A 116,465-nucleotide genomic window follows, 5' to 3' on the forward strand; every position below is an offset into this window, starting at 1 on the left:
GAAGTGGGAAGATGTAATGTCATGGATAGCACACCAGTTGGAGGGGAATGAAGGATGTGTGAGAAGGAACAGTCCCCAACAAATCTGGAAAAGCAGTCTGGAGTTTGATTGCAAAGTCACGTTAAGTCAATAAGCATTTATTAAGGCTTTCTATATGCCAGGCATTGTGCAAAAGGCTTTCAATGTTCAGCTAGGTGGCTCAGAATGTAGCACCTTTGAATATGAGAGGCATGAGGAGGAAGAAAAAGTACAGGAGGACTTCAGAGTTGGGGACGTGTGGGGCCAGAAGAACAGGACATTCAGCAGGAATAAGGGCATTTGGAGGAAGAATGGATTTATTAGGTCAGGAAATGTAACAAATTTCTCTTGGGGCATGTGGAATTTGAAGCAATGATGGGAAATTCAGGTGAAAATGCTTCATAGAAAGTTAGCAATGCAAGACTGGAATTCTGGAGACAGATTAAGTCCAGATATATAGGCTTGGAACATCTCTGCACAGGCATTATAATAGAACTTGTGAGAGCTGAATATGAATTAAGACAAGTAAAGAACAGGGTTCAAGATGGAATCTTGGGGTACACCAATAGTCAGAGGAGTGACGTAGACTAAAATGGAGTAATTGTAAAGGTGGAGAGAGAACCAAGAGGTCCCAGTGTCATGGAAGCCAAGGGAGAAGGATTCTGGGAGAGGGAAGTGACGAACAATGTCCAAAACTGCCTTGAGGTCAAGAAAAATGAGAGCTGAGAGAAAGTCATGAAATCTGGCAGTTAGAAGACATTGGGGACCAGAATTGGTGCAGGGTTAGAAATTGAGAAGGGAATAACAGTTGTATAAAAGAAATAAAGGTGATCCTTTTTAGGAGTTTGATTATGAGGAGGAAAAGTAATATAGGACCTTAGCTTGAGAAGATGGAAGATCCAGTGGAGATGTCTTAGGATGTGATGTGGGAGACCTGGATATTGTTCATAAGAATAGGCAGTAGATAAGGACAGAGTAAAGATGAGTGAAAAAAAAAGACAGTGATTAAGGGAATGGGATCAAAGCTCCAAAGAGACTCCTGGCCTTAGCCTTAGCTAGGAGAAAGGCCACTTCTTCCTCAGAGACTGGAGTAAAGGAAAGAATGAGAGATAAAGTTTGAAGGTATGGAGTAGAAAAGAAGGAGCAGTGATGGATGGGTGGCTTCTATTGTCTCAGTAGAGAAGACCCCATCATCTGATGGACAAGGGGGAAGGGAAAGGTGGGATAAGAGACTTCAGAAGAGAAGAGAAGGTTTGGAATAACAAGTATGATATAGAAGGTAGAAGGAGGGAATGGTATTGAAGTCCTGAAAGAAGTATAGTTGTAAGGGAAATGAAGGTTGGTTGGCCTGGGACCCTTTCCAAAATGGAGGCACCAGGAGGAACTCACCAATGGGAGAAGAGGGCAGGATTGGCTAGAAGGATGCTCCAGGGTGAGAATGCTCAAGGCAGAGATGGATGCAAAGGAGTATAGTCAAGCAAAACTTTTTCCCATGTTGGCCATGTCCATCTTTGTGACTTATTAAAGGAGGAATGGGTGGCTGGGCAGCTGTATATATTATAGAAGACTTTTTCAAAGGATTCTCATTTACTTAGTGAGAAATAAAAGGACTCCAAATGGGCCTTTTAAAGCCCCTTCTGGGCAGTGCATTCCATAAATAATATTTCTATTCCCTACCTCACAGTATTGTTTCAAGGAAAGTATTTTTACAGTCCCTAAAGTGATTTAGAATGTGAATTTTTCCCCAATTTTTGTTTGTCTCCCTTCCACTACCACCCTCCCCCACTGGGAAAAAGTGATAAAACCTTTGCAACAAATATGTATAGTCAAGTAAAACAAATTCCCATATTGGCCATGTTCAAAAATATGTTTCCCATTCTGCACATTTAATCCATTGAACTCCTCTCTGTCATGAGGTAGGTAGCACTTGAGTGTTGATTTTTTTCTTAACCTAGGAAGAGAGAACATAGATAGATGTCAACAGAGAGGGGATCTTCACACTGAGACATGAACTTGGTTTCCTATAGAGAAAGCCTGGAGAGAACCACACAGCCCCAGAGATGACAGCAGAGATTGGCAATGACTAACTGGTGAGGAGTTCTTGGACCATGTTGCCATCTTCAACAATGATAGCTAACAGCAGTTGAGGGGCAGGGTCAGAAAAATTAGAGGAGTTTCTGGATCAATGAAATAATTCTTGACTAAGACTCTTGGACTTAGCAGAAGAGGTTTTGGACCAAATGGAATCTGGAGTCTAGTAGAAGCAAGAGACAGGGCCAGTTTATAGAAGAGTAGTTCTAGTTCTTACCAGTCCTGATACTGTGAGTTATGTGGACTTCCCTGCTCTGGAAACTCCAGTGGCTCCCTATTACAAACTCTTCTGTGGACTATCCAGGTCAAAGGACATGAGTTTGCTCCCTAATAACCCTAAGTATTTTCCCCTTACAGGGGCTGGGGGAGCGGAGCAGGAAGGAGAGTTCAATCCCAAGGTACTACTATATCAATCAGAAAGATTACATAATCCACCCCCCAGTAGAATATCAGTTCCTTAAGGACAATGACTATTTCATTTTTACCTTTGTATTCCCCCATTATCTAACAGAATGTCTTATACAGAGTAAGAGACTAATAAATGATTTTTGTTCTTGTTATGGCTCTCAGGAAGGGATAACAGGTTTGGCTCTCTAGGAAGCGCAAGTACTTGTCCTTGGTTGATCTTCAACTCTAAGGTAATACTATGAGTCTAGAGGACTATATACATTCCTAGGGAGGGTAGGGCTCACTGCAGAGGGTAAGAGAATTGCCTTGACTTTATATAGACTTGTTACAAGTCTTTTTCATTTTTCCTTAGACGTAAGGTCTGACCTATAGTTAATGTTACCTTAGGCTTTCTTTGTGCTCATAAATCACCCCCCTCATTATTCAGACCTTCATCTCCTCTCACCTAAAATAACACAAAAGTTTCTTAATTGCTTCAGGGACTTCAAGTCCCTCCCCTTTCCAATCTATCCTTGCACAGAAAATAATAAAGTGATTTTCCTAAATCACAGATGTGACCACGTACCTCCCCCTGCTCTGGAAACTCCAGTGGCTTCCTATTACAAACTCTTCTGTTGGCATTAAAAGCTCTTTACAACCTGTCACCTCCCCTCCTGGGTAGCTAGGTGGTGCAGTGGATAGAGCAACAGTGCAGGAGTCAGGAGGATCTGAGTTCAAATCTCACCTCACTAGCTGTGTGACCTTGGGCAAGTCACTTAATCCCGATTGCCTCATCCTGGGTCATCTCCAGACATCCTGATGAATATCTGGTCCCTGGATTCAGATGGCTCTGGAGGAGAAGTGAGGCTGGTGACTCACTCAAAACAAAGTCAAGGGCAAGTCATGTCATTATTTCTCTGATGGCATGGTCTTCTTCCACAATGAAGGACAAACACACACACCTACCCTCCCAGCCCTAATACAGATAAAGAGACAGATGGATAAGATGTCATTATATATCATAATGTATTGTATAATGATATATTAATAATATGTTGTAATACACATCACTTGATATAGTGATATATATCGCAAAATGTACTATAGTATAATGATATATTATATTTAATATTATATTGTAATATGCCACTATAATATAATATAATATATATCACTGCATAGAGATACAGTGACTGAGAAGGTAGATGGGAGTTAGTTGGTGAAAGGCTTTCAACAATGTATATCGCCATATTTAATGTTATAAGACATTAATTTAGTGATATAAGATATAAATGTTACATAATATATATAGTAATACAATGTAATATGTGATATATTATGTAATATACAGTGATATATTAATGTTGTATTGCCATATCAGTTATATCAATTGCATACTGTATGTACATATAGTTATAGGTGTATACGTGTGTGCCTAGGGGTAGCTGGGTGGTACAAAGGATATAGTCCTGGGCCAGGAGTCAGAGAGGCTCATCTTCCTGAGTTCAAATGCAGCCTCAGATACTTAATAGCTGTGTGACCCTGGACAAGTCACTTAACCCTGTTTACTTAAATAAATTGGAGAAGGAAAAGGCAAACTATTCCAGTATCTTTGCCAAGAAAACTCCAAATGGGGTCAGGAAGAGTCAGATGTTACTGAAACGACTGAACGGCAATAACAGCAAGTGTGTGTGTGTGTGTGTGTGTGTGTGTGTGTGTGTGTGTGTGTGTGTGTGTGTGTGTCTGTGTCTGTGTTTGTATCTCATTCCCCTTTACACAGTCTGGAGTCCAGTCAAGCTAGCCGTCTTGTTGTTCCTCGAACATAATATCTACCTCTCCTCTTTGAGCCTTTGCAATAGCTGTCTCCCCATACCTGGAATGTTCTCCCTCCTTTCCTCTATCTTCTAGAATCCTTGGTTTTCTTCCCAGCTTACCTTGTGCCATCCCCCACATGAAGCCTTGGTCTCTCCTGGTGCTAGCACCTCTCCCTCTCCCAATCACCTTGCTTGTATTTTGTACGTATTCAGCACATATTCTTAGGTGTACATGTTGTCCCTCCCCTGATAGACTTTAAACTCCTTGAAGACAAGGACTGTTTGACTTCTGCCCTCTGACCCCGTGCTAAGCACTGTGACTGACAGGTGTTTGACTCATGCTTATTGATTAATTGATACAAAAATGAAAGTCTCATGGGAGTAAGTTTTTGTACCTTTGCCTCTGTCTGCACTTAGTATTAACATGTTCCTACTAGGTATGACCTCCATGAGGTCACAGATAGTATCTTACCTATGCTCTGTCTCACTGCCAATGCCCAGTCTATTTAATAAATATTTATTGAATGAATGATCATTTAAAAAAATAAAACATTTTTAGATCTATAAGTCCTAGAGCAAGACTTGTATATAGTAGGAACTCTGTTTATTCTCCTTTTTGTCTTAGACTTAAGAAGAAAACCAAGGGCCAGTACATAGAGTTAATAAAATAATAACAATAAAAATCATAGGTAGCTTTTACATAGTGCTTTAAGATTTGCAAAACACTTTATACATGTCTCATTTCATCCTTACAACAATTCTGCCAAGCAGCTGTCATTATTATGCTCATTTTACAGACTAGGGAACTGAGGCAGACAGAGGTTAAGTGACTTGCCCAGGGTCACACAGATAGCAAGTATATAAGGCAGGTTTTGAACTCAGGTCTTCCTGACTCCAAGCACAATCCAGAGGCTTCTATTTCATTCCTTCAGGGATCTGATGTCATCATTGTATGTCTGCTCTCCACTGACAGAGATCATAGTCTTTCCATGCTTTAGCATTCAAAATTAATGCAATCATTCAGCAAACTTTTATTAAGTGGCTACAGTGTTCAGGGTCTTAAACTGGTGACTGGGGAAAGATATAAAGTTTTTAAAAGGCATATTTCTTGTCCTTGGTCAGTTTACAATCTGGTAGATATACTGAGTCTTCCTCAAAGGATCACAGCCCTGGAGCTGGAGGGACCTTAGAGGACACACATCCTTACAGATGAAGAAACTGAGGCCCCAAGAGGGTGGGTGACTTGTCCAAGGTCACATGGGAATAAAGTAGCAGAGCAGAGAAACTCACTGGGTCACTGATAAAGCAATAATAATAACTTATTAGTTGTTCTATATTCATATATAACAGGTTATATGATATATGACATATAATATAATCAGTTGTTTATATATTGCCTATATATACGTGGCAGGCACTGCACTATAGAAACACTTGGTAATTATTATCGCATTTGATCTTCCCCACAATCCTGGGAGACAGGTACTATTATGATACCCATTTTACAGATGAAGAAACTGAGGCAAGCAGAGGTTAAGTGACTTCCCCGGTCACTTAATGTGGTAAGTGTCTGAGGTTGATTTTAAACTCAGCTCTTTCTGACTCAAGGGTCAGTCTCTGTCTACTGCAGATCTATCTGTCCTCATATAGAGCTGAGTAGGACCTTAGAAGCCATCAAGTCCAATGCCTTCTTTTTTTAGAAATGAGCAAATTGAGGGACAGAGGTGAATTAACTTGCCCGGGGTTGTAGATAGCTGATAAGTGTCTGAAGCAGGGTTTGAACCTGCAGCCTTTCTGACTTCACATCCAGGGCCCTCAAATTCAGATCGTATGACTCCAGGTTCAGCTCCTAAGTTGCTATGGACAAAAATATTACCCCCTATCCTAAGACCTACCTGGTGATGAGTCTGTCTGAGCTTAGGTAGACTTACTTATGGGCAGCTAGGTGGCTCAATGGGTAGAGCACAGACTCTGGAAGTCCAAAGGACCTGAGTTCAAATCTCCACCCTTAGACATCCACTAGCTGTGTGATCCCGGGCATGTTACCTGTATTTGCCTCAGCTCCTCATCTCTAAAATGAACTGGAGAAGGAAATGGCAAACCATTCCAGTGCATTGCCAAGAAAACCCCAACTGGGATCACAGAGAGTCAGACACTACTGAAACAACTCAACACCAGGCTGACACATAGTATTAATAGATAACGTTTACATAATGTTTTGAAGTTTGTAATGCACTTTGCATTTATTCTCTCATTTGGTCTTCAGAACAATCTTGTGAGGTAGGTCCACTTTTTATTTCCATTTTACAGCTGAGGAGACCGAGACTAAGAGACAGTGTGACTTGCCCACAGTTACACAGCTAGTAAGGGTCTAAGAAGGGGTTTGAACTCTTCCCCACTCCAGGTTCAACACCTTGTCCAGCAGTCCACCTGGTTCAGCACTTTGTAAATACCTCTGGATAGACTGTTTGATTTCCAGCCTAGCAGAACCTGCTGAAGCTTGTGTTCTTTTGACATCACCTTTGAGGACCCAGAATTACCATCAATCCAGGAGAAGCTACCCAAGGAGGACTGTAGCAGGGGGCAACCCATGCCCACAAGTACATAAACTACAGGTTGGAATAATGGCTTGAGAGATTTACAAAGTGCCATGAAATTACATCTAAAAAAATGCTTCATACTGAACTTGGGAAGAAGGGACTTCATGTTTGAGTTATCGTCTGGGCTGATCCTTGAACAGGGAGCTGATGATCTATAGGCAGAGAGGGTGACCAGGTTGGAGAGGAAGGAAGCTGGGCCGACCTCCCCAGAAGGGGCCCTGTAACATTTTGCGTGGAAATGAGAAGTCTGGGAAATGGTTTTTTGAATGAATATATTTTTAGGATAGTCTTATTCCTTTATATTCCCAGGTGTGAGTCAAAGGACACTGACAGATGCCTTGCCTGGAAGTTTGAAGTGTACTGCCACTTGCACCACCCATGGGAGGCAGTGTGGTACAATGGAAAGAACCCTGGCTCGGGAGATGGAGGGTGTGGGGTCAAATCCAGCTTCAGATGCTTCCTAGCTGTGTGACCCTGGGCAAATCACTTAAACTCTACCTCAGTTTCCTCATCTGCAAAATGGGGACAACAACAGGATCTATTTCCCAGGATAAAATGGGAGAATATTTGTAAAGCACTTTGCAAACTTTAAAGTACTGTATACATGCTAACCATTATGATTATTATACATCCGTTGAAGGAATGAATGAGAAAATGAACTTAAACACTTTCAGGTCTACCCAAGGCTGTTCCCTGACTTATTAAGCATCAAGTGCTTTCTGCTAGAAAGGAAGACCAGGAGTCAGGGGAGCTGGATGCTGGTTCTAGCTTTCCCAATGATTAATTAGACGACCTTGAACAAGTCTCATAATCAATCTGAGCTTTTGTTTCTCTGCTCTGTGAAATGGGAAGAATAATTCCCACCCAATGGAGCTTTCCTGTGCCTAGATTTGTGATTTGGGTCCACTGAGGCCAACAGGGTCATAGATTTAGAGTTAGAAGAAACTTTACTGCTCATCTGTCCATTCTCACTTTACAGATAGGTAAACTGAAGCAAGGAAGTTCAATGATTTACCCAAGGTCACACAGGTAGCAAGTACTAAAGCCAAGATTTGAACCTACGTCCACTCATTCCAGATCTAAAGCTCTTTCCACTGGGCAAAGAGTCTCATCATCTTGTTCTTAATGAGTTGGTCCTCATTAAGGACGAAATATAATGAGTTTCAAGTGTTTTGAAAGGTGTAAAGCATTATCCCTTATTCTTTTGTCCTATCTGGATCACATCTTGCCAAAATCCAAACACTGATAATTCCCAACATCTGTCTCCTCCACTCTCAACAACCAAGGTGTTCAACAGAATTAAAGGAAGACAGAACTGAAAGAACCATGCTGACTGAATTCACTACAAATCTTATGCTAGCTAATTTTCATCTGGGCCCTCACTGCAGCAAGAAAATCTGTTCACCCCTTACGAAGTGGTGTGCTGTCCCACTCACAACCTTTTATTCCCTTTTCAAAACTCCCACAGCACCACCTGCCCCCACTTTCTCAGCTGAGGACCTCACCTCATAATTTAAGGAGAAAATCAAAGCCATTGACCTCAACCTCTTCTCTCTTCTTCCCCCAGACTTAAAAACCTTCATCAGATCCTCCCATTTTATTTCTGCTAACTAACATCCTATATCTATCCTCTCTTTTTCAGGTCAAGTCAACAAGTATTTATTAAGCACTTACTTCTCCTCATCTCCCATCACTCAGATGCCTCCTGCCACCATCTCCTTCACCCTTATCTCACCCAATGAGGTGGCCTTTCTCTTTGACAAGACAAACTCCTCTGAATGCACAAGTGATCCTATTCCAATCTATCTTCTCCAGCATAATTTTCTCCTGTATTATCCCTACTCTCACTGATCTTCAATCTCTCCTTATGTACCGGTGGCTTCCCTACATCCTACAATAATCAGTCAGTCACTGAACATTTATTTAGCGCCTTCTGTGTGCCAGGCACTGTGCTGAGCACTGGGGATTCAGAAAAAAGCAAAAACCAGTTTGTACTCTTAAGGATTTCACAGTCTAATGGGAGAGACAACATGTAAACATGTGAACAACTACTTTTATAAACAGGCAGCTAGGTGGTGCTGCAGCGGATAAAGTGCCAGGTCTGAAGTCAGGAAGACTTATTTTCCTGAGTGTAAATCTGCCTCCAGACACTTACTAATTGTGTGACTCTCAGCAAGTCAGTTAGCCCTGTTTGCCTCAGTTTCCTCATCTGTTAAATGAGCTGGAGAAGGAAATGGCATATTACTCCAATACCTTTGCCAAGGTATGGAGAAGAGGACACAATTGAAAAACAACCGGACAGTAACAACTACATATTAAACAAGCTAGATAAATTGGAGATAACAGCAGAGAGGCAATCAAATTTTAGGGGTACTGGGAAAAGCTTGCTACATAACGGGAGATTACAGCTGGGACTCTAAGGAAACCAGGGAAGTCAGGAAGCAGAGATGAGGAGAAAGACTATTTCAGGGATGTGGGACAGAAAAAATGCCCAGAGACAATAGATAGTGTCTTGTTCGAGGCACTGAAAGGCCAATGTCACTTGATCCCAGAGTACATTGTGGGGTATATGATGTAAGAAGACTAGAAAGGGGGGGGAATGGGTGATAAAGGGCTTTGAATGCCAAACAGAAGATTTTCTACTTGATGCTCATCTTCCTCATCTTCAAAAAACTCTCACTTGTACCATCTATCCCCCCAGGCATCACCCATACTTCTCCTATAGGAGGTTCAACTCCTTCAGAATGCCTATAATCAGTGCCCTCTACTTTCTTTCCTCTCACTTTCTTCCCTTTCTACCATCTGTCTTCTAACCTCATCCACCCTCTCCACAATTACCAGTCATCTCTCATTGGCCAAATCTAAAGGCCTTTTCTCAGTCCTCATCCTTCTTGACTTTTGATATTTCCAAGGCCTTTGATAGTAGAGATGAACTTCCTCTTCTTGATACTCTCTTCTCCATAGGTCTTTATGGCGTTCCTCTCTCCTAGTTCTCCTGATTCACTGTTCCTTTCCAGTGTCCTTTGCTAAATCTTCATCCAGGTCATGTCCACTAAACAGGGATCCACCAAAGCTTCATCCTCGGACCTTTTCTCTTTTCCCTTTATACTGTTTCGCTTAATGATCTTATCAGCTCCCATCATTCAATTATCATCTCCTTGTTGATGATTCTCATCTATTTATCAAGCCTTCACAAATATCCTAACCTTCAGAGTCTCATTTCCATCTGCCTATTAGACATCCCAAACTGGATCTCTTATAGGAGATCCATCTTAAACCCAGCACATTCAAAATGGAACTCATTATCTTCTGCCCCAAATCCTACCTTTTCCCCTAATTTTCCTGTTACTGTCAAGGCCACCACAGTCTTCCCAGTCACCTAGACTTACAACCTAGGTGTGGTCCTGGACTCCTCACTTTCTCTCACTCTCTTTATCTGAACTGTTAATAAATCCTATCATTTCTACCTTTGTAACAATTCTTTAATATACCCCCTTCTCTCCTCTGAATGGCCACCACCGTGGTGTAGAACCTCCTCACCTCACAACTGGACTATTGACATAACCAGCTGATGGGGTTGCCTGCCTCAAGTCTCCCCCCACTCCAGTCATCGTTCCTCTACTCAGCTGTCAAAGTGATCTTCCTAAAACCCAGATCTGACCATGTTGCCCTGCTACTCAATAAACTCCAGTGATTTCCCTTCACCTACAGGATCAAATATAAAATCTTCCATTTGTCATTTAAAGTCTTCCCACCTTCCTGCCTTTTCGGTTTTCTTAAACATCAGACACCTCCACTTACTCTGTGATTCAATATTACCGGCCTCCTTGCTATTCCATGGACTCCCCTACATTTTTACTGGCTGTCCCTCATGCCCCAGTAACTCTTTCCTAAGCTCCATTAATTCCTAAGTACTTCAAAGTTCTCCAAAGACTATCCCAATTCAGGCCCTCATCATGTCACACCCCAGCTATTACAATAGCCTGCTGGGTGGTCACTCTGGCACAAGTCTCCCAGGACTCCCGTCCATCTTCCACTGAGCTGCCAAAGTGAACTTTCTAAAACACACATCTGTCAGGGTTATATTTTGCTATACTCCCAAGGTTCCCCAAACCCTCTATTTAGTGTTTAAAACCCTTCATAACCTAGCCTCTTCCTCTCTTTCCAGTCTTCTTACACTTTAATCCCTCCCTCACAACAATACTGGCCTATGGATGTTCCTCAGACAAACACTAAGGTGCATTTTCACTGGTTGTCCCTGATACCTAAAAGGTTCTCCCTCCTCATCTCTACTTCCTGGGTTCTTTAAGTCTTATTTAAGATCCCACCTTCTGCAAAAAGTCTTTCCTGGTTCCCTTTAATGCTAGTGCCTTCCCTCCATGGATGAGCTCCAGTTTTTCCTATCTGTAGCTTGTTTGTGTATAGTTGTTTGCATGTTATCTCCCCCATTAGACTGTGAGCTCCTTGAAGGCAGCTCTTCGCATGGTGCCTGGCACATTTTGTTGTTATTCAGTCATTTTCAGCTGTGTCCAACTCTTCGTGACCCCATTTGGGGTTTTCTTGGCAAAGATACTAAAGTATAGTTTGCCATTTCCTTCTCCAGCTCATTTTACAGATGAGGAAACTGAGGCAAATAGGGTTAAGTGACTTGCCCGGGGTCACACAGCTAGTAAATTTCTAAGGGTGAATTTGAATTCAGGTCTTCTTGACTCTAGGTCTAGAGTTCTATCCACTGCTCCACCTAGCTGCCCACAAGGGGAGTTAACATGCCTGTACAATAATTAGGGATAGTATGTGGTTCAAATGAGATAGCATGTGTGAAGGCCTTAAAACCTGTAGAAATGCTTGTTCTGATTGTGCTTTATACGTATCAAAGGTACTAATCTTATCCCCTCAACTAGATGGAGAGCTTGGGAAGGCCAGGAGACAGATTCTAACTAACCTTTGTATCTTCCCCATTCCCTATGTAGGGACTGCATACAGCTGAAGCCTCATAAATGCCTGTTCTCCCTGCTTTTGTTACTTTTATTACTACTACACAGGCTACCCTTTTACTTTCCTGTGGGGGCCTTCTTGGGAAAATGTACAGAGGGAGGGGAATGGAAAGGGGGAATTCCAACGTCTTAGCAGAGGGATATCGAGGCCTAAGAGAAACTTTCTCCAATCCTTCTCTTATCAGAAAATATAAAGGCTGAAGGGGGAGAAAGTAGGAAGAAAGGTCCAGGCCCAGGCAACACCTTCTTTTTCCCCAGGAAAAGCAATAAAATGACTTAGTGGTTTTAGTGTTCAAAGGGGGCCCTCACACACACAATTGATCATTAACCCCAGTACCCAGGAGAGCAGTAAAATTTGGAAAGGGATCCTTTGGGGCAATTATAAGACAGTTGGTTGGGGATGATTGAACAAAGGGCCGAGCACAATCCCCGGAAAGCTATTTCTGAGAAGGCAACACCTAAAAATAAAGATTCCCCTGACTGCTTTCTCAAGGTTTTTTTTCTGGATGAAAGGGCAGTGAGGGGTGGGGGCGGGGGGGGGGGGGGCGAGGGGGGGATAGGGAGGAAGGAAAAAAGACATTGATAGCTTCAAACAGGGACCTTGGACAACTTGGACCGCCTGGCTCTGCCACTGGCTAGTTATGGATTTGGGGAAACTTATTTTTCTCTCTCTGGACCTCACTTTCTCTGTCTATAGAAAAAAACCCAAAACTAAAAACACTTGGACTTCATGATTTCTGTGGTCCCTTTCAATTGCGACATTCTGTTCTAAGAGCTCTTCTAGCTCTGATATTAGCCTTCTAATGGATTCGTTGTTGTTGAGTTGTTTCCGTCATGTCTGACTCTTTGTGACCCCATTTGGGGTTTTCTTGGCAAAGATACCGGAGTGGTTTGCCATTTCCTTTTCCAGCTCATTTTCCAGCTGAGGAAACTGAGTCAAATGGGTCAAGTGGCTTGACCAGAGTCACACAGCTAGTAAATATAAGGCCACATATGAATTCAGGAAGAGGAGTCTTCCTCAGTCTGGGCCTAGCAGTCTATCCACTATAGCGCCACCTAGCAGTCCATTCCGCCTCCTAATTGGTGTCCCTATCTCCTGTAACTCTCTTGTACAATCTCCAACTCTAACATTCTCTGTTTTAAGGACCCTTCTGGCTTTGAGATTCTATGTTCTAAGGTTTTTAGGATATACAATGTAATTTGTCTGAGTTAACAGTATCACTAGAACACCAAGTATATCAGAACTAGAAGGACCCTTGCTTCAAAGAACCTTAAAAATCCATAAAGTCTCTGTGAATAAGCACATATGGTAAGTCATAGTGAAGTAGATGGTACACTAGACCCAGGGACAAAGGACTTAGATCTGGTTCTGACATGAGTTAGCTATGTGATCTTGGACAAATCCCTTCCTCTCTCCAAGTCTCAGTTTCTCTATCTGCAAGATGGACATAAAAACATTGCCCCACCTGGAGCTTATTGAGATGAAATCTCTTTGTCAATATTCAAGTTCTCTATAAATGGGAGACATTTCTACCTGGAGAAGGAATTAACCTACCAATCAAAGGACTGCAAAAGGCAGAGGTGAGAAGGGAGAGCACTCTGGGTATGGGGCACAGCCACTGCAAAGGCTCAGAGATTATTTGTTGCAGGGAAAAACAAGAAGACCAGTTTGACTGGACCCAGAGTGCATGAAAGAGGGCTGAAGAGGTAAGTTGAGAAGGGCATTGAATGCCAACTAGAGGAGTTTATATTTTATCCTAGAGGTAATATGGGAAGATCTTGGCATTTATTGAGCCAGAGAGTGACATGGTTAGACCTGAGCTTCAAAAAATTCACTTTGGGAGAAGTGTGGATAATATATTGGGGCAGGCAGAGACTTGAGGGAGGGAGACCCATTCAGAGGCCATTGCAATGGTTCAGGCTAAAGGCGCATAGAAAAAGGAATGGTCTGTCTTCTAGATTCTCTCTCAGTGACTTTGGTGAATCAAAATGGCTTGTTGTGTCCTTGAGAACCTATCCTGATAGAATGAAATTCAGGTGGAAGAATTAAAATTGGCCTAGGAGCAGACATAGGAGGCCACATCTCACTCCCTAGGGGTGGAGATAGGAGACCACACACACTCCTTTGCAGAAGTCGGGGTCCACATGTGTGGAATAATATCAGATGAGGGGTTTGATGGGTTTTTTGCTGATTTCTTTTTCTCTCCTTTTAAAAAATATTCTTTATTTTAAAGGAGAAGGGAAGAACACAGAGAGAGAAATGCAAGTGACAGAAAATGAAAAGATATTAATAAAATTTTTAAATTGACTGGGGGGAACAAGAAGGGAGGAATGACAGATGGAGTCCAACGCTGGAGTCCAGGACCAACATTTCTCATAACTGAAAGAACATAAGACCTGGGTTCATGGGCTCATAGATCAAGGATTAGAATGAACTAGATCTAGAGACCATCTATTCTAGCCTTATTTCCCTCATTTTACAGATGAGGAAACTGAGGCCCAGGAAGCTTAAATAATCAGTATAATGTCACACAGCTGGCAGATACCAGAAGCAGGATTTAAATCCCAGTTCTGTTGCTTCCTAAGGTCTTCCACCCACTTCAGGCAAGTTGCTTCACATAGCTAGACCTCAGTTTCTTCATCTGAAAAATGGCAACACTCAGGCCACCTACCTCCCGGAAGGGTTGTTGTGAGAATAGCATTTTTGTAACATTTCAATTGCCATTAAGCTGTGAGCTATTTTCACTAGAATTAGCCCGAGCCAGAGTCTGGCCAGGGAGTCCAGGGAGGGGACCTCAGTCTTCCCAGCCTCTCTCTGATCTGCCCAGTCAAGGGGAGGGGGGGGCCTTCCAAGGCGCCTCAGCCAAAGGGCCCAAAGGTTAAGTGCACTGGCTATCAACCATGCAGGCCTTTTGTCCCAGTTCTGCAGTTCACTGGGGAGGGCCAAGAACACTTGCAGGCGCCTCTCGGCACATTAAGCTTTCAGAGGCGCCAGTGGGGGACCAGCCCTGTCACCCCAGGGCACTTAAGAGAGTAGGGGTGGGGGAGAGGGAACAGGGAGGCCAGTGGGCTGCCGGGGATCACTTCTAGCCCTGGTGTTTTCTCTTTTCTCTTCATTGATCTTTCTCATTTGCTCTCCTCCTGTCCTCACTGCTCACACAGCTCTTGTGAGGGAAACTGTATGACAGATGGGAAAACTACTCAAGGCCACACAGCAAGTGTCATAGTAGAACAGTCATACTGTTCCCTATGCCCTGAATATCCATCCTCTCCCATCCCACTCCCACAAGAAGAGACCACAGGGACATATGTGGCCAGTGAAAGATGAAAGGACAGGAAACGAAGGTTCGATCTTCAGAACGTATCAATGAGTCATGCATAGCAATGGATCAACAAACTGGCATTCGACCTCCTCAGGCTTAGAGGTGGACCTGGAATCCAGGGGGAGACAGACTTTTATACATTAAAAACAATTAATCAAATAGGGACAATGAATTAAAAGGAAACAATTAACTAGGATAAAACTTTAGATAATCTGATTTCTGATTGGGGAAAAGATTAGGGACTTTTCAGGTTGGGAGGGGGAAAATGAACAGGTGTAATTTCCTGAAATTAGAAAATGAAGCATCCCACTCCCCACAAGTGTCTGTATTCCATCAAAGGAATATGGAAACAGTAACTGATTGATCAGTAAGGGGCAATTTTCAGATAAGACCTATGGGTTGCTTGAGATGTACAATTGTGAGGAAACTCCTGGCATCCATCTTAGAATCTGACCATGTTTCTGCTCTGCATAGCCTTGGTCCTTAGTTAAGGGTCTCTAAGGAACAGGTAGAGGTCGTCCAGCTTCCCAGCGGTACAGGGCTAGGATCAAACAATGCAACAAAGTCCTCTCCCAGTTCCCATAATTGAATAAAGTTTTCTCATAAGACAGAAATTGGACTAGATCCATAACTGAAAGAGAATGAGCTAGGTCCAGAATCGAATCACAAGAGGGAGTCAGTGTGGTTCACCCAACTCCCACTACCGCATGCTATTCTAATCCCCCCAATTCCTTTATATAGAGAGTCCGGATGGTACCTAAGTACCATCTCAGAGTCTTCTGGGCAAGTCATTTTACTTGAATGGTCTCTCCCTCATTCCCCTTCCCCTTCATTTAAATTTGATATAGGTTTACACATATGCAGCCATGTAAAACATATTTCCCTCTCAGTCATGTCGTAAAAGAAAACAAAGACCAAAAGAAAAAACAAAAGTAATGAAAATAGAGAAAGTTTAAAGAACTATATGCTTCATCTGCATTCAGACTCTGCCAGTTCTTTCTCTAGAGGTAGGGAGCATTTTTCGTCATAAGTCTTTCAGAATTACGTTGGAGCCTTGCATTGCTAAGAAGAGTTAAGTCATTCACAGTTGATCATCATACAACATTACTGTTACTGTATACAGTGTTCTCCTGGCTCTGCTCATTTCCCTTTGCAAAAGATCATGTAAGTCTTTACAGGTTTTTCTAAATGCATCCAGATCACCATTTCTTATAGCATGATAGTATTCCATCACAATCTTATGCGATACCTTGTTCAGCCATTCCCCAGTTTGTGGCCACCACAAAAAGAGCTGCTATAAATATTTTTGTACATGTGGGTCCTTTTTTTTTAATGTCTTTGGGATGTGGACCTAGTAGTACTACTACCACTGTTTGTTGCTTATCCTTCATTCTCAAAGAGGACCCCGATGACAGCATGAGGATGATGTCTTGACTTGTGAGTGAATTAGTTTTAAGTGAGGTAGAGCTGTGCAAAGTCATCAGCCTCACTGTCTCCTCCAGAGTCATCAGAATCCAGTAGCAAGACACAAGTCTTGTTCTCTTCTGATCCCCACCACTCACACAGCTTTTGCTGTTGCTTTAAAGAAGAGACTCCCCCAGAGCAAAATCCTGGTCCTTGAGTATGAGCTCAGAGCTAAGGACCTCTTCATGATGGATGGGTAGCCATTTACCTCCTTGGGACTTGAGGGATCTGTAATTAAATAGATGATATAAGAACAAAAGCTATCAATAAGATTGCTGAAAAATTTGTTGAATAAACCAATTAGTAAACTGATATCAGCACTTAGGTATATATGACCATTTAACTAGACTGAGATAAACGAGACTGGACCATAACCCTCTCTACCAACGAAGATCTAGGCTATTTTGTATAATTTACAGTCTTTGAAAGTTGTCAAACATTGCATTGCCTACAGAACCAGATGAAAATATAACTGGTAAATAATTAACAAAATAAATAATAGAATAAAACACAAATCACATTTTAAAACTAAATCAATATGTAGCCAGCAAGGGGTCTCATACATGCCCCCATTTCTGGGATCTATGTGAGGTTGACACCACTGGCCTAGAGTACTGGGAGATTGACTTGCTCTGGGTCATTCAGTCAATATTTGACCAGAGATAGGACTTGATGTCAGTTTTTCCTGACTTAGGGGCTGTCTCTCCATTGCAGGTCTGGTGTGTTCATCCTTTGTTGCTGAAGAAGCCCATGCCATCAGAGAAATGATGACATGACTTGCACTTGACTTTGTTTTGAGTGAGGGAGGGCTGTGCAGGTCACCAGCCTCACTTCTCCTCCAGAGCCATCTGAATCCAGTGACCAGATATTCATCAGGATGACTGGAGATGACCCAGGATGAGGGAATTGGGGTTAAATGATTTGCCCAAGGTCACACAGCTAGTGAGTGTCAAGTGTCTGAGGTGAGATTTGAACTCAGATCCTCCTGACTCCTGCACTGGTGCTCTATCCACTGCACCACCTAGCTGCCCTGCAGGTCTGGTAAACACTTCTCCAAGGGTCTATTTTACATGTTTAAAGACTTTGCCTCTAGAACTCAACATTTTATTTGAAAAATGAATTGATGCCTTTGTGACCTTGGGCAATTTGTTGATCTTCTCAGGACTTAATTCCCTCATCTCTAAAATGTGGGAGTTGGACTACATGGTCTCTGAGCATCTTTCCAGATCTAAGGCGTTGACCCTATGGAGATTTGAAATGGATTGGCTGAATTGTAAACTGGCAAACTGTTTAGATGCAAACCAATACCGGCTGATCTTCAGAACCATCAATGAGTCTGTTCATTTATTCATCTGTTTGCTAAACTGTCCACACTCTGCACATGTTGTTCAGTCATGTTTGACTCTCTGTGACCCCATTTGGGGTTTTCTTGGCGGAGATAATGGAGTGGTTTACCATTTCCTTCTCTAGCTCATTTTATAGATGAGGAAACTGAGGAAATCAGGAGTAAGCAACTTACTTAGGATTACGCAGCTTGTAAGTGTCTGAGGCTGGATTTGACCTCAGGAAGATGAGTCTTCTTGATTCCATGCCCAGCACTCTATCCATTGGGCCACCTTCTGCACATAGTAGTATTGAATTAAACTAAATTAGTCAGACAAACATCTCAGACAGTCTATTCAGCCAAAGAGTCTGTCAACTATACCTTAGAACAGTGCCTGGTATATAGTGAATGCTTAATGAACATACTTTTTTATTCATTCATTTTACTGAAGTGGAAACTGAGACCCAAAGAAGGGAAATGACTTGACCACAGTCACACAATTATCACATTGGGGATACGGGATGGGAGTCGTTGATTCTGGGCTTCCTTCTTCTTTGGCACTGTTCTACTCTGTTCTGACCTGTCTGTCCAGGGCTTTCTGAGAAATGCCCTGCTCGATAGATTAGCTTTATGTAAGAGGCTGCCTTCTGCTGGGTTTGGAGGTGATGGGGAATAATTGGGCTAATTCAGGCCATTTGGGAAGACGAGGCTTGCGGAGACGCCCAGTGGCTGCTGTTGCTGCTGCCAACCCTGCATTGTCTCTAATGACTGGCAATCTCTTTGCCGATCGCTGGAACCCGTTGTCATGGAGAGTGTTGAACAGCCTAGCTGTGGAACCACAGGCCCAAACACAAACAAGTCCCTTCCTGCTGCTTTCCACCAGCAGCTCTCCCTCCCCACCACCATCCAGAGGCAAAGAAAGCAGTTTGTAAGCAAAGGCTAAGACTGAGTGACCCGTTGGCTTCCCAGTAGGTGACCTGATCAAGGGGGTTGGGAGAGGTGTGTTGGGGTTTCTCTGTTGTGTGGCAAAGAATCAGATGGTCTGCAACCCCAAAATGGCACAAGACTGTCTGGATGATCACTCTGGGAGTCAGGAGACCTGGGGTCTGGGACCACACCATCTTGAATAAGCTAGTTCTCCAGGCTTCGGGGTCCTCATTGATCCAGTGACTGGAATTTTCAGGGATAGAGGCTACATGGGACATTTATCTCTGTGAGAGGCAGAGGTGGTAAGTGGCCCTGTCAACTCCCAGCCTGCCAGAAATTTGGACTGGGAAGCAGGGAGACTGGATTCAGGTTCATCAAAGCACTGTTTAGGAACTTTCTCCCTTCAGAAGACTTTTCCTGATTCCTGTAGTTGTCACTCTTCGAATTATTTCATATTTAGGATCATGGCAACACTGAGACTGGAGAGGTCATTAGGTTCAATTCTTTCATTTTACATATGGGGAAAGTGAGACCTTTGCTTTGTATATATTTCATATTTACTCATATGTTGCATAACTACCCCTAGTAGAATGTAAACCTCTCGAGGGCAGAGTCTGTTTTGTTTTTATCTCTGTATCCCCATGCCCATCTAGTACAGTCTCCTGTATACAGTAGGGACTTAATAAATGTTAAAATTGAATTGAATTGATTCTCACTTATTCTTTATGTGACCATGGACAAGTTACCCCCCTCCCTGGGTCTCAGTGTTTTCATTGTTAAATAAGTGAGGGGAAGTGAAAGAGAGAGGGAGGGAGAGAGGGAGGAAGGAAGGAAGGAAAACAGGAAGGAAGGAAAGAAGGAAGGAAGGAAGGAAGAAGAGGAAGGCAAAAATGAAAAAGAAGAGTCATTGATACATCTTTAAACATACATGTGCATGCACACACACACACACACACACACCTGATCTCAAAGAGAAGGCCAGAAAGAGGGAATGAACAAACAGAATAGTTTTGAAAGCTATAGGCTGACTGACTTAACTGTTCTCAACAATACAATGATCCAAGACAATCCCAAAGGACTAATGCTGAAGCATGCTCTCCACCTCCAGAGAAAGAACTGATATTGATAGGTTGTAGACTGAAGGCTGCTATTTTTCACTTTCATTTTTTTCTTTTATTTGAGTCTTCTTGTACGACTAATATCAAAATGTTTTATATAACTGAACAAAAATAACCTATACCTGATTGTTTATCATCTCAGGAAGAGGGAAAGGGAGGGAGGGATAGAATTTGGAACTCAAAATTTTAAATGAAAATGTTAAAAATTGAAAAAAAGAAAAAGCTACAAACTAAATTTATTATATACTTTAAAATAAAAGCAAGATGTACATAATGTACATAATGCAGTTTCACGTAGTCCAGTCCTCTTTTTCTGTTCTACTTGGAAATGTAGAATTTTTATTATTATTTAGAATTTTATATTTTAGAATTTTATTATTGTTTTATGGAGAGATTTTATTGGTATTTTTAAATTCAGATAAGAATATGTTTAAAAAAATGAAGAGGTTTGTCTAGATGTCTTCAGGGGTCTTCTAGGTCTGATATTCTGAGTCTATGATCTAACTTTGGTCTGTGTAACACCAATGTGATACCTATAGCAGCTGCTATGTCTTCTGAATTCACCCTGCTCTTTCCCAACTTCACCCTTTTGCTAATATTTCTCACTGTGCCCGAGGTGTCCTTTTTTTTTATTCATCTGTTGAATTTCCACCCATTCTTTAAAGCTCAACTCATATGCCATTTTCTCCAGACAGGGTTCTCTGATTTCCCCTTCAATAAAGACCATTTTCCTGGAATCCTACACAGAATTTTGTTTCACATCTCTCTAATGTAAGTATTGTGTGATGTTGTACGTTAATTATAACAATATCTTATTGGCAGGGACTGAAATTTATCTAGACTTTGTAGCTCTGTCAGCTGAGCATGGAGTGCTTCATACAGTCAAGTGCTTAATAAATGTTGGCTAAATGATTGAAAGAAGATCACCCAAAAGAGGTATGATGCCAAAGGTGAACTTTGCCTATCTCCTGATTTTGTTACACTCAGGATATACTGAAATCCTATGGACCTATGAAGAGAAGCGCAGAATGTATGACTGCCAACTGAACTGGCCTCTTCTAGCTCTCTTCCCCTCCCCTCTCCTCCTCTCTTTTTTCCTCTCTTCTCCTCCCCTCCCCTGTGCTTTCCTCTATTCCCGTCCCTTCCTTTCCCTCTCCTCTCCTCTCCTGTATTCTCTTCTTTCGCTTCCTTTCCTCTCCCACCACCACCTACTATGTTCTAGGCATGGTGCTAAGTATTCATTATTATTTAAAATGGCCAGTAAGAACTAGATATTATCCAAAGCTGACGTTCCATCAGTTGTCTCTCTGCATCTGTACAAGCATTCTCTCTCCCTAAAGGCCACAAAGTTTGATTGGATCAATAAATTTCATATCTGATTTTCTGAAGGTGAAGCATCTAGCCACACAGACATTGTACTTTACCTGGACAATTTGTCTTTCTTTTCTTCATCAGTTCAAATTCCATCCATCCTCCCAAATCTATTTAACTGTAACTTTCTGGAGATCAAGGTCTGCATTCTTTTTCACCTTTATACCTCTAGAATTTAGTAGAATACATTGTACACAGAAAGGAATTAACAAATACTTGTTGGATCAATCCAGTTCACATCTCACTTTTTGCATGAAGCCATTATCCCAAACAGCCTTGAAGGGCAGCCCCTGGAATGATGCTGAATAGTTCCAATTTGGCAATCAGACTAAGTGGAAATTATAGGGACTTTTAAATCCAAAGTCAGGGTTAAATATATAGACTTTTCCCTTGGTACTAAGCAGGATATTGAGGTTTAGGAGTGGCTAATAGGTTTAGTTTATGCCTAATACCAAAATACTTAGCACAATAGGATCATAGATTTAGAACTGGAAGCAGGGGTGTGCTGGTAAATATTTAACAATCAGCTCTCCAGAAAGCAATATAGTCACACATCTTTAAGTTGAATTTGCATTCTTAACATTTTCTCTGTCACTTTTTAAAATATAGAAATTAACAAAACAATAAAATCAAGTCAATTCAGAAAGTTTGACAATTTCTGACCTGCAGATGCTCACATTGAAAATTTAACAATTGACTTTCAAGAGTGAGTTTGAGCTATCTCCAGTATACATCTGACTAGAATGGACTTTAGATGTAATCTAGTCTCCTAACTTTGAAAGACACAAAAATTGAGCCCCAGAGAAGTAAAGTGACTTTTCCAAAGTCTCACAGGTAGTACATAACTGGGTTGTGGTCCTTTGATTCCAAATTTAGACATCTTTTCTTTCTTCCATGCTTAGCTGACTTACTATCCTCTATTTCATGAGCCTAGTAATCCATGAAGGCAAGGCTCTCCCTTTTGGAGAGGAAAAGTCTGTTACAGCCAAACTATCCCAAGGTGAGGAAAACAACTCAAAGATTTTCCCTAGTCTGGTAATGACATGTGAGGATCTTGTTTTTCTGAAAGAATAGTAGTTTAAGTTTCTGGACTCTAAGCTAAAGAGACACTTTCTCTTATGGAGAAGAGATACTATCTTAAATGAAGATTGCAACCAAATCCTGAAGCTGAAAGCAGAGAAAATCTATATAACCTTGTATTGAGTGGGGCCATGCCTAGCAGTGATAATTTGAGCCCAGCATCAATCAATGGTCATACCAGACCAGGAAGAAGCAACGCATAGGAAAGATTAAATGCCATGCCAGACCACTGGGGGACAGATTTAACAGAAGCAGCATGACAGCATTACCAGGGAAACAATGGTGATCCTGTACTGTCACAGACATGTCACCTTTCCATACATTTACCTTGGTTGTCTACATTGCCTATGCGTGTGACTCTGTAGAAATGTTCCCTAATCGGGTCCCCTCTTCCCACTAATTATGTGTATATTTGTGGGAGAATATGCTCCAGATTTATGGGGAAAATGTTCTATTCCCACTTTTCTTGCTATGTGCTATTTCATTGAATGCTTTCATTTTGAACTAAATATATCTGCCCTCTGATTAGTTAAAGTAGCAACGTCAGTGGGGGCTGATGAGTGAGTGGCTTTTGAGTGGCTGGACACACAGAGTCCTTTGAACCTTGGGTATTTTCTCTGGAGGGGTCCATGGATGAGTTGGGGCTACTACAATTTTGTATAATCTGTCTTGTATTGTTCACTCTGTACCTCTTTCCTTTGCTCAGGAAGTTTTAAGTGATCCCTATTGTCTTTAGGATAAAGTATAAATTCCATTCTTTGTCATTTAAAGCCCTTCACAGTCTGGCTTGAGTCTGTCTTCTCAGACTCATGATAGAATCATACATTAATCAACAACTCTAGTGCTACCCTCACTAAACTCTCTGCCTTAAGACAAAATGGACTCTGTACCGAACATTCCATCACCAGGATGCACACCTCACAGGTGAGCTCCCATGCCTGGAATGCACTTCCCAGAGTTTTACCTGTTGGAACCCCTAATTCTCTTCAAAACTTAATTCCTATGACACCTACTTTAAGAGATCTTTCCCGATTTGCCTAATCATTAATGCTTCCTCCCAACTACAAATCTTGGGCAGCTAGGAAGCACAGTGGATAGAATGCTGGGCCTGGAGTCAGGAAGGCTAATCTTTCTGAAATCAAATCTGGCCTCAGATACTTACTGGTTGTGTGGCCCTGGGCAAGTCACTTAAACCTGTTTGCCTCAGTTTCCTCATCTGCAAAATGAACTGGAGAAGGAAATGGAAAACCACTCCAGTATCTTTGCCAAGAGAACCCCAAATGGGGTCAGGAAGAGTCAGCCATGACTAAAACAACTCAACAATAAAATCCACAAATCACTGTATATTTATTGTGTATATAACGTATTTCCTTTAAATAAACTATTTAAATAAATAATTTAAAAAATTATCTTTCTCTCCCCTGTACCTAGCACAGAGTAGGTGCTTAATAAATGCTTGTGGATTGATTGATTTTATGTATATAAATCTTTCCAACTGGACTCTAAGTTTCTTTTTTATTTAGGTTATACATGTGCAATCATATTAAATATATTTCCATATTAGTCATGTTGTAAAAGAAGAATCAGACAAAAGGGAAAAACCACAAGAAAGACCCCCAAAAAGTGAAAATAGTATAATGTGATCTGCATTCAGATTCTATAGTTCCTTTTCTGAATGTGGATAGCATTTTCCATCATGAGTCTTTTGGAATTGTCTGAGATCATTGTATGCTGAAAAGAGCCAAGTCTATCATAGTGGATTATCGAACAATGTTGTGTGTACAATGTTCTCTTGGTTCTGCTCACTTCATTCAGCATCCGTTCATGTAAGGCTTTCCAGGTTCTTCTGAAGTCTACCTACTCATCATTTCTTGTAGTACAATAGTATGCCATCACAATCATATACCACAACTTATTCAGACATTCCCCAATTGATGGGCATTGCCTCAATTTCCAATTCTTGGCCACCACAAAAAGCAGCTATAAATAGTTTTATACATGCAGTGGACTCTAAGTTTCTTAAAGAAAGGGATCATATTTCATATTATGACTCCTATAATATAGTATGAAGACAATTCACATTTCCTTAGTACTTCTTGAGATTTACAAAGTAATTGTCATGACACTTCTGTAGCAAAGGGAAAGGTATTATTAGTAGTAGTTTTACCATTTTACGGATTTAAAAATTAGGCCCAGAAAAGTTAAGTGAATTATCCTGTAATCATTAGGTTCAAACTCTATCTCTTCTGAGTCTAAGCACAAACCTCTAGCTGTGTGACACCAGGCAAATCACTTAACCTTCATAGGTTTGGTTTTCTGTTGTGTGAAATGAGGTAGTTGGACTCAATGACCTCTAAGATCTCTTATTGCTCTGAGCCTATGAATCTATGATCCCGTGATGTTGTTGCTTAGGCATCCTGTCGTGTCTTCTTGACTCTGTGGACTTCAACATGCTAGGTCCTTTTATCCTCCCCTACCACTCAGAGTTTGTCCAAGTTTCATGCTTGTTGCTTCCACGACACTATCTATCCATCTCATTCTCTACAGTTCCCTTTTCCTTTTGCCTTCAATCTTTCCCAACATTCAGAATCTTTTCCAATGAGTCCAATCTTCTCATTCTGTTTTCAAAGTATTTAAGCTTCACTTTCAGTATTTGACCTTCTTGTGAATAGGTTGAATAAATTTCTTTAAGTTATCGACTGATTTGATCTCCTTGCTGCCCAAGGAGCTCTCAAAAGTCTTCTTCAGCACCACAGTTCAAAAGTGTCAATTCTGCAGCACTCAGCTTTCCTTAGAGTCCAACTCTCACAGCCAGACCTTGCTACTGGGAACACCGTATCTCTGACCTTACAGACCTTTGTTGGCAAGGTGGTGTCTCTGCTTTTTAGTATGCTGTCCAGATTTCCCATAGCTTTCCTTTCAAAGAGCAAGCACCTTTTAATTTCATGGCTGCAGTCACCATCTGTGGTGATCTTTGAGCCCCAGTATATAAAATCTAACTCTGCTTCCATTTCTTCTCCCTTTGTTTGCCAGGAAGGGATGGGACCAGTTGCCAAGATCTTCATTTTTTTTTCTGTGAAGCTTCAAGCTGACTTTTCCACTCTCCTTTTTCACCCTCATTAAGAAGCTTCTTAATTCCTCTTCACTTTCTTTCATCAGAGATCTCATGATAGCTTCCCATCAAACCATGCTGCCTCTCACATGTGCAAATATGTACATTCTCAATCACAACACACCATATGTATTCTACATGCAATTCTTATGTACTTACTGCATACAACGTGGACTCTGCTCGATGCCCAGAATGTTACAAAGATAATACTTGTTCTCTGAGATCTCGGGGTCTATCAGAGAGAGGAAAAGACACAAACACAGATAAACATAATATAAATTGAGTTAGATGTCACAGTGGTTAGAGTGTTGGACTTATAGTCAATAAGACCTGAGTTCAAATCTTACTTCAGTCTTATTAGCAAGTCACTTAACCTCTCAACCTCTTTCTTAATTTGTAAAAATCCCTTCCAGCTTTAATTCTATGATCCTATGAGATTCAAATATGTTCAGTATTATAGTAGAGGCAGTGTGGTATACCTGATAGACAGTTGGCCAGATAGTTGGTCCAGGAGCCAGGATGATCTGGGTTCAGGGTCCACCTCGGACCCTTCTCTGTACTTTAGTCAAATCACTATGACTATAACTTACAAATAAAGTGCTGACCTGCATCAGTAGAGGGAGTTCCCTTGGAATTCCCAGTACAAGTGAAATCATAGGTTCAATGGTCTTTACCCTCATCCTAAGCATTATAAAGGGCGATGAGATCAGAAACCAAAAAGAGAAAGGTCATTTCTAGCTGGAAGGTGGAGTTGAGGGTCAGTAGGTTATCCAGAGACCAGTGTTCACACATCTGCACAGTACTATCCATGCTTAGACACAATCACAGTCCTCATGTAGCAGAGACATTCATTTGTTCATTCAGTACCAAATGCCCTCTGCTCCACTCTTCCTTGGACACGTAGGCATCCATGCACAAACACACACATACACAGGATGGGGAGGGGGGGATATGCTTCCCTCACTACATGTGGACAATCACACAGAAAAGGCTCATTTAGCCCCCAAGAGAGATCTCTAAGGATGGGACCAGGAAGTGCCCTGTGGTAAAGCCTTTCATCTCAGACAAACAAGTCCTACAGATCTATGATTAAAACCCAATCATTTCCCACCCCTGTACAATGTTTTATTCTCTTTGCCAGCTCAAGGCCCATATTGCCTCTGTGGTGATGAGGGCTGCTGGGATGGTAGGGAAGAAAGGGTGGGGCAGAGGCAGCTGCATGAGTCAGAGGCCCAGGGGCTCAGTGTGGCTTGAAGTTTCTTAGAATCTTCTGGACTAGGGCCCCTCCTGCCTTGGGCTCAGCAGGTTGCCCATTGCTGTGAAAGAGACAGAGGCAGCGAGAGAGAGAGACGGATGTGAAGAGCCCAGAGAATTGTTTATGTTTGCCTGGCCCAGTTTCTTGCACCAAAATGGGCAACAGCAGGAGCCTATTTAGCCACAAACCATGGAGGGATGTCCTGGGGATGAGAAAGGGGCAGGATGCAATACTAGGGTAGGTTGCTACTCCTGTTCCCCTCTGGGTCAGGGTCTCAGGAAGAGAAAGGGAGAAAAAAATGGAAATGAGATTAAGGAAAAAAGGAAGAGAGAAAGAAAAAAAGAGGAGGGAACAAGACAAGAAAAAAGAAAACAAAAAAAACAAAAGGAGGTGGTTTGAAGATAGAGCATAGAAAAAATAGAGAATCTTATAGCTGGAAGGAGACTTAGAGAAGTTTGAAGACTGAGAGGAAGCCTAGTATAGAAAGTGCTCTGGAGTTACAATCTCAACTCCCCTTAGCCTTGCTAGTCATATCCTTAGAATGTGGCTAGTTACTTGTTCCCTTAAAATTCTAGGAGGTAACCCTGAGTGGGTGGAGCTCTAATGTTAGAGCCTGTGAGCCACCACTGGTATGTTTCCCCTAACCTCTCTACCTATTAGATGATACGAGTCAGTCAAACAATTGGCATACTTGGGACAAAACATCCCCCCCAGAAGTGTGTGATATACTTTCCCGCCAGTACACATAGAATCCAGGGCAAAATGGATTTACCCTTAGAGAGTACACGTGGCAAGGTATAACTCATAGCCTCTGCTTGCTGTAAGTTTTTTCTCCTTTTCATGGGATATTCATGGAATTTCCCTTAGGCGTGTTGTAGCTTCTGATGTAGGCTCCTTGTAGAATCTTAAATTTTCCTTTCCTTATCAAGTCCAAGATGTCTTTGGCTCTGGATGCAGCCACTTCCATCAGTTACTGCTATCCTCAGGATAATGTTAGGACACTAATGTGAAGGTGGGAAGTTCAAAATTCTCCTGACCCTCAAAACTCAAAAGGTTCTGCTCTGATCAAGTTGAGGGAGTATTTAGACAGGAAACAAAGAGACCTAGGCCAAGGCCAAGACGTTTTTCTCCTCCTTGTGAAAAATTTCTTCTGATGTCTTTTCTTTCTGCTTTCTACCATTAAATAATTGAAATTTTGGGCCCAAACTGGCTCAGTATTTCATAGACAGCCCCCAGAGCATGACTAAGTTTTTTTAGTAAATTAGAATATACTTTCTGGTTAAGATAGCAGTCCTTAGCCCCTAAATGTCTACTTTAAATATTGTTCAGTTGTTTTTCAGTTGCGTCTGACTCTTCATGACCCCATTTGGGTTTTCTTGGCAGAAATACTAGAATGGTTTGCCATTTCCTTCTCCAGCTCATTTCACAGATGAGGAAACTGAGGCAAATAGTGTTAAGTAGCTTGCCCAGGATCACACAGCTAGTAAGTGTCTGAGGTCAGATTTGAACTCACAATGATGAATCTTCCTGATCCCAGGCCTGGCACTCTATCTAATGCACTACTCAGCTATCCCTTACTTTAAATGAGATGGGGCAATTTGGTCGATTTATTCAATCAACCCTTCACCTCATGTATATGAAGTTATATAGCACTTTACAAATATTGTCTCAGCTGAGCCTTACAACTAATTGTGTGAATTCCATATGATTTTCCCCATTTTCTGGATGAAGCTTCCTCTTGCTGCCAGGGTCAGATATAAACACCTGTGTTTGGCATTTAAGACCTTCCACAACCTGGATCTAACATACTTATCCAGGCTGGAAGGTTTCACATTCCTCCCCTTCATGTATTCTATGTTCTAGCCAAATTTCCCTACTTACTGGTCCCAGTACATGTAAACACAGCATTCCATCTGCAGGCTCCATGCACAGCACAAGCAGTCCGACATGGCAGGACTGTCCTCCCAACCCCACCCGACCTCTTAGAATCATAAGCTCCCTTTAAGGCCCAGTTTAGGGGTTGCCTACAACAAGAGGTCTTTGCTGAGCCCCTCCCCCCCAGTTATAAGTGCCTCCCCTTACCAATTACTTCATGTATTACCTTGTAATGATTTATCTGTGTGTATGTTGTTTCCTCCCAATAGATTATAAATTCGTGGAAGGCAAGGAGTGTTTCTTTTCCCCCTTTGTATTTCGAGGCACAAATCTGGGGCTATTTGTTGGATGAAGGAACGAAGTGCTGAGATCCTGGCTTCAGGTAGCGACAATGTGAGTGGAGAGAAGGGGACAGAGAGATGCAAAATCAGTTTGTGAACAACAAAGTGTTAGTGAAAGGGGAACTAGTCTTTCAGTTTTAACTGGAGAACTTGAAATCATGAGCAATTTTCAGAGCAGGAAGGAGGTTGTTTTGTTCATAACAAGTCTGTATGTGCACACTTGCACATACACACACGTGCCCACTTGCGTGTGTGTGCCCAGAACAGAGGAAAAAAGCCAGGTCTGGGAAACAGCGCCCTAACAGATGGGAATGAGCAAGAAAAAACCTTGGGAAGTAACTACCTCTGAGATTTCCCTTCGCCCCTAATATCAGTGTCTCATCCTGAGGATGGCAAAGCAATTTAGAAACCCTCCCAGAATCTTCCTTCACGTATTTTCCTACGGTGATTATTAACAGCTAGAGCTGCAAAAGACCTCAGCAGCCATCTACTTGCATCCTTCACATTTTTAGCGGATGAGAAAATTGAGGAAGCCCGACATTACATAGTTTGCTCAAATAACATCAGAGCTGGGATTTGAACACAGATCCTCTGAACCTCAAGTCAGTTCTTTTTGCTTGAAAGAACTGGAAATAATAAGCATAGCTTCTGTTTATTTAAATTTAATTTTTTGGATTTAAAAAACATTTCCAAATCTATCGCTACCCCACCCAGAGAACAATCCCTTGTAAGAAAGGAGAAAGCAGGAAAAAAAATGATCCAGGAAAACTAACAAATATATTGACAGAATCCAACATTGTGCAAAGTATTCCACACCCATGGCCCCCCACCTCTGCAAAGAAGGAAACAAAGTCCTATCTCTTCTTTGGGGCTGAGCGTGGTCATTATCATTAGAAAGCATTTGGTTTTGCTTGCTTGCTTTTTCCAAAGTCATTTTTTTGTTTTCTTATAGTCATATATTGTTTTCTTTGTTTTGTATACTTCACTCTGTATTGGTTCACTTAAATCATTTACTTCCCCCTCTTCTCTCAATATTTTGTATTTTGTTGTTCCTTACAGCACTGGAATAGTTCATTACACTCATATACCACAATTTATTTATCCATTCTCCAATCTATGGGCATCCTCTCTGTTTCCAGTTCTTTGCCACTATTTAAAAAAAAAGCTGCTATTAATAGTTTCTTATCTAGAGGAAGGAGGAGAAAATGTGAAACTAAAAATCTTATGCAAGTGAATGTTGAAAACTAAAAATAAATTAATTTTTTTTAAAAAAGTTGCTTATCTATGGAGCAATTTTTCAGTCGCATCCAACTCTTCATGACCCCATTTGGGCTTTTCTTGGTGGAGTGGTTTGCCATTTCCTTCTCCAGTTTATTTTACAGATGAGGAAACTGAGGCAAATGGGGTTAATGAATAGCCCAGAGTCACAAAACTAGTAGGCATCTGAAGTCAGATTTGAACATGGGTCTTCCTGACTCCAAGCTGGCACTCTGTGTGCTGTGGCAGCACCTAGCTGCCCTTTCAAAACCATTTAAAGGTTTACAAAACACCTCCCATCCAGCAATCATCCAGCTTTCACTTGAAAAGATAACATTGATATGTAACTCACTGTTTTTAATAATAGTTCACATTTCTATTTTACCTTAATTAAGACTTATAAAGGATTGTCTTCACCTTCATCCTATGAGGCAGGTAGTAGGAGTATTCTTATTATCCCAGTTTTACAGATGACATGGAGAGGTTAAGTGACTGGGACACAGTCACATGGTTACTCAGTGACAGAGGCAGGATTCAAACTCAGATCTCAAGAGCACTAGGCCAGTTTTCTTTCTGCTCTGCCAAATCCACAGATCCACTCAGTTCCTAGACCTCATCCTATCTACTCCCACAACAACTCTCTCATCTGTCCCCTTCTCTGCTCTAATAGAGCCATTCTTCTGATTCAAGCCTTCATCATCTCTTTTTTCTTTTTTTTTTTAGGGGGGGGAGGCAAGGCAATTGGAGTTAAGTGACTTGCCCAAGGTCACACAACTAATAAGTGCCAAGTATCTGAGGCTGGACTTGAACTCAAGTCCTCCTGACTCTAGGACCTGTGCTCTATTCACTGTGCCACCTAGCTGGCCCCATTATCTCTTTCCTGAACTATTACAATAGCTTCCTCATTGGTTTCCCTGCCACAAGTCTCTTCCAATACTGGTCTCTTTCCCTCAGTTGCCTAAGTGATTTTCCTAGAGCACAGATCTGACCATGTCATTCCTTTACTTAATAAAGTCCATTGGCTTTCTATTGCCTCTAGGATAAAATAGAAAGCCTTATGTTTAATATTTACAGCTCTTCACAACCTGGCCCCTTTCCAGTCTTCTCCCTTCCTTATTCCCCTCCATTCACCTTATGGTCCAAACATAGGTGCCTCCTTGCTTCACGCCCAGTATCCAAACTCCAGTCTCCATGTTTTCACACTGATGCTACCCATGCATTTGACAGTAGAACAAAGGTCTCCCAACAAGAAGAGTCTTATACACATGGTAAACTCATGCAGGACTCCTTAATAAATGCAACCCTGGGTTCTGCTCAATGACCATCTCATAATTAACTGGCAAAACTTAGGTTCAAAGGCTATCTCATACTCTTACCAACTGTGAGACCATAGGCAAATCATTTAACCTCTCGGAGCCTCAATTTCTCTACCTACAAAATGGGTCAGAGGATGGTTGTCAGGATTACATGATATGGTGCATGTAAAGTGCTCTTGTAAAACAAAGTGCTCTAGAAATGTTAGCTATTAATACCATCAGGCTCGATATTAGACAGGGAGACGTATACTCACTGAAAAGCCTTCACTATTGCCATGAAGAATATATCATGCAGGATTCAAATGGGGGAAAGATTCCCTACATATAGTGATATACTCTGGATGCTTCTGTTTTCTGAACGTATGGTTCTGCTTGCTGTATCAAGCTACGAGAAAGAAAAAAAGTGAAAATAGTCTACTTCGATCTGCATTTAGATTCCATAGTTCTTTCTCTGGATGTGGATAGCATTTTCCATCTTGAGTCTCTTGGAATTGTCTTAGATCTTTGCATTGCTAAGAAGAGATAAGTCTATCAAAGTTAGTCACTGCACAATGTGGCTGTTACTGTGTGTGATGTTCTTCTGGTTCTGCTCACATAAATTTTTCTGGGTTTTTCCAAAGCCCATCAGCTCATCATACAATAAAATAGTATTCCATTACATTCATATACCACAAGTTGTTCAGTCATTCCTCAGTTGATGAACATGCCCTCAATTTCCAATTCTTTGCCACCACAAAAAGAGCTGCTCTAAATATTTTTGTACATGTGGGTCTTTTTCCCATTTGTATGATCTCTTTTGGATACAGACCTAGAAGTGGTATTTCAGAGTCAAAGGGTATGCACAGTTTTATAGTCCTTTGGGCATAGTTCCTAATTGCTCTCCAGAATCGCTGGATCAGCTCACAGCTCGACCAACAATGCATTAGTGTTCCAATTTTCCCACATCTTTTCCAGCATGTATCATTTTCCTGTTATGTCATGTTAACCAATCTGATAGGTGTGATGTGGTACCTCAGAGTTTTTAAATTTGTGTTTCTCTAATCAATAATGATTTGCAGCATTTTTTTTTAATATGACTATAGATAGCTTCAGTTTCTTCACCTGAAAACTGCCTGTTCCTATCCTTTGACCATTTATCAACTAGGAAATTAATAGATGTTCTTAAGAGAGAGTATTCTAACAATCCATACAGGACAAATGAAGTGGATGAAAAATTTCTATTGTCCCTACTCTGTCGGGCAGCTGTAATACCAGTCCATGAAGATAGAGGACATAGCTCCAAATATTGAAATAGACACAGAAGATGGACAACATTTTGGCCGAAGAATGGAACAGTAGAAAGGGAGTGGGATGGATTGCCTTTGAGAAATTGCACAGTACCCTTAATAAAGCTAACTTTCTCTTCACCACAAAAGTATAATTTTTAATAGAAATGTTCTCTTAGGAATGTTGTATGGTTATGAATCTTGGGATACCAGAATCTTCAAAGATTCAAAGTTGAAGAGAGAGACACTTGGGGGCACAAGGAAGCTACAGCATCCTTCCTATGCTGATATGGCAACAATCAAATGGATCATTACTCTCATTGATTCAAGAGTTCCTTCCAATGATGTAGACATCGGTCCAATCATGCCTGCTTATTCTATTGAATTCTTGCTTCATTTCCCAGCTGCCTGTGCTCCTTGGAGTTTCTCCAACATACCTGGAGGAACCTCATCATCTTACAAGATCATATCAACTTTGGTATTCTTCACAAGTACCCTCTGCCCCTGGGGACCCTCTGAATAGAAGGTAAAGAGAGTTCCTTCCCAAACTTCGATTTAAAGAGGGCACCCGGGTCAGCCATCTCTCCATTTCCCATCCTTCTCCTTTCCTTTTCCTCTCTCCTCTCCCGTCCTAACCCTACCTTTTCAGTTACTTTTTGTATTTTGTCTTTCTCCATTAGATCATAAGCTCCTTGAGGACAGAGACTGTTTTTCTTTCTCATATTTGTATCACCGGAACTTAGCCCAGTCCCTGGAACATAGTAGGCACTTAATAAATGTTTATTGACCAAATTCTTCTCAATGTCCTCCCTCTAAGTTAGGTATAGCTTGTTCACACAACCTGCTAGGAACTTTTCTCACTTTCTCCCATCACTAGGGTACCAGTGGCTCATTCTGGCCATCTACTATTTTGGATACCATCCCTGGATCTTACCAAGTGACTAGCCCTTCTTTTCCTTCTATCACAGAATTCTTTGATATCTTTACTCCTGTTCTTCAGAGTTTTTTTTGGTGGTTATGCACCACAACCTACTCACACCCATCATGTGTCTTTTCACTGACCTCTGTATGTTTTCCATCTTTAGTTCTTTGGGGACAGTGGTGCTCCTGGTATCAGGACCATAAAGCAGCATCAATAAAATACATTGAAAATATGGACCTTTGCTGTTATGGGAAGCTTGGGGGTTAGCAAAAGTGCTTTGTAATCTCCTGAAAGCAACTCAGACTACTCTCCTTCTCCTTTTCAACTCTGGACTCTTAATTCATTGTCCACCTGTATCATCTGTCCTAAATATACATACTATTGTACAGGCTCCTTAAAGGATCCATCCAGATACATGTCAAAATCTGAACAATATATTCTTCATCCATTTGGTCTTTCCTGCGTGGATAGACAGGTTAAACTCTTCTGAGTGATTACAGAGCTCTTCAGGCCACAATGAACTGGCACTTGATGCAGTCATCACAATGTTATCTGCAAAAAGAAACATTTGGAAAACCTGGCCATCCGTAAGGAATCCCTGTTCAATCTAGACTCTTCAATGGATTGCCTCCGTTGCAGTAGCAAATACTTTTGTTGGGCACATATCTCTTTATTTTATGCCTTGTCAGATATTTATTATCACAGGGATCTCAAATAGGGTCAATTTCTATTGTTATATTTTCTAAGGTACAGTGAACGATCTGGATATATGGATGAGACATCTGGTAAAAGTCTGTAACGTGAGATTTTGTTCTACCAAGTTGAAGGATTTTAATCTCAATCAACAATTAACCTAGCTGGATCTTATGTTCTCTATTCAGTCAGTTGTGAGATGATAATGATATGATCCTTTGCTGAATGGAAATTACTGGATTGACTTTGTGAGAATCTATTTATTTATTATTTATTGAACACCCTACACCAATCATGTGAATGTAGGTAGTCATGAGTCATGTTATCCATGATTCAGTGGTACAAAGGGGACCATATGGCCCCTCTACTGTTTTCTTCTTTTCCGATTGTGAATCAAGTCAGGATTGTTTCGAAGTGGAACTGCCATAGTAGGAAGGGTGGTTCACCATTATCCTTGGAACCTCAACCCCCTTGCATCCATGAGCATATGGGGTCAGAAGTTCACCTTCAAAGTTACATGGAGGTATAGGGAGAAAGAGATATTCCTTTGTTACCCCACCCCTTCCATAGGGAGCTCCCAGCTTGAAATTTCTCCAACTTTTTGAACTCTGAAATTAATCTAGTTGTTTAGCTATTTAAGTCCTTAGTCTTTACTCCAATTAGAAATCAGATTACCTAATGTTGTACTCTGGTTAATTGTTTATTTGATTAATTGTTTTTAATTATAAAAGTCTGTTTCTCCCTGGATTTGGGGTCCAGCACCAAAACTGAGGAATGTGACTGGTCTTGATTTGTTAGGCAATTGGTGTGCATTGCTTAATAAATAGATATGCTCCAAAGCATAAACCTTTGTTTCCTCAATCATTTCATCTTTCACCTACTGAAGCCAGTTGTAACACATTGGAGAGTCCATTATTACTCTTTCAATGTCAGCCTTTACAGCTCAAAAATCAACAAATACTTTGCATTAGGGTTTGATTTGCTATCTTGCTAATTGTGGACTTCAGAATGTGATGGAGAAAATTTTAATAATGCAGATTTAAACTTTAAAATGTGCCATATAGGCATCTTTTTATTTGAGAGCCAGTTGTTAAATATTTACCAGCATACCCCTGGGTTTAAATGATGCCCCCTTCTTCTACTTCTTCCTCATTTGTATAGATTTCTATATTATATGAAATATATGTTCCCTCATCCTGCCTCCCTTTCCTTAATTCATTTAAGATCAATACATAAAATATATAGAGAACTGAGTCAAATATACAACAATACAAGTCATTCTGCAATTGATAAATGGTCAAAGGATATGAACAGGCAATTTTCAGAGGAAGAAATTAAAGATATGTATGATCATATGAAAAAATGCTCTAAATCACTTTTGATTAGAGAGATGCAAATCAAAACAACTCTGAGGTACCACATCACACCTATAAGATTGACAAACATAACAGAACAGGAAAATGATAAATGTTGGAGAGGATGTGGGAGAGTTGGAACACTAATTCATTGTTGGTGGAACTGTGAGCTCATCCAACCATTCTGGAGAGCAATTTGGAACTATGCCCTAAAGGCTACAAAAATATGCATACTCTTTGACCCAGCAATATCACTTCTAGGACTGTATCCCCAAGAGATCATAAAAATGGGAAAGGGTCCCACATATACAAAAACATTTATAGCAGCTCTTTGTGGTGGCCAAGAACTGGAAATCAAAGGGATACCCATCAATTGGGGAATGACTGAATAAATTATGGCATATGAATGTAATTGAATACTATTGCGCTATAAGAAATGATGAACAAGAAGACTTCAGAGAGGCCTGGAAAGACTTATATGAACTGATGCTGAGTGAAAGGAGCAGAACCAGGAGAACTTTGTGCATAGCAATGACCATGGTGTGTGAGAGTTTTTTCTGGTAGACTTGGAACTTCATAGCGATGCAAGGACTTAAAAAAAAAAAATTCCCAATGGTCTTCTAAGGCAAAATACCCTCCACATCCAGAGAAAGAACTATGGAATTCAATCACAGAATGTAGCAGATCATTTTGTGTGTGTGTATTATGTTTTGGTTTGTTATATAATTTCTCCCATTCATTTTAGTTTTTCTATACAGCATGACTATAGTGAAAATGTATTTAATTGGAATGTATGTGTAGATCCTATATAGAATTATATGCTGTCTAAGGGAGGGAGGGAGGAGGTGTGGGGTAGGTAGGGGGAAAAAATCTAAGTTATATGATAGTGATTGTAGAACACTAAAAATAAATAAAATTAATATAATTTTTAAAAGAGTTCAATACATAAGAAAATCACTCCTAGGAATTCTGTCTTAACTCCCTCTATGATCCCTGGTGATATTAGTGTTCTGAAGGGAAATTTTAATCATTGTCTCTCTCCTCCTCCATTAGAATTCAAACACTTCTTCTTTATGAGGTTCCCCCCCCCCATTGTTCACTTGTATTTGCCTTTTATGTCACCTACTATCACTCAGAGTGTGATAAGTCCACAAACCTCGTGAACTTAATACGTCTATCTTGTCTTGACTGCCCATCCCTCACTGTTTCCAACTTTTTTTCTTAGTTTTAAGTTTGAATATGGGATTGGTATTCAGTTAAAAAGCAACAACAAACATTGCCTGATATAGGGGGAAGACCATTGGACTTTGGTGTGAGATGGCCTGAATTTAAATCCCTGTTCTGTTTATTAGCTGTGTGACTCTGACCAAGTCACCTAACCTCAATAGACCTCCATTTTCTTATAAGTATAGCATAGTGCACTGGCCTATAACATTCTGTCTTTGAAGGCTGCACAGATACCTTCCTGCTTTGAATCCAAGCATGTAGAAACTTAGGCAAGCCAGTTTCCAGCTCTTATGGGTTCTGGGGCCAGTTCAGTATGATGGCAAAGTCTTGTAATTGTCTGCAGAGCTGGATGATTCAAGAGTCAATGGATGAACTAGTACAGAAGGTTTGTTCCCAAAGGGCAATCCACCCATTTCTTCCTCTTTCCTCAGTGACTTCAAGTAAGAAAGACTACTTTGAGCTATGGGTCAGGGAGGATCCACTGGCCATTTGTCCCCATGTGTCCTTGAGCACATGGCACTTCTCTCTCTCATTTTTACATTTATTTTCCTGATCTTAGGAGAATGAGTTCTCAGAAGGAAATATGCCTAGGCAAAGACTTTGTCAGTTTGGGAGATGAAGAAGCAACATTCAAGGTCTCATGGGGACCAGAGTCAGTACCACAGAGTTAACCAGGGTCAGTAGCAGTAGCCATAAGTGTCAGGTGGAAAACTCAAAATGAAGATGTATAGGCAGCAACATCATGGACATGCCAGGCCTGGAAACAGTACAGGGAGGCACCTGAGTGACCTAGCCCAGCAGCAGTTGGGTTTAGTGAGGGGCCACTCAAGGAGGTAAACAAACTGCCTGACCCAGAGTCCAGATAAGCCATCAATTCAGTATAGACAGTGTCCTCTGAGAACTCAACCAGTTCAGCAACAGTTAAGAGTGACTTGGTCATCATGCATTCTATGCCTGCAGAGAATTTTTGAAGATTCTACAAAGGGAGAAAAGGATTTTCAGTGGCCCATATATGAGTTTATCCCTTTGCCCTCCTTAAAAGTGGGATCTTTGGGGATTCATTGTTGGTGTTTTATATGATTGTTATAGGAGACTTTTCACCTGGACCTAACAAATTGCCTGAGAGAGGGGAAAATCATTTTAATCTGTATTTAGCCTTTATCTGATCCAGACCCTTTGAAGTCATTCTAGAATCAGATTAGGTGAAATTTATTTATTACATGTGGGAGTCTTGTGTCAGATATTTGCTGAAAACAAATCACCACCCCCTATGCAAATCCCTACCTACCTTACATGGCCTGATGGATTTGTAGTTGGAGAACTTGACATGATACTCAATTAAACTTACATGAGAACACTGAGAGAAAGTAGGGGCCAGTCTCTGGGGATGCCAGACCTAGAGGATGAGTACCCAGGTGGGATAGGAACTCCTGCAACAGGTAAGATGAGGGAAGTTCTCTAAGGTTCCTTCCAGCTATAGATGCTATAAATTGTTCAGTTGTATCTGACTCTTTGTGACCTCATGGACTACATCAAGCCAGCACTGTCCATGGAGTTTTCTTGGCAAAGATACTGGAGTGGTTTGCCATTTCCTTCTCTAGTGAATTAAGGCAAACAGGGTTAAGTGACTTGTCCAGTGTTACACAACTAGTAAGTATCAGACTGGATCTGAACTTAGGTCTTACTGACTCTGGGTCCGCTGAGCCATCTCGCTGCCTCCAATGCTATAAATACATTTGAATATTTTAAACTGTTCTATGTATAACATATGTGTGGATATGGATTGTCTAAATATATAGATGCAGCTAACAGGTGTCATGGATAGAAATGATCTGATGTCTGCAGGAGAGCCAAGGCCTGCATGACCAGCACACCAGCTAGGGGAAAGGGTAGGCAAGGTCTGGGTCAGCTGAGGCTGGGCAATCCCTCCTCCAGGCTCCAAGAGGAGAATCAAACTAGAGTTATATCAATCTGCCACCTTTGAAATGCCTCTGACCTAGTAGCATGAGACTGAGCTCAGAAGGAAAGCCACTTTCCTGGTCACTCTTAATGGGGAAGGTAACCCTTAGCTTATACTCTCCAGCTTAGCTCCTTCCCACCAAAAGCTGGTTGCAGAAAAGAACACCACAAATAGCAAACAGTGAGTATATTTATGTACTAAAGTGAGTAAGAACTGGAGAAATTATATCAAAGTGTACACAAGAGTGCATGAACTTGAATGCAGAGAGACATGGAAAGATCTACACGAATGGAGGCAGATTAAAATAAGCAAAGGGAAGGGATAAACATTTTATTAAGCATCTATTATGTCTTGCCTTTGGACTTCAATGATTCTAGGATAGAGTGAAACTGACAGCTTTGCACAGATCTGCCTCACTTAAATCCGATTTATACTCAGGTCAAGACATTTACCCTCATGATGTCATTGGCCTTTGAGAATGAAGGATGAACAACTACTATGTATCAGGCAGCTCTAGGTGATACAATGTATAGAGTTCCAGGTCTGGAATCAGGAAGAATCATTTTCATACAGTCAAATCTGTCCTTGGATACTTATTAGCTCTGTGACCCTGGGCAAGTCACTTAACCCTGTTTGCCTCAGTTTCCTCATCTGCAAAGTGAACTGGCAAACTACTCCAGTATTTTTGCCAAGAAAACCTTAAGGGTCAGGAAGAGTTGGACATGGGTGAACAACAGTGATAACATGTATCAACTATATGCTAAGTGCTTTACAAATATTATCCTATTTGATCTTTGCAATAGCCCTATGAAGTAGGTGTTACTAATATCTTCATTTCACAGTTGAGGAAACTGACACAGAAATTAAGTGACTTGCCCAGAGTCGCTCACATGGCTAGCAAGTGCCTGAGTCTGGATTTAAACTCAGGTCTTTTTGACCACAGACTGAGAGCTCTCTATTCACTGTGCTACCAAGCTGAAAATATTTGCAGTGACTATAACAATGTAAATGGGAACAAAAACCACAACAACAACAAAAATCATCTGGAATTCACTATAGCGATTTGGCTGCCCCCTCATTCTTCTACAAGCAATGTCGAGTTTTTCCAGGACCTCTATTTTGGGAACGGGTCCCAAAAAATAAGAAAGTGAGCTCACCATCAATGGAAGTATTCAAGCATAGAATAGATGACCTTTTATCAGAGGTGCTTTCTAGAGAATTTCTATCTAAGTAATAGTTGGACTCAACAACCTCTAAGGTATCAAAAAATTCCATGATTCTACAACTTGTTCAAAGTCACATGGGCAGAGCTTGAATTTGAAATGAGGTCTCTGAATGCCACATCCAGCACTCTAACATACTACTCTGTTTCCTAATTAGGAATTCATGAAGATGCCACACTGAGCTTCCACACCTGTAGTTCTCAGGCTATTTTTTTTTTGCACTATCTTTTTTTGCCACAAGGTGTTGAGATAAATTGAAATTTAAGTCAGCAGCATTAGAGGAGAATAGGAATTCATAGAGGTACAGTTTCTCTTAAAAGAGGAGGGGAAAGTTCTTTGTACAACCATGAGAACACAGGAGACAGTAAAATTTATACAAAATTTATATATTAAAACTTATATTATGTATATTAAAATATAAAATATAGCCAATATAATTATTGTTATATTTAACATAATATTGTTATATTAAATATAATGTATTTAATGTTATATTATATTAAATATTTATATTAAATTTATATCAAGAATGATCAATTTTCTTCTATGTGCAATTAACATGACAGCAAAGACTGCATGGTGCACTCTTTGACAACCCTGTTCTGCAATGATGCAGTGATTTCTCGCATCTGGACAGCCAGTACCCTTTCAAAGTCCTTTCTGGGAGAAGAGCAATACACAGGTGCCCTATTAAAGGTTTTTAGGCAGAGGATGGATGGATCACGACTGGCCAGGGATGTTGCAGAGAGGGCTTTGCTAGGCGAGATCACCACAGAAGTCTCTTCCACCTTAGAAAGTCTGGAAATCTGAGATACAGGTTTAAAGAAGCATGTCAAGGGAGAGACATGTCAAGTTGGGTCCTCTCTCATGCGTTAGACAGGTACTGTCGCCACCTGCTGGCTGGAGAAAGCTTAAGCAGGATACAACCATACTCAAAGGAGGCTGAAATATAACCAGTATTTATCTAGTGAATTGTCTGAGAATCTGGGGAGGGGGAAGAGGGCAAATAGCTCTAATAATCCAGAAGTCTCTCTTTACATCAAATCCAAATCTTCCTTCATTCTAAGACCAAGTAGAACTATCCTAATCCTGATTCTTCATCAAGATGGTCCTTCGAATACCATGTTCTCCCAAGGGTAGGGCAGCTAGGTAGTGCAGTGGATAGAGCACCAGTACAAGAATCAAGAGGACCTGAGTTCAAATCTCACCTCAGACACTTAACACTCACTAGCTGTGTGACCTTGGGCAAGTCACTTAACCCCAATTCTCCCTCATCCTGGATCATCTCCAGTCATCCTGATGAATATCTGGTCACTGGATTCAGATGGCTGTGGAGGAGAAGTGAGGCTGGTGACCTGCACAGCCCCTCACTCACTCAAAACAAAGTCAAGTGCAAGTCATGTCATCATTTCCCTGATGGCATGGTCTTCTTTGGCAATGAAGGACAAACACACACATCTCCCAAGGGTAAACATACCCTATCTTTTCAAAAACTCTTCTTATGGCATGCACCATCTTGATCACCCTTCTCTGGACTCCACATCTTAGGACACATGCCTTACTGGTACAAACATAGACCACACTTTTAGCCCAAATGCAGCTTATAAAAAACTTGAAAGTGGCCTGTGATTGTGTTCCCACCACTGAGTTGGAATGCAGGTGTTATACTGTGGGGAAAATCAGAAAGAATATAATAAATGATAAGACAAAGAGGACAGAGATGATTCAAAATGAAGGACATCTTTATAAGAATTTAAAAACATTTTAAAAGTTTTGCAGCACATATTTATTCTAATTCGTGTAATTACTTTTCAGTATATTATTCAATTTTACACCCATAACACACACACACACACACACACACACACACACACACACATACAAACATATGAAAAGCAATGTAGTATAATGGATAGAGTAGTGGACTTGGAATTGAGAAGATCTATTTTGGAATGGTACTTCTAACAAAAAGCTATGGGATCCACTCAGTCACTTGCCCTTTCTGAGACTGTTTCCTTCTGTAAGAAAGGGATTCCCCACTCTGCCTCAGTTAATGTAGTCATAGAAGGAACAGAATGTGATCCCAAAGTGTTAATGAGGTGTTAAATTAACTATAAAGCTATGTCTAGTTTTATTGAGTAAAGAAGGGATTGGCTAAACAAACAAATTAGCCACTCCTGTGGGCCCTTAAATAGCTAAATAGCTAGATTAATTTCAGAGTTCAAAAAGTTGGAGAAATTTCAAGCTGGGAGCTCTCTATGGAGGGGATGGGGTAGCAAAGAAATTTCTTTTTTCCCCCTATACCTCCATCAGCCGTGTAACTTTGAAGGGGAACTTCTGGACAGGTGGGAGATACTGCATCAAGCAGGGATTGGAGGCACATAGTCCAGAAGCAGATACAGGTTCAGAGTTGTTACATCAGCAAATGTGCTTTTGACTCCATATTCTCATGGATGGATGGAGGCTGGGGTTCCAAGGATAATGGCGAACCCCCCTTCCTACCATGGCAGCTCCACTTCAAAACAATCTTGGCTTGACTCACAATCAGAAAAGAAGAAAACAGTAGAGGGGCCACATGGTCCCCTTTGTACCACTGAATCATGGATAGCATGACTCATGATTACTTGCATTCACATGATTGGGGGGGTTAATGTGAACTCTTCATCATTTGGATATGCAAGCTCTTGATCCCTAAGTGGAAGCAGAACCAACCCCCCAAAACCAGGAATGGCAATTTTGACCATGATCCATAGGATGGCCCCTCCTTGCTATAATCAGAGATGTTTCATAAATTTTAATCTACTATGTTATGTCAATTATGATAATAAATATTATTTGTTAAAATCTTTGTCCAAAACTTCACCGAGGAAAGGACCTGACCCAAGGCTCCAAAAGCTATAACAAGAGAATCCAAATTTTGGCAGATCTGTCCTACTGAGCTAGAAGATCCTCCTGTGACAACTTGGTCCAACCATTTTGGAAAGCTATTTGGAGCTATGCCCCTAAAATGACTAAACTATGCGTACCCTTTGACTCAGCATTAATATAACAAGGCCTAGGCCCAAAGGCAGAGATTCCTAACCTGGGCTTAAAAATGTAACTATTCTTTCAATATAACTGACTTTCTCTGTAATCCTATGTATTTTATTTTACTGTTGTGAGAAGGGATCCATAGACTTCACTTGGATATGTACAGTGTGGAAATTTGTTTTATATAACTGCATATTTGTTACATGACTTCTTTTTCTTTTCAGTTGGAAAAAGAGAGAAAATAATGATAACAAATATTTATGCAATGGTTTAAAGTTTGCAAAACACTTTGCAAATATTATCTCATTTGATCCTCACAACAATGGGGGATAGGTGCTATTATTATCCCCATTTTACAGATGAGAAAACTGAGACAGACAGTAGTTAAGTGACTTGCCCAGAATCTCACTAAATTTGCATACAGGTCTTCCTGACTCTAGGTTCATCTTCTATGCCACCTAGATACAGAAAATAAATGCCTATTAATTGAAAATATTTTTAATTTAAAAAGATTATTTTCATATTAATATTATAAAGAAAAAAAGAATATGGTAAGTGAATAAGAGGTACAAAGTGGTACTCTGAGGGGTGAAAGATCTTTACAAACTGGGGAGATTAGAGAAAGTTAGCTTCATCTGTAATAGACTAGTTTATGAGGGGTTTGGATAATGATCTTTAAAGTTCCTTCCAGTTCTGTGATCCAATGAATCAACAAAGGAGTCTCAGGAAACCTGGGTGTGGTTTGTGTGTATACTAGAAGGGTATCAGGTAACACTTAGGCAGTGGTATCCTGGAGCCAGAGAGGTAATTATTCAGTTTTCACTGTGAGCATTTACACCTCTGAAATCTGAAAATGCTACAAATCAGGGTTTGATTTATCATTTTGTTGATTGATTAGGCTTTAAAAAAAAGATGGAAAAATGTTAATAATGCAGATTAAACTTAAAAGTGTGTTGTGCATTTTTGGAGTGCCAGTTACCAGCGTGCCCCTGCACTTGGGATGTTGCAATGAGTTGTGAGTTGCATAGCTAAAGCCAAAAGCAGGGATTCTTAATGTTTTTAGTGTCCTGGACCCCTTTGCAAGTATGGTGAAGCTTGTTGAAGGAAATACAAAATTTCAGTTAGTAGCTAGTAAAAAAAAATATATAAAAATTTTTTCCTATCCAAGTTGAAATCCATTAGCAGACTCCTTGAATTAAGAACCCTTGGCATAAAGGAAGGCAGAATGACACTTTATAAATTAACCAGCAAGGGAGTGTAAAACATATTTTGCCCACCAGGTGGTACTAAATTCAAACCACTGGCCAAGTTGCCCCAGGCCTCTGTCGAGGGAGATACCTTTCTGTTGTCTTCATCCTTTGTTGCCCAAGAAGACCATGCCATCAGAGAAATGATGACATGATTTGCACCTGACTTTGTTTTGAGTGAGTGAGGGCTGTGCAAGGTCACCAGCCTCACTTCTCCTCCACAGCCATCTGAATCCAGTGACCAGATATTCATCAGGATGACTAGAGATGACCCAGGATGCAGTGGGAGACCTTGGCTCCTTTAGATCAAGGTCTATTCAAGAACTCACTTAGGGTGAAGAAGTGCCCATTCAGTGAATAGGCCTCTTTAAGAAGTAGCCAGGGGATGGCTCTTTTAGTGAGGCATAGAAAAACACTACATCAGGCTGGGAGGGAAACAGCAACAGTTACTACAGGTAATCACTCTTAAGCCAGGAGGGTCCAGAAGCTAGCCCTTAGGCAGGGTCCTAGTGTCCTCCAATGTATGAGTCTCAGAGTGTAGTAGGTTTAAGGTTTTGAGAAATGAAAAGAAGAGAAAAAAAAGGGAAGGGAAGGGAAGGGAAGGAGACAGTAAAACCCAAGTGAACTGGGCATCTTTTGGCAGCCCTCACACCAGAGGTACTAGTCCTCCTTGTACACCTCACACAACCCATAGCCTCAGAGTATAGGAAGGGAATAAAGGAAATTGGTGTGCGTCTACGTATGTGTATGTGTGTACATGTGTGTGTCTGTTTGTCTAGAGCTTAAAGAGGAAGGAAAGGGTTAGAGGATGGAGGTTGGGGGAAAGAGCAGTATGGAAAAGGGTCCATTCACTCATCCCTGCTCATGACTTCTCCATGGTCTGTGATAGCTAACAACATCTGGCAGTCTGAAATTCCCCTTAGCAGCAATGATCCCTGTAAGCTCAGGCATCTCTCATCCCAGGTTAGGTCTCCAAAATATGGGAAAATGTAAGTTCAAATCCAGCTTTAGATTCTAGGAGGTGCTACATAATTGTTTATTCCCTGCCCCCCTTCCCCGGTACTGCAGTTGAAGGGGAGGGAAGTGGGTGCTGCACAGCAGTCAAGAAGCCCCAGTTCTGCTACAACATTTCTTTCTTTTTTTTGGAGGCAATGAGGGATAAGTGACTTGCCCAGGGTCACATAGCTAGTAAATGTCTGAGGCTGGATTTGAACAAGGTTCTCCTGACTCCAGGACCAGTGCACTATCCACTGCACCACCAAGCTGCCCCCTACTGTTCTTTCTGGCCTTTGTATCACAAGCCTCACAGATATCTGTCTTAAGGTCAATAATAGAATGAAAGGCAAAAGGGAAGGACAGACACGCACAAAATCTGGCCTTATTCCTTCTCTGTCTTCCTTAGTATAAATGAGGTAGCCCTGTTTCTGATTTCTCCTTGACTCAGTTTCCCCTGTGGGAACCCCAGGGTCCCTCTAGCTCCCACAGTAGTGAAACATATTGCAGTCATCCACTAAGCCATGGAGTCAAGTCAACAAGCATTTATTAAGCACTTACTATGTACCAGGCACTTTCCCAATGAAATAAGACATCTTTCAATTCAATTCAAATTCAACAAACATTTATTAATCATCCTTAAGGTCCAAGGCACCAAGTTAGGCATTCAAATGCAAACCCAAAATGTCCCTGCCCTCTGGGAGCTAACCTGCTATTAGAAGAAACAATATATACACATAAAAACACAAAAAAGAGAATCATGATTAGAACTTTGATATCACTGAAAACTCTCAGAGGAGAAAACTTTCTACCAATGCAAATTCTCACCTCCTCAATCTGAAAGTTAGCAAGAGCAAGAGGTTGGAGAGATTTGCCTAGAAACTTCAAACCACTGAGAATCAAAGGCTGAACTCATGTCTTTCAGGTTTTGAGGTCGGTATTTTATCCACTAAACCATGTTAGTAGAGCAGGGGAGGTCAGGAAAGGACACCATTAGAAGATGGCATAAGTGTGGGGTGGGTGAAAGATGAAATGACTGAGGAAGCAAAAGTTCAGTTTTCCAAGCATATCCATTTATTAAGCAATGCATACCAACTGCCCGGACAAGTGGGACCAAACCTGTTCAGCTTACGCTTAGACCCTGAATCCCAGGGGAGACATTTTTATACGCTAAAAACAATTAATTAAATAAGACCCATGGATAATTAACCAGAGTACATTAAGTAATCTAATTTCTAATTGGAGGAAAGATGAGGGACTTTCCAAATGGGGAGGGGGAGAGTGAACAGGTACAATCAGTGTCCTCCCCACCAGTGTCTATATACAATCAAAGACACAATAACAGATTGATGAGTAATGGGGCCAGTTTTCATATAAGTATTTGGGTTGCTTGAGATGGACAACTGTGAGAAAACGCCTTACATCAATCTTTGGATATGACTGAGGTTTCTGATCAGCATAACCCAGGTCCTTAGTTAAGGGTCTCTAGGCAATAGATAGAGGTGGGCCAGTTTCTCAGCCATGCAGGGCTAGATTCAAACAATAAGGTTTTCTCCCAGTTTCCACAATTGAATGAATTTCTCTGACAAGACAGAAATTGGACTAGATGCATAATTGAATGTAAACTAAACTAGCTCTAGAATTGAGTCACAAGATGGAATCAGTGTGGTTAACTCAATTCCCACAATTAACCAGTTGCTGTCCTAAACCCCTCAGTTCTCTCATAAGGAAAAGAGATGCGGGGTGAGGGCATCCCAGACATAGTAGACAGTCAGTGTAAAAACCCAGGAATAGGAGATGAAATGTAACGTGTGAGAAGCAGAATGGAAGTCATTTTGGCAGGACCATACAGTGCAGGAAGAGAAAGAGGGTAGATATCTCAAGAGTTAGGCAGAGCTAGACTGTGAAAGGCTTTAAATGTCAAGCAGGCTTTAAAGGTCTGTTTTTTTAACTTGGAGGTGACAGGGAGTCCTTTGAGCTGAAGAATGACAAGGTCAGCATTTCTTTAGGAAGATCCCTTTGGCACCTGCATCCAGGATGGTCAGGAGAGGGGTAGGACTTGAGGCAGGGAGACCAACCAGCAGGCTATTGCAATAGTCCAGGTGAGAAGGCCCAAAATGCATGCCCAAACTAGGATGGTGTCTGAGAGAGTAGAGAGAACCAGACAGATACAAGAAATGTCAGTGGAGGCAAAGTTAGCAAGGCTAGGCAACTGACTTGGATGGATATGTTGAGTAAGAGAGAGAGGAGTGGAAGAAGTCTTTAAGACTGACAACCTAGGTGACTAGAAGAAAGGTGGTCTGTACAAAGGCATTCAGTGTCATTTCAAGAGCCGATAATTGGGGAGATCAGAAAAGGTCTTGTGTAGGTGATGTCACCCAAGCTATTCTCTCAAAGGAGGTTGGGATTCTAAGATGAAGAATTGAAGAGGGAGTGAATTTCAGACAAAGGGGACCAGTCATAGAAAGGCAGATGGAGTATCAGTCATATACAGAGAATACATAGTGGTTCAGGTTGGCTGGAATGTACAATATGCCATGGGGAGTGATTTGAAACATGACTGGAAATGAAAACTATACTGTGGAGTACTTAAATGTAAGGCTAGGGGTTTTCTATCTTATCCTAGAATCAACAGAGAGGTACTGAAGACTTCTGAGTAGAAGAGTGACAAAGTCAGATTTGTGTTTTAAGGACAACAATGTTACCTACCACCGGGCATATATCCCAAGAAATTCATTGACAAAAAAAAAAGACTCCACAGAACACTGAAATATTTATAGCAGCACTTTTTTGTTGGGAGGAAAGAATTAGAAACAAAGTGAAAGTCCATCAATTGGAGTATTGAAATTTGTGCTAAGCTGGTTCAAGTCACCCCATTGTTTCCAGGTTAGCTTATCTTCTAGCATCTGTCACAGCCAATCTGTAGGAAAAAGGAACATATACTTTAATCCTGTCCCCTTTTTCTTGCTGTACCTGCTAGTTGGCAGGTAGCTGCATGACTTTCATCACCTCTCCTCCCCAATCTCATTTCCCTATGATGCAGGAGTTGTGATGCTAGCACATAGCCTTTTAGAAATGTGCACCTATCAGGATTGTCTGTCCTTCATTACAAAAGTCTAGAAAAACAGCACCTGGTTTCAATTTCATCACCTGGACATCCACTGGCTTTTGCCTTTAGTGCTACAATAAACTCTTTTAAATTTTCTCTTCTGGAGTTTGCTTCATTACTGAGAGCAAGGCCTGAAAAATATTTTCTTTTAGCAATTTTTGGTGAGCTCAGACAGGAGAATTAGTTCTTTACCTGGGGGCTCTCACCGGAATTTTACTCTGACTGCCTGCCAGCACTGAATTGGCCCTATAGCAGGCCAGAGTGGACTTCTCTGGAGGTCAGTTAGATGTGAAATGATTGGAGAATTTAACTCCCTAAGCTCAGGAAGGTGAAGCAGAAATAGGTCCCAATATTTAAATTTTGGGTTTTTTTCCCTCATTTTTGCATAAAGAAGTAAATGTGCAGGAAGAGGCAGGTAAGACAATGGGCTTCCAGGCGTGGAAGCATCCCTCATTTACAAGGAAACTGTTGTTTAGACATGTCCAACTCTATGACCCCATTAGGGGTTTTCTTGGCAAAGATACTGGAGAGGTTGCGGGTTAAGTGACTTGCCCACACACACAGCAAATAAGTGTTGGAGGTCAGATATGAACTGAGGAAGATGAGTTCCTGGCTCTAGGCCCAGGGTTCTACCCACTGTGCCATCTAGCTTCCCCTAGGGAATACTAGTATTCATAAGGGAGCAGGAGAGGTGAGCCTCTGTTGACTCCTTAGTGCACAAGCCATTAAAGCTTGGGATAAAGAAATTCTGTCAGTTATGTCCACAACTGAGTAGTGAAAGATCTGGGGGGAAAATGGGAAAAAAATTCAGTCAGATATAAGTCAGGACCTTGGATACTAAAATTAAGACTTACAGAATAATCTGCGAACATGAAATTTTTAGCATTGTTGAGAGGAACTTTGAAACAGAAACTGCTCTTATTACCATACAAGACTAGAATACCATCAAGAAAAAAAGACCAAAAAGAAGGAACTAAGGAATGGAAAGGGAGATTTGGAAAACCAGAAAGGGCCCAAGAGGAAATAGCTACCACTCCACCCCTAGCCACATGAGACCACCCATACCCACTCGGAACATTTCCTGGCCCTGGCCCCTGTTGTGAGTAAGGGGAATAAGTATTCCCAATGATGAGAGGATGGAAGTGGTTGAGAACTAGGGGTATCCTTTGGGAAGGTTGAAGTAGAATACCTAGTCATCCATCAAAGCTGCTGTGAGATACCGCAGAAAGTCAACTTAGAAGGGAAGAGAGGGAAACTAATGAAATTTCAAAATAATTTTATTTACTCCCACTGACCTTTGATTGAATGCTCAGTGTGAGATAAGGAGGAAAATTTGATATTCTTTCTGTTTTCACAACCTTGACCAGATTAGAGATTGCAGGGGCAAAGATAGATAAGAAAAAGGAAGGAAATTTTTCTTTCTTTCTTTCCCTTTCTTTTTCTCCTGGTTTTTGTAGGTACCAGTTTGAATTGATTCAACAGGATTTGATTGCCTAGGTATATTGACAGGCTTTAATCTAAGTCTGCTGGAAAGTTATAAAAAGAAAGGAAGAAAGAACGTTTAAGCAAGGAAGGATAAAAAGAAATAGGTAGAAAGATAACGAAAGTTGATGTCAGTTTGTACTGACTGTGTAACTAGGAGTTTGAGGATTAAAGGGTTTGGAGTTTGGAAAGAGGTTAGAGAAGGTTTTGAATCCATTGAGTTAAGAAGGATTTGAGAAAACTTAAAGAAATGCCTGTTAGTAATTTCAGATGGACAATATTCTATCAAGTTATAGTGTTTACTAACTGAAAGCTGTGGACTTTAAAATTTGAGGTGTAACTTATAGATTTTGAAGGGAAACTGAGGTTTTAAATATTACCACTTGAGATTGTCAACCCAGATTTGATTTGTTGAAGTTTTTGTCCTGAAACTAAATTATGTGGTTTCATTTACAGTGAGGTGTTCTTCTACTAGGATAATTGTGGTAAATTTGAACTTATGAAAAATACATTTGTTATTTGGCAGTGAGATATGTTCAGAAATTACATGGATTAGGAAATTTGAGTTTAAATATGGTCTTAGAAGTTTATTAGCTGTGTGATCTGCATTAGGTCATTTCTACCTGTTCACCTCACTTGGGATAATGGGATAATGATGACATCTATCTTCCAGGGTTGTTATGAGGAATAATTGTAGTGTTTAACACAGTGCTTGGCACATTGTAAACACTATATAAATATTAACCATTATTATTTTTATTGAATGTAATTACTCCATACTGGATTACTCTATACTGAGTTTTAGATATGATTAGTATAGAATGCCAAAAGTGAAAAGAAGAATGATATTCTATGTAAGATAATTTGAAAATGCATTTGACTGAGGGCTTATAAGTTTTGCTTCATATTTTTAATACATAATATTGTGTTTCTAAAATTTTTTCTCATATTGTGAAATTTGGGAAAGCGTTGTATCAGAAATGCTGTTAGAATTTTTTTCTTTAATTGAGCTATTAAAAGAATGTGGTCAAAATGTTTTTCAAAACTGTTAAGTCTTTAACTGAATATACTTTGCTTTAAAAATACATAATACTAATAACTTACTTTTGGGAGAAAAAGTAGCTAAGGCCTCCTTAAGTTAGTTATCCTTATCTATGAGGTTCCTTGACACTTTCTACATGGGCAAGGTCATAAGATCTTATCAGTCCTACTAGACATATATTGTAAAATTCTCAAGTACTGAAGTTACATCTGTAAGCCAATTTCATAACAATAGACCTTCGGTTTAAAGACATCATTTTGCTTCAGGAGATAACAGGCAATACAAAATTGAAGTTTTACGTGGTCAATGTTTTCCTGGGGTTTGGAGTCAACTATCATATATCTGCTGTATCTATGAAACTCCAGAATGTAGTTATCCTTATAAGTGGAGGGCAAATGAGATGTCCTTATCTGTGCTCATTGTTAACTATTCTTGCAACATGAGAAAAATTATAATACTTTAGCCCTAAGCTGTTATTAGTGTTAGTTTTCTATTTGAGGCAAAATCTCATGGGACTCTCATAGTTTAATATTATTCTGAGTTTGATTTCAGGAGTGATTGTCTGAGCTGCTCTTAAGCTAATACCCCACCATTCATGGAAATGCCATGTGCTGCCCAAAAGAAGTACAATGGGAGAACTGCTTGCGAAAGGTGGACATCTGTCCCTGGGAAAACCAGAGGAGACAGTCTTGTGTAGGCAAAGATAAGATCCTCTTGATTCAGTTTCCCATTGTGCTATTTCCTTTCTACACAGAAAATTTTCTCACCTAGTTAATTCTGAGCCTGGCTATGATATCCCATGAATAATGTGGTACTTGGCTGCACAAGTGGCTGTTATATATGATTCATGTCTGAATCAAACAGATCTAAAGAAGTTTTACCCTGTTATGAGTTATGTCTGTGTCCTTGAAGGGACAGTCTTGATATCACCATAATCATGTCATTCTCTTTTTCTTTCATAGCAAATTTCTATTATCAGGAGAAGTAAACAGTAGAAGTTTGTCCTTACAATACTAAATCTATTACTTTGCATATTAATACTAAAATATCTGAGTTTCTATAATAAGATACAAGTATGAAAGATCTTACTGCTTTTAATCTGAACTTGTGGACTTGTGGTCTACTTCGTATTCTAAGCATCTAAGTAAATGAGTTCTTAGGCTTGCCATCTCCTTGCTCATTGTTAGTTGTATGTTCAAAACATTAGGCGCTTGAAATATTTCACTCTTTCAGGATGATATGAAGATAATGAATATTCTCAAAGAAAGGGATAAGGCAAAGATGTAAAAGTGTTTTGAAGAAAAAAAATAAAATAAAAATGTTACTGGGGCGGTAAACTTTAAGAAAACAATGAGATTAAGCTGTTAGAAACCTAAAGAGGGTGTGTGTGTGTGTGTGTGTGTGTGTGTGTGTGTGTGTGTGTGTGTGTGTGTGTGTGTGTGTGTGTGTGTGTGTGTCTGGCTTCCTAGTATTTCACATGAGAAAATACAGGCTTTCAGGATGTTTTAGTAATAAATTCTAAAAACTGGAGTAAGGATTTTACATATAGAACTGCATTAATATTTGAAAAGAAATTCAAGTCATCATTTCTCCATTTTGAAGTCTCTGTCTGATAATATTAAAGGACAAAAAGGCTCATTTTCCAAGTCAAGCCCTCATAGATCCTTTTAAGATTCCTCCTTCAACCTATTGTTGGCATTGTCCATATCAGATACAAGATTTGGGTGAAGGTAGAAGGTGCAACTGCTATGTAGAAACTGAAATTCTCTTAAGTTCCAGGCTAATTATAGATTCCTAATTGGTCTTCTCCTATTAGGACTAGTTCCATAAGGTCCAAAAGGATTTTTTTTCCCATGTAAGAACAATCTGATTAGATTTTGTCATAGTTTACAGCAAGGGTTCAGCAGTATTACCTAGAAGATCTCCACTACTGACATAGAACCTGAAGATGATTGAGGAGATGCTTCCACAAGTCTGCCCTAATGCAAAAACAGCTGTTTGAGAGTTGCACAGGAAGTGCTTGAAGATCAGGGATGCTACCACAGGACCTGACACCTCTAAGGCGACTGCTATTTTGGGTTTCCTTATTCATCTATTATAACATTGCTTGTTAAGTTAGTCTTATGTGTGTGATGGACCTGTTACCCATTCCATAAGCTGCTTATCACTTCTGTTGGACTGATACCAACCTAGGATCTGAGACCCTTGTACCGCATGTTTACTTATCATGGTTTGTTCCCAGTGTTTATGCAGGGTCCTACTGTGTGGTCTCTAGATGCCTTTCTTGTCAAGAGTCTGACTCCAAGGAAAAGAAACTCTGATAAAAAGTAGGGGTGGGATGCAGATGGAGGTGGGGAATGGACACCCTACTATTCAAACACCCACAGAGGGACTATATTGAACTGCCAGAGTCTATGGGTTACAGATATGTTTTGGGGTGCAGAATTTTCATTGATTAAAGTATCTGTGGGTTTTCTCTTGTGTGTACTTGTGAGGACTGTATCCTGTTTATGTTTACAATGCCTCCCTTGGTGAAAAGAAGTGATCCCCAAGCTAACTCCCACATTTACAGTGTTGGATAATGCAGATGAGGACAGAGGATTGATATAGATTCAATTGTGGTACTGCCCCATGAGTATGGTTAATAGTGGGGGGGGAAGATGGAGGGGAATGATTGAAATTTGTGCTGAGTCAGCCCAAGTCACCCCACTGTTTCCAGTCTTGCTTATTTTCCAGAGTCTGTAGGAAAAGGCAGCATGTACTTTGATCCCATCCCCTTCTCCTTTGCTGTACCTGCTGGTCGGCAAGGAGCCACATGGCTTTCATCCCATCTCCTTCTCTCTAGTCTCATTTCCCCATGATGTGGCAATAAAGGGCGGGGCTGTGATGTTAGCCCATTTCCTTTTAGAAATGCGTCCGTAACAGGATCACCTTTCCCCTATCACAAATATAAAAACAGCATTTAGTTTGAATTTATTGCCTGCCCATCCACTGTCTTCCACCTTGGGTGCTACAATAAATGCCTTTAAATTTTCTCTCCCTGGGTTTGCTTCATTGAGGGCAAGATCCAAAGATTTTTTTTTAACAACGGAATGGCTAAATAAATTGTGGGATATTACTGGGCTATAAGAAGCTATGGATAATATGAGTGCAGAGAATCATGAAGGGACTTAAACATGAACTGATACAAAAGGAAGGAAAGAGAGGTATTTACATAGTGTTCACCCCGATGTCAATATAAAGAACAAGTGACATTCAAAGCAGCGAAATTACAAAGAACCAGCTTCATCCCAAAGAGACACTTCCCCGAGCCCTTCGTGTTAGTCACGGTCCCCAGATGTGGAATGGTACATCTATTATCCAACTTTTCCAGTGTATTGATCAATATTACTTATTTTTTTCCTCTTCTTCCTTTTTTTTTCCTTTTAAAAATTCTTTTTTTTTTATAAGGGATAGCTCTCTTTGAGAGTGAGGAGAATGAGAAAAATCTAGGTGACATCAAAACAAAAGGTACCGATAAAAATTTGTTTGGTTGGTTTTTTTTGTTTTAGAAAAGGGATTATCAATTTAGCAGCTGAGCAAAAGATAAATTGGAAAAAGGAGAGACTAGAAACAAGAAGGCCTTTGAGGAGGCCAGGGCAAGACTCGGGGTGAGAGGTAACAAGAGTTTGAATTAGAAATGTTTGAGAAATGCTATGGGGGAACAGTGGATAGGAAGTATGGGAATGGGAATGGTCTAGGTTATATGCCTAAATTCCTAGAAGGATGATGGTGTCCCCAAATAAAAATAGGGGCTTTTGGAGGAAGAATGAGCTGTGGGGAAAAGAAAATGAGTTCTATTTGGGATAGGTTGAGTTGAAGATGATGACAGGATGAGATATCTAGCAGCACTGGAAAATATAGGCCTGGAGCTGCAGAGAAAGGTTAGGGTTAGATGAATAAATAAACTGATGAGATTACCTAAAAACAGAGAAGAAAGAGAGAAGATGGCTTGGAAAGACTGGAAGTCAACTAGGAATCAGAACTAAGGAGCAAGGGTCAAGTAAAGCCCAAGAACACTGGTACTTAGTAAGCTTAACAAATAAATGAATCAGTTGGAAGCAGGGTATCTGTGTCAACCAACTAACCAATCCACTGGCATTTATTAAGCAAATACTTGGGGCATGTTTAAGTGCAGGGAAATACGAATTCCAAAGGCACACACTCCCTGTCCTCAAGGAAATGGCATTCTAATTAGAAAAGGCGATACCCCTCGGAGACTATAGGCCCCTCAGACCAAAACACCTTTGCTCAGCGCACTTCCCTATAGGCACTGCCTTTTCCAGAAAGGTTCTATTGTAAGTCCTTAGCAGAGAAGTGGTACTCCATCTGGTTATTGTTTCAACAAGAGCAGAAATTGAAAGTATTTGGGGCCTAAAGAAAACTAGGGCTCAGAGGAGGGAGAAGTGCAGGAGTGCGTTGCAGGCTTTGAGGGGCAGCCAGTGCAAAGACACTGAGGATAGTTTGGCTACCTTCATGGTGTGTATAAAGGGGAGTCATATAAGCCTGGAAAATGTTGAAAGGCTTTAAATGCTACAGAGGATTTTATACATTTTTCCTGAAAGCAGTTTATCAGAATAGCTAGGTAGTACAGTGGATCCAGACTGAGAGGCAGGAAGACCTGAGTTCAAATCGGACCTCAGACACTTACTAGTTGTGTGACTCTGGGCAAGTCATTGAACCCTAATTGCCTTCCCTCTACAAAAAAAGAGTAAAGTACACATTCCCTAATTTTTTTTTTAAAGCAAGGATGGTTTAAAAAAAAGTTAGAAAATACTGATCAGGACTAAAGAAGGAGAGAGGTTTGTTTCTTGGAGACTACCAGAAGTCTCACGCCTATTCAGCAGAATTTCAGTATTTTCAGGGTCAGCTTAGGTGGCCCAGTGAATAGAATGCTGAGCCGAGAATCAAGACTTGAGTTCAAATCCAGCCCCAGACACTTAGCAGCTGTGTGATCTTGGGCAAGTCTGTTTCCTTCAGTTCCCTTATCTGTAAAATGAGCTGGAGAAGGAAATGGCAAACCACTCCAATATCTTTGCCAAGAAAACTGTCCATGGGATTACGTAGAGTCAGACATGACTGAACTGGCAGTGTGATACACCAGAAAGGGGATTGATTCTGGAGTCAGAAGGCCTGAATTCAAATCCCTCTGACACCATATTTGTGACCTTGGGCAAGTCAACTTCACCTCCTGAGGCTCCAGTTCCACCATCCATAAAATGAGAACCGACTAGATGACCTGCAAGGTCCCTTCTAGTTCTAAATCTATGGTCCTAGGATCCTCTGATACCAGCAGAGTACCTGGCATGCAGTAAGTGCTTAAAAAATGCCTGCTGAACTGAGTAATATATCATGAATACTTTTTTCAAGAATCCAAAGGCTCTGAATGTGATTAAGCATCAAATAACATCATAGAAAATGGAAACTGATTACATCACAATATATAGGAAATAAGGCATTACTTATGTGAGTCCTTCCTGAAGGGTCAGAATACTGATTTGTTAGGATAAATATAAAAATTAAGGCAAAGATAAAAAATACAGAACAAATAAAAATATACTGTATAGAAAGAAGGCAATTCCAGCTAACTCAAACAAATTCTTGATGCCGAAAAATTGGGAAACTGAAAGTAGAAAGGGAAATGATGCTAATTTTGCACCAGCACTTACCTCCTGGCAGAGGGAGTGGACTTAAAATGTGGGATAAATCATATATTTTTGGACAAGGCCAGTGTGGGACTTTCTTCTAATGGACAATGCATATTTGTTATGAGTTTTATCTTATTTTTAATTATTCAATGGAAGGAGAGAGGCAGTGGAAAGGAAAGATAATGAATGTGTGTCAAAACAAGTAAATACTTTTAAAAAGATACAGAGAACGTAACTTCCTTCTGTGTTTGTTGACTATAAAAACGCATTTGATTTTATAAAGCAAAATGCAATTTTAAAGGCTCCCTGCTAACAAGACGTCTCCTTTGCATATATCAAAATCCTACAAGAGTCCTTGAAAGAGAGAACCTTTTTCAATGACACTCTCATTATTAATAGCAAGCAATTAAACAGGGAGGCGTAAGCTTGCCAAAGATAATCTACCACGGTCATAGAGGAAATCCAGCACAAAGTCCAAGGGAATCCCTATAAATCAGAGATTCTTAACCTTTTTCATGTGTCCTGGGCCTTCTTCAGCAGTGTGGCGAAGTTTTCAGAACCCTTCTCAAAATAAGGATGTTGCCTATATTCATCATTGAAAGAAATGCTAAATTTCAGTTACAGAAAATAAAGATATCATTTTTTTCCCCATCCAAGTACATGGACCCCCTGAAATCTATCCATGGACTCCTTGAGAACCAGAACCAGATCAAGTGTCAAACATAGTGTGTGGCTCACAACATTCCCCAATGCAGCCCAAAATATAATTGTGAAACATTTAATTAAAAAAATGCAATATAATGGATAACACTACATTTTAAAACTAAGTCAATATGTGGCCTGCAGAAATCTTCTTATACCTATGTTATGGTTCAGTTCTGTCTGATACTGTGACTATGGACCAAAGCACATTAATACTGTCCATGGGATTTTCTTGACAAAGATTTTGGATTGGTTTGCTATTTCCTTCTCCACTGGATTAAAGCAAATAGGGTTTCAGTGACTTGCCCAAGATCACACAGCTAGTAAATGTCTCAGGTCATATTTGAATTCAGGTTTTCCAGCCTTCCAGGCCAAGCACTCCATCCATGGAGTCACCTAGCTGCTTCCTAATAACCCTGGGAGGCAGGTGTTATTATTATTCCCATTTTAAAAATGGGGAAACTGAGGCAGGAAGCAGTTAAATAACTTACCCAGAGTCACACAGCTAGTGTGAGGCCACATTTGAACTCAGGCCTTCCTGAGTGAAGGTCCAGCACTCTTATTCACTGAGCTGGTTAGCTACCTCTTTATATAATTAAACCAATAACAGTGGCCCCTATTTCTATTTCAGTCTGATGCCGCTGCTCTAGATGATATGACAGAAGGCACTGGGTTGGTTGCATGAAATCCTAGACTAGTGCATCTCCTGGAGAAGATCCAGATCCTGATGCCAAAGTTTGACCTAACTATCCACATAGGGAAAACCAAGTGGATGAAGAATGCCCATCATACAGATTATGCTAGGCAGTATAGAGCGTAGTAACTTAAAACTAAAACACTAACACTTTTGGGACACCCTGTATATGTTGGACAAATATTGCAAATGGATAATGAGTTGGGCCCATGAGTAAACAAGTAATAAATAGGTTGGATAACTTTGGGGAAATTGCAAAATTCTTTTAATGGGCCCTAAGTTTTTTTGGAAACATAGGTCCATTGGAGAATTTCACTACCCTCCCTTGCCTTCCCATTTTTAACATCAATGTTCTTTTGGTGTGGTGTGGCCATCTCTAATCTCCAAAGAATTAAAACTGAGGATCTCCTGACCATTAATGGAGAGGTGCAAGGTAGTTGTAAGCAGGCTGTAACCCATTACATGGAATTAAGGAGACATGTGTATAATAAGCATTACCCACCCATACGCTTGGATACCTTCAGAAAAACTTACATGAACTGATGCACAGTGACGCGAGCAGGAGAACACTGAACACAGAACACTATAGTGTTCTAACAAACCCAGTAACAGAGATATTGTACGCTGATCAACTATGAATGACTTAGCTCCTCTGATCAAGACAATAATCCAAAGCAATCGCAAAGGATTTTATAATGAAAAATGCTATCCATCTTCAGTAAAAGATTGAAGCATACTTTTTAAATTTTTTACTCTATTTTTCTTGGTTTTTTGGGGGGAAGTCTGTACTTTCTTTTATAATATGACTAATATGAAAATGTTTTTTTATGACCATGTATAACCTATATTGAATTGCTTGCCATCTCAGGAAGGGGAAGAAGACAGAGGGAATTTAGAATTTTTTAAAAAATTGTAAAAATTGTTTTTATGTGTTATTAAATAAAAAGGAGAGCCCATATGCTTCACTAGCATCCAGGGGATGTCAAGAGAAAGTGAGGACCATCCCCATCATACTAGGTGATCTCTTGTGCCATAGGTAGGAGAGGCAGCGAGGTGGCGCTGTGGATAGAGAATTGGACCCGGAGTCACCAAGACCTGAGTTCAAAAGCAGCCTCAGGTAAGTCACTTAACCTCTGTTTGCCTCCCAGGGTTGCGGGGGCACACAGTAGGTACAGTATAAATGCTTCTTCTCTCTCCCCTCCCTCAGGGACTGGTCATACAAGTTAGGCAGGCGTGTACGGGCTGGGAGCGCCATGAGCCCCGCAAAGGGGTCTGCGTGTGTACCCCCCCCAATTTCTCTCTTAAGGCAGAACAATGCAATTTCTAATTTCCCCTCCGGTGAGAAGGCATCATCTAGGGTTAGGGAAAGGCATCGGTCTTCATCTCCCCACTTCCTCCTGCGGGGGAGGGAGGGAATCTGCGCCCCTTAATTCCTCCAAGTGTGCAGGCGTCCAACCGTCCTGTGCGGTCCTAGGAGTCCCTTCCCTTCAGGGCTTCTCCTCTCCCCTCACGCCGTCTCCAGCCTCGGGAGCCCTCCCCGCAGGGGGCCGTGCCTTGGGCCCCCACCCCCACCCCCGTCCTCGGGAGCCCTCCCCGCAGGGGGCCGTGCCTTGGGCCCCCACCCCCACCCCCGTCCTCGGGAGCCCTCCCCGCAGGGGGCCGTGCCTTGGGGCCCCCCCCCCCCCCCCCCCGTCCTCGGGAGCCCTCCCCGCAGGGGGCCGTGCATTGGCCTCCCCCTCCCCCATCTCTGTCCTCGGGAGCCCTCCCCGCGGGGGGCCGTGCCTTGGGCCCCCCCCCCCCCCCCCGTCCTCGGGAGCCCTCCCCGCAGGGGGCCATGCCTTGGCCCCCCCCCCCCCCTCCCCAATCTCTGCCCCAGGCTTCCCCCGAGCCTGGGCTCCAGCTGCACCTTCCGCAGGTGATAACGACAGTAATTATAACCACGAGGGTGATCATGGCAGCCCTAGATGCCCGACGCTCTGCCCACTGGGCCACCCAGCTGCCCCGCAAGGTGGCCCGCGTGGTCCGGCTCCTGCGCATCTTCCCCGTTCTGGAATGTAAAGAAGAGAGGGGGAGGACTGCAGGAAGAGAGGCCAAGAGAAAGGAGGAGGGAGAGGAGGATGGGGAAGGGGAAGGGGGGGTAGGAGGAGGGGAGAGGTGGCGAAAGGAGAGGGGGAGGAAGAGGTAGAGATGGCAAGGAGGACTAGAGAGGAGGAAGAAGGGAGGGGAAAAAGGCTGGGAAGGGGCAGAGGAGAGGGGGCTCGGGGGGAGGGGGAGAAGGGAGGAGGGTAGGGAGGAAGAGAGAGAAGGAGGGGGAGAGCAAGAGGGGAGGGGGAGGAGAGCGAGGAGCAGGGGAAAGGGAGGGAGCACTGCCGGGAGGGGAGAGGGGGAGGGGAAGCCGCGGGTTCGGGCGGCGCTCGGCGGCCATGTTGGGCACCCGCCGCGGGGCCGGGCCGCCTGGGCGCGTGTGAGCGGCCGACAAGCGGCCCCGCCAGCCCTCCGCCCCGGCTGGCCGGCCTCCCTCCCCGGGCCGCCCCGCTCTGCCGCCTCCCTCGGGCGGGAGGCCCTGAGCCCGCCCTCCCCGCTGCCGGGCCGGGTCCGGGCGGCCTCCCGGGGCCGCGACAGGTGAGTGAGCGCGGCGGGGCCGCTCGAGGGGGGGCCCGCCCGTGCCCCGGGGCCGAGGCCGCGGCCATCCATCCGCTCGTCCGCCCAGGCCCTGATCCGGTCACGCCACCGGGCCGGGCTCCGCCGTGCCGCGAAGCGGCGAAACCTCGGCTAGGCCGCGCATCCCCGGCCTCGCCTTACCCCGCAGGCCGCGCAACCGAGCCGGGGCCGCCTGGAACTAAATCCCGCCCCCTCGCTGAAGAACGCACTGCCCATTGGTCAGCGGCATGGCGAGGGGCGGGCGGGATTGGTGGCTGGACCTCGGGGACGGGCGTGATGGACAGGGAGGCAAACCCAAAGTTTCTAGTGCCCTGAGGTTTGTCCAGGGTTCAGAGCTGGAAGGGGTCATTTTGGCCAGTCAGGGAAACTGAGGCTCATAAAGGTAAAGGGACTTGCTCAAGGTCATGGAGCACTCGAATTCAGGCCTTTTGACTGACAGTCTGGTACACTTTCTGCTACTACCCGGTGCATTCTTTCTTAGGGCTGGGTACAGAGCTTAGTGCCAGGGTGCTTGACAAAGTCTGGATAATACAGGATTCCTATCCCTATAGATCTCACAATCTAGTACTAAAATAAGACCCATGTACAGTTAACTGCAGGGTTCAGTTTTTTGGGGGAGAGAGAGCCAGTAGATTGGGTGCTCTACCTGAAGTCTGGAAAATTCACCCCCTTCCTGAGTTCACATCTTACAGCTGTGTGACTCTGAGCAAGACACTTCACCCAGTTTGCCTCAGTTTCCTCATCTGTAAAGTGAGCTGGAGAAGAAAATAGCAAACCACTCCAGCATCTTTGCCAAGGAAACCCCAAATGGGATCCCAAAGAGACTGAGCGACCGCACAGTATTTTTTTAATATACACATAAGAAGACTGGAGATAGGGGCAAGCTGACAAGATTTTCCAGACCCTAGGAGGCATCTCTTCTGGCCTCCCAAGGAGTTTGCATTCAAGGCAAGGGTAAATCGGTTTTTTGAAAGCCACTTTAGACACACTGGGAAGGGGCTGGAAAAGGAGACAGGAACAGTGAGGAGAGAGGTCTCAGATTTGGGCTCCAGTCTTTGATTTTGTGAGAAAGAGGGCTCAAGCTTAAAAGCACTGAACTTCCCAAGAGGAAATATCAGTGATTCTCAGGAGTTTCTGTAATAAGTGTTTGGTGTGACCTTAGACAAATCACTTGTTTTATGAAGCTCACTTCTGTCGTCGAGAAAATCAGTGTTGGTTTATTGACTCTTTAAGGGCTCTTGTAGCCCAGAGCATATGATTTGAGCCACTTTAGTAAATGGAAGGTAGCTTTGAGAACATCACATCTTCTACTTCAAACTGAGGCCCAGAGAGGGGAAGAGACTTGCCTAAGATTACACAGCAAATGAGTGGCAAAACCTGGAGTGATCCCATCTTCCTATCCCAACTCTAGTGCTCTTTCCTTAAACACTGCTATTCTTGCTAATTTTTCTCTCCCACTTTCTACCCGTCTCCTTTCCTATTATAAAGAGACAGCATAGAGTAATGGAATCCGGTCTCCAAGTCTGAAAACCCATCTTGTACAACCCCAAGCAAGGCCCTTTGCTTTTCAGCAGCCCCCATGTACAGCTCTCCTAAGCTGCCAAGCCATTGCCCAGTCTGCATTGGTTGAGGGAGTTTCCTTATAGGGAAATCTATACCAATGAAATCACAGGAGTGTAAAAAAAAAAAAAAAGGGTCTTTCTTACCATGTTCTTATGCTTTTGTCAATCTATCACTAAACTTAGGGACTCTCTACTCTGGAATCCAACCCTTTGCTAGGCTGTGGGAGGGGATTCAGAGGTCCCTGTTCTCCTGTGTCTTCAATAGGAAAGGGAAGGAATCAAGCATTTATTAAACACCTGCTATGTGCTGGGCATTGTGCGAAGTGTTTTAAAACTATTACCTCGTTTGATCTTTGAGAGAGAAGGCTTTTATTAAGCCCTTACAGTGTGCCAGCCACTAAAGAGATGGGTATATGAATACAGGTAAATGAGACAGTCTCTACCATCAAAATAATAGTCAATGCTTATTTCTCATTAATAAGGTTGACAGAGAGTTGTACAAGCATGTCAATGATCCTCATCACAACCCTGTGAGGTGAATACTATTATGATCTCCATTTTACAGATGAGGAAACTGAGGCATAGAGAGCCCAGGTGGTTTGCCTGTGGTCAGACAGCTAATAAATAGAGGAGGCAGTGTTTGAATGCAGGTTTCTTCAGACTCCCCAGTGCAGAGCACTGTTTACTCATCAGGCTATGGCAGAGGATAGTTGGAGCTCATACCACCAGAGGTGCTGTTTGCCAAGGGTCAGATGAGGGAGAGATCATGAGTGAGAAGGAGATGCCTGTGAACTGAGGTGGTCAGACAGGGCATCACAGAGGAGTTGGGGCTTGAGCTGGAGCAGTCAGCCAGGTCACATTTACATAGAAGAGAAGAAGGATGACTCCCCCTCAAGAGCATCTAAATAAAGGTGGCAGGAGGGACCCAGTATCTGAGGGACTCCTGGCTGCAGCCCGGGTTCCCTGACCAAGAGCAAGGCCCAGGATGGTGGAAACAGCCCTGGCTTTGGAGGTGGAAGGCCTGGGCTCAGGTCCTGTGTCTCCCACTTAGTCTTGGGTAAATATTTGCCCTTTCTGAGTCTCAGTGTGACCAGATGAGTTTGTTCTTGTAACTCTACATTGTATAATATCTGCAGTGGCTATGGATAGCCTTCAGTCTTAGACACATTGAGGCTTGGTGGCATGGGCAGGAGGGAGCCACAGCAATCACAAGCCTTTAGAGCTGGCCGTTTCCTTCATTTTATAGGTAGGGAAACAAAGGCCCAGAAAAGGAAGCTGACTTGCCCAAACTTACACAAATACTAAGTAGGAGACCTAGGCTGGGACCAGGCATTCTAATTCCAAATCCAGCCGTATTTCTGTTCCATTCTGCTGAGCAGGGCAGGAGCACAATCAGAGCTGGGTTTTAGGGGCATGAATCTGGGCAGCTGGAACTGGGGAGAGAGTGAGAATGTTAGGAATTTCTTGTAAAGTTCCAGGTGCCAAGCTGTATAAACATGTTCAGGACTCCCCATGGGAAGCGCTTACCCTGGCCCTGGTTCAGCCTGAGGAAGTCCCTAGACAATTTCAGGAATGCCTTGGGTACGCTGAGTGCCCTACAGCTGCAGCCCTGATGTTTGTGCACCCAGACTCTTGCAGAGCTTGGGTGTGGAAGATGGTGATGCTGGGTTGAACCATTGCAGGGGCTGCGAAGAGAGGACAGGCCCAGAGGCCCAGGGACTAGCCTGCAGAGAAGACAGAACAATCTCCAACCTCAGGCCCAGCAGTGACAGGAGAGCTCAACCGCTTCCCTGTAATTCCTCCAGCTTGGGAACAGACCTTCATTAAGCACTGCCTCTCTTCACAGTCCTGTTTTAGGTCCTGAGGGAAACAGAAAAATGAGACCTAAACATTACCTCAAAAACTAACGTTACAAGGCAGTCTGCCCAGTTCAGTGAGGACTGAACTGTCCGCTCTGAAGAAGCTTTAAAAAGACACTATGCAAAGAGCACTAGGTTTGGAGTCAGAATTCCTCCAGCTCTGTTGCTTACTGCCTGTGTGACATTGGACAAGTCAATTCCCTTCTCAGTTACCTTCACTGTAAAATGAGATGGGGGTGGAGGGGACTCGGGGGGAGCTGATGCAGACCAGAGGGATCAGGATACAATGACCACAGCAGTGGAAAGGGAAACCACATAGACACCAGAAGAAGAATCAAGGCAATGATCTTGGTCCTGGGGAACTGATGGTGAAACATACCTTCTGTCCACTCCTCCTAGCAGGGTTTCATCTGCAGGTTGTGTGATATAGTTCAAGAGATGCTGCTCTGGAAAGATCTTACTAAGCTCTGTGACCATTGGGAATCACCCTTCTGTCTGTGGGATAATAATACTTACCTTGTCTGCCTCTCAAGACTACTGTGAGGAAAATGCTTTGTAAATGTAATTATAAACTTTAAAAATTATGTAACAGAAATTGAATGTCATATATAACCTCCCCTTTTTATTCTTTGTATCCTAAATTGTTCATATTTCCTGATTGTTAAATTCACAATAAAAAAGAAATCTTCTAAAATGTTTTTTAAACTTTAAAGAATTCTCACAACACAAGCTCTTCTCCTTCTGCACTCATTCCACATCTCAGTGAAAGGACTGAATCTACCTTGTTGTCTGATGTCAGGAGCTGAGCTCAGCACAGCCATGGCCCAGGAGACCAACCAGACCCAGGTGCCCCTGCTATGCACCACAGGCTGTGGCTTCTATGGAAACCCTCGAACCAACGGCATGTGCTCTGTCTGCTACAGGGACTTCCTCCAGCGGCAGCAGAATAGTGGGCGGATAAGTCCCCCAGGTAAGGAGTCATAGGGAGGGAAGGCAGACACATCACTTTCCTTGCATGTTCCCAACAATAGATGTTAAGTACACTTCTGACACCAGATGGATCAGAAAGATCAGGGAGATGCACGTAAATATCTAAAAAAGATTAGGGTATCCTAGTGGACTACCCTCTTAATAGGAGCCAATGTGGCATTACAGCCAAACCATTCCCTGGTACAAAAACCCATTTGCTTAACAATAATGCTTTTCCTGATGAAAATGACTGTGCATCATGGGATAGTACTACAGACTACTATAGAGAAGTTTTGCAGGTGGTCCAGCAGGCAAAGGAGAGATAGTAGATTGAGAGTAAATAGACTGTAGTTGATCCCCATCAGGGACTTGTGCACAAGAGATGGTGTGAAAGATACCTGAGGTGAGCCAGTTAGGGGGCGAGCGAGTCTAGGATAGGGAGCAGCCGAAGGCTCCAAGGGAGGCTGTCTGGAGGATTCCTGGGACAACATAAATGTTGAGAAGGGGCAGATGGGTTCCGTCTGATCTGTGCCATCAGAAGTGGAGGTACCCACCTCAGTGAGATGTGTATTGGAGTATATTGGACATTACTGAGAGTAGCCAGAGGGAGGGTGGGGGATGCTGCCCTCTGCCCTACACGTTTGGGGTACAGTGTTCAGTTCTAGGTGCCACATTATAATTGTTATAAGAAGAACACTGCTGATGCAGTAGTAAGAAGACCAGAGAGCCAGACAAAGACCAATGGAAGGAACTGGACATGTTAAGATTAGGAAGGAGAATGATTGGGGCAGGGAGGGGCAGGCAAGCTTGAGGAGGAGGATGGAGGGCTTTTGTGGGATATGGTGACAGTAGCTGGCATTTGTTTCACACAGATGGTGACCGTGCTTTACAGTCATTCTTTGGGGCTACAGAAGCTATGGAGATAGAGCAGGCATTATTATCCCCATTTTACAGATGAGGAAACTGAGACCTAAAAGAGTTCAATGACTTGCTCATGGTTACCCAGCTTAAAAGCATCAGAGGAGTTTGAGGCCAGGCCTCACCTGACCACTCTGCCCACTGTGCTAAGCTGCTTCTCCAAAGAAAGATGAGATGTATTCTTTTCAGCCCCGAAGGACAGACCTGAGAGTCAAGGGGTGCTGCAGAGGCAGACTGGCTCAACGTAATAATAACGAGAGCTGTCCTGGAGGGGCTTGGTCTGTCTTGGGACTGGGAAAGGGCTCCCCATCCCTGCAGGTCTTCGAATAGAAGCTGAATGATAGATGATGTGTAGGGGGTGTTGTCTACAGGTTGTATGCTTCTGGGATGTCTCCTGTCCCCAGGGCGCCTTTCTTTCCCCACATCAGGAGGCTTACCACTGTAACTCATTTCTCTGATACTTTAAGGTTTATAAAGTACAGCCTTCTCAGTACAGCAGAAGCTCTGTGGTGTGAGTACTACTGGGTCCATTTTACATATGAGAACACTGAGGCTTAGGGAAGTGAAGGGAGCTGCCCAGATGAGGAAACAAATGGGTGTTGTGTGTGTGGTAGAGAAGGTGAGCCCTGCCTGGAGTCTTGTCTTGAGAGGGGTCTCATCCTGTTACTTTCTCTCTGTCCTTTGCCATACCTGCTACAGAGTACTTTCATTGCCACAACAACTCCCTAGCTGGGGCTGTGGTCTAGTTAGAAAGACCCTGGCTTTGGGATCTGAAGGTCCAGAAGTCTCAGCTTCGCCCCAACCAGGAGGCTCTGGGAAAGACCTCTTGGGCCCTCATCTGGGAGATGCAGATGATTGTTGGACTCTGGGGATCCAAAGCTGGAAGGCAAGAGATGTTAGCAGCTGCCTCTGATTCTCTGATCATTACTCCCTGAACTCTCACAGTGCGTTAAGAGAGTCAAGAAGATCTGAGCCCTGTGTGTATTTCCAAAATACTTTGCCGTGTAGAATATGGACAGAGTGGTGATTTAAGTGTGGGCAGAGACTTTATTTGAGGACTCAGCTCTATACTGAGTTGGTTTAGAGAGTAGTATGCTGTTAGCAGGGTCCAGATATAACAGGGTGATTGTGGTTCATGCTTTTCAGTGACTGCTGAGGCTGGTGGAGCCTGGCACACTGTGCCCTTCTGGCTCTGGATCCTGCTGCCCTCCTGTACAGCTTATAGATATTCTTTCAGAATGGCACAGTCCCAAGCCCCTCAGTAGTGCTCATTAGACAGAAAAGAGCCTGGGAGGGGGAGGCTGAGAGAGGGATTGGATTGGAAGCTATGGGAATGGGGATGTCACAGTGACTATACTTGGCATTCTCAACATCCGAAGCTTCTTGCGATGGGAAAAGTGGTTTGTAAACACTAAAGGACCATGGAAATGTGAACTCTGACTACATCTTCATAGCTTTAGAAGGGAGTGGTAAAAAGCAGCCCCATGGAGAGGCCTGGGGATCAGCTCAGACACTAAATATTTCTGAAGTCCCAACCTGCCCCAGAGAAACCTTGGGCATGCCATGTGATCTCAGTGACACTTGATTTCCTTAATTATAAAATGGGAATAATATTTTCCTTATGTCCCTCAGAAGATTGTGAAGCAAGTGCTTTATAAACCCGAAAGATTACTGGTCTTCCATAGTAGCAGGGATGGCAGTGTGAGTGGTGGGGTAACATGAAGTGGACTTTGGACTGGGCAACGCAGGGGTCAGCAAAAGTTCTGCTTGGGCTGAAAACCACTTCTTTCTCTAGCAATGGAGAGAACTTGAAACATATCTTATTACAGACACAGTATTGCAAGTGGTAGTGATGTCTAGCAGCTGGCCCCCAGAAACCTTCTTAATGTAGGATGCTACAGAGCATAGAGTTTCCCATTGTTTCTGTGGAGAAATATGTACCAGGCCCCAGGCTGGTCATCTGAGCACCAGGCAGTCACGGAGGCTTAAACAGAATCAGGAAATTTGGGTGCACTTATGTACAAAACGAGGTGGCTAGGATAGGTTATGGCTGGGGGCCCTCCACCTCCAAATCAAATGAACATTGGCTTCCTCTCCAGCCATAGACTGTGGGAGAATGTTCTCTGCCTGCCCTGGTGGTGAGAGGGCATGTTAGTGGGTCCCTAGAGAGAGACCAGCCATAGCACAGGGCAGGAGGCACTGCAGGGCTCTGGCACCAGCCACTCACCGTTGTGTCCTCTAGCAGATTCAGACCTCACTTCTCTCCGCATCCCTCCATAACATGAGGGCATTGGATTCGATGATTTCAAAGTCCCTTCCATCTCTAAATTGTATGATTTAATCCAGGCTCTTTTTTGGTGACAGAGCCACTGCCAGGGTACATCTGGTGCCTTCTAAGGGATCTGCCTGTGTTTTTATTCCCAGATCTTCTCCATTGTGGAAGATATTTAAAACCTGTTTTGTTTCGTTCCTCTGCAGCTCTCCTTGGCTCCATTGCTGTGGGCCTTGGGGAGTCAGCTGAGCCTTTTTTCCTGTCCTCCCCATCAGGACATGGTTCTATGTACTTTCCCAAGGGCATCTCCAAGTCAGCAGCCAGTTGGCCACTGATGAGTGCTGAAAAAAGTGTAGAACTTGGGGAAATGAGGCAGAACTGAATTGCCATCGACCTTGACCTCACCCATTGGTGGGAGTGGAGGCAGGGCGCCCCGGAGGCTGGGCTGCCACAGAATCACCAGAAACTTCTGTCCCGACCCTCTCCCTCTTCTAATGAAATCAGTCAGCTGGTAGGAATTTTTATTAAGGCCCTATTGCGTACCAGGCACTTGGGATGTAGACACAAATGAAAGAGGCCCTACCCTCAAAGGGCTTATATTCTGTTGGAGGAAACAACATATCTGCATATAAATGTATAAAAGAAATACAGGGTCATTTGGTGCAAGGGAGGCATGAAGAAGGGTGTAGACCCTGTGTTATTGCAGATAAAGAAGCTTATGCCAAGGGACAGGTGAAGGGTGCAGGTGCTTTGACTCCCCATACGGTGCTCTTTCCAAAATACTTTGCCGGCTTGTCATTTTTGGACTTATCGTTGCCAGCTCCTGTCTCCCTAATGGCAAGGCAGTTCAAGGCAGGGCTAATGCAGTCCTCTGACTTGGTTTATTTTTGGCTAGAGGAGAGATTATAGTGAGCTTAGTATGTATCCTGGCCTGCCCACGGTGGGTGTGTTCCTGGCTGCCCAGAGGCTCCAGAGATGCTGTCCAAGAGGGGAAGTGACTTGCTCAAAGTCTATTAATTTTCTCATGAGTCCTCTCCTGCCCAGGCCAGCTTCCATGGTTTGGACTTACATAGGCCTGATCGTCCACCCTGAAAATCCACACTTGATTGTTCTCTCATCGTGGCATGTGTTCTAGTACCAGTTCTCCAACTTGAACAGAAGCTCCCAGGGGGCAGGGGTGTCAAGCCTAATAGTCTGGCAGCCCCTGCAGTTTCTGGTACAGTGCTAGGCACCTAGAAGGTCTAATGGGACCAACCATCTCTCTTTGACCTTTGAGTTCCCCAGGGATGAGAAGTAATGGGAACTGGGCCAAACCTGCAAACCATCCTGACTCCTAGGGCCTGACTGTGTTTTATCCACAGTAGCCAGCAGCCCCAGTCCTGCTGCCCTGGAGACTTTCCCTGTGGCATGTGCAGAGGAGGTGGACCCTACATCTGATGATGTCTTAGCCAGGTGAGCAGTCTTCCTGGGTGTCCTATCCCTGTGTTACCCTTGGCCCTGTGTCCCTACCCCTACCTTTTCCAGTGACAAGGCACCGTTATTCTCCATTACTTTCCATGTCTCTACAAGATCAACTTGCTGATTGTCTCTCTTATCTGCTCTCTGTTGTGTATTATCCTGATGGGCCCCCAGATCAAGCTCTCAGACTCCTGTGACCCACCAGATGACAGCTATGAGCATATCAAAGGAAGACAGCCACAGCCAGACAGGCAGCTATGTCCAGGCAGATGAGGCCCTCTCCATGACTCCCTCATCAGGTAATGGACTTGGTTGGAGGTCTTGTAATACCCGGGGGCAGACAGGCTTCCAAACATGAAGTCTAAGGCTGTAATGTTTGGAAATCATCCAGGCCAACTGGCTTCTTTTACCACTGGGAAAATTTAGGCCCAAAAGATGATACAACAGGTCTGTGGTCATACTGCTAGTAAGATGGGACCAGAAATGGGAGCACCTGGTGCCTGTTCCAGTGTAATTTCCACTGAACCTCATTTGACAGATGAGAGAATGGGGAGGCTGTGATCCCGAAGAGAAATGCCTTGCTGAGGGCTCTCAGCCTCCCAACTCATCTCATCCCACTGTATCCTGCCCCCTCCTCCTGGTACCTGGCATCTAGTGGGAGATTGTGGGGTGAATGACCACTACATGGGGGGTCTTCAGATATTCAAAGGGCCGTTGCTGTGCAAAAGAGGGATTAGACATGTATTGTTTGATCTCAGAGGGCAGAACCAAGGGTAAAGGGTCAAAGGTGCACAAAGGGCACTTCAAGCTTGACATCAGCATAAACCATCTCACAGTTAGCACTGTTCCAAGGTGGAATGGACTGCCTCCAGAGGGGTAGGCTTCCCTTTATTGGAGCTCTTTAAGCAGAGGAGGAATGTCAGGTGGAAGCAGTGATGGGAATTCCTTTTGGATGTGGGTTGAACCAGATGGCCACCAAGATAGGGTCCCTTCCTTATTCATACATTCTGTGAGAGCTGTGAGACTTGGTGAGATTGACCAAAGGTCCTGTCAAAACTTCCAGAACAAAATAAAGTACCTTGTAGTCTTCAGACTCTGCTTTAAAGCACAGAGACAGAAGAAACTTTGCCTGGTCTGCCTTAAAAAATAATGAATTAGCCATCATTGGAGCTCATTGAATAATACAGTGTAGCAGAATAAAAGATCTGTGACTGGGGACGGTTTGTTTTCATCTCTGTCTCTCCAGCTGGTCAGGCTGCCATGCCCAGAGCAGCTGCTTCAGGATTTAAGGCACGGTGAGGCTGAGTATTCATGTCAGGGATGCTGTAAGGGGATTCCTTTCTTCCCCTTTCCAGGGGTGGTAAGACTGGACAGATTCATGACCTTCGGAATCCCTTCCAAAGGAGCTTCTGTGGTCTGGATGATTCAATGAATTTGTGTATAAAAATGTGTCCCAGTGCAAAGTGAATTTCCAAAATCATCAGACAGAGCATCTTGGGGGTGATTAAGTGTTGATTCTGAAATAACTTTTGATGCAGCCATCAAGAATAGCGGGGCTCTGTGTACACCATCTGTGGCAGACATTAGCACAGCCTTTCCAAGGTGGAATCTTGTGTTTGCAAGAGCGGAACCCAGTTAGCAAATGAAACAGTCCCAGGCCTGGTTGCCCAACTCTAAGGTAGTTGAGTAGCAACTCATTTCCTTCTAGCGAAACACAAGGCAGCACAGCACTGTGGAAAGACCATTGGACTTAGAGTTCAGAGGCATAGCAGAGTAGGCTGCAGGGCTCCCCTAGGGCCTCTGACATTCCTTCAGTGGCCCTACCAGGAAGCCACTCACTCCCCCTACTCAATTTGAAACCCCAACCTTTATCTGCATTAGATAACTAAAGTAGGCATGATGTCTCCAGAAGGTTCCATATATAAGTAATAAATACATAAATATGGCTTTCTGGGGAAAATTAGGACTTAGTTTTCAGTACACTAAAGATCCATGGTTTCATCAGTTATAGGTCTCCTTTTACTAAGGCTGGGTGGCTGCATGATCTCTTGGAAAGAATGTCAGAGGTAAAATTAGGGGACAAAGATTCAGATTCTGGGTCTGTCCCTTATTGCCTATAAGACTATGAGCAGGTCACTAACCCTCTCTGGGTCTTTGTTTCCTCATATATAAAAAAAGAAGATTGAACTCGATCACCTCAGTGGTCCCTTCCAGCTCAGAAGCTACTATACAGTGATCACAGTCCCTCTAACACCTTAATAGATGGTCTTCATTAGTTTCTGTGCACTCCATCTCATCCACCAAAAATTAATGCTTTGGTATCTGAACTTCTGGAGTCAAGCCACTCTAAATTTGGTTAGTCTGGTCTTCAGGCCAGTAAATTGTCATTCCCCCACCTTACCTGTTAACATTCTTATATTCCCCCAATAAAGTCTGTAAACTCCATCAGAGCAGGAGCTGTTTTTTGTTTTGCACATAGTAAGCACTTAAAAGATGCTTTTTAGGTTGGTTTGATTAGAACAGCCCATCTCTAGGCCCGTAGTCACAGCATTCATAGTTTGGTAGAGCCTGTCTTGTTTGTCTGGCACTGACACTGAAAGCCCAGAGTCATTTCCATGACACAATGAGGTATTGGAGATGTCTTTAGGGGAGAAAACGTATTGGTAGCATTGCTTTATAGTCATGTCATTTTTGACCCCAACATGGTATTTTCCAACTCAATTCCCTTACCATTTTCACCAGACTTTATTCTAAATTGGGGGCTATTAACCTGGGATCCATGAACACCTTAAAAGATTTCAGGAGGTCCATGAACTTGAATAGAAAAAAAATATACAAATTTATTTTCACTAACCTAATTGAATTATAGGATTTCTTTCAAGTATGAATATAGGCGACAAACCATAGTAGTATTAGAATTCACCAGACTACTTAAGGGTCCATGACATGTTAGAGGTCAAGAACCCCACCATTCTCCAGGTACTCAGTTCTTTCCAAAATCAGATTTGCCCCCACTGAGCACATTCCCAAGCACAGGCCTCAGTGATAAAGGCTAGTTCCTAAGAGGAATCCAGACCTGGCTTGTCATCCTTGAAATGAGCCCACATCTACCTGGAGGGACAGCTTAGTGGGATAGGCCTCCCACTGCCCACTTCTGGGGTGCTTCTTACTTGGCCTCACTCTGTTCTGTCTTTTCTCCACCAGGTTCTCTTCTTGAGACATCTCAGAGCTCCTCTGAGGAAGAGAAGTCCTCTGAGAAACCCAAACCGAAAAAGAATCGCTGCTTTGCTTGTCGGAAAAAAGTGGGTCTGACAGGTATGTGCAGGAAGGCCCTGCAGGACTGTGTGCACACCTCTGTCCTTGGTGCTAGGAGAGGCAGGCACAAAGCTTGGAAGGGCTGAGGGCCAACCTTTAGGACTGGGAGGCACCTTAGAGATCATCTGGAACAGCCTTTCTGCTTTATGAAGGAGGGAACTTGGGGCCCAAAGAGAAGAAGGGACTTGTCCAAGATCACATGACTTGTCCAAGGTCACACCACCAGTCAGGGGCAAGGGCAGGATTCAGATCAGTGCTTTTTCTAGTTAGTATTCCATTTTTCACAGTACATTAAAAAAATGTCTTTAGAGTGGAGAGAAGTAAATACAGCTGAGGTTGGAGGCTGAACAAGAACAGGTAGGGGCACCCCCTCTCATGTGTCAGTTATTGAGGATTGCTGCCATGAGGCCATCATGGCCTCTCTGTTTTAGGAAGGGTAGCTTCTGGCCACATCCGAGGAGACAGAGCTTAGAGAGAGGCCACTGTCTGGGGAGGCATCAGCCTTGACATTTCTTGAGCACCTCTAGTCCATTGGTCTGGAATGGTGACTTATCATAGATTCTTAGACCCTTCAAAGGGATTTTAGAAGTCTCTACAAGAAACCATAAACTCACCTGCAGTAAGAGGAGCTTCTAGGACTAGGATTCATCCCAGTAGTTGTGAGCCTTTGTGGGAGCTAAGAAGGGATGTCCAGAGTCTGGGGTGGTCTGCATGTGCAGGGCCCCATTGGGCGAATCTCAAGAATGTCAGGAACCATCAGCCTTTATCTTGCACTTAAGAAACTGATTTTTTGAACCTCAGTTTAAGACTTTATAGTTAACCTCTTTCATCTGAGTGTCATCCTTCCCTTCCTAACTTTACACCATGTCTGTCCTTTTATCCAAAATGTTGATAAAAATGCTGACAGCCCCAATCCCTGCAGCACTTCACAAAGCCATTAATGGCTACGAGTTCTAATCTTCCCAGCTGTGCTTTATTTAGTCTAGCCCATTTCTTTAAATTTGGTGAAACATTTTGCTAAAAATCTAGGTAAATGATATCTGCCAAATAGAAGCTGCCTTGTCGTCTAGTGACCTTTTCAGAAAAGGAAGATGAATTCGCCGGGCAGGATCTCTTTCTGATAAAACTTTTGTTGCCAAGGCCTTAGTAATCTGTTTCTTTTTTTTTTTTTTGCATACTCACTTTAGCATATTCTAGAATTTTTCCAGAAATTAAATTTGGACTTACTGATCTAGATTTTGCAGATTCCCCTGTTTTCTGGATACAGAATTTGCTTTTTTCCAATTCTCCAAGATCACATCTTAGAGTTCTTTGAAGACCTCACTTCTCAATGAGCCAGGTTCAGTTTGTTTTCCTTGAGGTGTTCTGCCTTTCCTCTTTGGTCCTTTTCCGTTGTCCCTTCTATTCCAAGCACTGGCCTAACCACCTTCTTCATAAAACCTTTTTTGTTTTCCTTACCTTTCTCCACCAGGCTCCTTTTCTCTTTCGCTTTTATCACCTCTGCCCCTGAGTAGGACTAGCACTTCTGTATCCCTCCTTCCCTGCTCTTGCTCCCTGTGCTCCCCAGCAGTCTTTTTAGATGGCTCCTCTCTTTCCACCTCTCTTTGCCTGCAATCAAGCTTCCCAGTCCTCCTGCCTCTCCTTTTTCCAAGCCCCCTGAAGGTTCCAGACCCACAGTCAAGGGCGCAAGTCTGAATGGTTCCTATCTTTGCTCTGCTTTTGGGGTGGTCATTTCTCACCAAGATTCCCATCACTTCCACCTCATTTTCTCCTTGGAGGTGGCAATCAGGTCTAGAATAGCATTTTCCCTCATTGGTTTCTCTGCCTTTTAAAAGATGAAATTATTATTAAGGTAAGTCAGGAAATGATCAGCTGCTTTGCTTTTGGCAGAGAGGGAGCTTCAGGAGAAGGCTTCATAGAAGGCCCTGGGTCTGAGCAAGGCTTCAAAGAGTGGACAGGAATATTCCAGGCAGAGGTGGAGAAGGAGGGCTTTCCAGGCACAGAGAGGAAAATAGTGAAGATCTGATCAGGGAGGGGTGGCGTCAGGTTGGGGAGAGCCTCAAGTGCCAGGCAGAAGAGTTGGAGGTGTGCTTGGAAAGCAGAGGGGAACCTGTAGACACATTGCTGAGTGGAGGAGAGACATGACCAGAAGCAGACCTGAGAAGGCAGATTGGGATTGCATGGGAGGGATGGGGACAGAGGGGAAAATCAGCAGTCCGAGGTGGGAGGCAGAAGGAAGAGGCAAAGCTAATTCCCAAGCTCCCCACATGGGCATTGGTCACTCAGTCAGCAAGCAGTGTTTAAGTGGCAGCTGTGTGCCAGCCACTCTGGCAAACCCTGGGTGGGCACACAGAAAAAGGCAGAAAACAACCCCTGTTCTCAGAGACCTCACAATCATATGGGAGAGACCACATGTAAACTGGAGACCTCAGTAGAGGGGAGGCATTAGCATTGACAGGATTGAGAAAAACTTCTTATAGGAGGAAGGAAGCCAGGGAGGGAGACAGAGGAGGGAAAGGAGTCCAAAGATGAGGCTACAGGCTGGGGCACCACTGACAGAGCAGCGGCTTGGGGTCCCACAGATGAGCTTGAGTGGGACATGCTGAGGGCTTCAGGCTGAGCCTGGCTCCTTCTCACTTCTGCTTGCTGGGATCCTGCAGTATGGAGGATCCATTGTCTGGGCTCCAGCCATCCCCTATTCTCTGCCTCCAGCAGGCAGCTCCCCACCCCCAGGAAAAGCCAGTGAGCTCATCGGTGCTCCTAGGAGACCGAGGTGCAGTTCTATTTTGGGAGCTCCTGCACTCCGCCAGGGACTCCTGTCAAGTCCTTCCTAAAATCACCCACAAGCACCTTGTCACTAACCTACTTCTGCCCTGGGGTTTTCTCTCTCGTTTTCAGTAGGCAGAAATGGAACAGAGATTCTGGAAGTTGACTTCACCTCTGTTTTGTGTTAAGCATGCTGAGATGCTAGATGAGCCCTGCTCAAGGCAGCCCCCTTGTCACCCCCTCCCAAACAAAGTAGCCATGAGGACAAAACCCACTTTCCATCAAATGGAGGGACGTAGGGGAGAGGGACTTGGGGACCAGGAGGACCTAGGTTCAGTCTCAGCTGCATCACTTGCCATCTGTGTAGCTGTGGGTCGTCACAGCCTCTCTGCATCTCGTCTTCTTCATGTGCACGCTTCATATGAAATCTGTATTTCTTTCCTCACAAGGCTGTTATTAGGAAAGTACTTTTTAGCCACAAAACACTGTAGAATCGAGTTACTAGGATTATTGTTATTAAGAGGAAGAAGCCAGAGGGAGATAGCTTGGTGTTGTAGAAAGAGGACTGGACTTGGGGTCCAGGGGCCTGGCTTAAATTTTGCTTCCATCACTGAGTAATTCTGTGACCTTGGGCAAGTCACTTAGTATTTCTCTGCCTCCATTTACTCATCTGCGCACTGGATATCATAATACTTGTGTTCTCTGCCTCCAAGCACTGCTGTGAAGAAAGTATCTTGTAAAATTCAAACACCCTACAGATGTGAACTGCTGTTATTGTAGTGCAGAGGAAGGCAGAGGAGCAGGTGGAAGTTCCCCTATCAGGATGCAAGACCACAGCTATTCATTGTTTACTTGGGAGGCTCTCCCCCATCCCCTCCTTATGAAATCTTGGGCAAGTCAGTTAACCATTGGGGGTGGGTCTCTATCTGTAAATTAAAAGTCTTGGACTAGACAATTCACCATGCCATTGGCCCCGACTATCTATTCTGTCCACACTGAGAGACAGTACAGCACAGTGCAGTCTTCAGGCAGGAGTCTGAGACTCCAGTTCTGCTGCTGACACTGTCCTTGTGACCTTGAGCAAGGTCATCTTCCCCCCTCCCCACCGTCTCCATCTTCAGGGCTCCCCCAGGGCTCCTGATCATAATCTACAAATTAAATCTGATAATCCCTCCACTAGCTATCCCATCCCATCCCAAGGAATGAGTCCTTTCTAGCTCTGAATCCTTGGCTACCCTGTGACAGAGCTGAGAGAGAGTCTGTAAGAACAGAAGTTGTCTCTGTTTCTACAGTGCTGGACTCCAGTGGGAGGAGGCATCTGCCTGCATGATGTTACCTGTTCTTTCCTTGATAGGAATGGATGTCAACTGGGGCTTCCATTGGAGTATATATAGCTTGCCCAGGACCATGAGTAGGATGAAGGGACTCCAGCCAGGCCAGGTTCTACAAGGGTAGGAGTCAGTCCCTCTCCTGAAGGGCCCATAGGAGGCATGAAGTCTTCTTTAAATTGAATTGACTTGGTCATTTAGTCATTAGGACTTGTCTGATACATTCCCGTTCGTGAAATTTGGAGGAGTTTTCATCCAACACAGCTTGAGAAGCTGGAAAGAAGAGTCCGTTTTCTGCTAGGGAACTTATTACATTAGACTTGGTTAGGGACATCTCTCCTTATTTGTGGCATGAATCAGCTGTCCTATCTTGGATCCTTATGTTTATGGGATATGTCAGGTGTCCTCAGTCACCACAGGCACAGTCTGCATAAAGGTCCCTATGGGATTTGTGGTGCTTCAGCCTCAAGTCCAGCTTCATTGGTAACTGTGGGCCCAGCTCACGTCTGGAGTCAGCATCCATTGGACCATGAAGGGTATTGCAAGAGAGAATGTATTTCTTTGTTATTGACCCACCCAGACCTGATTTTAATAATGAGGATAATAACTAACTAACCAACTTTTATATAATACCTTAAGGCTTGCAAAGTACTATACAAATATTATCTCAGCCCCACAACAATGCTGGGAGGTAGGTGCTACTGTTACCCCATTTTACAGTTGGGAAAACTGAGGCAAGCAGGTTAAGTGACTTGCCCAGGGTCTCATAGCTAATCAGTGTCTGCGGATGGATTTGAACTCAGGACTCCCTGACTCCAGGTACAACACTCTATTCCTTGGGTCTTCCAGGGTCTGGGTTTGAGTGCCAGCTCTGCTCTTTACTGATATTTTCGTGCAAGTGTATGATCTGAGTCAGATGCCTTCCTCTCTATGTCTCAGTTTCCTCTTCTCTTAGGAGGGCCTTAGGTCTTCAGGTGTCTGAGGCACCTTCCCCTCTGAATCCTATGATCGTATCTTTGATCCGAGTTCAGATTTCATCTCAGTTGACTAGGGTTGATTGACAGCTTGTTCTCTTTTTCCCTGCCCAGGCTTTGACTGCCGCTGTGGAAATCTGTTTTGTGCCATGCACCGATACTCAGAAAAACACAGCTGTCCCTTTGACTACAAGGCCGAGGCCGCTGAGAAGATCCGCAAGGAGAACCCCATCATCGTGGCTGAGAAGATTCGGAAGTTGTGAAGTGAGAAATGTGCCCCCTGTCCCTCCCCTCTCCCTATCCTAACCCCAGCCCCAGCCTTTCCTAGATTCTCTGGTAAGTTAGCCTTTAGGACTCAGACCTGGGCAGCAGGGATTGAGGGAGGAGTTCCTCTGTTTGGAATCTTGAGGATTCATCCTTGTCAGCCATAGGGCATCTTCGGCTTACCTGGGAAATGGACTGAGTCAGTGGGTGTATCTGAATCCTAGCTGCCATCTCCCTTCCCCCTAGGCCCTTCTCTCAGAAGCCCAGAACGATTCAGAGACTAGAGGTGAGAGTGGGGAGCCCCAGTCCTTCTCTGCCTCCCACTGAGGGCCCTTTCCTCTCTGTACAGGCGTGGCATCCCTGAGGGGTACGGTCATCCATGCCATTTAAGAGGTCCTTGACTCCTCACCCTGAAGCCAGGCCTCTCCCTCCAGACAGGGGATCTGGCCGAATCCGCTCTGAAGCCATCTCTGGGGTTTGGGTATTCCCCAAGATAAAGAACTCTGCAGCTCGAAAGCCCTTAGACTTGTTTGTGTCCTCTCCCTCCCTGGCTCCAGGGAAGATAGTGGGACCAGCTCCTCTCATGTCTCAGCAGGAAACCTTGCCCTCATTTCTGTATCTCCTCTCTTCCCTTGCTGTTTCCCAGGATGTCCCAGCACCCCCAGCAAAGCGGGGTCTTACTTTCCAATGGTCAAGAGTGTCCCCACAGAAGCTGTTTAGTACCCAGTCCTAAGAGATGCATTAAAGAGGGCCCCTTCCTTTCCCCTGCCACTGTCCCCAATGTCCTTCTTCCCACCACATGCATTCACTTTGTTACCTACGTTCTGCCTTACTGTGCATTCCTGCTTCTCAGGTTTGCATATCCAGCTCAGACCAGCACCCTGTCTCCCCTCGTAGGGAAATATCTCAGAGGAACCTTAGTTTTGTATAAAGGTGTTGCTGACACTTAGCAAGCCTGGGTGAAGGGCTCTGATTCAGTATCTCCCTCCACCTTGCTCTTGTAGGCACCCACTCCTTTAAACCTGTGCCCTTGCCCAGGTCAAGCTCAGTTTGCTTTTTCTGTGGGAAGCAAAATGTACTGAGCATTGGCCCCCTGATCCATTGGATACACAGTTACCTGTCCTCAGGCATCTTGAGTGGATCTTTGGGAGGTGGGACAGACTGTGATTCTCTTTGGTGTGTCCTCTTTCTTCCTGGGAAATCTTTGTGACAAGAAAATCAGCATGGTTTAGAGGCAGGGAGTGGTGCCCTGTAGTACTCTGAAGGGACCCTGCAGTTAATTAGGAGAAAGCCCTGCTGGGGCAAAGGCCGTGACTATGTGACTCCTCAGGAGTCCAGGACACCCAGCACCTTAAAAGAGCCGCCTGAACCTCTTTCCCAGGGGCAGTAGGACAGCAAGTGTCTGGCAACCCAATTGGACTTTGAATCTAGTCTCTGCCCTTTCCCTTCCGCAGGGAGTCAAGCCAGGTTAGGGGTCTCCAGGCCCTTCCCAGATGCCAGGGGGCAGTAGCAGGCTGCCATCTTCTCAGGACTCCCACAGCTGCCATGGCCATTCTGGCCTCTTAGTGAGTGCTGCTGACTTCCTAGCCACACTTCCTCTGCCTTCTCAAACACATGCTCCTGTTTTGCCTCAATCCTATCAGCATGTCCTCCCAGTTTTCTGTTTTAACTTTTCCAGACAGGTTTGATGTAGCTGGGCAGGAGCAGCAGTCACAACCTGTTCACCCCTCAGGATTAGTGTCTGCCCCACCCCCATGTCTGCTGATCCTCCACCTCTTGACCATGCAGACCCTTTGTAGCCCCCCCAGGGGCTGATTGGTGGGCTATGTGGCTTCCAGCCTGCTGTCCCCTCCCTCCTGCTGGCCCAGTTTGATCTTATTTTTCTTTTCCCTGACCCCCAGCATCGTGCCCCACCTATGTAAATATTAATATATTCCATTTGTCTCCATGGTGTGCTGTGTCTCACATACAGCTTGGGCCGGAGGGCAGAACCAGGTTCATTGGTGGGGAAGCTGCAAAGTGACAGGTCTAGTCTCTGTGTATGGAAGAACTTCCATAATCATTAGAGCTGTCCAAAAGTAGAACAAGAGCCTGGGGAGCCGTCATCAAGAAGTGTTTGGATGATCACTTGTCAGGGATGTTTTAGAGAGGAATCTAGCTCAGATGTAGAGTGGCTTGATGCCATCTCTGCAGGTCAGTGACATTGGATGTCAGGGATGTGGCCTTTGCCCTTAGTCTTACCACCGATCTCCCTCTTTCTGAGCCTGGTAGGATAGCAGTAGATCAAGGAAGGGACCTGGATTTGGGGGGCCTTTAGGATCAACCACTCTAGCAATCAGGGCTGCTAGCCACCCAGGCCTAGAAAAGTCCTCAGAGGCTGCTGATCTCATTTTAATGGACCACTTCTAACAGCACTATCACAGTTCTGTGCCTTAAGATTGGCTAACCCCACCTGACTTCTTTGGAGCCTTCATGGGATCTCCTGTCATGACCTCTTGTAAATGAGGCAGTTGAACTTCCAGCTGTAAATCCTGTGATCTGTGATCTGCCCTAAGAGGATTAGATTGGGATTGTCCAGAGGAAATAGGATTAGGTGCCCCATACAAGACCATATTCCTTTTTCCTCTTCCTCCATTTCCTGCCCCCAACCCCCCCCCCCCCCCCAGCCAAAACAGCCCATTTGGAGCTAAGATTCTGCCAGGGACTAGGAAACCCCAGTGAGGGAGAGGGAGTAGGTACTCAAGAACCTCATGTCCTCATCTATAAAATGAGAATTGGACTGAAATGGTCTCCAGAGGGCTTTCTAATTCTGACCTTCTGTGCACTTAAGTTTCCTCTCAGCTCTTGGAGCGAGCTATTGTTCACTAGCATTTGGGAAGCCAGAGGGGACCTTAGAGATCATCTCATCCAAATCCTTTATTTCAAGATGAGGAAACAGGTCTGAAAGGGAAAACAGCTAAGGACCTCTCCAGTTCTGACATATTCCAAGGTTCCTTCTGGCTCAGAGTTTCTTTGAGAGTTTCGAATGGACCACAGGACCCAGATCTTAGACTTGCAGGAGCTGGGAGAGGAAGAAAGATTATTAGACACTCTCATCATTATGCCCCCTCGCTCTCCTTACTGTTCTCATTCTTAAGATCTGCTCCTCTGGATCATTTCCCCAGTCTGCCAGGTACATACAAGCTACCTTCATCCCACACACCAAGAGACAGTTCACTTTTATTTCCTCTTTTAATAAAAAGTTTCTCAAGCTTGCATATACAACCAAATGGTGTTAGTTCTACTTGGTGAAGTGTTGAGTTTTTCCAACAAGTGGTATTTGGTTTGGACATGGATACAGCTTGGTTTGATGGAAAAGAAAGTGAAGTGAGCAAAGAGGAGCTGTGGGACCTCCTTCACTCTCCTGAGCCTGCTTGGAAGCTCTTGGTAGCTGGTGGTAGAGAGCAAAGATGGTCTTCCTTCAAGACTCCAACACACACAAAAAGATAACTTTACACTACCAGGCAAGTGTATTCAGTGTGTTTCCCGCCCCATCCCACCCTCAGAAGAGTCTGATGCTTCCATCAAAGGCATGTTACAGAAAATCAATCCTATAAGTTGAATTCAAAAAAAACCTATTGTGTGGAACACACTCTGCTCTGGGTATACTGGGGAATAACACCAATGCCTGCCCTCATGGAGTGCCTAGCCTTCTAAAAGGCAGGAAACAAGACAGATAACACACAGTATTACAAGATATGCACATATGGGCATCACAGTACAATCCTGTGTGAGATCCCAGGGGAAGGTTGTCATCAAGCAAGGGACCAATTCATTGTCTGCGATGTGCAATGTACTGAGGGTAGGAGGACAAAAACTCGCCCTCCTGAAAGGAAGGCAATGCAGGTAAGTCAGTACAAAGTACTAAAGGCAGAGAATGCTAACCCCTTGGGATCAGAGAGAGCAGCATAGAGATGGTGGCTGCTGAGCTCATCCTTGATAAATGGGATTCTAAATGAGGGAAAGTAAGTAGGGGATGTGTTCCAGGTAGAGAGCATAGCCTTTGCAAAGTCCTGGAGGTGGGAATTCAGAGAACAACTTGGGGAAAACTGCCCAGAGAAAGTAGTATTCCAAGAACAGGAGCAGCCCAAGGAAAGACTTAGAAACAGAAAGTTGTAGGGGTGTATTAAAGGGGACAGCGCATCTCCTTTGTTTAGAGGGTGGAAGGGAATAAAGACAATAAGGAGAAAGGTACTGGAGCCCCATGTTTTAGAGGGTATGGAGCATTGCATGTGATTGCTTCTAGCACCTCTTCTAGTCCCTGGTTTTGCTGATGTGGCTGTTTGGGTTTTGTAAATTTCTTTTTATAAGGGATGGCTCTCTGAAAGGATGAGGGGAGAATACATTGGGAAATGTAGATAATGTTAAAAGGTAACCAATAAAAATATTTTTTAAAGATAGGGTATATTACTTGACTGTAGAGGACCTTGAATGTTTCATATATATATATACACTTTGAACTTGGGATATAATAGGGAGTCACTGAAAATTTTTGAGTAGAGGAATAACAGACCTCCTCATACCACTGTACCATGTTTAACTAAGAAGTCTTACCTCCAGGCTTAAATATCCCTAATTCCTTGTATATCCTTCATCTTCCAGTCCTCTCCCCAACCTAGTTTGTCTTCAGTTTTTTCTTCCTAAAGTGTGGCACCCTTGCACAAACAAAACCAATGCAACCAAGATTAGCAACATACAGAAAGCTAAGAAACAATTTTGATAGCCAGTGTTTCTAATAAAGGCCTCATTTCTCAAATATATAGAGAACTGAGTAAGATTTATGAGAACATAAATCACTTCCCAGTTGATAAATGGTCAAAGGATGTGAACAGGCAATTTTCAGATGAAGAAATCAAAGCTAAAAAATGCTTTAAATCATGATTAAAGAAATACAAATTAAGAACTCAGATACTACCTCATACCTATCAGATTGGCTAATGTGACAGAAAAGGAAAATAATAAACGTTGGAGTGAACGTGGGAAAATTGGGACACTAATACATAGTTGGAGTTGTGAACTGGTCCAACTACTCTGGAGAACAATCTAGAATTATGCCCCCAAAATTGTGCATATCTTTTGATCCAGCAATAGCCACCCTGAAGATATCTAAAAAACATGGGAAAGGACCTATTTGTGCAAAAATCTTTATAGCAGCTCTTTTTGTAGGGGCAAAGAACTGGAAATCAAGGGGGTGCCTGTTAATTGGGGAGTGGCTAAACAAGTGGTATATGATTGTAATGGTATATTACTGTGCTTTAAAAAATGAAGAACAGGCTGATTTCAGAAAAACCTGGTTAAGACAAATGAACTGATGCAAAGTGAATGGCAGCACCAGGAGAACACTGTACACAGTAACAGCCATACTGTATGATGGTCAGCTATGAAAGACTTAGCTCTTCTCAGCAATACAGTGATTCAGGACAACTGCAAAGGACTCACGATGAAAAATGCCATCCACCTCCAGAGAAAGAAGTGGTGGAGCCTGAATGCAGATTACAGCAGACTCTTTTTTCACTTCTTTTGTGTGTTCCCCCCCATTGGGTCTGTATCTTCTTTCACAACATCACTAATATGGCAATATGTCTTGCATGATTGGACGTGTATAACCTATATCAAAATTGCTCACCGGCTCAGGGAGAGGAGAGGAGGGAGTGAGAAAATTTGAAGCTCAAAATTCTTTAAAAAGGAAAATAATTGTACATATATAACATATCAGATTGCTTGCTGTCTTAAGGAGGAAGGAGGGAAGGAAGGGAAGGGAAAATTTTGGAATTCAAGGTCTTACAAAAATTAACATTGAAAACTATCTTTACATATAATTGGGGGGAAAAATACTATTAAAAGAAAAGAGAAGTTCCAAATAAAGAATTAGAACAGAGCCATTAAAAAATGAATGTTAAAAATTGTCTTCACATGTAACTGGGGGAAAATAAAATATTTTTTTAAAATGGCACCCAGAATCGAGCAGATATGGTCAGACCCAGGCAGAACACAGCAGGACTCTCACCACCTGTGTAGCGAACACTTTCTTTTAATGAGAGCTTACATTGTTATTAGCTTTTGGAGCTGCTAAGCCTCATGTTTGACAAATATTGAACTTGCAGTCTACTACAACCTCCAAGGCCTTTTTCCCCTGTACAAACTTGTCTAGCCCTATCTCCCCCCATCTTGAATTTGGGAAAGTGATTTTGAGAACCCAAGTGCAGGGCTTTACACTTATTTATTTCCATATAATTTCTCTTATTAAGTTTGGCTCATTGTTCTAGCCTGTCAAAATTCAAATTTGCTTAATGTTTGGATCATCATATTTTGTCATTCTATGTGTTAGCTACCTCTCCTAGCATCCCGTTGTCTGCAAATAGAAAGAACATCTGTAGCTTCAAATCACTGATTTTTAAGTTGAATAAGAAAGAACTGATGTTAGATCCACCAGGAATCTCATTCCAAGGTAACATGGGATCAAGAATGATTATTCTTTTGGTCATTTCTGAATTCATCTAGCTATATAAATCCTCTCAATTACATTTTTCCCCCAAAAAGGAGATTGAAATGCTTCACTGAAATCTAGGTATAATATATGTGTCTATAAGTATGTATATTTTGTGTGTATATATTTAGAATTCCTCTGATCTACCAGTTCAGTAACCCCATTTAAAAAAGAAATTAGGTCAGGCTGGAATGACCTATTCTTAAGCCAGTGGTGATCACCACTTCCTTTTCCAGATATTCACTAACCAGACAACCAGACATCACAGCAAAGTCCACTGTCCTATAGTTTATACTCTCCACTTTCTACCTTTTTTTTTTTTTTTTTTTGGAAATCAAGACAGTATGACCTGAATTCAGGAAGCCATCTTCCTGAGTGCAAATCCAGCCTTAGACACTTAACTAGTTGTGTGTGTGACTGTGGGCATGTCACTTAACCCCATTTGCCTCAGCATCCTCATCTGGGAAATGAGCTGGAGAAGGAAATGTCAAATTACTCTAGAATCTTTACCAAGAAAACCTCAAATGGGATCATGAGTTGAACACAACTGAAATGATTCAACAAGTCTTCATTCAAAAGCTCATTCCAACACTTTCCCACCCAGCTTCCTAGATTCCTTCATATGAGTTTACCTTCTTACTCTACAATACTTTTCACACACACACACACACACACACACACACACACACACACATTTTATTTCTTCAATACCTTTTGAAATCCAAGAAATCTGTACCACCTAATCCCAGACTTCTGAGTAGGAGCTAATACTAATAAAATTTCTCCTGTCAACCATTCTGGTCTGGAAATTCCTTCACATTTCTGACTTAAGTATCTCCTGTGCTTCAGCCCACACTCTGCTGTCCTAGGGAAGATGACAAACAGCCGGTCACTCCTGGCTTTCTTATTCCTAGAGGATTTTGGCTCCTATTCCCAGGAAAAAGTAAAAAATGAAAACAACAAAAGAGTAAGCATGAGCTCCAAGCTTTATAAATTTATAAAATATCAGAACTGAAAGGGATGTTAGAACAGACTATGAAAGCCAAAACAGTCACTGGAACATAGAACATGAGGCAGAGAAGTGTGACAGTGGCTAGCAGAGTGGCTAGAGAGCTAGCCTTGGAGTCAGGAAGACCTGAGTTCAAATCTTACCTTAGATAATGATTATCTGGATGACCCTGGGGCAAGTCATTTCCCCTGGAAGGAACCTCAGGTTCCTCATTTGTAAAATGAGAGGGGTGGATCTGATGGCCTCCAAGGTTAACTCTAGAACCTTTATCAGAGCTGGGAGGGCCCTCAGAACACAAAATGGCAGAGCTGGGAAAGTCTTGACTACATAGAAAGTCAAAGTAGGTCAGGCCCTTAGAAAATGGAACCTAGACTCTAAACTGGAAGAGAATTGAAAGATTAACTCATCCAACCCCCTCATTTTACAGATGGAAAATTTTAGAGAAAAGAGGGACTTGTCCAAGGTCCTATAGCAAAGTTACTGAATGGGCCAAGATTAACCCAGTTGTCCTGATCCCTAGCCCAGTGTGCTTTACACCACATAGAGGCAAAGGGCTTAGATGAGGATAAATATTAGGGCAGGATTTCCTGGTGTAGGCTCCCCAGTGGCTGTAGAACATCCTGCCCTTCCTCACCACACCAGTGCCTCTTCCTCCCTTTATCTGTTCCCCTCCTCTTTCCCCACCCCTGTCAACCCATAAGCAACTGCCTGGATCAGGAGACTACTGTGCCTTGCTGAGGCCTTAAGCTGCTGGGTGTGCAAAGGTGAGGGGCTGGGATGGTGGAGAGGATTGAGGAGAGTTGAAGAGCTGATGTCTTAGTTAGGTTAATCTCGTTTGGTAGGCTACAGAGAGAATACTTAGATTTGGGCTGGATGAAATGTCCTCTAAATTCCCTTCTGTTAAGTTCTATGATTCCTTGAGAATGAGAGGTAGTAAAGAGCGCTGGGTTTAGAGTCAGAAGCCCTGGGTTCAAATGCAGATTTTGCCACTCACAACCTGTGTGGCTTTGGGCATCTCAATTTATCTTAGTAGTCAGTTTCTTTACCTTGATTTCAAGGTGTTGGGCTAGATGGCCTCCTAGCTTTATACCCATGATCCTATGACTGCCCTTTAGACCCCCTGGGCTGGGGGAGGGGAGGCACTCTCACAAAGGGGAGCCTAGAAACCCCAGTGCTTGGCAGGCCTTGTAGGAAACAAGCAAATAAAAGACGGAAACATAGCATAAGCCATCTCTGCTCTCTTCCTCCTTCTTGGAGCCTGAGAAGAGCCACAGATGGAGGTGGGGGTGGGGATTGGGATGGGGGGGGTAGTAGTAGTGGAAAGAGAATTGGATTTTAGAGTTAGAGGATCTGGTCTCAAGGTCAAGGTCTCCTATTTAGAACCGATAAGATTCTGGGCAAGTAATGTTCCCTCTACACTGTTTTTTTTTTTCAACCTGGAAAAGTCAGGGATAGAGAATTAACTAAATCAGCAGTCCTCAAACTTTTTGCATTCAAGAACCCTTTATACTCTTAAAGATTATTGAGGACCCTCTCAAAGAGCTTTTGTGTGTGGGGGTCATGTGGTTGATATTAACTATTAAAAAATGTCTTGGTATTATTGTGAAAATCGTTTTGACCTTGTAGGTCCTACCTAAAAGGACTTGAGAACATCAGGAGTCCCTGATTTCTACCTTAAGAACTGGACTAGACTATTTCTAAAGATACTCTTAATGAAGGGGAGAAAGACATTGGAAAGGATGGGACCACAGGATTTTGTCACTGATAGGATAGCACCTGGTTTAGAGACTAGGAAAAAGACTGAGTCTTTGACAGAGAAGGGGATGTCCAAGCAACATGGCCCAGCCTGTGTCTCCTTACCCTTTCCCTGTATCCCCACTCCTTCTAACGGAGAAGCCAGGTGGCTTTGCCTGCTGGGGCACCAGCTGGGCAGGCTGCAAGAAAACAAGAGTATATCAGGACTCTGGGTCCTTGCCACAGTTGCCCACTCTGCTAGCACAGGGCAGGGGCTGAGTCCATACCCTTTACCTTCATTATTACCTCCCAGTGACAACTCTCATCCTTGACTGCTGTAATCTGAGGATCTCCACAGTTAGGACCTCAACGCCCCTCCTCCTCCTCAGAGCCTGAGGATAGTGGATGATAGATGTTCCCCAGGCAGGGCCTCCACAAAATTTCAGATGCATGTCTGATCTGTAGGCAAGAGGACCCACCCCCAGTGGGTCCTCAGAGGCCTACAAATCAAGATCTCTTCCTTAGGTTGAGTCTCACTGTTCTACCTAGACCTTGGACCATCCCCAAACTACTGTACCTCTCAGGATCCCAGCAGGGATAGAGAACCCCAGTCTAGGGGTTCACAGGGGTCACCCTAGTAGTACTAAGGACTCTTGGGTGTTCAGTCCCCTGAGAATTTCAGAACATTCAAATCAAGAAGCAGCTATCTCCAGTGGACTTAAGGACAAGGAGTGTTTTGTGTTGTCCTTTGTGCCTCAGTCCCTCATAAATAGAAGATGCTTGAACTAATTCTTATTGGATTGCTAATCAGTAAACAAGCATTCAGTGCCTGCTATGGGACAAACACTTTTCTAAGTGTTGGGGGCACAAAGTCCAGCCTCAAGGATTACAATGAAAAACCTTTACCTTCAATGAATATCTTAATATGGCTCCATTAAGAAAATGTTTGTCATGTGCCTCCTATGAGATAAGCTTTGTGAGGAACATAAGAGAAGAGCCAGGTCCCCTCCCAGAGAGACCACAGCCTTCTCGAGAAGGCAAGTCCTTCAAGATTCAGCCAAAAGTATCATCATCTCTGCAAAACCTACCCTGATCACTAGTCCACCCTGCCCTCTTCTTGCTCTGAGTTTGGAACAGTACAAGGGCAGTCTGGATGGGAAAGGCTTGCCTTGAATCCATATGATGTGAGCATTAGCTGAAGGAGCCAGGGATATCTTATCTAGCCTGGAGAAGAGAAGATTCTCAAGAGAATGGACAGCTGTCTTTGAGAATTTGAAAGACTGTTGTGTGACTTGCTCTTGATTCCAGAGGGCAGGACCAGCAGCCTAGTGGGAGAATCTTGGGAGGACCACTATGGAATTTGCAAATTTCGCTCCATTCCACTGCACTGTCTCCTCAGTTGCATACTTGTAGAGCTGGATGGATCATTAGTCTAATCCAACCCTGTGCGGTCATAGTGAAGGATACAGCTTGGTGTAACAGAAAGAATTTAGAGCCTGGAATCAGAATATCTGGGTTTCAATACCAGATCAGCTACTTACTAGCTGCGTGACCCTAGACGAGTCACTATCTCCGTTTTGTAGACATAATCTGCAAACTAGAATGCATCAGGGTGTGGCTGGGATTCCTTGTGGTGACACAGGCCCTAGTACATTTCTCTGTGGGCACATGACCTCCCCTTTCTGCATTGAGGGGCCTCTTTCCAAGGAGGCAATCACTCCGCCTTGGGCAGAAGAAGCTCTGGCTAAACTGGGTTGCTTCCAGCTAGCACCTTGGAAGGGCAGAACCTCATCTGGGGAATGGAGATGCTACTGTGAATCAAGGGGTGGGGTGTCCAGACCTGTGCCCACCAGACATTAACTGCTGAACTGCCAGCTGAAGGAGAGTCATTGGAAGAGAATTCTTCCCCACCCTTTGCTATGACCAGCTGGCACTGTTTGAACCACAGGCCAGCTTCATCCTGAGTTGGAGCATAGAATCATAGCACAATAGAATGGGTAGGGTACTCAGATGTCTACTCCTCTTCATTTGACAACTGGAGACACTGAGGCTCTCAAAAGATCTGCCAGCAGAGAGCCATCTCTGGAAGGTACTGCCAAGGTAAGAGGAATCTCGTATGACTCTGAAGACATAAGGAGCTCAAATTCCAAGTGAGGTAAGAAAAGCCTCATTGCCAGTAGGTTGGGCCACTAGGTAAGAAATCCTTTGGTAATGCAGCAAAGAAGGTGTCCATCTGCCCTCCATCAGTAAAACATCCCTGTAAAGCGCAGGGCAGGGATTACAATTACTCCTATTTGTATAATGCTTTACAATTTATCAACTGCCCTTTCCACAATAACCCTGGGAGCAGGGCAGCCTCATTTTACAGAGAGGGAAACTGAGACTCTGAGAAGGGGAGGTGACTTGCCCAAGGTAACCAACTCAATTAGTGCTAAAGTCCAGAATAACTATACTGTATTGATAGTATTGATAAAGTGCTTACTTTTTGCCAGGACTATTTGACAGAGGGAGAAACTGAGGCTAAGGACCTGCCTGCAGTCACAGGACCAGAACTAGAACCCAGGTCTCCTGCCTCCCCTTCCAGGGCTCTTTCCTCTCCCCATCAGGCTGTCTAGTCCTTAGCTGTCTCTTTTGATGGACCCTGCATTGAAGGAAGTAACAAAGAAACGAGCCCAGTGCTCCCAAGGGAGGGGCTGGTTGCCAGGTGAATGCTGAGGCTTAGCTGTTCAGAGGTTTGCATCATTTCTGCCTGGCACACAGAGCTTTCAGGCACAGGCATGCACTGCCCACAGACTCTTCAGCCAAGCATGCTAGGCCTCCAGGCTGGCCCCAACTTCCCTTTGTAGACTTATCTCCTCCTGCTCCCTGCATCCTTCCTCCTCTTTCCCAGCATGCCAGAAGGCCTCTGAACATGCTCAGTTCCCCTGTCAGTCCCCTCCCAGCTTCCAGGGAATTCCCTGGCCTTTAATGTCCCTTCCAGCCTCCCCTTTAAGGCCTAATGTTTGAGTCACCTGCAGAGGAAGCCTGCCCAGGTGCCATCCCTCCCCCATCGGCCTGTTTCCCAGGGCATCTGGCCCTTTCTTTAGGCACTTCGCACAGTGTCTGTTGCCATCTCCTTTGCTTCATAGGTTTCATATACACCAACACATGTACAAATTGTGTCCCTTGTCCCTGCTAAAAAGTCCCTTTAAGGTCCTGGTATCCCCAGAGCCCACACAGTGCCTCCAGTACAGAGGCTGGGTCTAGGATTTCACTGACAAAGAAAACTCCCAAATGAAGAAGCCCCTTTGTCCAAGCAGGCTGTGACTTTCTCTGCAGGCTGCCCGGGGGTGAGGGGGTGTCAACACCAGGTCTGCAGGTGCCACAGTCCCTTCTGAATGCAGCCAGAAAACCAGTAAGCTATAAGTGGGAAATATTTGACAACCAAAAAATACAATAAGACATCACGTTAACGTGTAGTTTTCTCAGTCAAGATGTGGCCCACGTGGATCCCATATCTTTCTTTAGTGGCCCCATTTCTACTTGAGTTGATACCACTGGCCTAGCTAAGTTAAATGACTTGTCCAGGATCTTACAGTCAGTGTGTGAGATAGGACTTCACTTGGCTATGGGCTATGTGCTAGGGCCAGTTTCTTTATCCTCTACTGCACACTCACTTCCTCTCCCATTGTTAAAGAGTTCCCTTCCAAATGACTTTCTATCACTTGTTATACTCTGTATTCACCTACCTGTGTTCAGGTTGTATCGTCCCCCAGGACAACTGAAGTTACCTGAGGGCAGGGACAGTTTTGTTTTTGTCTATCTCTAGCCAGTTTAGTGATCTTACCATTGTGGGTATCCTCTCCAAAAATAAAGATCTCAGCCAGACACCAGTCTGGGTCTTGCCATCTCCATCAGGGGTCTACCAATAAAGCAAGCATTTTATGCCTGGGTGCCAGACTTGGCTTTCCTGATAACTTTTATCTGGATCTCAGTTTCCTCCTCTGTAAATTAAGGAGGGTTGAACTGAATGGTTTTGAAGATCTCTTTCAGCTTCTCTAAACTTGTATGATTCTAAATCTGGGTTGAGTCCCTGGAGAATTGAGAAGAGAGAAGTCAAGTGGAGGAGTGAAAAAGTGAAAAGTGAAAAAGCTGGGAGGAGGAGAGAAGCAGCTTGGGAAGGGAAGGGAGAAGGTCATTTGTGGGGGTTGCTGAATGGGTTTAAGTGGCAGTGGGAGTGGGGGTGGGGAGCCTACCTCTGATTTGTCCAGCTCCTTCTAACTATATCCTATGGTCTAATACTGATTCCGGCTCTTTTATGGTAAGCACCCTGTAACTGGTGAGCTCTTAGAGGCTCTGGACCAGGCCTGGGCTTAGGAATGTGTATCTGTCAAAATGATGGAATGAAAGAGGGGTGAAGGGAATCTCAGAGCCGAAGGGGACCCTCTCCCTCCCCAGCGGCCCCCTCCTGTCCACCCCCTGTCCTCTGACTTATTCCCCCTCTGATCCTCTCTCTCCTCCCCTCCTTTGTCTTCTAAACCCTTCCTGAAGAGGCCCCCCTCCCTTGTCTCCCTTGGCCCCCTAACTCCCGCTTCCTTCCCCCCCCTTCAGGGACCCTCTACTTCTTCCCCTCTCTTTTCTCTTCTCTCCCCACTGACTTCCTCCCTCCTTCTCCCCTCCTACTTCTTTCTAAGTGACCTCCTCCCTCACCGGTCCTCCCTGCTCCCTCTTTCCCCGTCCCCTCCGGCCCCCTTCTCTTTTTCCTTCCTCTGGGGACTCCTTCCTTCTTTCCTGGTCCTCCCTCCCTCTTCTTTTCTTTCTCTAACGTCTCCCTCCCTCTCGTCCTCTCGGGTCAGACCTCCTCCTCTCGGCTGCCCTCCCCACTCCCTTGTCCCTCTCTCCTTCCTCCTCCTGGCTTCCTCCCCTCCCCACCTCCCCTGGCCCCGCCCAGCCCGCCCGCCCCGCCTCCACCCAGGCCCCGCCCCTCCACGTCACTTCCTGGGGGGAGGGGCGGCGGGTGGGGGGGACGGGCGGGGGAGCGGCGGCTCCTCCTCACCTCCACATCCGCCGGAGCGGCGAGGACGAGGCGAGCGCGGCCGGATCCCGGAGCCGAGCGCAGCGGGCCGGGGGCGGGATCGGGGCCAGGCCGGGCATGGAGCGCGGGGCCGGGGGGCGCGGCTGGGGCGGCGGCGGCGGCCCGGAGCGGTGAGTGCGGCCGAGCTCGGGGGGCGGGCCTCCCCACAACGGTCCCGCGGAGATGGGGGTGGGGGGAGGACCAGGCAGAGGGCTGGGAAGGGGGCCGGCCGGACCTGACCGTTTCCCGGGCCGGGGACGCGAGGCCAGGCCGCGGACGCTGCCCCGGGACGGCCCTGCGGCCCCGGGAACACGCACCGAGTGGGAGCGTGAGTGTGACCCGGACAGACAGACGTGGGGGGGAGGGGGCAGCGAGACAGGCCCGGCGACTGGGCGAGTGCGCGACCCAGGGGGAGGGGACCCTCCCGGCGGCCCGAGGAGACCCCTCGGTGGGCCGCGGGCCCTTCCTGGGGACCCCAGCCCTGACCACAGTAGGCGCATAATAAATGCTTATTACCCAGTCCCGGCTGAGTGTATCCCAGGGTGTGTAAGGGACGGGACATTGCGTATGAGGAGGCGCCCCTGGTGTGACTTTGTGTGTGCGGAGCCCCTTGGGGGGTGCCCGGGGCATCGCTTATGTCACAGAAATGGTGATTCTTCCGAAGTCGCCCCCAGCCGCCCAGGATCCCCTAGAAACAGGGCTGGGGCTGCCCTTCCCCGCGGGGACCCTTCCGACCCGGGCAGTCCGGGGTCCTCTGGGGCCCTTCTCCTCCGCCCTTGGCCCCCCGGGGCCCAGCTGCCAGTGCCCTGCTCCTTGAGACAGCTTACCATCTGCTCCTTAGAATCTTGTGCACGCCCAGCTGTGTGTGCAAGGGATTTGTTGGCGCCTTGTCCTCCCCGTTAGAATGGAAGCTCTTTGAGGGCAGGCACTGTTTTGTGCCTTCCTCTGTATCCCCGGCCTAAGTTAGCTCCCTGCTTCTAGAGAGGGAGCTTTGTGGAGGGACTGGGAGGTGCTGCATTTGTGTGGGACAGACTCCCTGTGTAATAAGACATTGAGACATTGTGTACGGCCCTGTTTGTGTCAGGAGTGTCCAGTGTGTGTGGTCCAGGGAGCTGTGCAACAGATGGTGTGTGAGAGGGTATGTGATCCACACACTGGGCAACATTCATTGTGTGAGTGGACACTTCGGGTAAGACTGTGACAGACACAGGGTGTGTGTGACACTCATTGCTTGCATGCAGCTCTGTGTGCAGATCCCAGGGTGTTGTGCAGTAGACTCCAGGAGCTTGTGTGCCAGGCTGTGCAGCACACAACGTATGTGATACACAACGTGTGTACGACACTGAGCATGCGACAAACACACTGTGGGAGGGTACATGCATATGGAACAGTTGTCTAAGGAGACTGTTTGTCCCAGTTGCTCTGTATAAGAGACAGACTATAGGAGACACTGTGTGTGACTAAGAGGGTAAAACTGACCAGGAAGTTGTATGTGACTGTGAGACACTGAGAGTGAGTGTGTGGCTGGGAGAGAGATCCTGCTTGAGAGAGATTGTGTGTGACTATGAGAGAGAGTGAGGAGAGGGGGCTTGTGGGGGAGACTTCATGGGTGATGCTGTAGGGGCTGTATGACACAGACAAGGATGAGTGACATCATATGAGTGACAGTATATAACAGTATGTGGGAGACATAGTATACAGGAGAGGCAGGTGTGTCCAAGGTAGAGTATGCATGTACCCTGGACACAGTATATATAAAAGGTATAGCGTGTGGGTGAGGAACATGTACAACCTGTGAGATTTGTGTACATCATGTGAAGTGTTAGAGAATGTGTGTGGTGAAGGGGAAGCGGTGGGCAGCTATATATATATATGTATGTGTGTGTGTGTGTGTATGTACCTGTATGTATGGGGTTGCATGTGTGTGAGAGAGAGAGAGAGAGATTGAGAAAAGGCACCCTAGGTATGAGACTGCATGGGAGCAGGAGCTCTTTGCAATCCACATGGCAGATTGTATAAGAAAAAATGATCAGTGTTTCTGGTGTGTGTGCATAAGAAGGAGATGCATGTCGTGTGTATGGGTGCAGTGCATGCATATGAGAGAGATACATGTGGAAGAGAAATCTATGTCAATACATATGTGTTTGAGGAAGTATGTCTGTGTAAGGAAAGTGACTTCATCTGTGTGCAACTGAGCATCTTTTTTGAGGATATAGACATGTGAGAATGAGGGTGTGCATGTCTATATTGTGAACGGTATAATGTATCAGATATTGGGGGGATGTGGTGTGTTTGGGGACAGATATCTCTGTCAGGTAGATGCAACAGATATTTCTGTTGGCCCTGGACACTTCCTTTTTCTGTGGGAAGTCCTCCCTTCTTTGTGCTGATTGTTTTATGGGTACTTGGGAGGGTCTGTAAACAACAGGCATTTCTTGATTTGGAAAGCTGAGGCAGGAGGGTGTAATGGAGTTCCCCTAGCTCAGAGCCACCCTCCCAGGAGTTCCCATACTACTGCATACTGCTACTCAGAGGCAGGGGAGATCCTGAATGGGGGATATGTAGTCAGAGGACCTGGGTTCGAATCCCATCTCTGCCACTTAATTGCCTTTGTGATCTCTAGCAAGTCACCTCTCTTTGGAATTCAGCTTCCCTTTCTGACAAGGCCCCTTCTACATCTAAAGTCTCTGTTCTTATTCTCCTAACCAGTCAAAGTCACCCACAGATTCATTCTTACTCTTTCTCCTGTGTTCCAGGTCACATCTTCTGCTTTCCTTCCCCTAGATTTCCCCAGTCTCCTTGTGTGGATGGTGAATGCCTCTGTATTCCTTAAAAGTCCTGCCATTGGCACCAGGGTGGGAGACAGGAGCCAAAGAGGTCTTACTTTTGAGCAGCATGGTGGATCTTTTTGGACCCTGTTTTCATGGCCTCTTCTCTTCCTCCTTTACCCCACAGGCCTTCCCTAGCTGGAACTTGGAGGAGAATGGCCCGGGTGCCCCTTATGACTGGGCTCGGACCACAATGGTTCCCTGTCCAGCTGTCCTAACAGGTACTTTGTACAGGGTGGAGGCTGAGGGGAAGCACAGCACAGTCTTTCCCACTTGTGTTTTGGAAAACAAAAATTAAAAAGCAAATTCTGCTTTGAAGACATTGTATCCCCAGAGCTTTGGGCACCACAGCCTTGGATCTGGGGTCCTCCCTCACATAAGCGTGACTCCCTCTCCGCCATGAACGGCCTATCCATCAGCGAACTCTGCTGCCTCTTCTGCTGCCCACCCTGTCCTGGCCGAATCGCAGCCAAATTGGCCTTCCTGCCTCCAGAGCCTACCTACTCCCTTGTGGCCGAGCCTGAACCGGGTTCCAGTGGAGGGGGCTCCACCCCAGGGCGGGGTTCTGGGGGGGCCCTCGGCCGCTGGAAATTGCACCTGACGGAGCGAGCCGATTTCCAGTATACACAGCGTGATCTAGACACCACTGAAGTCTTCTTTACCAAGAGCAATCGGGGGAACCGCATTTCCTGTATGTACGTCCGCTGTGTGCCAGGGGCCAGGTAAGTGTCCTCAAGGAAGCCTGGCAGCCTCTCTATGGCAGGATCGGCTTCAGGGCCATTTGGGGTTTCCGTGGAGCTGGCTTCTTCAGCTCATTGAAGGGGGAGATGTGTGTGTATGTGCGTGTGTGTGTGTGTGTGTGTTTTAAAACATTCAGTTTGAAAATGTGTGGTAAAGTCACTCACATTTATCTGAAGTCTTTTCCCTGTGACATGTGGTTAGTGCAGGTAGGGTTATTCCTCTCTCCAGGTGAAGAAACCGTGGCCCATGACTGGGATTATCTGAGCCATGATGAGGATGCCCAGAAAAGGCTGGGCAACAGTCACAAGCTTGTGAAGTGTGAGGAAGACTTGACAAGTGGCATCTGGCCTGGCCCTGTGATGGGGGCACTAGTTGAGCATAGTATTAGTCAGTGTTTCTATTAAAAAAAGATGTGTGTCATTCATCCACGACATTGGTTCCTTCTGTATTGGGACTCTGGTGCCTTTCTCTGTCACTCCTCTCCACCCTCTCCCAGTGCCCCTTCAGGCATCTGGTATGTGATGGATGTGGCCAGTGTTGGGAGAATCTGCTCCATGGTCTTTTTCTGGGAAGAGATGGATGTCTAGGCCCATAGTGGGTTTGCATTACGTGTGTATGTGCTAATGTGTGGCATGGGAGCCCAGTGAGGAAACAGGGAGGCTTGGTTTGGGTCATGGGCAAATCACTTACCTTCTCACAGCTCAAACAAGGGGGTCACAGTTAGTAGGTCAGCTAAGGCCAGGCACGTTATTTCAAGGCTAGGAAGTTCTTGATGATTACTGGCCATTTTTAAAGCACTTTCTATTTTGCCAAAGCTTTCCACAGTCAATCAATTGAAGACTTTTGTTCAGGGCCTTTTGTGTAGGGGACTCACACTCTAATAGGGTGAAAAACAGGTATAATACAAGGTTGAGGAGATGAAATGGGACCTGAGAGCCAACCAGAGGCCCGAGTTGGAGGGCCACTTCTGGTACATTCTGGCTGGGTGACCCTGGTACAGTCATTTGGTTAACCACTCAGAGCCACTAAGGTGCAGAAGTGATTATACCAGTGATCTCACAGGACCAGCCCCATCCCTACAAGGGAGGCTATGATAGAGGTAGAAGAGAAACACAAATAAAATAATTCTAAGAAAATTTGAGGAGAAAGATTGTTTTTACCAGTAGTAGAAAAAGTTTTGTGAAGGAGACAGCCCCTAAACTGAACCTTCAAAGAACAGAGAGGTTACCAGGCAGCAGTTGGGGGAGATGATGTCCTAGGCATGAGGCCTTTGGGAATGTGTGGCGGTGGGAAAAGAATCGCATAGTCAGGGAGCAGCTGGTAGAGAGTGGCTTGTGTGGCTGGAACGTTGACTGGGTTAAGAGGGGAGAAACGCATTGTAGAGGCCTTTACATTCCAAACCAAGGGATTAGGTTTGATCTTACAGGCATTGGGAGCCACCCAAAATTCTTGAGCAAAAGAGTGACACAGTCAGAACTCTTCCTTAGAACGATCCTTTTGGCAGCTGTGTTGAGACATGGAAAGGCCAGAGGCTTGGAGAGGATAGGACACATTTGTGCAGCATTTTATAGTTCTTATCTCACCTGAATCTCACAGTAACCTTGTAAAGTCACATGCCAATAGTAGTGCAAATATCCCCATTTTAATAGTGGAGCAAACTAAGGCTAAGCGAGGTGAACCAACTTTTCCAGGATCAGTGGCAAGGCCAAGACTCTCCTTACTTCTGATCTAGGGCTTTTTTCACCACATATTTCCCCTTGGTGGGATTGTCTTAAGCACTTACCAGGCAGTTCTGTGGGTGCCAATCACATTCCTTCCAGAGCAGCAGCAGCCCCTCCTAACCTTGGGACGATAGGCCCCTTGGAAGAGGCTCTGGTGACAGACAGGCCTCAGTGATGCTGTGGAGACCTTTTAGCCCTCCCATCCCCTTAGACCTGCCCCAACATTGGTCCTGGCCAGTTGACTTCAACCCCAAGAGCCAGAGAAAAAGACCAGCCTAATTGGGAACAGAAGAAACAAAACACGGGGAGGAACACCAGGTCCCAGATAGCACACTGGCACCTTCGGGGGTGTCACAGACTCCCTGGGATTCTTCCTTCCCTTTCTCATAGTTGGTGCTGAATCAGTGTTGGTGGAACAAAATTGGCAGCATGGAAAGGGGGCCTGGCAGGGAGCCTGGGCAGTAGATGCTTATGACGACAAGTGAGAGAAGGCAGTGGATAGGTTTGGGCCAGCGATAAGTAGCTCAGTCATACATGTATGTATGTGCATGTATGTGTGTGTGTGTACATGTGCATGTATGTGTGTATGTGCAAATACTCTGAGAATCCATGCCTGAGTAGCTAGCTGGTGGGACCTGGTGTCTCAGCTCTACCCCTTCCTGGCTATGGGAGTTTGGGAAGTGACTTAACAACCTCCCAAGCTGTAGTGATACCTGTGCTGTCTCCCAGGAAGTGAAGTTTGTACACCTTGAAGTGGCCTACAAATTGGAGTTGTTATTTACTGCTGATAACCAGCAGACCTCTGACTGAGGGGAGCGTGTCTGGGCCAGCCACCTCCTGAGCCCATCAACCTGCTCCTCAGGCTTGATTAGGGGTGTTTCTTCCCCTGCTGCCTGCACTTTTAAGTTGTTTATTTCTCTTTGGGACCCCTTAAGAACTGAAAGCACTGACAGGGATGAGCCTGCAGAGACCAGGATTCACCTTCCCCTCTTCTCACCTCCAGGTTCACAGTTCTGTTTTCCCATGGCAATGCCGTGGACCTGGGCCAGATGAGCAGCTTCTACATTGGCCTGGGCACCCGCATCAACTGCAACATCTTCTCTTATGACTACTCAGGCTACGGGGTGAGCTCAGGAAAACCCTCAGAGAAGAATCTCTATGCTGACATCGATGCTGCTTGGCAGGCCCTCCGAACCAGGTGAGCGTGGGCACGGCAGGCACCGAGCAGAGCCAGAATAGGGCTACGCTGCCAGCAGCACCACTCCCGGCACTCTGATTCTCAGCTTGCAGAGTCAGAACAGCTGAGGAGCAAACTTTGATCAAGCATCTAGTAGCTAGCTGACCCAGGTTTAAACTCAAGTCTTGTGATTCAGAATCCAATTCTTTTTTCACCATACCATACTGCCTCTTATCTTTTCTCTCTCCACCCTTAAGACCTCTTAGGATTTAACCCACTATTTCATTCTAGCTGTCTGGCCTCTCTCCCAGCCCCAGATTGATGAGTTCTGCTTCCTGCCCCCCAATGCTCTACCCAACCATGCTGGTCTCACTGTCTCACTTAATCACCAGGATGATCCTGACTCCCATCTTCCCTTGCCCTGGAATGCTCTCTCCATTCCTGTCTTCTTCCAAACCCTACCTGACCTCAAGTTAGGTCCTCCCTCTTCCATAGAGTTGTCCCTGAACATTCCAACCTATATTGTGTTCTCTTTCTTCCAAACTCCAATAACACATATTCAATCTATGTTGTGTACGCACTACTTTATATTGGAGAGAAAGAGAGAGGTACCTCAGGGTTGGAGAAGGACAAATACTGTTTCCATTTTCAAAAAAGAGACTAGAGTTTGCAAACTATAGGCCAGAAAGCCTGACTTCCTGATTGCCTTTGGTTTCTGGAAAAGTTCTAGAATATGTTATTAAAGTATATATTATTAAAACATATTACTAAATATATTAACTGTATTAAAAATATGGCTAGTGGACATCTAGAAAAGAAATCTATTATGACAGAGACCCAGAATGGTTTCATCAGTCAAGCAACAAGCAGTTATTAAGTACCTACTGTGTTCCAAGTAAAGAAAAATTCAGAAATGTGACAGTTCTTGCCTTCAAGAAACTTATATTTTACTAGAAGAATATAACTTGTTCATAGATAAGAATATCCATATCTCTCTTTATATGCATGCACATACACATAAACTAATACATATTGATGGGGTGAAGAAGGATGTACTCTCAAGTGGAGGGAGCAGGAAAGATCTTTTGAAGGAAGTAGTCCTTGAGCTAAAGAGCCTGAAATTCTAGTTCTAAGAGTTCCAAGAGGTAGAGATGAGGAAGGCATTCTAGACATTGTGACCATCTCCAGTAGAAGCTGGAATGGGGATGTCCCATAGATTAAACAGCACATGGGCCTGTTTGGCTGAACCAAGCAGGTGAGGAGAAGGGCTAAAATCTAATCACCTTAGGCTGGGCCAGTAGAAAAGATGGTTAGGGACCCTGGAGGCTCAGGTCTGGCATGGCTGGGTAGGAGGAAACTAAAGACTGGGGCCAGATAAGGCAGCTTTGATCTAGGCAGTTTGTGACCTAGACTTAGAGAAATTAGAGCCATAGGGAAGTAGTTTGTCATGCTTTTCCTAGTAGCAATGGTAATGTTTATTATTCTTCAAGTAAATGGTGGAAAATGGTGGCTGGAGGATTGTGCATTTGGTGCTGGGATAATTGGCAAGATGCTTGTGCTGTGGCTAGGTTCTGCCATTCCCCTGGGATGTGTAGCTGGGCTAGCTCTTGGGCTGGAGCTGGCTAGCTAGAGGGTTTGAGGGGAAGTTTCTCTTAGCCTCCCATTCAGAGATGGAGCAGCTCTCCTGAGTTTCCCAGACTTGGGCTGGGGGCAGGGTCCTGATGGGTGTGGCTCCTCATGGTGAGAGGAAGGTGACAGCAGAGCAGCTGGTACAATACCAGCCTAACTTTATCCCTTTTTCACTGGTTCCCAAACTTGTCAATCAGGGAAATGAGCGAGGTCTGGCTTAAGGGGAATCAAGGAGGGCATTGAACAGAGGCTCTCATGCTCTTCTCTTGGAAAAGATGGAGAGATGCAGGCCAGGTGACAGAGCAGTCAGCTGGGTTTAGAACTGTCTGAGGTTTGAAATCAGTCTGAAGGGCAGTTCAGGTGGGGCTTCTCCTCTGTTCCTAGCCCTGTGGTGCTGAACAGTTTCATTAGATCCTTAGATAAGAGCATGGACGACATGCTCATCATATTTGTGGGTGACAGATCTGGGAGGGGCAGTGAGCATGACACAGTCAGGTGATCCTGACAAGCCAGGACAGTGAGTGGAATTACACAAGATGTAGCCTAGAGATAATGATAAGGCCTTTTACTTGGGTTCAAAAAGTCACCTTTTTATTATATCGAATGAAGGAAGGCGTGGCTAGGCTGCAGTTCATTTAAAGACAGTGTGCAGATTTCACATGAGCCCCCAGCAGCGTTAATGCAGCCTGGGGCTGCCTCAGTAGACATGGGGTCCAGAGAGCTCCCGCTCCTCTTGGGCTTGGCCCCTTGTCTAGCCACATCTGAGGAAGAGGATCAGTATGCCACAGGAAGGGGAATGGCTTTGAATTCAGATCTGTCAAAGGAAGAGGGGGTGTTTAAGACTTATCCAGGATGATATGGCTGCCTTCAAGGGTTTGTCGGAGGAGGAGGGAACCACAGCATAGAAGCTGAAAAGAGGCCAGCGGGCCTCCATCGAGAGCTGCCCCCATGTGGAATGGGCTGACTCCAAAGGGTGGGCCACTCTTGGGCTGGGGAGGACAGTGGAGAGGGGTGCTGCTTTGGGTGTGGGAGGGCCTCCATGGCCACTGAGATATCTCCCCTTAGGGCAAGAATTCTTTTTGCCTTAGGCTAGGAATTCCATTACTCTGAGCCCAGACTCAGTGGTGGAGTCAGTATACCTGGAGCATTAGAGGTGGAAACTAGGCAGTGTAGTAGAGTAGTCATAGTAGTCCCTGAGTCTAGAAGGCCCTGGTTCAAATCCTGTCTCTCACCATGTGCCTGACCATGGGCAGATCATTTTGCCTTGCTGAGCTGTCTCCTCACCAGTAAAAATGGGAATAATGGATCCTAATACGTGAGGTTCCTACCTCCCAGGGTTGGGAGGCTCAGATCAGGTAATGTACTTTGCAAACCTCAAAAATCAACATATCAGTCAGTGGTTTCTCTCGTTTTAATTAGCATCATAAGGACTTACATATATATATATAGTCCAACTACCTCATTTTTTTCAAATCAGAAAACTGAGGCCCCTAGAGAAGTAACCTGCCCTAAATTACATATGTAATCAGTGAGGCTAGGATTTGAACCCAGGGAGGGCTTCCCTCCCAGTGCTCTTCCTCTCTCTTTTTACTGCACTACAAAGTTTAGTGAAATCTTTGCAGATAAAGCCAGCTTCCAGGTGCATAGTCAGGGCTAGTAGAGGGGAGGCATCAGCTGCCCCTCCCCAGTTGAGTTTAGGTCTGGATTCAGACCCTTACTAGCTGTAGGACCTTGGCAAGTTACTCTGAATCTCCTTTTCTGGCTCTCCGTTTGTATCCCTCCCTGCTCTCAGTTACTGGTATCCAATTCAGAGACTGAATCCCCTGGCCTGGGGCAGGGGAGGGAAGGGGAAGAACCCCAACAAATTAGGGTCCTGCTTTTTCCCTGAACTCTCCTTTAAGGATTCCAAGCAGCTTCCTCTCTCTGACCCTCCTATCTCCCCTACCTGGGCCCATCCTTCAGCAGGAACATAACCAGTGCCCTGCCCTTCCTCAGCACCCAGCTTGAAGCCTGGAAGTACCCCCGCCCCAACCGGTTCCACTTGCTCCCAGGACCCAAGGGGGCAGGGGGTGGGAAGCAGCAGCTGGCAGTAGAGCCTGAGGGCGGACTAGGGTGGGGGAGGCTGGCAAGTCCACTGTTACCAAGGAAACCTGCTGGGCACTGTTCCTAGGCACCAGCTCACCACCACCAGCACAGTCAGCAGAAGTTCCCCTAAGGCTGTTGTAGTTATGGGGGTGTATATGAAGGCCGTGAGACTGGTGCCAGAGTCCAGGCCACACCCCCAGCTGGGAGCTGACTTGGTTACCCAGGGAGAGGTGGCTGGGGCATTCCATGGTGGGCAGCAGGGGGCCTAGCCTGGGTGGTTCATCCTCTAATTGGGTCTTTAGTCTTTTCCTTTCTCTTTGAGTAATTGGAAAGAGGGGTCCTAGGAGAGGCTTACTTTCTTCACCTCTGGCAGGCTCCTCAGGGTCTTGAGAGACCTGAACAGAAGCTTGAGCAAACAGCATAGGCCTAGAGTTGACTGTGACCATAAATGTGCATGGTTATTATAGCACTTTATTACAAAGCACTTCCCTTACAATAAATGACTCGAGGTAGGCAGCACAAGTTTTATGATCTCCATTTTATAAGGGAGGTGACCAAGGCCCAAGAGGTAGAACACCTTGCCTGCGACACAGCTAGCAATTAGTGGATGTGGCCCTTGAATGCTGGTCATCTACAAGTGCCATGTTTTTCCCATTATCTCATTACAGCCCTCTATGTAATGATCATCCTTCACATTAGGATTGTCATCAGATTCATTATTGAATTTGTTCCCTAGGGCATTCCTTCAAGGTTGACAAAGTAAGTGGTGTTAGCCTCTTTTTGCTGTTGAGAAAAACAGTACCTACAGGGGGAAAAGTACTTACCCAAGGTCACACTGTCAGTGGCAGAGCCAAGGCCTGAACCCAAGTCCAGGACTACAATTGGGCTCTTTCCACTGTACCATATAACTGTTAAAGATAGCAGACTACCCACCCCTTTTATTCAGTGGGGACAGAAATTGATTTCTCCCACCCCAGCTGCCTAATTGCAAGGGTTTTCTGGATCTTCTTTCTTCGAGGACTTTGAGATCCTTGAAAGAGAGGCTGGGTTATAATGAAACCACCTTCTCCACCCCAGCTGGGATGACAATATCACCGACTACTGGTGATCCTGGAAGAGGACTAGTTCTTTTCACCACAGAGCTCAGCAGGCTGGTAGTCAGTCCACAAGCACTTACTTCTCACCTCCCCTGTCTTAAAAATAACACATGGGCCAGCTCTGGGGAAGCTCAAAGTCTAATAATGACATCTAATTATAGAAGTTGGAAGTTAGCTCGGGGCTGATTTGGCCCAGTCTTTCCAACATAGAGCTGTCTAACCTGCATGCACTTCAACACCACCATTGGCTCTTAAGGAAGCCACTTCCATTTTGGACTATTCCATTTGTTGGGGAAGTTTTTCTTTATGTTGAGGTAAAATTTTCTTCCCTCGAATTTCTGCCCAGACATATACACGAACAACTAAGCATTCGAAGCTACGTGCGCCCACAGGGTCTGACAGCTTTGGCAGAACCAAAGGACTGTAGGTAAAGGCAAGATCATTGTGGACCGAAGGGGTCAGGGCAGGCTTCCCAGAGAGACAGGATCTGGACAGGAAATGAGGAGGCCCTGCCCCCCAAGCAAGGATTTGGATGTAGCATTCCCCATTTCCCTTTTGCCTAGCCCACTGTTCCTGAAAGGAAGCTTTAATACCTCATGCTCATGGTACTAGGCAAATCTGAAAACCTCCGTGAGCCTTGGTTTTCTCATCCGTAAAATGGTGATAATAGGGATGTAAGGAAAGAGGGTTATTTGTAAATCTTAAGCATTGTAAAACAGGAAGAATTCATTGTCATCATCATCATCATCATCATCATCGTAGGAAAAAAGCTCATCTTAGAGTCTGAAGAACTGGGATTTCTCACAGCTCGAACCAGCTGCAGGACTTAAGCAGGTCAGCTACCTAGTCCTTTGGAAGGGTGTGCCAGGCATTGTGGAGCAGTAGGAGCAGCACTAAGCTGGGAGTTGGCACTTGGGTTCAAATCCTTGCTGGCTACCTGTGTGACCACGGCAGGTCACTTGGCTTCTTTGAACCTCAGTTTCCTCACGTATAGTTCCCAACACTTGTTATCACAGAGTGGTTGTGTGACTCGTTATACCCTCAAATGGGTATCAAGTATTGTGTGAGATTTCAAACATTCTACAAATGAAGGAGGTATTACTGTTGTTATCCTTCTGCTGCCTCCTATTAGCACAGAGGTGATGCCAGCTCTGGCAAGTCTTGCTAAGATGAAAGACTTCACACACAGGCCTGGCTGGCCACGTGTTGGGGTGTGTGTATACACACATGTATACCCTTGTAGTGTTAGGGCTCATTACCAGCCTCCACAATCCCGTGCTAATCCCAGAGGGCTCTGATGTGCATTGAGAATGAATGATTGGCAGGCCCACACCAAAGAAAGGCCAGATCCCTAAAGTGGGGAGAAGCCAGTGGGATGTTGTGGAGGAGTGCTGGCTTTGGAGTCCCAAGGGCCTATGGGGAAAATCCCATTCTGCTGCTTACTACCCGAGTGACCTCTCTTTCTGAACCTCCGTTGGACTCCATGCTTCTGTTAGATCTGGGGGAGGGAAGATCTGGGCCCAACCAATGACTCAGCTGCCCCTCTCCACCAGGTATGGCATCAGCCCAGAGAACATCATCTTGTATGGACAGAGCATCGGGACGGTGCCCACCGTGGACCTGGCCTCACGCTACGAGTGTGCTGCTGTGGTGCTGCATTCCCCCCTCACCTCAGGCATGAGGGTCGCCTTCCCTGATACCAAGAAGACCTATTGCTTTGACGCCTTCCCCAAGTGAGAGAATTCCCCCAATAGAGGGCACCTTGGGGTCGAGGGGGGGAACCTGCTTCTTCCCCAGAGAGGTCAACATTAGGTTAAATCCCAGTTCTAACACCTCAGGGAAATGCTTTGTGAACCTTAAAGTGCTATAGTAACATGAGCAAAGCAAAGGGTGTTGGCCAGGCTGGCATGGGGAATGTCCGTAGACCTAAAAGCAGAGGAAGGCCTTGCTGCCGTCCCCTCGTCCTTTTGATGCCCCCTAGACATCTGGGAATAATTCCCCCGCTACATTGTGCCTGCTTCCTAGAAAGACCAGCCTGATTCCAGCTGAGGGTCCCTAAATCCCAGGCTGGAGCTCTCTTTGGAAGGGTGAGGCAGTGGGATTTTTACCTAGTGTCCAAAGCAGATGCCTCCTCCCTCTCATCCCCCAAAAATGAACTGATGAAACCAGCCTAGTCTATTGGCATCCTGGACTTAGGTTCTGATCTCAGTGTTGCTGCTTAGTGGCCACATGACCCTGAGCTGTAGTGTCCAGCTGAAAAGTCATGATAACAGCTCAAGCCTTGATAGCACATTAATGTTTCCAGTGTGTAGGCAATACAAGTATAATACCCACTTTATAGATGGGGAAAGTTGAGATCTGAGAGAAATGACCTGCCCAGGCTCACACAGCTAGTATTTGACCCCATAGCTCAGCTGATCTCAAACCTGGCCCTTTTCCTCATTATTTCATGCAGGGTATGGCGTGGGGCAAATGAGAGCCAAGTCAGTGTAGGTTATGGGAGGCATGCTGGATTTGGGGTCAGAGGACCTGGGCCTCATTTTTCCTTGCCTACCTATTGAGAGCACTGAACTTGTTGACTTCTGAGGTCTCTAGAATCCTCTCATTCCTCGTAGCACATCTCCGTTACCTGAACGTAATTTCTGCTACCCAAAAGACAATTTCCTTGAGGGATGGTTGGGGGTAAGAAGGGAGACCTACCCAATAAATCTGAGGATTGAACATCCCCTTCCCACCCCAGAATGTTCTAGCTCCCCAATCTAGGTACAGAATGGGGTGGTGGGATGGTCTGTGTGTTAGGGACCTGGAGGCACCCCAAAACCAAGCCTGACCCCTCTCTCCCCTTCCCTACAGCATTGAGAAGGTCTCCAAGATCACATCGCCTGTGCTGATCATCCATGGCACTGAAGATGAGGTGATTGACTTCTCACACGGACTGGCGCTATATGAGCGCTGCCCGAAAGCTGTGGAGCCACTTTGGGTGGAGGGTGCCGGGCACAACGACATTGAGCTCTATAGTCAATACTTGGAGCGCCTTCGAAAGTTCATCTCACAGGAGCTGACCAACCAGCGCAACTGAGGCCCCCAGAGAGCCCCTCGGGGCAAGATGGGCACTACCAGGCACACAGGCCCGGGGAACCCACGGGGAGCTTGGAGCCACTGCTGATGAGTGACAACTCAACAGGGTCAGCCTGCTGGAGGATTCCTCACCCCTGGGCTTGCCCCTCCAGATCCAGTGCCCATGGCCTCTTCTGACACCCACTCCCCTTCCAGGAGAGGGGAGGGACAGAATGACCCCCATCTTTCTCCCCACAGAGTCCGCAGTGATGACCCCAAACTGCTGCTAACACTGGGGCTACCCCCACCACCTGGGAGGGACTGGGCAATCCAAACCTCCTCCTCTCCTGCTTCCCTTCCCTCTACCAGGACAATAGCAATAAGCCATCTGCCAAGTGTGGTAGGGGAGGACCTCAGTGGACCTCATTCTTCCCCATGTCCCTCCCCCCAAATCCCAAATTCCTGGGAAGGCAGTGACTGCATGAGAAACACCTGCCCTCCCTCCCCCCACAGCTCTCTCTGCCAATCAGGGAGGGATAGTCCTACCACACTCCAAGCCCCAACGTGACTCCCTCTCAGCAGGGCCCTTCATGATTTCAGACACCCAGACTCCCTTTCCCCACTCTCCCCAACATGTACAGATATACAGATAGACGGAAATATATCTGCATTCATTTTGGAAGCAAAAACAAAGAAATTAAAGATTTAAAATTTTACAGTTCCCGTCCCCCCCCTTTCCATTTCTTTCTATTGAGTTTTTTTCTTATAGGTAATTTTTCAGTGATCACTGCTAGGTCAACACAACAACAGTTATTATTCCCATTTGACAGATAAGGAAACTGAGGCAAAGAGCTTTATCCTAGGTCACAAGCTAGCAGAGCTTGATTAGAACCCAAATATAGGAGAAATTGCTTTGTTCTTTGTACCTTTTCTCCTCCTTTTCCTGCCCTGCTTTGACTGGCCATCCAAAAGATGGTAGGTCATGGACAGGATCAGAACACCCCAGGTGAGACGAGGGAGCTTCTTTGGGCACTCTGGGCCAATCTTTTTGGAAGTATCACCCCCTGGGGGCACTTGGTTCAAAGAGCACAGCAACTCTAAGGAAGGAATCCTCATGACTACATAATACAAGGAGAATCCTGAGATTATGTGGGTCAGAGGCTGGCTTAGCCTCTTCTTGGGCTGACCAAACCTCTTGCTCTGGGTTCTCTACCTTTATAACCTCGGGAAAGATTCCATTTCTGGTTCTTTAATGCAGAATTAGAGGGATAAGACATTGCTACAGTTCTGTGGTGTGTTGGGGTCTACAGTCCACTTTCATTATAACCACGTGAACTAGGAATTGCAAGAACTACAGAAGATGTGTAGTGACTTCCAGGGTCACATCACATAGCTAGTGGCTTCTCACCTCTCAAGACCTCTCCCTGAACCCCATCCAACTCAGCCATGCTGCTGTGGGATGCTGGGTAAATCTCCTGCCCTTTCTAGGCCTCTGTCATCTGTCAAATCAGCATTTTATGCCATGTTGACCTTGTAGTGATAGGTAATTGGTGTGGAAATATTTTGAAAAGTACAGATGTGAAGAATTAATTGTTCATGGGGTAGAGCAGAGTCCCCCTTCCCCTCACCCTGTGACTGATGATTAGTTTATTCAACTTGAAGCATTTGCTAATCTCCTGCTGTGTACAGCGAATTGTGGTTAGGGCTAGGCCTTGGAGGTGTACAAAGTTTACATAAGATATGGGCCCTGCCTTCATGGAGCTCATAATTCATGCCAGAATACATGATAGGCGGATGACAGAAGGGCAAAGTACTCTCAGTTCCGTCTGAGAAGAAGCATCTTGGGATCAGAGAAAGTTCACAGAAAAAGTGGTATTTGAGTTGAATGTAAAAGGATGACTCATAATTAGGCAGAGGAGTTTGGGCATTACAGGCAAGGGGAACAACCATGCACAAAGGGAAGGGGTGGAAGGAGGGGATATTTAGGGTTCAGAGAAGACTTGGCCATAAAGCAGGCAGGATGGACTAAAGTGAGGGTGTTGGGAAGGTTGGATGACATTAGACTAGGGAGGCCCTCGAATGTCAAGTTTAGAAATGTGAACCACATGAAGGCTTTTAAACAGAGGGATAGGCCTCTATGATTTGATTTATCATTCTGGCAGTGGCATGGATGGATTGGAGTTGGGGAGATCCTGGGCATTGAAAGTCACACTTCCCACTAACTCAGAAGACATCCTTGTGAAAAGGGTGATTTGAATCTGAAGATGCCTCGACTATGCCACAACCATGTCCATTCAACCCAATATATTAAGTGCCTACTATGTATGATATCTTCCTCAACGTTGGGTCCATAAGTAGGTACGTGTGAAGTTACACAAAGCCATTTCTAGCTGAGAATTCTAACTTGGGAGGTGGGGGAAAGTTCAGGAAAACTCTTTGTGCAGCTGAGCCCTGGGCCTGTGCTTGGAAAGAAGTGATAGATTCTTAAGATTTGGAGGTGAGGATAGGGTTGGTTCTGGACATAGGGCAGAAGCCCACATACGTTCGTACCAGCAATAGCTGATGTTCCCATTTATAACCAGAGTACTACGAAATGACACAAGGCAGATGGAAGCCATTTTGTGGAGGGCTTTAAAAGCCAAGGTGAGGATTGGTTTTCATCCTGGAGACAACAAGGAGTCATTGAAAACGTGGAAGTAAAGAGTAACTAAACTTTGTAAGATGTGGTCAAGTATATTTTAAGAATTTCATTTTGGCAGCTGTGTAGGATGGTTTGAGAGAGAAAATGTGAAATTGGGGAGGGGCAATGTTCTTTCTTTCAAAGTTGCAACTATCCAAAGCTGCTTTTGTTCGTTGGGGTTATCACATAAATTGTTCTCTTGGTTGCGTTGACTTCCCCTGGTACCCAACTGACTATCCCATCTGTGTTAAACCTTCTCTCATTCACAGTCCTTTCCCACTCTCTTCCAGTGGAGGACTTCACAAAGTACTGAAAAAATTAAGACCACAATCCCGAGCTCTTTTTTTCCCCAATTCTTTTTTTTTTAATTTTTTTTTTTTTAATGTTTAACAATCACTGCCATACAATTCCCCAATTCTATACAACACAGCTGCTTGATATCATCTCCCTTTTTCTCCTCCATTGTTTCAGCCTTGGAGAGATGACCCTTTTCCTTTCAGGCAAATTCCACCCGCTCCCCCCACAGTCGCCAACCCATCAGGTTGTGCAGTTGGGGCAACAATGCCATCAATCTTATCCCTCCATGTCCAGCAGAATGCCCCTGGCAGCCACCCCCCCCACTTCTGAGTATCTTCTTCAGCTTTTAAAATAACAGCTTCCTGATGCTGTTGCAGGGTTTCTCTGCAGGGTTACATCTCACCCTCTACCGAGGCCTTATTTCCTGCTGTTTGTCCCAAGGAGAAAATTTCTGAGTTGTAGCTCAGCCCTTCAGGACAGTCATCTTACTCCAGTACTTGGCAAAGGGTAGGCACTTAATACGTTTAACTATTTTGTCTCCGTCAAATTAATCAGGTGAGAGTCAGGCAGTTGGTCAAGAGCAGGGGTTCTTAACCCTGGATCCATAATTTAAACTTTTGCTAACTGTATTTCCATGCAGTTGGTTTCCTTTGCAGTCCTACGTATTTTATTTTATACACTTAAAAACATGACACTGGGAAAAGGTCCCTAGCTGTGTGACATTCTGGTCTTTGAACCCCTGTTTCCTCATTTATAAAGTGAAGGAAGGATTGGATTAATCTGTTAAGGACCCTTACAGCTCTAAAGTTCAGTGATTATCCTTTTCTTCTGTCTAGGATTTTAAACTTTTCAAAGGCTTTCACATTCATTTTTATTGATTCTTACCGCATTCTCATGAGGGATGTTCTTCTGACACATGAGAATTAAGGTCCAGAGAGGCCCCAAGTTATATATTGAGCTACTTCCAGCTTGGGGCAGCTTCCCCTAGACCAGGCCTCTCAGTCTTTTCTGTGTCCTGAGCCCCTTGACAGTGGTTCTGGTAAAAGCAAAGGTCAGACTCCAAGTTCAGTGTCCTTTGGACAATGTTAACTCTTCCCCAGATTGAGTTTTTGAAAGGCCTCTGATTTGGCAGATGAGGAGGCCTAGTGGGTGTTGTTATGGAAGGGGCCGCAAGTTGAGTGAAAGTCTGGAGTTGTAGGTCCGGGTCTTGTCTAGGGAACGCTGGCTGGGACTAAACCTGGAGGATTCAGTGATGATAGACTGGCCTTGAGAGGGCTTGAATGACTTCTGTAGATGTCCCTGGACACCAGTGACTTGGTGGAGCCTGGAACGACAACTGAGGCCAGCCATCCTAACTCTTGAGTCCCCACAGGCTCTGCATCTACTACTTATCCTCTGCTGCCTTTTTTTAGTCTCATTTCTTTCCCCAGCTAGGGGTATTTAAGGAGGGGGAGAAATAGAAAAGCTGGAGAAGAGGGAAAGCAGAGGAAATCCACCCTCACATGTGAATGTGACCTGTGTGATGCCTGCCCTCTCTTCTGCTCCTCCAATAAGGCTTCATGGACTGGGCATCCTCACCCTCAGCCTGGTGACTACGAGAAATGAGATTCCTAGGGAACTGGAATGCTTAGATTAATTCCAGTAGTACTCAGAGAGAAGGTGATAAGACAACTCTTAGTTTAGGGTCAGAGGATTTGGATTCAAGTTCCAGACTCAGCTACTTACTACTTCTGTGACCTTGGGCAAATTGCTTAATCTCTCTGGACATAGTTTCATCATCTGTAAGATGAGATTGGACTAGATAACTTCGAAGTCCCTTTTCTAGATCTAAATCAGTGAAAGTAGCCACTCTCATCTCTACAGCATCCATTGGGGGGATGGGGAGAATGAATGAGAGGAGAAGGGCAAAGGCATTCACGGCCTGGATCTGGTTCTCATTTCCGAAGGTTCTCATATCAGCTTGTTCATCCATGCCCTGCCAGCTCTCTTGAGATGGCTTTCCCGCTACCTGAGGATGCTGGGACCAAGAGTTGTCCTAAAGACCTCTCCTTCTGGCTGGTTTCCTTAATTCCTTGAGCATCTGGACAGTGTGAAGAGTAACTCCGAATTCTCAAACACGTTACAAAGCACTTTTCCTATAATAATCCTGTGAGCTGAGTAGCACAAGTATTCCCCACAGGATCAGAGATGAAACCTCACAGGTCATCGTCCAAGCCTCTTCTTTTACAGATGAAGGAACTGAGACCCAGAAGGATGAACAATGCCATTTTTTAATAGAAGGGAACTGAAGCCAAGTTAAGTGACTTGCTCAGGGTCACTGAGCTAACAGAGCTAGTAAGTGTCTGAGGCAGGATTTGAACCAAGTCTTTCCTGACTCCAAGGCTAGAGGGCCTTCAGGAAAGGCTTGGGTTCAAACCCTGCTGACAAGTCCAGAATTCTTCCACTGCACACACAATCTGTGATACTTCCTCCCCTTTCCCCCACCCCATAAGGCTGAGAAAGGTTGGGATGATTGCCACAGGAAAGGAGAAATGGATCCCCTTCCAAGTCTGAAATGTCTTCCAGCAAGAGACGGTTTGATTCAGTGTTTATTGAATACCTAGCAATTAGGTGCTAGGGATACAAAAACCAGAAATGGTCAGGCCCTCAAGGAGCTTACATTGGATGCAAGAGAAACAACATATATACATATGAGAAAATACAAAATATATACAGAGTAAATCTACCAATCTAACTGAAGAGCACAATGTTAACAATAGAGAGGGATTTCCAGAAGGCATAATAGGAAAGTAGGAAGGACTAGAATAGAGCCCCTGGAGCTGCCATGGATGACATGAGCACAGCAGAAAGTGGTGCTGATGGCAGGGGGCTCTGACCCAGGAAGCCAAGGATCAAGGATTCCGTGTAGAGCCATAGGACCACAGATTGGCACACCCTCCACCAAGGTAATGAGGTAATAAGCATTGGATTATCAGTCCTTGAAAACGCAGTTGAAGGGAGGAGGGAAAAGCGACACAGCTACAGGGCTAAGGGCCTGGCCCTGGTCTTGTCCACTGTTAAGGCCAGAGTCCTGTAGCCGGTCAGCTCACAGAGAGCGGAGGCACTTCTGACATGCTCACCTTCAGCCTGGAATTTTCACATATATTCTTTTTTTCTCTCTCTCCCCTTCCTCTCTCTCCTCTCTTCTCACTCTCTTTCTTCCCTCCATTAACAAAACTCCTGTCCTTTTTTGCGTAAGGAAGGTGGGAGGAATGAGAGACAGGGTGTTTTCTGAGGAGAGAAAGAACAGAGAATCCTGGGTCTCCTTGGGGATCAGGACTACTCATGGGGTGTGGGGGGAGCCAAGTACAAGCCCAGCCCCCACCCCAGTGCCTCCTCTCAGTCTTCCTTTAGCAACCTAAATTTGGGTGGTGAGTAGGCAGGAGAGAACGGAGGATTCAAAAGTGAAAGGGGCCTTAGTGTAAAATCACCTGGCCCAGCCCCCTGATATTGCAGAAGAACAAACTGAGGCCCCAGAAAGGGAAGTCATTTGCACAAGTTGGTACAGGTAGGAGGTTCAACAATGGCCTTCTGCCTACAGATCCAGCTTTCTCTCCTTCGTTCCACTACAAGGTTGTTCGCTGGGATCTCTTGGTCACATCTGGGCACATCTGGAACAACAACAGGGACCCCACAGCTGGGCTGACCAGAGACCCCTCTGACACCAGGGACTACAAGAGTGCAGGGGCAGGTGTCTCAGTTGCCATCAGCATCTGTGGGAACATGGATGTGTGTGTGTGTGTGTGTGTGTGTATGTTGTGATGTGATAGGTGTATGCGATGTGTGCATATATATGGGGTGTATGTGATTATGCATGTATATGGTATATGTTGATACATGTGATGTGTGCATATACATGGTGTGTGGTTTTTTGTGTGTATGATATGTACATGTATATGGTCTATGTGTGGTTTGTGTATGTGTGTGACATGTGCATGTATACGGTATGTGCTGCGGTGTATATATGTGATATGTGCATGTATATGGTAAATGTGTATGTGTGTGTGTGTGTATAAGAGTGAAACAAGCACAGCTCCTACGGAGGAAAAGGAACCAGATGGCTTGGGTTGGAGGAGTGAGGAGAAGGAAAATAATTCATGTGTGTCTGTGTCAGGGTGCCTGGATATTTGTCTGATGGGTCTTTTATGTCAGGGGGTGTGGCCTGTCTCTGCAGGTATGTCTCCATTGTATTAGTGTGTATATGTGAGAGTAACAGCATGGAAAATAGGTTGTGTCTCTGTGTGTGTGTGTGTGTGTTTGTGTGTGTGTGTGTGTATGATTGCTTGTGTCCCTGTGTGACACTGTCCATGGAAATCTGTCGGGTGAGTGTATGCATACATGTGTGGGTGTTTTTCAGAGTTTGTGGGGATCTGCTGCATTAACTCTGGGTTCAGGTTTCTCTCGGTTGTGTGTCTTTCAGTGTGGGTGTTGTGGGAGATCCACAACTCCCTCTGAGTACCTATCCCTTTCCTTGAGAGAGTGCTTCAAGCCTCATCTGAGGCTCCAGCTTCCTGTCCCTTATCTAGGGTTCAGAGATCCACACCCCAGGCCCTCCCCTCCCCCTCCACTTCCTTCTCTTCCCTGTTGGCCAGGGCAGCCCCAAGACAGGGCCCTCAACCCCTCAGTGATTGCCCAAGGGGTTAAGGAGGAAGGGAGTTTCTCTAAGTGGCTGAGGTACAGGAGGCTGTCTCTGATGGGGATATAGGACACTGGAGGTTTCCCGGTCCAGGAGCTCAATAAATAATGTGGCTCAGGTGCCTTCTTACAGTTCATTTTTTGGAATTTCAGGCACAGCTTTGCTTTGAGCTCTTCTGGAACTAGAACTGACAAAGCTCCCCACACACGGATTACCTTCCAAACCTCCATTAAAAGCATACTTGATATTCTGTGGGCCTTTCCATTTCTGACGCTCTATGTTCCAAGGCCTAATATTCTGTGTTCTAAGGTCCCTGACCTTCTGTGCTCTAGGTCCTATGTCCCTTCCAGCCCTGACTTTCAGTGTTCTAAGGTCCCTCCCAGCTTTGATGTTCTCTGTTCAAGGGGGTTCTTCCAGGTCTGACATTCTCAACAAATGTTCATTATGAAATGCCTCAAAGCCCATCCAAAATCAGCTTCCATTTCACTGCAGGGAGGATACAGCATGTTTACAGAGAAGTAAATAGAAATAATCATCTATCAACTGGGGGGATCTGGGAAGGCTTCTTGTAGGAGGGGGTACTTGAGCTGAAAACCAAGGATTGAAGAGGTGTAAGTAAGGAGATATGACTTATCCAGGAATGGGGGACAGACAGAAAGAGGAACCAGTATCACAAGGTTGAGGAACAGCCAGTTGTACACTTTGGCTGGGAAGGAGAGATCTGGAAGATGAGGTGGAGCCAGATTGTGCTGGATTTTTAATGCCAGGCGGAGAAGTTCTGTATTTTATCCTCAGGGGCAAGGGAGCCATTTTGGATTTTGAGTAGAAGAAGGCTAACTGTGGTCTTGGGAAGATTATCTTGGTGGCTCTGCAGAGGGTGGATTAAAGGAGAGGACTGGAATCAGGAAAGTGAATTAGGTTATTCAAATAGCCCAGGTAGAAAGTGGGCTAAGATGAGGGGCTAAGCTAGAGTGGGGGTCATGTGTGCCATGAGCAGGGGGGGCAAATAGGAGATCTGGGTAGAATCGATAAAGCTTAACAACCAATTGGAGGGAGGGAGGGAGAAGGGAGAGGCAAGAGTCAGGAAGGACACCAAGGCTGGGATTCTGAGAGACTCAAAGGATGATGGTTCCCTCATCAGCAAGAGGGAAAACTGGAGGAGAGGGTGGGCTTAGCATTTAGGTGGGAAGATAATGAATCTGGCTTCAGGCATGATGAGGCTGAGATTAAAATGGGCTATCTAAGTGGCAACATCCAGCAGATGGTGGAGATGTGGGGCTGATATGCAGGAAAGAAATTGAAACTGCCTGTGTCTGGATCTGAGCAGACATTAGGTGAGAACCCAGAGGAGCAGATGCAATCACCCAGAGAGGAAAGGGCACAAAAGGGAGCCCTGGAGAACACCCACACTGAGGGAGCAGGACACAGATAAGGCTCCTAGCCGAATCAGAGACCCAGGAGACCCAGAGACCCAGCATCACTGGGGCCAAGGAAGGACGAAGGATCTGGGAG

At 44.5% G+C, this 116,465-nt stretch overlaps 3 protein-coding genes and 1 long non-coding RNA gene across 16 annotated transcripts; 2 read left to right on the top strand and 2 right to left on the bottom strand.

The window, feature by feature from the left end:
• Positions 1–48,353: 48,353 nt before the first annotated feature.
• Positions 48,354–61,182, bottom strand: LOC140499729 (uncharacterized). 2 transcript variants are annotated; one of them, XR_011965525.1, is made up of 5 exons: positions 61,101–61,182; positions 60,205–60,345; positions 57,411–57,485; positions 54,009–54,153; positions 48,354–48,502 (listed from the first exon to the last, which is right to left on the bottom strand). It is a non-coding gene; the product is annotated as an uncharacterized lncRNA (long non-coding RNA). The 2 variants fall into 2 exon arrangements; XR_011965524.1 differs by lacking the exon at positions 61,101–61,182 and having other exon boundaries at positions 60,205–60,655.
• On the top strand, positions 60,784–81,913 carry LOC140499728 (AN1-type zinc finger protein 5-like). 2 transcript variants are annotated; one of them, XM_072601530.1, is made up of 7 exons: positions 60,784–60,920; positions 65,180–65,350; positions 69,901–69,991; positions 70,172–70,296; positions 73,202–73,312; positions 78,495–78,644; positions 78,994–81,913. In XM_072601530.1, the coding sequence occupies exons 2-6, from the start codon at positions 65,200–65,202 to the stop codon at positions 78,641–78,643; spliced, it is 627 nt and encodes a 208-aa protein (XP_072457631.1). In that variant the 5' UTR covers positions 60,784–60,920; positions 65,180–65,199; the 3' UTR covers position 78,644; positions 78,994–81,913. The 2 variants fall into 2 exon arrangements, with proteins under 2 accessions (XP_072457631.1, XP_072457632.1); XM_072601531.1 differs by lacking the exon at positions 60,784–60,920 and adding an exon at positions 61,114–61,265.
• On the bottom strand, positions 81,847–94,290 carry LOC140499726 (uncharacterized). Of its 11 annotated transcripts, none has more exons than XM_072601525.1 (8): positions 92,949–94,290; positions 92,149–92,279; positions 91,740–91,985; positions 88,220–90,170; positions 88,040–88,113; positions 85,882–86,035; positions 83,238–83,338; positions 81,847–82,074 (listed from the first exon to the last, which is right to left on the bottom strand). In XM_072601525.1, the coding sequence occupies exons 1-2, from the start codon at positions 93,594–93,596 to the stop codon at positions 92,181–92,183; spliced, it is 747 nt and encodes a 248-aa protein (XP_072457626.1). In that variant the 5' UTR covers positions 93,597–94,290; the 3' UTR covers positions 81,847–82,074; positions 83,238–83,338; positions 85,882–86,035; positions 88,040–88,113; positions 88,220–90,170; positions 91,740–91,985; positions 92,149–92,180. The 11 variants fall into 11 exon arrangements, 9 of the variants coding, with proteins under 9 accessions (XP_072457626.1, XP_072457624.1, XP_072457622.1 ...); XM_072601523.1 differs by having other exon boundaries at positions 88,208–90,170; XM_072601521.1 differs by having other exon boundaries at positions 88,040–90,170.
• ABHD17A (abhydrolase domain containing 17A, depalmitoylase) lies at positions 92,960–108,017 on the top strand. Its single transcript, XM_072601519.1, has 5 exons — positions 92,960–93,097; positions 95,922–96,516; positions 99,260–99,454; positions 105,798–105,977; positions 107,098–108,017. Exons 2-5 carry the CDS (start codon positions 96,194–96,196, stop codon positions 107,321–107,323), a joined length of 924 nt encoding a protein of 307 aa, XP_072457620.1. The 5' UTR covers positions 92,960–93,097; positions 95,922–96,193; the 3' UTR covers positions 107,324–108,017.
• The last annotated feature ends 8,448 nt before the right edge of the window (positions 108,018–116,465 follow it).

The sequence above is a fragment of the Notamacropus eugenii genome, chromosome 4 (assembly GCF_028372415.1).
Source record: "Notamacropus eugenii isolate mMacEug1 chromosome 4, mMacEug1.pri_v2, whole genome shotgun sequence".
NCBI classification, from domain to species: Eukaryota; Metazoa; Chordata; class Mammalia; order Diprotodontia; family Macropodidae; genus Notamacropus; species Notamacropus eugenii.

Bases quoted from the DNA above. Each gene is read 5' to 3' on its own strand.
- LOC140499728 (XM_072601531.1), top strand. From the start codon at position 61,187: ATGGCGAGGGGCGGGCGGGATTGGTGGCTGGACCTCGGGGACGGGCGT. The intron at 69,992-70,171 runs GTGAGCAGTCTT...ATGGGCCCCCAG, and splicing joins TCTGATGATGTCTTAGCCAG to ATCAAGCTCTCAGACTCCTG. The intron at 73,313-78,494 runs GTATGTGCAGGA...TTCCCTGCCCAG, and splicing joins GAAAAAAGTGGGTCTGACAG to GCTTTGACTGCCGCTGTGGA.
- ABHD17A (XM_072601519.1), top strand. From the start codon at position 96,194: ATGAACGGCCTATCCATCAGCGAACTCTGCTGCCTCTTCTGCTGCCCA. The intron at 99,455-105,797 runs GTGAGCGTGGGC...CCTCTCCACCAG, and splicing joins TGGCAGGCCCTCCGAACCAG to GTATGGCATCAGCCCAGAGA. The intron at 105,978-107,097 runs GTGAGAGAATTC...CCTTCCCTACAG, and splicing joins TGCTTTGACGCCTTCCCCAA to CATTGAGAAGGTCTCCAAGA.
- LOC140499726 (XM_072601528.1), bottom strand. From the start codon at position 93,596: ATGCCCCGGGCACCCCCCAAGGGGCTCCGCACACACAAAGTCACACCA. The intron at 92,280-92,948 runs GTGAGGAGGAGC...TCATTTTGACAG, and splicing joins CCGCTCCGGCGGATGTGGAG to ATACACATTCCTAAGCCCAG.